At 48.0% G+C, this 140737-nt stretch overlaps 4 protein-coding genes, 2 long non-coding RNA genes and 1 pseudogene across 14 annotated transcripts; 4 read left to right on the forward strand and 3 right to left on the reverse strand.

Annotated features, from left to right (window-relative positions):
* Positions 1 to 2671: 2671 nt before the first annotated feature.
* LOC118998573 (uncharacterized) lies at positions 2672 to 12800 on the reverse strand. The gene is made up of 3 exons (XR_005068893.1): positions 12458 to 12800; positions 3026 to 3260; positions 2672 to 2805 (listed from the first exon to the last, which is right to left on the reverse strand). It is a non-coding gene; the product is annotated as an uncharacterized LOC118998573 (long non-coding RNA).
* Positions 12801 to 12814: 14 nt separating this feature from the next.
* On the forward strand, positions 12815 to 29903 carry DELE1 (DAP3 binding cell death enhancer 1). 2 transcript variants are annotated; one of them, XM_037062793.1, is made up of 13 exons: positions 12815 to 12953; positions 13629 to 13743; positions 13839 to 13962; positions 16217 to 16364; positions 17950 to 18108; positions 18346 to 18437; positions 18540 to 18636; positions 21394 to 21536; positions 23177 to 23335; positions 23436 to 23528; positions 26053 to 26215; positions 26733 to 26972; positions 27746 to 29903. In XM_037062793.1, exons 1-12 carry the CDS (start codon positions 12923 to 12925, stop codon positions 26969 to 26971), a joined length of 1563 nt encoding a protein of 520 aa, XP_036918688.1. In that variant the 5' UTR covers positions 12815 to 12922; the 3' UTR covers position 26972; positions 27746 to 29903. The 2 variants fall into 2 exon arrangements, with proteins under 2 accessions (XP_036918688.1, XP_036918694.1); XM_037062799.1 differs by having other exon boundaries at positions 18349 to 18437.
* A 2928-nt stretch (positions 29904 to 32831) lies between these two features.
* On the reverse strand, positions 32832 to 46537 carry PCDH12 (protocadherin 12). Its single transcript, XM_037062806.1, has 4 exons — positions 43275 to 46537; positions 39755 to 39852; positions 37678 to 37829; positions 32832 to 33675 (listed from the first exon to the last, which is right to left on the reverse strand). The coding sequence occupies exons 1-4, from the start codon at positions 46152 to 46154 to the stop codon at positions 33206 to 33208; spliced, it is 3600 nt and encodes a 1199-aa protein (XP_036918701.1). The 5' UTR covers positions 46155 to 46537; the 3' UTR covers positions 32832 to 33205.
* A 9085-nt stretch (positions 46538 to 55622) lies between these two features.
* RNF14 (ring finger protein 14) lies at positions 55623 to 78282 on the forward strand. 7 transcript variants are annotated; one of them, XM_037062827.1, is made up of 9 exons: positions 55623 to 55724; positions 59328 to 59503; positions 60911 to 61080; positions 62396 to 62547; positions 65418 to 65945; positions 66600 to 66828; positions 69568 to 69740; positions 71477 to 71607; positions 76878 to 78282. In XM_037062827.1, exons 3-9 carry the CDS (start codon positions 60927 to 60929, stop codon positions 76912 to 76914), a joined length of 1404 nt encoding a protein of 467 aa, XP_036918722.1. In that variant the 5' UTR covers positions 55623 to 55724; positions 59328 to 59503; positions 60911 to 60926; the 3' UTR covers positions 76915 to 78282. The 7 variants fall into 7 exon arrangements, with proteins under 7 accessions (XP_036918722.1, XP_036918731.1, XP_036918714.1 ...); XM_037062836.1 differs by having other exon boundaries at positions 55651 to 55739; XM_037062819.1 differs by lacking the exon at positions 55623 to 55724 and adding an exon at positions 55732 to 56060.
* On the forward strand, positions 57592 to 58537 carry LOC118997329 (40S ribosomal protein SA-like; annotated as a pseudogene).
* Positions 78283 to 85491: 7209 nt separating the features above from the next.
* GNPDA1 (glucosamine-6-phosphate deaminase 1) lies at positions 85492 to 95901 on the reverse strand. 2 transcript variants are annotated; one of them, XM_037062890.1, is made up of 7 exons: positions 95816 to 95901; positions 94859 to 94988; positions 91750 to 91851; positions 90160 to 90342; positions 88977 to 89161; positions 87227 to 87353; positions 85492 to 86633 (listed from the first exon to the last, which is right to left on the reverse strand). In XM_037062890.1, the coding sequence occupies exons 2-7, from the start codon at positions 94980 to 94982 to the stop codon at positions 86533 to 86535; spliced, it is 822 nt and encodes a 273-aa protein (XP_036918785.1). In that variant the 5' UTR covers positions 94983 to 94988; positions 95816 to 95901; the 3' UTR covers positions 85492 to 86532. The 2 variants fall into 2 exon arrangements, with proteins under 2 accessions (XP_036918785.1, XP_036918779.1); XM_037062884.1 differs by having other exon boundaries at positions 87227 to 87401.
* Positions 95902 to 95961: 60 nt separating this feature from the next.
* Positions 95962 to 114889, forward strand: LOC118998627 (uncharacterized). Its single transcript, XR_005068913.1, has 4 exons — positions 95962 to 97216; positions 107078 to 107085; positions 111033 to 111037; positions 114879 to 114889. It is a non-coding gene; the product is annotated as an uncharacterized LOC118998627 (long non-coding RNA).
* The last annotated feature ends 25848 nt before the right edge of the window (positions 114890 to 140737 follow it).

Raw genomic sequence — 140737 nt, forward strand, 5'->3', positions numbered from 1 at the left:
CTATTTTCTTTGCCAGCTTGGGGAAGTTCTCCTTTATTATTTGTTCAAATAACTTTTCCACTTGTTGCTCTTCCTTTTCTCCTTCTGGAACCTTTATAATTCGGATGCTGGAACATTTAAAGATGTCCTGGAGGTTCCTAAGCCTCTTCTCATATTTTGGAATTCTTGTTTCTTCATTCTTTTCCATCTGGTTGTTTCTTTCTTCCTTCTGGTCCACTCTGTTGATTTGAGTCCCAGTTTCCTTTCCATCATTATTGGTTCCCTGTACATTTTCATTTATTTCACTTAGTGTAGCCTTCATTTTTTCATCTAATTTGTGACCAAATTCAACTAATTCTGTGAGTATCCTGATCACCAGTGCTTTGAACTGTGCATCTGATAGGCTGGCTAACTATTGTTCACTTAGTTGTATGTTTTCTGGATCTTTGATCTGTTCTTTCTTTGGGCCATTTTTTTTTGTCTTGATACACTACCTCCACTCTGTTTTAATTTAAGTATACTCAACTGCTATAACTAGAAAGCCAGTCATAACTCAGTAGCTTAAAAAATGTGAATTTTTATTTCTCTGATAGAATGGTCTTAAGGGAGTGTTTCAGATCAGCATGCCATTCTGTTTCACAGAGTCATTAAGAAATCAAGGTTACTCTAGGGCCTTGTCATGGAGTGCATGGCTGAGGCCAGATTGCTGTCATGTTTGAGATCCAGCTGGTGAAAAAGGAGGAGCACGTGTGAGGGTTTACATCTGTGTAAGGATCTATGAATGTGGCCTCAATGTGGTCCACATTTTCTTTAGTCACCTGGCCATCCCAGCTCAATTCTGCTCCCATGAAAGAAGCTGCAGATGAATTTTGGTGGATAATTATCCATCTCACTACAGGGTATTGCCTCCTCCTTTCCATTATCTCAGGGTTTGTTTCTAATAATTTCCCCTTCTTTTCTATTGTCCAGCAATCTCAAGGGTGAATCATATGGCCGATGAACAGGCTGTAGTTCAAAAAGGCAGTATTTTCTTTCTAGGTGGTTGTCAGGCAAAGTGAAGAGAAATGCCCTCCCGTAACATCTGATTCTCTTCAATAAAAATTTTGAGGACTTACTTCCTATAAGGCACCGAGGACATTTGGAGCCACCATACTGCTTACCACACAGTAAGGGGGAGTTCCAGAACACAGTGCCCAAGGGTGGAGAGTTAAGGGTGTGTGCACCTACAGGGCAAGCTTAGAACCAAATCAGAGTCCTAGATATGCAGCCCTACCCTGCCCTGCAAGGAGAGGCCTAAGCAGCTCAGCTTGGCCTGGATGTGACGTAGCAGGGAAGGAATGTGCATTCCACACTTGCTTCACAAAGGAGGGTGTGATGGAATTAACTTGCCACTTTGAGGAATCCCTCCAGTTCTACTCAGGACTGGACATAGTGCCTGGGGCCTTAGCAATGGGTTAGGTCTTAAGGGGCTTTGTCTATGGAAATCATGGTTTCTCACATTCAAATGGTCCCATTCTATGGTCTTTGGGTCTGTTGATAGCTAGAAGGAGCCTCATATGGAAGGAGCTGCCTTGTAAAATGTTGCTTTCTCAGGCACCTGGCAGGGAAGCCTGTGAGGATAAGCTAGGAAACCAGCTAAGACAACCTTCAGGCCCCTTCCAAGCCTGGGTCCATGTTCCAAGGTCAAAGGGATACTGGTCACATTCTTAACCACTAATGTCTAATCCTTTCTTCTGCCTCGTGGAAAAGAAGGCATCTCCTTTCTGCTAGGCAGGTGGCAGATTCTGGGAAACCCGGACAAGCAGCTGGGCAAGGGGTGAGTGGTGAGATAGGATGAGGATCAGAAAGACCCAGGAGGGTGTCCTGGCACCATCTTAATTGAGCAGATCTCTTAACTACTCTCAGTCTCAGTTTCCTCATGTGTGAAATGTACCTGTATCTGGGAAAGAAATAGTAATTATCCCCGTTTTACAGATGAGGAATCTGAGGATCCTAGAGTTTAACTTGCTCAGGAATGCACTTTACAAAGCAGAGGCAGGATTTAAACAAAGGCTGTCTGACTCTGAAGTTGAAGCACTTAGGTACTAAGTAAAATTCACCAGCGGGTTGGGCACATGTGGGATGAGCTGGGGAAGAGGAGAGCCTCTAACACGTCTGATGCGGATGTCCACTGCTAGATGTTTCCTGGTTTCCAAATTGTTAAACCCAGAGTAAGTGTGTTTTAGCATCAAGGGAATGCATAGTGTGAGTGGGCAGGAAGAAAAAGGAACAGAGACTCAATGTGACTAGACTCACGCTGTTTCTTTCTCAGATTTACAGCCTCTGGCAGGCCGCAAGCAGGGGGTCCTAGGCGCCTGCCCCCCTTGATGGGGACATGGGCAGCCTTCTCTCTAGGATGCCAGATTCCCAGCAGCTGTGACCAGTATCCCTTTGGCCTTGGAACATGGACCCAGGCTTGGAAGGGGCCTGAAGGTTGTCTTAGCTGGTTTCCTAGCTTATCCTCACAGGCTTCCCTGCCAGGTGCCCAAGAAAGCAACATTTTACAAGGCAGCTCCTTCCAGCAGCCAGGGTTGGGAGCGGGTGGAGGGGGTGCAGCGGTTGCGGTTTATGCTCCTCCAGAGCTTCAGAGCAAGATTTCCCCAAAAAGCCATATTAAATAAGTAAAAGGAAATTCGGCAGATGGGAACATGAATCAATGAAAACTCCCATATGAGTGCAAAGATTTATGTCAAAAAACAAAACACCAACATCTGGGAGCTGCCATGTCTCCTCTTGGCTGCTCGCTTGGAATGGATTCTCAGTGTCGTTTTCTATCTCTTTCTGGCCCTGGGAGAGGACAGGAAGAAATAAAGAGTAAAGCCCATTTTTAAAAATAGTCATTTTTTAATCAGAAATGAACGCAGTTTTTCCCCTCAGGGCTGGAGGGAAGAGATCCAGGCGGCCGGGATGTGGAGCCCGGACCCGGGATAGCGGAGAGAGAGAGCCCCCTGCCGGACGCCGAGGGGTGCTTTTCCTCTCCGCCGGGAGGCTCTCGGGGGCCCTTTACCTCCGGATCCCACAGCTGTCGCGGCAGCGCCAGCGCGCACCCTCCTGCGCCCACCGCACTGCGGCCGCCGGGCGGCTCTGCAGCGCGGGCGCCCAGACTCGTCACGTGGGCGGAGGCCCGGCCAGGGGCGATTCCCTCCTTGCCCTCACCGCCTGCACTTCCACCCACCGCTCGCCGCTCTGGAGCTCATCTAGCCACGGCGAGCTTCTGCGTGGGTTCCCTCAGCTCCGGGGATCTGAGACAAGCTGTGAAAGAGGAACCTAGGCCTTGAGGAACTTGCAGCTCAGATCAAAGACAGCACTTAGCTCTTAGGCTGGGCCACACAAAGGTTAGGACCCAGGCTTTGGACGCTGACGTTTGGGTTCAAAACCAGCTCTGCCTCCGCCAACTGTTTGACCTTGAGCAAGTTCAGTCCCCTGAGCCAGGGTTTCATTATTTGTACTGTGGGAATAGCACCAACCTCCTGGGGAAGTTGTGAAAAGTAAATAATAAAACACATGTAAAGTGCTTAACACAGTGCACACATAAAGTTGAATAAATGTTAGCTATTGTCATTAGGATAAAGACTTAAATCCTCATCATGGCCTGCAAGCCTCTGCATAACCCATCCGCTCCAATGGGCTCCAGGGACATTAACCGTGTCTCCCACCCAGCAGCCTTTCCCCTTCTGCCTCAGGACTTTTGCATGTGCTGTTTTCTCTGCCTGGAAAGCTCTTTCCCACCCTCTGCTTCAACCCAGCCTGCTCTTTCTTTGGGCCTCAGTTTATTTGTCACATCATGCAGAAAACTCTCCAATTCTTCCCTTCCCCAAGTGTAGTTTCTGCTGTGTGTTCTCACAGCACAGAGTTTTTCACCCTTTTTCATTTCATGGTACGCATAAACTAATTACTAAAATTCGATGGCACACCAAAAAGTATGTTTTTTGCCGATCCGACTAAAAAACAAAATAGGTATAATGTTGATTCATGCATACCATTCATACCTGTTGTGTTGGCTGTTTTCACTTTTTTATTTTGACAATCTAAGGGAAAAGAGGTCAGTGTCCCTGACTAAGGGAGTTGCAGGTTTTAAAAATTCTTGTGGCATACCAGTGTGCCGCAGCACACCAGCTGAAAACCGTTGTCATAGTAGCCTGGGCTTCTCCTTGCTAGCAATGCTCCTCGTTGAAATGTATCACCAGTTTTGTTTTGTGTTCAATGTCCATCATCCCCTGGACAGTTTACTCCATGAGGCCAGGAGCCCATCTAATTGCATTCCCTGTGGTATCCCCAAGCCCCAGGACAGTGACTGGCCTGGACCCTCTATTTGTGGGGAATGACCCCGAGTGGATAGTGGTACCCTGAGACCAGAGGGAATCCTGAGTCTTTGCTATGGTTTCATGAGCTCCCTCCAACAGTAAACACATATTAATTAAGCTCATCTATGTGCCAGGCCCTGTGCTGGGCTCCAAGTACGCAGAGCCATATAATTCTATGTCTGACTTGATGGCACTTATAGTCCAAGGGCAGAGACAGACACAAGAACAGAGGACAACCCAGACGAGGTGTGGACAGCATGCTGTCAAGGCGTGTGGGGGAAATGGAGATGGTTGTTCCTGCAAGGACGGGGGCTCTCTTTCATGTTTTTACCTGAATTGTCGTACTAAAACTCACCGCAATTAGATAGACCTATTATCGTGTCTATCATACAGAGGAGGCATACAGAGGCTAAGCAACTTGCGAAGGGTCATAAAGACAGTAATGGCAGAAGTGGTATTCGAACAGGGGCATATTCTGCCTCAGAGCCAGAGGGGCTGGAAGCAGAATATGCCCCTACTAACTGCTTGGCCACGTAGCCTACTGTGAGGTTACCCCCCCCACCCCCCCACCCCCACAACCCCCATTCCGCTCGGGGTTAGTGGGGCACTGCCCCTCCCCACATTCCTGCCAGTAGGCACGCTGCCACCCAGAAGTGGAGGGGGAGGTGGCAGCCAGGGCTGCTGGGCAGGTGAAAGCTGCTCCCCACACTGGGCTTAATGAGGAATGTTCACAGGGCAGCACAGGGGACTGGCAACAGCTCAGCTAAAAACAGGAGCGCCTCTGGCTGCTGTGCTGCCGGATCCCCAGCGCTGGAGGGAGGCCCCAGCCTAAGTCGGCTCAGCGCCCTCAGGGTGCTGCTCGCACTTTTTACACCCACCTCAAAGCTCCACTGATCCTGCTACAGCTCCTCTCACCACCCCCGGGGCTTTTTTTAAAAGGTTGGATTCACATCCTTCATTTGTTCTCTAAATGGCAGCCCAACCTGCCCTCCCGGATTCCAGCGGAGGGTTTGGAGGCTTACAGAGAAACTGCTCTTGTGAGTCTTTGCTGAGGCCAGGCCGAAGTTGGGGAGGGGGTGGGGGTGGGGGTGGGGGTTCTTTTTCAGGTCATCCCACCCTCCAGCTCTCAGAAAGCTGCATCTACCAGCAGCACCTGGAGAATTCTGACAGGTGGGTCTCAGGTCAGAGCAGAACAACTAATAGAAAAGTATAACAGGTGATCTAAGACTGGAGGTCAGGAAAGAGAACAAGGGTAAGGCTAATAACTGTTGCCATTTATCGAGTCCTTTCTGTGTGCCAAGTACTGTGCTAACTCAACACTTTACATGTATTTGCTCAGGGAATCTTCACATTAACCCCGTCAGGAAGGAACCAGTATTATCCCCATTTCACAGATGAGGAACTGAGGCTCAAAACATTCCACTTTGCCGAGTTCACACAATTACAAATTGGTGGGAGAGTCAAACCCAGGTCATAAGGACTCCGAAGTCCAAGCTCTTAACCACTGTACTCTCATTTAGGGGCCAACAACACAGGCGGTAGTCTGAGAACAGAGCAATGCTCAGAAAACTGAAATGTGGGTAACACTCACACTCAGGGTCAGGAGGCGGAAGAAGCAGTTGTAACAGAACACAGAGTTCATCCGCCACTAGACAGAGCTGAACACCAATACTGGAATTGCAGTGCGGAAAGATTGCCTATTTTACTGATGAATGGCGCCATCCAGGAGAATGGGAAGCTAATGCTCAAAAGCCTGAACTCCCTGATGGCATGTACATTACAGGCCGTATAGGGCAAAATCACAAGATACTGTGGGTTAGGGATTTGGTGTCTTGCCGGGAGCTGATTGGTCAGAGGTGAGGTACCGGTAATGAGTCATTTCTTCAGGTTTTGAGGACAGGTTCTGGTCTGTCCTAGTTTCATGGGAAAGTAGCCATGGGTCACTCCACCCTAGGGCTGAGGAACTGAAGCGTAAATTAGATCATGATGTCATCTTTAGCCTGCCAGAGTTCCCACCCACCGGACATTATTTAGACTGCTGTCTTCTGCTGCCTTGGGGGTTGCTGACGATCCAGGGGAAGGTCTAGGTCTCTGAGGGCTAGAGATAGACACAGATATAGATTAGATATAGATTAGATATAGATATATGGAGAGAGAAAGAGAGGGAAGGAGATGATTTCTAGAGCTAGGATTTAAAACTAAATTTGATTAATGTCATAAGGACCCTTGGTTTCACAATGACAGAAACAGAATGGTCAGGGGATCAGCATGGGTGACGTCATACAAAGGAAGCTGAAGACGGGGACAGATTTAAGGGCCTGTTGAAAAGAAAAGATGGCAATTTTTATAGGACCTGGTGACTAACTGAGTGTGGGAGTGTCTGACACCTTTGGGGTGTCTGCACAGATGTCAGGAAAGCTAGAGAGAGGATTCACTTCACTCCTGAGTCTTCAGTCCTGGTCTTTCCTGGGTTCTAGCTGCATCCTGCATTTGGTGTCCATTAGATGTCCCCCCACTTCTCTGTATCCTGATAAAACTTTTCTAAAGAGCTAGCTTCAGTGAGTTGCTAATATTTGCAATGAGAGTCAAAACGAATGTGGGGGAAGGCAGAGAAGGGAGCTGAGCTAACCCTGAGTTCAAGGTTTCTCTCTTGAATAGCATGCGGGGACAGCACAATTGATGAAAATAGTGAAACACAATGGTGAGGCGGATTGTCTGTGAAATTTAAGGACTGAACGGTGAGCAGAGTCAAGTGCTCTGCAGACTGACTGTGCAAAGGCCCACTGGTGGTTAATGAGGTGGTTTGGATGACCCTAGTGACAGCTATGTCAGAAGAACAGCTATGGAAGCACAGAGACTAAGCTGAAAGTGACAAGAAATGAAAGGATAGGAGGCAGTATGTGTGTTACTTAAGAAAAGTGCAATAGAAAGAATGAAACAGGTTTGTAGCTGAAAAAGCAGGAGGTTCAAAGGAAGGCTGCCCCTCCCCACCCTGCCCAGGAAAGGAAAGGCCTGTGTATATTTCATAGATGGGAAGGGGGAAAAACAAGTACAGAGATGTATGCTTTGGCATGAAGGTCAGGTTAATTAGACAAGATAAATAGACAAGGTTCTAGAAGAGACAGGAAGAGAAAGGGACTAAGAGCAAAACAGAGTTTGGCCTTAGAACAAGGGGATAAGCGAGACCTCTGCGAATGAGTCTCTGTTCTTGTCATTTCCTCTACCTTATATTCATGCCTAGCATTTATTTACATAGCGTGCAACTCCGAGTCCACAGCTGTACTCACAGCTGCTCTCGAGTTAGCTCCCTCTTCATCATCACCACTTACTGACCACGTGCCAGGCAGTTTATGTTTTCTCATGAGAAGAGTACAATTCTCATTCCCATCTTCCAGATGAGGAAACTGAGGTGAAAGGTACAATTCACTTGACTAGGTTTACCCAGCTGCTAAGTGGAAGAAGTATGTTAGATGCCAGATAGTGCCATTGTAGAACCTGTGCTCCTCTGTGCTGCGCCTAAAATTTCAGAGTTGAAAATGGTTGCCTCCAGGGAGCAGGATTAGGGAGTAGGCAGCTGCGTGTGGCAGAGGTATGCTGCGTTTTGCTATAAGTCTCGTAGTACTGTTTGACTTTTCTCTAGAGTAGGTGCTCTCTTAACCAACCATTACTTAACCGAGGGGTAAAATCCACTGAGCCTGGCATGCCCCTCCTTTCCTTAACTTCCGTCTCACTTAGGTATAAATTGTGTGACCACCTGACCACCCATATGTCCAGATCCTACCGGGTAGCAGGCTTTCTATGATATGTTCATTTTGACATTAAAAAACAAAAAACTTGTATAAAGGGGCTTCCATTTTTACAATAAAAAGTCCCACTAATAAAAAGCAAAAAGAACTGATACCAGTGCTGAGCTGATGACTCAGCCTTCTCAGGGATGAAGGTGAGGTCACTGGCTAAAAGGGACAAGGTGAAAATAAGGGCTTGATTCCTTCAATCCATCACCCACTCAACAGCCAATAATCTTTTCAGGATCCCTGCAGCCTGATCACACCCCTGCTTCCTTTCTCGATGTCCCACACCCTTAGGACAGAATCCAGACATCTTAGGGGGCTTACGAGACATTATGACCTGGCCCCATTTACCTCTCTGGACTAAGGGGCTACCACTACCTCACACCATTCCCACCTCTTTGACAGCCACTCTGATCTTAAATTCGACTCTTTGCCTCCCTGGGAATTTGCACAGCCATTTCCCCTGCCTGAATTGTGTTTTCCCTTCCTGTGTTTTCCTCTTCTTCATCTGGCTGATTCCCAGTCCTCATCACTTAGGTTCATCAATTTAGATGTTGCTGCCTTCAGGAAGTCTTCCGAGGACTTCCACCTACCTCTAGGTTATGAGCCTCTCCTAGGTGTTTCCACAGCATCCTGTACTCTTCCCACTAAAGCATTTGCTAGTCTCCCAAGAGCTCTTAACCACTATTCAAGCCCTTGTGTCTCCCCCACCCACACTGACTGTGGGCTGATCCTGTGAATTGCTTTAACCCACAGACTGCAGGAGTGAAACTATGTGGGTTCCGAGCCGAAGCCTTAAGCAGCCTGCTACTTCCGCTTTTGTACTTTTAGAAGCTCTGAGCCACTATTTAGGAAGTTCAGCTACCCAGCTGGAGAGGCCACGTGGAGCACGGCGAAGAGGCTCAGTCTTCCCAGTGTCCCAGTTGAGCTTTCATGGGACTCTAGCCTCAGCTGCCATCTGACAGCAATCTCACGAGACACCCCAAGAGAGACCAGCAGAATTGCCCAGCTGAGTCCCGTCAATTCACAGAACTGTGAGAGATAATGATTGCATAAATCTACTAAATTTTGGAGAGTTTGCTGTGCCACAATAAGGAACAAAAACACCATTCCGTATTTTAATTGTCTACTGAGTTTGCCCTGCTAGACTATTTTCTCTGAGGGCAGGGACCACACTAATTTAAAAAAATTGTCATATACCTAGGCCTTGGCTGGTGTAGCTCAGTGGATTGAGCAACGGCCTGCGAACAGAAAGGTTGCAGGCTTGATCCCCAGTCAGGGCACACGCCTGGGTTGTGGGCCAGGTCCCCGGGTTGGGGGTGTGCGAGAGGCAACAGATCGATGTATCTCTCACACGATGATGTTTACATTTATCTCCCTCTTCCTTCATCCTAAAAAAGTAAATACATAAAATCGTTTTAAAAATTGTTACGTACTCAGCACATTCTCCAGCACAAGATAAGCTCTCAGATGTCAGATTAATGCAAAGTAAGAATGTTTACAAAAACAAAGGTAAAAGCCCCACTCAATAGGTGATCTGGATGTCATCCAGGACTCTAGCTGCCCTGGTGTCTACCCTGACACCTATAGTTTGTTAGTGTTCTCAGGCTTCTAGGGACAAGGATGTCATCAGGACATTTTACATATGGGAACAGACACCTTATCTTCAAAATTTTTCAGCTAGCTTCAGACCTGGGGGGCCCTCCATGGTTGTAGGTAGAATGAACATACTTCTGCACCAATAAATCCCATGACTGGGGTCTACGCCCATCATCACAGCAGTGCAGGGTGTCAAGTCAACGGGCGTTATCTGAACATCTTCTGTGGACAGACAGCTCACGTCAAGCCCAATGTGGGACTTGAAATGGGAAAATGCCATCCCTGCCCTGAGGGAGAGAACTGGAGAGACTAGACTTACACAAATGAGATAATTAAATAACAGGACAACATATAATTACTGCTAAATTGTGTGGTAAGAAATTAAGTGCTTACAGAAATTGGGAAAAGCGGATAGCAATGAGGGCTCCAACAGTTGGGGAGCTGTCACAGAAGCACTGGATGGTGGCTGAGCCGTGAGGGGTAAAATGAACTGCAGACAGGCTGGAACGAAGGAGAGCGCAGAAGTCCCAGGGGGACAGAGCTGAACCAGTATGCGTATTTTACTGTGAGGCAGCAACACAAGGTGTGTGAGAAGTGGATGCCCCAAGTCCCAAAGCAAGGATATTTCTGAAGAGTTCCCTAATAGCCACACTTCGGGGCCTGTATTTATTGTTTCTTCTGCTTGCAATGCCTGTCTCCGTCCTCCACCTAGAAAACTCTTTCTCGTATTTAAAGGTCCAGCTCAAGTGCAGCTACTTTTTTGAATCTGTCCATGGAATCCCACAACCCAGCGCTCATGCTTCTACTGGAACTTACCTACTTCTTTTGCCTACTCACCTCTTCTACTGCAATGAATAGCAACTTATACTTACTGGGTTCATACTGTGTGCCAGGAACAATGCTACATATTTTGAAGATTTTATTTATTTATTTTAGAGAGATGAGAAGGGAGGAAGACAGGGAGAGAAACCTTGATGTTTGTGAGAGATACATTGATCAGTTGCCTTTCACACACCCCCAACTGGGGACCTGGTCTGCAACCCAGGCATGTGCCCTGACCAGGAATCAAACCTGTCCTGTTTCAATTCGCAGGCCGGCACTCAATCCACTGAGCAACACCAGCAAGGGATAAACATTTTAAGTGCACTATTTTATTTAAGCATCACAACTATTTTATAGATGAAAAATGTGAGGCTTAAAGTGGTTGAATGCACTGCTCAAGAATACATAGCTAGAAGGTAAGAAAGCTGGGATTCAACATAATTCCAGAGGCCACTCTGAAGACACTGAGCCATGTGTTTCTGGAGGCCACAAATGCTCTCTACTCTGTCTGTTCAGATTCTAGGGTGGTGGCTGACATATGGCTCAAAAATGGAATAAATTAATACATCTGTCTGGTTGTATTAATTGTCTGTGTCTAAAAGGAGTACTCCCCAGAACTCTTTTACCCCGGTTGGAGAATTTCACCTACCCAGAAGTCAGTACCCGGAGGAAAGGAGGAAATCTAAGCAACTTATATTTGAACTTGAGCTCCTTTAGTTCAAGTGCAGTGAAAGAGGAATAGTTCTGTTCCCAGCAATGACATTAGCTGGGTCTGAAGATGAGGACTCTGATTAACAGGTACGTGTGTACAGGGGTAGGTGGGGGGAAAGGGGTTCTCCTCTTAGGTATTTTAAAAGCAGAAACTTAAGTTGTTCTTATCACACTGTTACCAAAAGAGGCTGAGCCCAGAACAAGTCTGCCTGGGGCCAGCAGGTAGTGTGTGGGTTCAAGTCCAGGTGATTCTGAGAGTACATTTATTATAAAGTTGGGGACAGAGAAAAGAGGGAAGGGCCTGGGATGGCAGAAGCAACAGGATAAAGCCTAGGTGGGGCTACTCATGGGAAAGAAGTGGGCCAAGGGGAGTCTGCTGTCAGCTCACTGGAGAGTCAGAGAAAAGGGGGCCTTGGAGACAGGTTCAGGGGGTTAGCCCTGGGCAAGCTGCCACCACCCACTGCTCCCCTGGTTGCAAGTTTTGTGGGTACCTTAGGGTTTAGGAGAAAGAAAATTCACATAGGGTTTAGGAGAGGAAATCCAAGTGGGTGTGCCCCAAGGAGAGTGTGCTCTGGCTTCTTTGACTTAAGCTGTTTTATCTGCTTTCTAAAGGCAGGGGTTTTAGGGGCAGTCTCAGGGGAGTATCTTAATACAATATTTATCAGCCTTTCCAGGTGTATCCTTTCAGGGTCATGGTCTGCACTGATTGGTCACCCAACTGCCTTTGCTGCTTTTCTGGGACTGGAGATGTTATCTCCAGGGAGGAAAGGTCAGAGCATCCCAAAGACCAGCGATTTGAAAGGTCAGGGCATCTAAACCGCATGACCAATGTTATGCCGGGGGAGGAAAGGCCACTCTGGGTCGGGTCCAGCGCCAGTTTCGCTTGTTGCTAGGCACCACAGCTCCCCCGGGTCTCGCCTGGTGACCTTCTGGAGTGGCTATAAATTGCTCTGCCAGTTTGTTCAGCTCTCTCAGTTTTCCCACCCAACCTGCCAAGGAATTTTCCTAGCGTCTTACTATCCTGCCTCCAAACCAGTTAGGACCAGTCAAGATCACTCTATCTGACCCTCTATTTACGCAGACTCAGGCCCTGACAGTGGAGGGGCCTGGCCCGCTTCGCGGCTAAGCAAAAGCTGAGCCAGAGCTGGAACCCCAGAGTCAGAACGCTGCCTGCACAGTCCTTCACTGTCTACCCAGGCAGCCCAGACACACCTCTCCAAGCAGAAGTCGGCCTATGGGATTCCTTCGCGGGACCCTAAGGCTCCTCTCCTCTGCCCAAAGGGTCTCGCCTCCCCCAGCATCGGGACCTGCGGAAGACTGGTCTCCCTCCCGTGTCTCCACTGTGTCTGCTAGGTCCTCTTGCGCCACAGAGGCCCCTCTAGCCCCGCCTCTCAGGCGGTTCCGCTTCGCCACCTACGATCATACCACCTCCATAAGGTGTCCCCACTACTTGCGTATGCCCTTGCCGCAGTTCACCTCCCACGAGCCCAAAACAAGCCTGCACCCCCACTTCCTTTTGCCGTGCCCGTCTTCCGGCCGAGCTCCTCTCTAATTGGCTGGCTGAGAGCTTTCCTGGGGTTCAGCCGGCTGAAGCGCGCCACAGCGGCGGCTGTAGCCACTGTCCCGTGGTTTGGCCTCGCTGTTTTGACTTCGAGCCTCTATGGTGTCGACGAAGACATGTGGCGCCTCACGGGACTCCTAAGCCGAAGTGAGGGGCGTTGGAGCCGCATGTCTTGAGGCAGCGGAGACTCAGAATTGGAGGAGGGGACGAGCGGAAGGACCGAGCCACAGCACTAGTGGGCGGGGTTAGAGCTGAGGAAAAGGAGGGTCCTAAGAGGGCGGGTATGCCTCAGAAGAAGGGCCATTGGAATTCGAGGTGTGGGGACGCTAATGGGAAGAAGGTAGCTTAGAGCCAAGGAGATAGGTGGGGCTAGTGCAAGGAGGGGCAAATAACAGGACCTGGTGGGTGGAGTCAGTGAAAGTGGAGTAAAGCCGATGGAGTAGGCAGTGACAATGGAAAGAGGCGGGACTTTGAGACGAACTGCTCCAAATATTGAACAAGAGTTTGTGTATAAACGCCTGGTCATTCATTTTAGAACAGTGATTGTTAGCCTTAGGAGGGATCAGAATCGCCTAGGGAGCTTTTTTCAAAATATAGATGCTCCACCCAGAACTATCCTAGTTTATTGGTTCCGGGTTGGCACCTAGAATCTGTACTAAGTGAAAGATTCCCACGTGTTAAGAACCTCTGCACAGTCAGATGCCAGAGATTCCGGGGTCCCTGGGGTGGGGCTCTGTCAAGTGTCAGAGTGAAGATTGATGGTACTGCCATTGCCTCAATCCTGTTTATGTTGAGGTGACTGATTTTTGTCGCTCTGCACAGCTCTTCCCCGTCTGCTAGGACCTGACCTCCGGGGGGTGACCCGCAAGTCCACCAGCCCAGATGGGTCTCAGGCCACTTCCTCAACCCTGCTGGTCTCTGTGCCAAGCTTTGACAGGTAAGATACTGCCATCTGTCATCTCTCTCCTCTCTGTACCCCCTCTACCCCCCCTACCTGGCACAGAACTTAATGGCCTGTATTATATCATCTAGGTCAGGCCCCCATGGTCCTGGTCCCAGCACAAGCAGGGGCCCAAGGTCTCATGGATGGAAGGATGGCTTCCAGTGGATATCTGGCCGAGTCTCCCCGAACACTGTGTGGGATGCCATATCGTGGGTAAGGCTCAGTCAGTCCTGTCCTTGATCCTCATTGTGGATGAGAACGATCCTGCATGGAAATAGAGCCCCAAAACATGGGCTAGGGCATTATTGTACCTACACTCAAATTTCCAGTAACCTGTCATTGGAGCATATTTAGGGAGAGAGGGCCACTCCTCGTCCCCTGCCTTCCATGTACTTCTGCTTTTATTCAGTAAGCATTCATTTAACACTCTCTGAACCAGGCATTTTCACTAGACACTAGGGAAATGGCAAAGAACAAGGTAGATAAGATTTTCGCCTTCATGGAGCTTACAGTAAATAATGCTAAATAGCTAATATTTTATTTATTAATTTGAAGTGTTATATGTACATTATCTTCTTTAATCCCTACCAAAATCGTTCAAAGGAAATATCTCCATTTTATAGGTGTGAAAACTTAGGCTCTGAAACTTTAGGTGACATGCTTAAGGTCACACAACTTTTTTAAAAAATACTTTTTTTTTAAGATTTTGTTTATTTATCTTTAGAGGGGAAGGAGAGAGGGAGAGAACCATCAGTGTATGATTGCATGTAGTGAGTGCATCCCCGGCTGGGAACTGGCCTGCAACCCAGGCATGTGCCCTGACTGGGAATTGAACCTCGATCCTCTGGTTCGCAGGCCTGCGCTCAATCCACTGAGCTACACTAGCAAGGGCTTAAGGTCAAACAACTTTTAAGTTGAAGAGCCAGATTTTACTGGGAAGCTCATACTCTTACCTACCACCCTTTATTGCTTGGTTGCTGGACCTAGTATGGCTTGTAAAAGCACCTGGTTTATATTCTGATCCCATGATAGTTGCTCAATAAGTATTTTCTGAATCAGATCTATATATAAGTCAGTTGCTCAGTCTAATAGAGCAGAATCTCTGCCTTTCAGGTTGTGCTTACAAGGCATTCTGAATGAAGTTGGCACACACATCACTGTCACATCTCATCCTATCACTTCTATGCTATGAACTTCTATGCATCTCATCTCATCTCATTATGTCTGTCACATCTCATCCCTATCACTCCTATGCTATGAACTTGGCACGTGACTTGACCTCTCTGAGCCTCAGTTGTCTCATCTGTAAAAGGGTGCCATCAGCATATCTGAGCCTGGGGTGTCTCCACGATAGGGGCACTTCTCTCTGGGGAGCTACGGACTAGAGGCATAATACACCTTGGAGAGGAGAGCATTGCCCCGTTTTGTCAAGATCCAGACCCTAGGGTGGTCCCACAGTGAGTCTTTTTGGAAACAGGACCTGGACCTCTGGGGCCCCGATGCCATCCCTTCCCTTTGTCACTACGGCCCATGTGAAAGAGCCTGAGCACAAGCTGTCCCCAGGGCCCTGGGTACATGTCCCTGTTATCAACAATGCCACAATGCCAGCACCTTCTCTTCCTTCTGGCCCCAGCTCACACTTCACCCCAGTAGACAGGGTTTCCCTGATTCCCTATCTTGCCAAGCCTTCCTCTCACAGTCTGTGTAACCCCTGATTTGTTTCCTTTTTGGCATTTAGCATGAGTTGTCATTATTGTATTTATTTCTCTGTGTACTTTGGCTTCTTGTTTTCCTCCCTCAGTGAAGATACAAAACTTCACGAGGCTAAAACTGTCCCTGTCTTGTCATTGTACCCAGTCCCTGTTGCAACAGGAAGAGACAGGGAAAACCAAGCAGTCACTGGGCTAGGAGCTAGCTTAGGTGTTCTGCAGGCCTGTTAAAGAAGAGACACTTTCAGTAAACCCGTACCTGTGAACGTGGGTGTGGTGGGGTGGTTTGGTCAGGGTGGGGGGAATGGAGGAGTTGTGCCAGATAAGAGAAGGAGAGAGAGCCTGGTGGGGAACTCTGATCTGAGGCTACTTTTTTGGCAGAGCCCCAGCTTACCACATTATCTCTTTGCCTGCTTAGATGTTGTTTATAGAGTAACTCCCTCATGCATTTATTTAGTGTACCTATCTTAGCACTCTGCTAGGTGCTGGGGATACATTGGTGTGGAGAAACAGACAGGGTTCCTGCCCTCGTTGTGCTTTAAGACTAACAGGAGAGTCAGACCTTAGTGGAATAATTGTAGAGGTGATTACTTAAATACCAGTATGATCAGGGTTCCAGAGTGTGAGGGCATGGAGTGCAGGAGCTAGCCCAACCAGGAGTCAGGAAAGGCTTCTCGAAGCGATGTTTGAGCTGAAGGCTGAGACTGTGTGAGCTGGCTAGCTGGAGAGCTGTGTCCCTAACATGCTGCCTTTCCCAGGGCACTCTGGCAGTGCTGGCCCTGCAGCTGGCGAGGCAGATCCACTTCCGGGCATCCCTGCCAACAGGACCTCGGCGAGCAGAGCGCAGCTCTTGGCGCCGTCCCCTGGACTGTTTCCTCTCATCTCCCTTCTGGCATCCGTGCTCCTGTGAGTTCTCAGTCTGGGGGACAGGAGGGCTGGGCTGGGCTGGGCTGGGCATTTCTCTGGGCCAGGAAGCATCTCTGGACACACCTCAGGAAAAGAACCATCAGCAGCAGCTCCTTGCCTTTCCTATCTGCAGCCAGAGGAAGGGGAATGTGAGGAAATGCCATCCACCCATCCACCCAGGGTGTGGGCCACACCTACCCTTCAGTGCTCCCCATGTCCTCCCATCACCTTGCATGGGGGAGTCCCACCAGGGTGCAGGATACTTTAGGTCCTGGGTGTGGCTTCCTGCCTACCCCTCAGCCAGTCAGGTCACTCTCTGTTTGGTCATCCATTAATAAATGAATCTTGAGGAGCTACTATGTGCCGTGGTACAGAGGCAGTGAGCCCATTGGTTAAGGCTGTGGAGTCAGACTACTGGAGTTCAAGTCCCAGAGCTGCTGTAGACCAGGACAAGTCACTTTAAACTTCCCTGTGCCTCAGTTTCTTGAACTGTAAAATGGGGTGATAACCCCACCCCATAGGTTTCTTGGGAGGACTAAATGAATTAATCCATGTCAAGGACTTACATGCCTGGCACGTAGAAAGTACTCTGTAGTAGGTAGTAGTTTAAGTTCTTGTCCTTGTTACAATCTAATCATTATCAATGTTACCGTCAAACATAGTGTTAGGTGCTGTGGCTACAGCATTGAGTGAATAAAGCAGATGCCTCCCTGCCGCTGGAAGATTCATGCAGCGGAGCGACTAATGCTCAGGGCGGGTGATCGGGGTGCACGTGGGCCCGTTCAACCCCCGTGGAGGGATGCTCGCCAAGGAAACAGGAGAGGAGGGCTGTGGAAGAGCTGTCACAGGAGTCTCCAAATTCTTCCTTCTGTCCCCCAAATGTCAGCAAGGACTCAGTCAAGCCTGAGCGGGCTGTACTGATCACCTCCTTTTTTTTTTTTTTTAAGATTTTGTTTAAAGTCCTGGCTGGTGTAGCTCAGTGGATTGAGCACAGGCTTGCGAACCAGAGGATCGTGGTTCAATTCCTAGTCAGGGCACATGCCTGGGTTGCAGGTTGGTTCCCTGCCAGGCCAACTCCCAGCAGGGGATGCACGAGAGGCAACCATACATTGATGTTTCTCTCCCTCTCTCCTTCCCCTCTAAAGATAAATAAATAAATAAAATCTTTAAAAAAAAAAGATTTTGTTTATTTATCTTTAGATAAATAAAGATTTAGGTGTCGGGCATGATGATGGAGGCAGAAAGGATGTCGCAGGCAAGAGAAACAGATCGGCGAAGGCTTCGAGTTGAGAGCCAGCTGCACCTAGCCCCTCTCTTATTTTCCTTTTTGTTTATTTATCTTTTTTTTTAAAGATTTTATTTATTTATTTATCTTTAGAGGGGAAGGAGAGAGGGAGAGAAACATCAATGTATGGCTGCCTCTCGTGAGTCCCCTGCTGGGAACTGGCCTGCAACCTAGGCCTGTGCCCTGACTGGGAATCGAACCGCGATCCTTTGGTTCGCAGGCCTGCACTCAATCCACTGAGCTACACCAGCCAGGGCCTGATCCCCTTCTGATCCGACTGTTGTCGTTGGCTCTTTCCAGCGCTGCGGAGGCACATTCTCCCCACTGACAGCCCAGTTCCCAGCCACCCTGGCCTCAGGGAACCCAGGCTGGTCCAGGAAGAATCCTCCACTCAGCCCGAGAGCCTCTCCTCACACAGCCCCTTGAGAGCAGCTGGTCTTCAGGATCCCTCTGAGGAAGGTATGTCCCCACCTCCTAGAATCAGCAGAAGGCAGGGGGAGCAAGCATTTCTTTCTGTACATGCCAGGTAAGGAGCTTATCATTCCGGAGAGGCCCCATGCTTCCTGGGGTAGTTCAGAATTATTGTGGTTGCTTGCCATGGTGCTGGATGGGGGAGCTGGGACATTGGAAAAGTGAGAGAGAATGAGAAGTAACACTTTCTCCTCTGCCCTGGCTGGGTGTTGGCCATCTCCCCAGCAGATCTCGGTGCTGTCGGCTTTCTGCGTGCCAGCAGTAACTTCAGCTCCAAGGCCAAACCAGCTCCGACTCAGCCCACTAGTGAGAAGCAGGTATCATCCAGATTCGGCCACCCAGATTTTTATAGCATTGTCCTGGGCAGGTAGCAATCCCAATGAACTGCCCCATGGTGAGTCTTTATATTTCTTCCCTAGGAACAAGATAAATCAAGAACGCTTTCCCTGGAGGAGGCTGTGACTTCTCTTCAGCAGCTCTTCCAGCTCAGCGTTTCCATTGCTTTCAACTTCCTGGGTAACTGGGTGGGCCCGGCCTCAAGGCAGGCAGATGGGCAGGCAGAAAGGGGATGGGGAAGGTCAAAGAGAGTCAGGTAGGGAGTAGTGCAAACCAGAGAGTGTTATTTTCTCCCAGGTATGTGGACAGATCTGGTGGCACAGTGGTATTGGGGACCCATTCTCACTCAAACCCTTCTGCCAGTCTTAAAGCTGGCTCCCATTTTGAGGTCTTCCTTGGCTATTTTAACTCCTGCCCTTATATCCATATTCTAGGCAGCTGAAAGGAGAAGGTGGGAAAGCTAAAGGGCCACTCCATCCCTTTAAGGACATGACCTAGAAATTGCACGAATCGTCATCTGGAATGTAGGCTTATGGCTGCCCCTAGTTGCAGAGGAGACTGGGGAATGTAGTCTTTAGCTGAATGACCATGTGCCTACGCGAAAATTCTGTGTAAGAGGGGAGAAAGTCTTGGAGACTACCTTGCATTCTCTGCTACACATAGGCAAGGACAGGCTCCTGAGGTTTGTGACAGGCCCTCAAGTGCATGAGCAGGAACTTCTCGCCCACTTCTGGAGACTCCAGATGCCCCTGCACTATTCGTCCCAGTTTAAGGCCTTCCAATGTGTAGTCCTAGCAGCACCTCCTGGAGTCTAGTGAGCATGTGGGTGAGAGGCTGGGATTCATTCAGAACAGATTTATTGAGCATTCGCCTCTTGCTCAGCCCTTTTTTAGGTGTCGGGGATATGGTGTTTCACAAGACAAAGTCTTTACCCGAGCAACTAACGTGTGAGTTGAGGGAGAGGAAAACAGTAAATTGCCAGACAAATAAAGAGAATTTCAGATGGTGATAAATGTTATGGAGAAAATTAAACAGAAACAACTTTGGATTTGGAAGTCCTCACTGGTGGGATGATCCTTGAGCTAAGACCTGTTTAACAACAACAAAAAAGCCTGTCTTATTTCCATCTGGAACTTAGAGGTCACTGGGCAAGTGGAATCAGAGAAGGAGCAGAGGCCAGATCAAGTGAGATTTTCAGAGCCATGGTACAGTGTGGATGTTCAAAGTGAGGCAGGAAGCCATTAGACGGTTTTATGCTGGAGCAGGAAGAAGGGCACTCACGTGGTCTGATTTGCTTTTTAAAGATCTCTCTGGCTGTTGTAAGGACAAATGTGGATTGTAGGGAAGCCCAAGGGGGAACAGGAGACTGGGTTGCGTTGTTACTGATGACTAAGCAAAATGTGGTGGTGGCTTGTCTAGGGTAGAGGCAGAGGAGAATGAGATGAGTAGATGGATCAGGGTGTGTTGATAGAGCCAGTGTGGGCAGTGGGGACAGGGCAGGATCTTTTGCCCTCTCGAGTCTTCTCCTCAAGGACAAGAGGGCTCTGTGAACTTGTCCAGAGAGTTTTCAGACAGCAGGGAGGTGACTTTAATTCAGTGCTGGCTGAATGCAACCTGGCTTCTACCTTATTAGCTTTTTGTGATTTAGATGGGCAGATAGTCTCTTCTGAGAATTTTCTTGCCCATTCCTTCACTCACATATTCATTTATTCAGCAAGTGCTAAGCACTGTGACAGAACACAAAAGGAGCATAAGCCTGTAATCATATTTTGCATTTGTATAGAGCTTTCACCCTATGTAAAGTCATTTCTACACTCTTTTTCTGCTTCTGCTTCCAAGATTTTAGAGTCTAATTGAGGAGACCGGGCTTGCACTCTTGAAACAGTTTAGGTTGTAGAAAAAGACTTGTATATTAAGTAAATGACCAAAAAAAAGTGTTTAAAGCCTGAGTGTGGTCTGCAGGTTCCAGGGCAGAGACAGGACACGAAGGCATGATGATGGAGGCAGAAAGGATGTCGCAGGCAAGAGAAACAGATCGGCGAAGGCTTCGAGTTGAGAGCCAGCTGCACCTAGCCCCTCTCTTATTTTCCTTTTTGTTTGGAAGGTCAAAGAACATGGGCTTTGGAGCTGGACACACCTGAATTCAGGTCTTTGCTCCCTTGTATTATCTCTCACAGTGTCCCCATAAAGCAACATTAACAGTTGTCAGCTGGGCGAGGTTATGTTGGTTAGAACAGCCTAAATCACAGGTGGCAAACACAAAGCCTGTGGGCCGAATCCGGCCCAACACCTTGTTTTATTCTGCGTGACACCTTGTTTCTACTGAGCTGCAGTGCCGAGCTCCTTGCCCCAGTTAAGGTGTAATTACATTTATACAGTCCTAAAATTACATTTAGCCCTTTGAAGGCAACCTCGAGGCTGATGTGGCCCCCACTGAAATTGAGTTTGACACCCTGGCCTAAATCCACTCTGGCTGTTAAATATGAAGGGAACCTATCAAGGTCTGTTGACCTGCCAAACCTCAGAAAGGACGGGAGTCAGGGAAGCCCCCGGGACCCAGGGTGCAGTAACTGATAGTGCTGTCCTCAGAATCAACCTGCAAAAGCTGAGTTTTCTCCTGTGGGAAGGAGATCAACAGTCAGATTTCGCAGGGGAGGGTCTCATTGGTTGGGAAGAGAGGAGACACGTTGATTGACAGCAGTGGGGAAAGGGCTGTTCTCAGAGGGAAATCAGGACATTACAACCCAGAGGAGGATGGTATAGATGAGGGCAGAACCCACTGATGTGTATGGCTAGCCAGTGAAATGTTAGGATGGAAACATATGCAAATTGTCCAGTACAAAAAAAGAAGGGAAGAAGCCTGTGGGCACCTGGCTGAGGATGTAGGGAGGTTTGAAGAGGAAGCCGTGAGTGTCTACACCCTGCGCTTTCCTACAGGGACAGAGAACATGAGGAACGGGGACTACACGGTGGCCTTTTCCTACTTCCAGAAAGCAGCAGCACGCGGCTACAGCAAAGCACAATACAACGAGGGCTTGTGTCACGAGTATGGCAGAGGCACCTCCAGGGACCTCGGCAAGGTACCGCACCCCCTTTCCTGCCCCAGACCCATCCCCTGTGCTGCAAGGCCGGCCCAGAGTGACCTCCAGAAAGAGCAATGGACGGGGCTTGGGGAAAGCCCCCATTTCTCTCCCAGCTGTGAGGGAAACATTTTTAAAAAGCTCTTAATGCCCTGCCTGATGTGGCTCAGTGGGTGGAGCACTGGCCTGTGAACCAAAAGGTCGCACGTTTGATTCCTGGTCAGGGCACATGCCTGGGTCACAAGCCAGTTCCCTAGTTGGGGGCATGTGAGAGGCAACCAATCTCAGTATTTCTCCCCCTTCCCTTCCTCTAAAAAATGAATAAATAAAATTTAAAAAATCCTCTTAATTTCTAGGAATTTCGACTTTAAGCCCAGTCAGACCAGTGCCCTTATCTTCTTTGCAGCTGCATCCTCAGGGCCTAGAACAGGGGTGTCAAACTCATTTTCACTGGGGACCACATGAGCCTCACAGTTGCCTTCAAAAGGGTAAATGTAGCCCTGGCTGGTGTAGCTCAGTGAATTGAGCGTGGGCCTGCGATCCACACGATCACGGTTCGATTCCCAGTCAGGGCACATGCCTGGGTTGCAGGCCAGTTCCCAGCAGGGGACTCACGAGAGGCAACCGTACGTACATTGATATTTCTCTCCTTCTCTCCTTCCCTTCCCCTTTAAAGATAAATAAATAAAAATTTTAAAAAAGGTCTTATATTTTTTAAAAAAAGGTTTACATGTAATTTTAGGATTGTATAAATGTAACTACTCCTTGACTGTTAAGGAGTTGAAATTATATTCAGCCCTTTGAAGACAACCACGAGGCTGATGATAAAACCCCAGTGAAAATAAGTTTGATACCCCTGGCCTAGAATGTCACTTTGGTGAGTGGGTTAATTGGTTCTAAAAAAAGGATAAGTGCAGCCCTGGCTGGTGTGGCTCAGTGGATTGAGCACCGGATTGCGAAGCAGAGGATCACTGGTTTGATTCCCAGTCAGGGCACATGCCTGGGTTGCAGGTCAGGTTCTCCAGTGTGGGGAGCGCAAGAGGACACCACACATTGATGTTTCTCCTTCTCCATTCCCCTCTGTCTAAAAATAAATAAATAAGTAAAAATCTTTTCTTAAAAAAGATAAGGCTGAAACAAACAATGTACAAAAAAAGAATAAGTGCAGATGTTATATACAAGAATGCGTTTCTTGAAATTTTATACGGTAGCAAAGGGAAGCAACCTGTTTCCTCAGTGGAGAATTGATTGATACCAGTTGACATTGAGCGCACACCCTGCGAGTGTAGGCACTCACAGCTTCCTCTAGGAACCTCTCTACCCCTATACACACATGCATGTTTATGTGTGTGTAAGTACATATAATGTGTAGTATACATATGTAAATACATATAGATGAAGAAATGTAAGGCTGTACACTAAAATGTTAACAGAATCATCTTTAGGAGGCAGGATTTCTTAGCATTGTATGTTTCTATTTCTCATTTTATCTGTATTTAAAATTTTTTGGCTTATCTGTACTTTCTGACTAGTCTATTATGATTATGTATTATTTAATTAAATAATGTTTTGAAATTTCACTCAGAGAAAAAGCTGGCTTCCAGAGTCACCAGTTGATGGCCTTTCTCCCTTTGCCCTAGGCTGTCCTTTGCTACCAGCTGGCTGCCAGCCAGGGCCACAGCCTGGCTCAGTACCGCTACGCCAAGTGCCTGCTACAAGGCCCAGCCTCTTCATGGGACCCTAAGCAGCGGAGGGCAGTGTCCATGTTGACGCAGGCTGCAGACTCAGGCTTGAGAGAGGTACATGTCATGGGCAGGGATGGGGCATCTCTCCTGGGCACCCAGGGCATGTGGGGCCTGGCAGTGACCAAAATATGTTTTTCCTTCCTCCTAACCACAGGCTCAGGCTTTCCTCGGGGTGCTTTTTACCAAGGAGCCATACCTGGATGAGCAGAGAGCTGTGAAGTATCTTTGGCTTGCAGCCAACAATGGGGTATGAGGTCTCCAGTATCCAGGCATATTGGGGATTAACTTTGATAAAGGAAGGAACTTTGGAACTGGCACCAAGTTTTTTGGATAGGAATATTGGGCCAGTGTTAAGCCTTAACTCTCGCCAACTTCCTGGGTGACCTTTTGCAGGTCCAGTCGTGTCCTGGAGCTGGCTCGAACCTGCCTGAGAGAGCTATGGGTGGTGTAAAACCAGCCATGGTAGGAATATTTGCACCATAGAAATTGCTAAATGCTGCAGAGCAGGGCTTTTCCCCCTGGAGAGTCAGGGTTAAACATTAACCAGCACACTGCTGGGCCTGCACTTATAGATCCAGACCTGTTCCCGTGTCCCTAAACCTGGGACGGATCATAATGCCTGCCTGTCTGCCACGTCACAGGGTTGTCGTGAAGATCAGAGTGTGGTTAAGATAACAGGTGTGAAAGTGCTTGGCCAGTTGTACACACAAAAAGTGCATAGTTACACATATTGTAGTGCAGGGGGTTCAGAAGACACATGAAGTGAATACCCCAGGCAGTTGCAGTGGCTGGTGGGGGCGGGGGAGTGGGTGGCTGGTTGTCTGTGAACTGGGGGCATTTTCGCTTAGGCAAAGTGCCCCAGAGTTGATNCTGCCACGTCACAGGGTTGTCGTGAAGATCAGAGTATGGTTAAGATAACAGGTGTGAAAGTGGTTGGCCAGTTGTACACACAAAAAGTGCATAGTTACACATATTGTAGTGCAGGGGGTTCAGAAGACACATGAAGTGAATACCCCAGGCAGTTGCAGTGGCTGGTGGGGGCGGGGGAGTGGGTGGCTGGTTGTCTGTGAACTGGGGGCATTTTCGCTTAGGCAAAGTGCCCCAGAGTTGATTCCACAGAGCGTTCGTTGTACGGGATATTTATAAGTAATTTGAGGTGGGGAAAGGGTCCGTTGGCTTGGGGAAATAATGAGTTAAACAGATATCTTTAATGCAAGAAATCTCAGAACTTTCAGTCATGGTGAATTACCGAGAAGGCATCTGTGGTTTGCTGTGTTTCTCAAGTGTATTTGAGCAGTGCATGTTTTTGAGTTGCGCCTTGAAGGCCCAGGAGTCCTGGATGAACACAAGCAGCATGCACAGACTGGGACTGCCCTGCATAGGGACTGTGGCTTCTCTGTTTCCTGGCCAAACACTCCAATAGCTTCAGTGATCTCTTGGGCATCAGAGCACTTGCCCCTTTTCACTCTGTGTTGCCCAGAGTACCTGTAGTAGCTGTCAAACGGGACTGGTGTCACCAACCAGTACTGTCCTCTGTGCCTGTCTTTCCTTAAAAGAGCTGCAGAGCACTCCTGGGACTGAGCAGGCTTGGATCCCTCTGCTGGACACGCGGGGCACCTGGCCTGCTTCGGTCCTCCAGTCCGCTAGGGGGCGAGACGCACAAAGGAGTGCCAGGTGACTGTGCTGGGGCACAGGCCTTACATGCATCCATCCCACCAGGGACTTTAGCTCCCCAGGTTTGTGCTGAGCAGCGGCAGGGTGGGTGTTTCGGCCTTACAAATACCGAGTGCTGTGTTCTCAGCCAGCCTGTAGCCTTGAGCCCACCATGTTCATTGCACAGACTTTGGTCTGCCTGCTACAGGAACTCCTTTCAGAAATTTAACTGTAGAAGGTAGAAGAGAAATTGGACCAGGGTTGGGAATCAACCAAGAGTTTTGTTTTTTTAAGTTGGAAGATTTAGTATAATGAAAACATTCCACTAGAGAGGGAGAGAGAAATGATGTAGGCAACTCAAGGTTTGAAAATAGTAACACTAATCTAAGTACTTTTTATATGTTAACACATTCAATCCTCACAACAGCATAATATGGCATGTGCCATTATTATGTGGACTTTACAGATGAGGAAACTGAGACAGAGATGTAGGCCAATGTGCCTGAGTTACACAGCTGGTACATGGGGGAACCCAGGCTGGAAGCCATGCAGTCTGGCTGTGCAGGCCTGGCTTCCAGCCCGAGCAGACACTGCCTCTCCAAGGAGGAGATAGTTCTCAGTGAGTAGAGAGGATTTTGAGCCTTGGGCAAAGGGGCCACCTTCTAACCTTTCAGATGAGGAGAAATACTTTCTCTGTAATGTATTCTGTGCAGCCCTATTTGCAGAAATTCAGGAAGACCTTTGGGAAGCCTAACCTCCACCCTTGCTCCTGACTCTTTCAGGATAACATAGGCCCCTGACTCTTGGGTTTCCCATAGCTGGGCTGAGTGCTGCCTGTAGCCTTCACTTCTGCATACTTTTAGCCTCACAGAGAGAAGCTCATACATTGCTCTGGCTAGACCCTCCCAGGGTGGAGGGGTCCATTGTGTTGGGTGGGCTTGGGGCCTCTGGCTTGTCATGGATGAGATCCAGGGTAGAGGGAGGGCCAGCGCTGGACCCTGCCCCTACCTGACAAAGCGCCAGCATGCCAGACTGCTCCACCTTTCTCCCACCTTGGCATTCAGTTCTTCAGTTCTGCATGTGTGCACATCTGTGTGTCTGTCTGTGTTCTCTTTTAGGACTCACAGAGCAGGTACCACTTGGGAATCTGCCATGAGAGGGGCCTTGGTGTGCAGAGGAATCTGGCAGAGGCTGTGAGATGTTACCAGCAGTCAGCAGCTCTGGGGAACGAGCCCGCCCAGGAGAGGCTTCAGACCCTTTTTTCTTCCATGGAGGCAGCAGGTACGGAAGCAAGTCAAAGCCAACAGGGTCCCTCCCCTGAGCTCCGTACCTGTGACAGAGAGGCGTGGCAGTAGCTCTTGGTGTCCTGTCATTTCCTGCCACAGTGATGGGTAATAGCACAGCTTTTCGAGTCAGACAAACCTGTTTTAACCGTGTGCTGTCACTGAACTTGGACTCCGTGTCTTTGAGCCTCAGTTTTTTCACCTTGGAATACATGGGTACTAGTAGTGCTTTACTCATTCAGTGGTTATAAGCATTAACTGTGGTGACTATAAAGGGCTTAACGCAGCCTGGCATACAGCAGGTATTAAATAAATGGCAGCTGCTCTGGTGATTTTCCAGGAGGGACAATGTCCCAAGGCTGCCTCAGCACCCTGAATTACCCTGCTTGCCGACAGGCCCTTTGGACAGGCGGGAGTTAATCGTGCCAGGGGAACCAGGTCCTTTAAGAAGTCCTTGCTGCAAACTGGGAACCCAAGAGTACAGCACTAGTAAGAGTTCTCACCTTTCCTTGCAGTCCCCGGACCCCGGGACCGGGCCGGCACAGGACTGAAGTCCTTCTCCAGCCCTTCCCTCTGCAGCCTGAACCCCCTGCTGGCAGGAGCCTCATGCCTCCCACATGCCTGGAGTACAGGGAACCTTGGCCTCCTCTGCAGAAGTGGCCATCTCGGAGCCAGCCCTGGAGCCCCCAGCAGGCCTGTGCCCACACATCCCTGGCCTTTGGAAAGGAGTGTTGTCAGGCTGGGTTTTGGCTAAGGTGAGACCAAGCACAGTCACTGGTAATACCTGTCACTGGTGCAGGGTGGGGAGGCTGGGGAGGAAGTGGATGGCAATAAGATGAGTGTCAGTTACCCTTTTCAGGGTAGAAATTCCAGTGGGAGCCAGGTTCTCAAGCAATTCCAAGTGCATGGCTAATAAATGACTTTGACCTTCCCCCCCAGTTGATAGCCTCACAGAGCAGCAGTGGATACAATTACAGGCATTTCTGGTTGGTGCACAAAAAGGATTCATTCAGTGACCTGTGAAAAACTGTACTGAAGGGTCCAGAGACCCTGGTCTTCACTTAGCCTTTGTCTTGGAAAAAATCAGTGACCTTCTCCTTCCCCATAGTTTCCTCAAGCTTAGACCACATTTTTTTTGCCAGCATCTGATCTGTGTGCTTCTGGTGGTTCACAAGAGGATTTTAGGTGGTATTCAAATTAATATTTTCATTTTTATAGTTGTGTATTTAATATTTAATGTACAAATATGACTAGTATGTTTCACAGATCCGAAGGGTTTCACAGATATGAAAAATAGTGCATTGACTTAAAGGAAAATGTCATGACGTTGCTCACAGGGAGCACAGATCCAGAGGTGGCGGAAGTCCTGAAGTGGCTCCGTGAACAGCTGGAACTGGGGAACACTGAGTCCGTTCACTTTTGATCATCTCCAGCGGATTCATGATTGTCCAATTTGGAACTATGGAGTTTCTTGCCTAAAATGCCTGATGCATCTGCTTGATTTTTTTTTCTCCTCAATTTTTTGCAGACCTTCAGCCTCTAAAGATGGAGCCTGTGGGTTCTCAGAGATACCAAACTTGAGTCCCCAGGAAGAGGCCAGTTACCCGCCACCCTTCCCAAAGAACCTTAAATACCCACCCCAGCGCAGCACTGAAGAGGAAAGTGTGTGAAGACCCAGGTTCTGGCCATGACCCTTTGCGTGGCCATGTCACCTTCAAGCAGTGAGTAGCCTGACTCACTGCAGTGTTCTCCACAGCTGCAGACTAAGGGCGGTGCTATCTACCCTCCTCCTCTGCAGGGCTGACTGGGGCCACTTCACCATGGAAAAGACCATGGTGCTCACACAGGCCTGAGGAGGCAGGGTGATGCTCATGTATACATGGCTTTGTGAGTCACCAGGCCAGGAGAGGACCCAGGTCTCCTGAGTCCTGGGCCAGGGCTCTTTTGCACCATTCACATGCAATGTTACACAAAAGCGTTTTCACCATCCTGCCAACATGAGGGAGCGAATGGAGATTCCTGGAGCAGGAGAGTGTGGATCGTAAGCCCTTCTGTTGAGAAGGGTGTGCCAGAAATGCATGGGAGTTTAATAAAACCGATAGGGGATTATCTCATCACTCTGCCCTTAAGGGTGTGGGGGAGAGCCAGGGAGACGGGCAGGGGGAGCTAAAAGCCGAGGCTCCATTCTCATCTCTAAACTTTCCATTAACCAATTTAAAGGGTCTTAAAAGCTTCTCCGAGAGAGACTCAGAAAAAATGATTTCTGAGTCAACGCTAATGACTCCAATTACTGAATTTGTGAATAGCTGTGCCCTGGCTTTTGGATGTTAGCCCAAGTTCAATAGCATAGATGTGGTTGAGAGTGAGGTGTGGGAGGGACTGAGGAGCAAAACTCTTAGTGATTGTTCAAATGGGAAAGACCCATTTCAAAGGTGGGAGGAGTTGGGGGAGACTGTGTTCACATTTCCCTCTCTGCTTCTCACCCCTTTCCCCAACCTCGGGTGACCCTGGCACACTTTCCTGCCACCACTGGAACCCTAAGCCCCCCTGCCCCCTGCTGCCTTTCCAGGGCTGCTCTGCACACTGGCCTCCCCCTCCCTGTCCCCTCAAGTTGGGGCAGGGACCTTGTCTTCATATTGCAGTGTCCTCAGCACTTAGCACACGGCCCCACTCAGGTGGGAGCTCAGTGTGCTCAGTTTTAAGCTATGCAGTGCACTAATCTCTCTGCAAAAAAAAAAAAGGTTTCTGTGGTCAAATAAGTTTGGGAAGCACTGCTGCACTAGACATCCCCTTTTTATAGATTCACAATGCACATCAGCATATTCCAGGTTCCAAGAAGTCCAGCAGAAAAGAACTTGGTTAACCCAGTGCTCCCCTTGTGGGGATGAGCACAGAGCCAGCTCCCTGCAGATTGCTGTGACCTTTGTGGGGCACCCTCTTGTGAAGCTGCACTTGCCAGCCTCTTCCCCTGTGATTGTCATTTTGGGCTCTCTGATTACTGCTTTCTCCAGACCATGCCTGGGGCAGTTCAGACTGTCCAGGGACACTGGGTGTCCTGCGGTGGTGGCCAGGTACAGCTCTCCCTCCCCCTCAATTGTTACAGATTAAGTACTGATTCAGTGGCAAACTTGGAAGTGGGATATTTTTAAGCTCTGCTCCTGGAGAGGGAGGGATGGGAGAGTCCTGAGAGAGACGCTGTCAAGGGGCCAGAAATCCTCAGCTGTTCCGTCACCACAGTCTCCACGCAGCCCCAGGGGATAGGCTACATCGGAAGACCCAGAACCGCTGTGCTTTTGCCATTAAAATTCCATTATGAATGACTCATTGTTAGAGCCCCAAAAGGAAATGTTGGGGGAGGGCCGGGAGATGGCCCCTGACAGCAGGGCCAGCCTGGGTCAGTATACTGGGTGACCTGAGGTTTGGGGCCTGGTGCCCTCAGCAGTGAGACCTTTGTGTGAAGCTCTGCTGCCTCAGTTTCCTCATCGGAGATGCTGTTTCCAGGGAGCCCTGATGCTACAGCGTGAGCAAGGCTGTTTGGTTCACTGTATCTTCAGTGCTAATACAATGTTCAGTATGCATTTATTCAATGAATGAGTGATTCTGTGCACTGCCCCTTCTTCATCCAACACCAAGCCTATCCTGCACCTAGTAGGTGCATTAAATATTCATTAAAGAACTGATGCTATGTACCCCCCCCACTGCTATTCCCAGTGCTACTTTTGCCACATAGTAATTGTTCAACAAATAGAAAATATCTGTTGAATGAGTGCTTCTGATCCTGCCTTCCTCTTCACCCCACCCATTCTATTGTACCCACCCAATATTTACTAGGGGCTGAAAAATGCTGTCCTGTTTTCTAGTTACACACTATGTGCCCAGCTGAGCCTCCCCCTCCTGTCACCTCCTTTTTGGTATTTGGTTCTTTCCAGAGTCCCAAGGGTAGTGGTTGCCATCTCACTCTTGTTTCAGCCAGAGGAGAGGTAGGATCGGTGAGTTGCCACGCTGAAGTTGGGGGACAGACATGGAGGCTGCCTGTCCATCTCTGAGCTGCCCCCAGGCTCCGAATGAGCACCAAGCACCGCATTGCACTCCCGGTGGTGGGGAATGGCTTGACTGTTGATTAAAAAAAAAATCCCTCTGCACTCTCCAAATTAAGACGACATTTAACTGAGCACTCACTGGTTCGCCTGCTCCTGCAGTCACTCCCAGGGGACAGAGCCCGTATTGGTGGAAACTGTTCTGAGCATGTCCAAAGTCTCAGCTCTGACATCTTTGGCTGATGTCAAGAAGTTTCTGTGACCTTGTTCAGCCCACTCAGTTCTGTCACCAGAGACACTGTCTTGCTCTCTGCCTGTTATTGGGAGAGGGCTGGTATTAGCGTGCTAGGAGAACGTTGCAGGGCGCGGGCCAGAGTATAAACGTCAGTACTTGCACCCCCACCCTGAGCAAAGGTCAGTTGCCTCAGGGTAGCTCTGCCCATGAGTTCTCCAGGTTTTGTGGTGAAGGCCAGACTGAGGACCAACCTAGAGGATTGCAGTGGTCCTTAGCCGTATCTAGGTCACAGACCCTCCGAGAATCTGACGAAAGCACTGACTCCTTCCCGTAGCAAAATATACCTCCTCCCAGTTTTACAAGCAGTTAAGTGGGGATCCGGAAGCCCAGCCAGAGGCTCCAGCTTAAGTTAAGGCCCCTGGATGTGTTAGAATGAACTACCCCCTAAATCCCAGACCCAGACCCTCACCCAGCCACAGACCCGCCAAGGGGCTCTGGGCCAGTCAGCCCTTTGTGTCCCGCCATTTCCTTGCTATAAAATGTTCAGACTCCTTATAACTAAAATTACCCATGTCTGTGGAGATTTAAAGTCGTGACAGAGCCGCACTGCACAACCTTTTGTAGGTCACGTGTTCCTTCAAGAATCTGATGAGAACTTCCTATCTTCTGCTGAGGAAAATGTGTGTGAAGTTTTGCCTAGTATTCAGGGAGGTCCAAGGACTACAGATTTAGGACTTTTAAGCTAGAAGGAGGCAATGGTGCCTTGTATCCGTCATCCAGCTGCCAGCTATGCTTCAAGGTTCTTCGGGTTACCTCCTCCCCACATCTCTCCGCCCCGCCACATCAGCTCTGCTCTGAAAACCCACCAGTAGGGGGAGGTCAGCACTGTCTAGGGCTATGGTTTTCAGGCCTGCTTTCACACACAGAACCATTTTCCCCATTAGAGTCTTACCTGGAGCTCCAATATAGATAAACAGGGGCTCTGACGCATTTCTTCATTCATTCATTCATTCAGTTAGTCATCGATTCATTCCGTGAGTATTCACCATATGTTGCTTTGTGGTGGGTCCTGGCTGGTCAGCCTGGAGACCCTGTCTACTTCGTCCCTCCAGCTTTGCGCATTGCTGGGAGCCCAACAGCTCGAGAATCACAGGTCTCGTGAGGAGATTGCTCTGGCCTTGGGGGAGGTGATCAGAGACCCAGACACCCTGCTCCTGAAACACTTAGCTTTGGGGGGTTTATTTCTCTCATGTGTAAAGTAGAATAATGGGATAATGATGCCACACTGTATGCTAAGTGTGTGCGGTTTTCATTAGCCCCAAGGAGTATGAGGGGCCCATTTATGTGGCCAGTGACCATGCGTGCTGAGCTCCAGAAGAGGACGAAAGGAGGAATTTCGCTTTCAATGTGCAGGAGAGCCCCGCGCTATTGAGAAGCCAGCTGAATGACAGCCTGCAAATTTCCAAGAAAATTGTAAGGTTGAGCCATGGGAAAATAGTTGCTGTTGCTTCACACCCCTGCTCCGGAAGGTTCGCTGCTGTCAGTGTCGATTTCACAGACCCGGTTCACACACTCTCCTCTCACACCTGAATTCACTGGTCCTAACCTGCCGTGACAGGAAGATTTACCTACGAATGGTGGTTTCTGGAAAGATGGCTTCTGTACCTGAAGGGCCACTTGCTGGGAAAGGGCAGGATTCTGCAGAGGCCCTGGCCTGCGTCGGGTCGGACCCAAGTCCCTCTCCTCCAGGGCTCAGAAGCAGAGAGACACACTGCCTGCGCACGCAGCTTCGGAAACACTTCCGCAGCGTCTGTGGAGGGGAGCTCAGGAAAGTCCGTGACTGCCAAAAGCTCACCTGTGGGGGCTTTTCTGTTCTTTTCCTTGGCTGTCGGTCTATTGTCAAGGTGAAGGGCGTGAGTTTTGGTGTTGGACAAACTTGGCTCCAAATCCTGACTCTGCATCTACTCTTCTGGATCTTGGGCAAGGCACTCATCCTCTCCAAAACTCATATCCTTGTCTGTGAAATGGGGATAATAGCACCTCCCACTCAGGGTTGCTGAGAAATTATTAATTAAGTCCTATTGTAAGCCTGGTATCTGGCTCACGTAAATGCTTTATAAATAGTCACACTTTTCTGAGCCCTAATTTTCCAGCTGAGAAGCGTATTATTTGATAATGTGACAACAGAGGAGTGGGGTCAATGGCATGCGTGTCCACTGTTGCACAGCTAACCCCATTGTGGCCCACTCCTGCCCAGGCCCAGCCTGATTCTCTTGCTGGGGAGCAGAGGACAAAGACCCATCTTTCTGTTACTCATCCCTCCCGAGAGGTGTAAACAGGAGAACAAGCCACTGCTTTGCCTTTATTAGTAGGTCACAGAGCTTTGCCTGGCATCCCAAGTCCAGCCTCCCACCTTCCAGTATGCAACAAGGCCATCCTTGTCCTGCTTGTGACCCTCCTCAGCATCTGTTCCACTGGAGGACTGGCCCTCTAGGCTCCACATGTGTTTTACCAGCAAACACGATCTCAGCCACAAACTACCTGCATCCTCCAAAAAATTCAGCAGCAGAGTTAGCTCCTCACAAGGGGCTGCTTTGGTGAGCCAGCTGTTAGTTCTGCCCACTCTGTGGGGCGGCATCAGTCAACCTGAAGTTCTCGAGCCTCCTCTGCTTAGTGAGCTCAACAGTTTTAGAAACCAGAACATGTCCAAGGATCCTCAGGGCCTGGACTCTCTAATATCTCCTGGGGCCCCTTGTCCCTGCATCCACAGGCCCCTGCTGCTGCTGCTGCTTCTGGTCCTGCCCTCGGCCCCTGTTTTTCCACCTGGGTTCCCCTGGACATCCATGCCTGAGGCCCCACTGGTGGCCAGGTCTAGACTGAGGGTCCTCCCGCAGACGGAGAGCCGCCGCAGCACCTCAGAGGCGGCCTCCACGGGCACACTGGCACGCTGCACCAGCAGCATATCCAACAGCGAGTTCATCTCAGAAAGAAAGGTGCTGGCCAGCCGCGTGCCAGTTGGGCTCAGCTCTGGCCCCAACCCCTTGCCGAAGGTCTGGAAGGTCTTCGGCTCCTCCAAGGCTGCAGTGTCTGGAGAGAACACGTTATCACGGTAGTTGGTGGCAAGGGGCAGAGAGAGCCTGGCCATCCAGGCAGGATCTGGGGCACTCAGCCGCTCCAGGGCCAGGCCTGTGGGGAGGACAGAGGGAATAGTGAGGGCGGGGCCATGGAAGGGCAGGGTGGACCACGGTGGGATGTGGGCAGGGCAAGGGTACTGAACAAAGGAGGGGAGGGAAATGGCAGGGGACGGACGGGGTAGCCGGAGGAGGACAGGAAGGAAGAGGCCCTGACAGGGAAGCTCACTGGGCAGGAAGGCAGCTGACTGAAGCTGCCCATGAGCCGAGGGAGGAGGAGGCAGAAGAAAGGCCTAGAGCTAGAAGCTGGCTTGTTTCTAAACAATGCTGTACATTCGCCCATCCCGTACAGCCAGGTGCACCACTAAATGGGGAAGGATCCCTTTCCTGGCTTGGTGCTGCCCTCTGTCTGTACGCACAACAGTGAGCTCTTGCTAAGTACACCTGTGCCAAGCAATTACATAATTGTCTCCTTTAACTTCCACACAGCATTTGGAGTCAAGAATGCTATCCCATTTTATGGATAGGAAACTATGAAGTTCTAAGAAGTTAAGTCACATGTGTACTAGGCAACCAAATCCAGACTGGACTCCAGTTCTGAGGGCTTTGAAGCCCCCTGCGACTGCACCACCCTCTCCACTCGGAAGAGCTGGCCCTTCCTCCCACTGGATGCTCCAGGCGCCTGCCCACCCATGGCCTCTGGACTTCCCAGGCCTGCTAAGGTCTGCACTGTCACCACTGGGCCCCACGCTCTGAAGCTACCAGAAACCCTGTCCTAGAGGCAGGCTGGGAAGGGACTCGCCCTCCGCAGGCTGTCCCGGGAAAGGGGCAGTGGAAAACTTTCCTAGCTCTCCAGTGCCACCATTACACTTTTTTCCCTACACGAAAATTAGTCCCAGGCCCGATGGTAGAGACCCAAGAAGAAGAAAGAATGTCTTGTGGTTAAGAAACTGTGTCTTAAAAAAAAAGCACAAGATCTACTTGGACTTGTATTTAACGTTTGTTTAAGGTGAATGGCTTTGAAGTCTGTGCACTGTGGTGGGAGTGCAGGCTGGTGCAGCCACTATGGAAAACAGTATGGAGTTTCCTCAAAAAATTAAAATGGAACTGTCTTGTGACCCAGCGATTCCACCTCTGGGAATATATCCAAAGAAGCCTGAAACACTAATTCATAAGAACATAAGCACCCCTACATTCATTGCAGTGTTATTTATAATAGCCAAGATCTAGAAGCAGCCCAAGTGTCTTTCAGTAGATGATAGATTAAAAAATTGTGCTACATTTACACCACGGAATACTACTTGCCCCCCCCCCCAAAAAAAAAAGAAAGAAAGAAAGAAAGAAGGCATCCTCCGTTGCAACAGCCTGGACGGCCATAGAGAGCACTAGGCTAAATGAAGTAAGCCAGTCAGAGAAAGAGACGTACCATCTGATTTCACTCATGTGTGGAATCTAATGAGCAAAATGACTGACAAACAAAATAGAAACAGACTCCTAGAGAAGACTGACAGCTGTCACGATCAAGGGGGGTGTGGGCTGGGTGGAAAAGGTGAAGGGATTAAGAAAACAAAACGTGGACACAGACAACAGTATGGTCCTTACCAGAGGGAAAGGGGGTGGGGGGAGGAAGAAGAGGGTAAAAGGGGATAAATGGTGATGGAAGGAGACTTGACTTGGGGTGGTGAACACACAGTGCAATATAGAGATGATGTGTTATAGAATTGTACACCTGAAACCTGTACAATTTTATTAAGCAATGTCACCCCAATAAATTCAATACAAGGGAAAAAAATTAAAAATAAGATAAAGGAAACATTAAATCTGTGCATAGAATAAAACTCTAGGAGACACGTCAAAGTGTTAACTGAAATTATCCAGAGCAGAAGTAATTAATTTTCTTTTTATCTATATTTTTCTACATTAACTAAATATTGCTGATGTAATTTGGAAAAGTTATTTCAAAATATAGGTAATTGTTGTTTATATTGATATAAACCAGTCTCGATCTTGCCTCGTGAGCATGGAACCGTGCAGCCTGTGAGGCAGGGTCAGGCCCCTTCCCAGTGGGCCTAGCCCATGCCTGGGGCTTGGTGAACATTTACTGAGTGATTGAATGAACATAAATATTAACCCTGGACATTTGGGAAATGTAAACCTTAGTTCCCTGAGGCTCTGGGGTAATAGGGTTGGAACTCTTTTGCTGTTACAGAATTAGGCCTCTCCTGGTACAAGGGTCAGAAGGAATGAAGCTTGGAATGAGAAAACCACTGGGGCGCATGGGAACGGCCGAAAGGTGACGGCAAATTCCCTCTGTGGCAGGTGGAGTCTGGGCCGACCTGGGACGTACTCATCTCAGGTTGCCGTAAGCACTCACCGAACTCACGCAACACATCCTCAAGCGGTGGGGCTTTCATCTGATGCCGCCAAGAGCCCAGTGCACCGCACCCTCACCAGCAGCCTCGTCCAAGTCCAGGCCCATGAGCAGCTCAGGTGTCTGTGTTGCTGTTGCCCTCTTCACCCCACCCCCACCCCCTGTGCTTCTTGCCCTCTGTGCTGTGGGGACTGAACCCCAAGCTGAGCTGCCCAATAGAGACAGAATGTGAGCTACAGAGGTCATTTGAAATTTTCTGGTAGCCACATTTTAAAAAAGTACAAAGAAAACGTGAAATTAATTTATAAAACATTTTTATACTTAATGTCATTACTTTATCTCATAATCGATACAGTATTTTAAAATTATTGAGATAATATATATATTTATACTAAGTGTGTAAAATCTGGAGTGTATTTTATATTTACACCACATTTCAATTAAGACTAGCCGTGTTCACATGTGGCTAGTGACTGCTGTGGTAGACCTCACAGCTCTACATTCTAGATAATACGGTCCTGCCACACTTTCTATGTACGTGCTGTCCAAGGCTGTACCCACTAACCCACAGGGCTGTCAAGCACTTGAAATGTAGCTGGTATGACTGAGGAGCTGAACTTTCCATTTACACGCACTTAATGTTAATCAGATTTAATTTTACTTAATTTCAGTTTAGAGCCACACTGCCAATGTCAATAACCATTGGCTGCACAACCTCGGGAAGATTATTTAACACCTCTGCCCGTCAGATCTTTCCTTTATGAGATGGGCATAACAAATTGTCCCTGTCTCATAGGAGCTTCTTGCGAGGCCCTGAGAACAGGGACTAGTACGTTAAAAGCACTCGGGAAATGTTAGCCGTATATTTTTTTAACCAAGGAAAGGAGGTACCTGCTGTGCCCGAAGTGCATTTGCAGCCAGACAGAGCACTCCAGATATGTACGGATGAGAAACGGATTGCTCACTGCAGGAACGACACAGCCTGGGAAGGTTGGACCCGTGGGTGTACCCCCAAAGGGGGCTAACCGGTGTCCGCAGCAGCGGGGCCAGCTAGCAGGCTCTTGAATTAAAGTTCACATTTCATATCTATTTTCCAAACAAATTATTTCTCTATAAAAAAGTTTGTTTCCATTAGAGATGTTAGCACATTAAAGTGCTGACTCAGTTCTCAGGGTAAAAGGACGTTTGAACACCAAAGAAATTCAAAGGAGTGGTTCAGGAGGTGGGGGGTGGGGGGCAGGGTCTCCCAATACCAGGCAGGCCCAGGAGGTTGGCTCCCCTTAGTCAGTAATGAGCTAGGTGACTCTGGGCAGGCCAAGTTATCTGTCCGAGCCTCAGTTTGCTTATCTCTAAATTGGAGCGCCTAATATCTACCTCCAAGGACTGTTGGGAAGCTTAAATGAGATAATGTGGTTGAAGATGTTTCCTGTACCTGGCACATGCCAAGAGCTCAGCAATCGTTCGCTATTCTTATGATGATTTGTAAAATGAATAATCAAAGCAGAATCTGGTCTTTAAACCAACAGAGACCATTTGAAGCTCCAGGAGAAGTAAAATATTGCAGGTGTTGCTCCCCAGACACAGAAAGGCTGTTTCCCAGCGGCAGGTTGGAGCAGGACTCTGAAGCCTGGTCATGTGAGTGCGGGGGTCAGGAGGAGGGTTAGGGTGACCCTGGGGAGTCCTTACCTTTGTGGGGGTCCAGTAGATTGGACAGCTCTTCTTCTAGCAGCTGCTTCACAGACAGGTCCTCTTCAAGGTCCAAGGGTCCTTCTTCCTGGTCTGGTTCTGCCTGTCCCCCAGCCCTGGGCCCTGGGCCCTCTGTGTCTGGGATTGCACTCCTGCAAAGGAAACCCACTCAGCCCACAAGTGAGCCAGTTCACAGGCAGGTTCATTCATTCCAGCTCATGGACATTCTTCTGTTCATGCCAGCCTTCATCGGTCTGCACAGGCACCGGGATACCCACAGTTCAGCCTTCAGAGTCAGACCGGCCTGAGTGACTTGATTCCAGCCCTCCTGCCTACTCCGAGTTTATGCCACCCAACTCAAGGGGCGTGGTGAGGGTAAAATGAGACGTTGTATGTAAAGAGCTTAGCACAGCATCTGGCACATTGTGAGCACTTGGAAAAGAGGAGTGATTAGGAAAGCATTGTGCGATTACTCACTATTGTCCCTCCCATTGCCTGACACAGAGTAGGAGATGAGTAGCTTTGGTTGAGCCGGTGCAATCATCCACCATCTGTCTATCTTTCCATCTGTACGACCACCCACCCACCCATTCATCCCTCTGACAATTGTGTGCTCCAGCGACGGTAGCGGTTTTGTCTGTCTCATTCCCTGCCCTCTCACTAGGGCTCAGAACAGGAGCCTGCGCATAGTAGGTACTTCACTCTGTGGACTGGGTGACTGAATGTTCCCTGCTCCCTGTTTGAGGCCGAATCCCAGACCAGAAGAGCAGACCTATGGAGGATGCTGCTGAGGAGACATCCCAAAGCTATTCAGAATGGACTAACCCTCCGCCCCCTCCTGTTGTCTCAGGCTGGGCTCCTCTCCCCCAGGGACTCCTCTTATCCCCTGGGGGAGGCCAGTTCCTGAAACCTCCTGGCATGGGGTGGACAGGGCTGGCCCCTCATCATCCCAGCAGGAGGAATGGCTCCCTGAGGGATTTTAAGCCCTGGGGGTCTTTTCTGTTTTTTGGCTTTCCTGTGGTCAATTCTGCTTCTCTGCAGGGATCAGCAGGGAGGAGGCAGGTTTGCAAGTGAGGATGACAACAACTCATGTTACTGAGCAATTACTCTGAGTCAGGCCATATGCTTTGCAGGGTATATGCACCTTTTCATGAAACCTTTCACATCTGTAAGGAGTTCTCTTATTATCATTCTTATTTTACATAAGAGGAAACCGAGACTTGTGAGCATAATGCGGCTTGCCCAAGGTCCCCAGTGGGAATTCAAATTTAGGCTGCTATGACTCCAGAGTACTCAGCGCTGCTCTCTACTACCTCTCACTATCCTTGAAAAAACAAGGAAAAAAAAAAAAGAAGCAACAGGTTGTCAAGGCAACAGCACTGAGAGCTCTCTCCCAAGCTTTGCCACTCACTGGCTTTATGACCTTGGTCAAAGTCCCTTTAAGAGGAAAGGACTTCGCATTGGTGGTACACTTTCCGTGTGCGAGCCATGGGGCTATGGGCTTAGAATACATGGACCACTAAATCCTCACCCCATCACTATGAGGAAGTGTGGTGGCCTTCGTTTTAGAGATGAGAGACCAGGGATTGGGGATTTACCTGACTCGCTCAAGTTACATGGCTGGGTGCATCAAACTAGTTAGAGCCTCAGTTTCTCCTTCTGTAACAAGGAGTTGGATTAGATGTCCTCTTGAGGTCTCTCTAATTCTGGAACAGCCCAAAGGAACACACGCACGAACCCATTTCCTTAGCCATTTCAGATTATGTTTAAGGGTCAAGAGAAGAGAGCTGCAAGTTGCAGATCTGAAGTCCCTAGGCCTGCACCTCTGCAATCAGGGGACAGATAATCAGAGCCTTAGGTATGAAGTCATTTCCTTAGTGACGCTGTCCTGTAAATGCTATAAATACAGTTGCTCCAGGCCCCAGTGGCCTAGGCGGGGGGCAGGGATGCTGTCCACTGCACTGTCCCAGGGGAGCCTTGGCTGGGAGGTGCTCCCTTCCCTACCTCTCAGAGACTGCTGCAGAGGAGAGAAGAGGCCCGAGGGGAAGCTGGGGAAGCTGGGGCTACGTGCACTTACCTGCCGCCGCAGGGCCTGGCCAAGTACTTGTTTCCCCGGTGGTTTGGTTTGGGCTGGAACTGGCCCTGATGCAGCAAGGACAGCAGCTGGGAGATTTGCTACGAGACAGGAAAAATCTGTTGACTCCACACAATTCCGACCCAGCATACTTCCTCGCCGGATGTTTCCCTCAATGCTGGCGCTTTCTTTTTATAGTCTTTCCTCCAACTTCAGATGTTTGTGTGCTCAGACCGGGGTGGTGAGCAGGGAGCTGTGACAGAGGCTGGGACCTGCACAGGCAGGGTCCCTGCTTCGCCTCTGTCACCCTAGGCCCTGGGCATCTGGGGGGGAGAATGAGGACCCTCTGGGCTCATCCCCTACACGTGACCTGCCTCTGCTGGGATCTGTGGAAATGGGGGTGAAAAAGGCATTTCCTGACCGCAAATTAATTATTACTTTGATCAAAATTATGTTGAAGAGTTATTTCCCTCCCTTCAGCAGTATTCAAGCACTCAGCCAGCTTTTGTGGCCAGATGTAAGACTAGGCTGTAGAGAAGGCAAAAACGATGTCACTTAACCATTCATTGATTCATGCTTTCCTTCAGCCAGCTGGTATTTAGTAAGTGCTCATTTGTGCCAAGGCCCTGTGCTCACTATGGGAATAAGAATGAGAGCAAGGCCCAATGTCTGTCCTGAGGGCGCTTGCAGTCCGCCAGGGAGGACAGGGCACAGCGGCTACTATAGGGATTACATTGGGTGGGCAAATGTTGGGGGTCTGTGGGAGCAGAAGGGGGCTACTCACCCAACATGGAGCAAAGAGGAGTCTGTGGGGTGAAATGGGAGAAGTTTATGCACTTCTATAAGTGTTTATGGAGTTCACAGTGCATGCTGGGCACCTCTGCTGAGACCCCGACTCCAGTGGAGTGTGGCAAGTGGAGAGAGGGTGAGGGTCTGGCCTGGGGTGAAGGGTGCTCCACACGGAAGGCCCTGACACTGAAAGGCCAGAGGAGATGCCTGGAGAATGGGGCAGAAGTTGGGCAGGATGTCAGTGCCAGACCCTGCAGACCAAGTTTGGGGAGGCTGAGTTTTAGTTCAAGGTCATTTCTAGTTTGTGTAATGTCAAGCAGATTTTTAGACCTACTCAGACCTTTGAGGTGGAGCTAGAAATTAATTAGACTAATTAATCTAATTGTCAGTATTAAATAGCTTGAAAGTTAAAAATGCTCCACAGCCCTGACCAGTGTGGTTCAGTGGGTTGTGCTTCATCCTTCAAAGTAAAAGGTCACCGGTTGGATTCCCATTCAGAGCACAAGCCTGGGTTGTGAGTTCAGTCCCCGATCAGGGAGCATACAAGAGGCGACTGATCAATGTTTCTCTCACACATCCACGTTTTTCTCCTTCTCTTCCTCCCTTCCCTCTCTCTAAAAATAAATAAAATCTTTAAGAAAGGCTCCACAAATGCAAGAAGGTTGGGTTATTTCTCCCAGAAACACGGTGTCTGTCTCCCGAGCCCACTGCACTGCTCCCCGAGAAGGCCCTTCCTCCTCCCTTTTTCTCCCCCATTTCCGCAGATCCCAGCAGAGGCGAGACAGAAAGTGCGCATGTCAGGGGAGAGTTGGAGGGGAAGGTGTCCAGGACTGGGGCTTCAGTGTGACTCGGGAGACCAGGGCTCTTGTCTGCCTGAGGGAAGAGCCCACCTCCTGAGGCACCTGCTACCCTTTTCCCAAGTGACAGCCTATATCTCAGGGACACTTCCTGAGTGCCATTCCCTGAGCTGAGCACTGTCATTCAAGGTCACTTCACAGTTAGAGCCCAGACTCTGGAGTCAGTTGGACTCAGGTCCAAATCCTAAATCTGCCCCTGCCACAGTTCCCACCAATGAGGTCTTGAAGAATTGCTTAAGCATTCTGAGCCTCAGTTTCCTCAACAGTAAAAAGGGGATGATATAATAAGATCCTGATTGTATAGTGGCTGTAGTTATAAGATTAAATGAGTAAAAGTATATGTCATTTATTATTAATCTTATGATAAGCATTTAAAAACTCTCAAGTAGTATGTAATTCATTTCATTCTTACAGTAACTCAAGGGAAGAGATACCATCACACCCATTTTGCAGGTGTGAAACCTGAGGCCCACAGGGGCTACACAGCAGTGACTGGTAGCGCTGGAATTTGAACTTCAATCTGACTCCACGGTGGCACTGTGCTGCGAAAAAGATGTCAGGTGAACTTCCTTTTGCCTTCAAGTTGATCCCCAGTGGGCACCCTTCTTCCCATAACCCCCCTGGGGCCAACCACAGAGTCTGCTGCCTACTGTCTCTATTTACTAAAAACCATTTTTTGGCATAAAGAGGTCATTCAGTCAGCATTTGATGAATGAATGAATGAATGAATGACTCTGGGCAATCTCTGGGGCTGCATCGAGCTCAGGGCAAGACTCCTGAGAAAGCAGCTGGGCCCTCTCCAGGCCGCTTCCTGGGGCGGGGGTGGGGGAAGGAAGCTGTGTCCTTGCTCCCCAGGATGCCTTCGCTAATGCCCTGGCCAAACAGAAGTGCCGCTCGGACGGGCAGCCTGGCACAGGGAAAATTATCTGGGGTGCCGGGGAGCAGATATGAGCGCAGTATCAGGCATCATCTCTGCAAATGTTTCCCATTGTGTCTAATAAATCCTAGGTCTCTAGACACTTTGCCATTTAATTCTCAAACCCCTGGGAGGTAGTAGATACAGGGTAAGTTTGGCATCCTAACCCCCACTTTATAGATGAGGAAAATGAAGCTCAGGGTTACCCAGCTTCTGAGTAGCTATGCTAAATTTGAGCCCAGACCTGCCTAACTCCTGGATTTCACTGCCCCATCCTGCAGACCCAGGCAGCAAGCTCTGGGGTCTCAAGCAGGGGGTGTGTAGCCCCCGAGCCTGGGGGTGGTGATGCCCGTGCCAGCCTGCTTCACAGGGGCCTGACCCGGTGGAGATGGAAGGGGCTTTGCAGAAGTCATCATAATCATTTGCTGAGTGCTATCTATGGGTCAGACAGTCTTCTAGAGGATTTGTCCTCCAGCAACCTTAGGAGATGAGTACTATTAACATGGACATCTTCAAGAGAGAGGCTGAGTAACTTCCCTGTGGTGCACTGCTAGAAAGATGTGAAGCCAGAATTTGAACCCGGGCAACCTTGCTCCAAAGCTCTTATTCTTAGTCCCTACCTTTGCTGTGTGTCTACTTGCACCAGGCTCCCCGAGCAAGTGCTATCTAGGAATTAACTGATCCAATCCTCAGGACAACTCTTTGAGGCAGATGCTCTTACAGTCATTCCTGTTTTACAGATAGGAAAACTAAGGCTCAGAGACAGTAAGTAATTTATCCAGGATCACACAGATCATTCTGTTGACCTCAGAGCTATACCCTGAATGGCTGCACACAATGCACCATGAAGTGCCCGGTGAGCCTAAGGAATGAATATGAGGATTGTGAATAATGGTGTTGTCTAATGCTGTTGTTAGTGGTCCAGGGATGACCAGAGCAAGAGCTGCCCACGCCAAGGTACCTGAACAGGAGGAGAATCCACAGTGAGCTCCTCTACAGGGTTCCGCTCCGCAAAGGCAGCCACAGACAGTCGGACCAGGCTCCGCAGGATCTGATGGGGGCCTGACTCCTTTGTGGGGGCCCCTTTGCCGTGGAGATTTCGCTGCCGCCTCAGGGTTGCAGAGGAGGCTGGTGAGCTCAATGGGGCCTCCTCGCTGCCTTGGTCTCCAGGCAGCCTCCCTGTTGGGCTGCCTGCCGCCTTCAGGGGCCTTGTACAGGGCTGGCCCTGTGCAGGCTGGGACTCAGGAAGGTTCAGGTTCTCCCGGGAAGTGTTCCTCTGCCTGGAATGGTTGAAAAGGAGGTTGACTGTGTCTTGCAGCACTTCTCTGTTCTCAGCCAGTGTTCCCTGGTTGCCTTGGTTACGCAGGGTCCTGTAGAGGGTTGGCGTGAGATGAAAAGGGGCCTGCAGGCAGGGGTCCCAGCCTGCTTCCATCATTGCTTCTTTGCTAACATCCTTGGGGAGCTGCTCATCTTCACCAGGCTCATCTGCTGGGCTCCTGAGCATGGGAACGAGGTGGATATCCGCTTTCTGAATGTGTTTCTGGGGCCTCTTGGGCTGGTGGCGGTAGGTGGATTCAGCCTCCCGACAGTTATAGGCCCTGCTGTCCTTCTTCTCCGTCCGGCAAATGGACATGATCAAAGCCAAGATCAGCCCGAGGATGGCCAGCAGGACAACCAGGCAGATCACCGTCAGCACGGATGTGCTTAGGGCCCCAGGATCAGGGGCTGGGTCCCTCAAGTGGTCCATGCTGGTGACAAACGAGATTCTCAGCAGGGCTTGGGTCTGCAAGGAGGGGCTGCCACGGTCTTCCACCACTATCTCCAGCTCCCACTTACTCCTAATGAGACTGCTGGCATTGGTGACATTGATGAACAGCTGCCCCAGGTCGGGGCTGAGGACAAAGAGGCGGGCTTCATTCCCACTCTGAATCCTGTAGAAGACCTCTCCATTTTCCCCTGAGTCTGCGTCTCTTGCTACAATGGTCGTCAAAAGGAATGGCCGGGGGCCGTGTGTGGCCAGCAGTGCTTTGTCAGTATCCGCTGGACCCAAACCACTGGGAGTTTCAATGGGCACCAGAAGGTGGCCTGTGGAGACATTTACAAGTACTGAGAGGCTGGCTTTTCCATCACTGAGTAGGGGATGAATCACCTCTGGGGCATTATCGTTGGCATCCAGGAGGTTGACCCACACAGAGACGCCGGATGAGAGCCGGGGCTGTCCCCTGTCCTCTGCAATCACGTGGAACTCAAAGCTGGCCATCTGCTCATAGTCCAATGACCTCTGAGCAGTGACCTCCCCCGTGTTTGAATCAATGGCTACCAAGTGAGAAACTGGGGAGTGCTGGATGCTGTATGAGACTTGTCCGTTAATGCCCAAGTCTGCATCATGAGCCTTGATGGTAATGAGGTGAAGTGAGGGTAGGTTGTTCTCCCTAGTGGAGACTTCATACCTGCTCTTCTCGAACTCAGGTGCATTGTCGTTGACATCGCTGATCTGGATGCTGAGCTGTTTCTCTGCTGATAAGGGCTGGGTTCCTTGGTCCTGGGCCAACACAGTGAGGGTATATTGGGGCCACTGCTCTCTGTCCAGTGTGGCGTTGGTTAGCAGCATGTATGTGTTGCCAGTGGTCCTTTTCAGCCTGAAGTGGCCCTGTTCTTGACTCAGCCAACAGTGGACCAGACCATTGTTTCCTGAGTCTAAGTCCTTCGCTGTGACGAGAGCGATAAAACTGTCCTTAGGAAGAGCTTCTGACACCAGCGACGGCTGGGAGGCCCATGTGATGTGGATGCTTGGAGCGTTGTCATTGACATCCAGAACCTTGATGAGGACTTTGCAGTGGGCTGGGATGGGATTAGGACCCAGGTCCCTTGCCTGGACATCTACCTCATAGGCAGGATTCTTCTCGTAGTCTAGGGGTTGAAGCAGAATCACCTGGCCCGTTTTGGCATCAATACTGAAGGTGTCCAGCACCTCCGGAGGCACGTGCTTACTGAGAAAGAACTCCACCTCTCCGTTGGGGCCTTGGTCAGGGTCTGTGGCAGTCAAGTTTAGGAGGAGAGTACCAGGGACAGCATCTTCTTGGATTTCTAGTGCCAGTGAGCTCTCAGCAAACACGGGGCTGTTGTCATTGGAGTCCAGGACATTGACTTTGACCAAGCTGGTGCCTGACTTGCGGGGGTTCCCACTGTCATAGGCAGTTAACACCAGATCAAAAAACGAGTGGATTTCCCGGTCCAGCTCCTTCACCACCACGAGTTCTGCATGTTTGGTCTCATCGGGCCCCACGATGACATCCAGGGCAAAGTGCTCACTGGGAGACAGGGAGTAGGAGTGCAGGCTGTTGGGGCCAGTGTCCGGGTCCAGAGCTCTGTCCAGGGGGATCCGGGTGCGCAGAGAGGCACTCTCAGAGATTTCCAGCTCCTGCTCACCTTTGGGAAACTGTGGCTCGTGATCATTGATGTCCAGCACCTGAATCTCCACGTGGATCAGAGCCAAATCCCCTGTGGCAAGCACATCAAAGGAAAGCAGGCAGGGATCCTGCTGCTTGCAGAGCTGCTCCCGGTCCAGACGCCTCCCTGTGCTGAGCAAGCCTTCCTCAGAGTCCACATGGATGGGGAGCGCCTGAGACAGCTGCAAGACCTGGAAGGCAGCCCCCGCTTGCCCACGCCTCTCCTCCCAACCCAGAGCCTGGGACAGCTTCCCTATGACCGTGCCAGACGGCACTTCCTCGGATACTTGGTATTTCACAGTGAGAGTAGCCACTTCCTGACAACCCCCTGAAAGGAATAAGTACCCACCTGGCCCCAGGAGCCCCAACAAAAGTTGAAGAAGTGGCATCATGCTTACCGCCGGAATGGGTTAGATTCAGAAACTGCCAAAGTTCTTCAAAGGCTGGGAAGTCCTCCAGTGTTTTTGGAGGGGCTCGATTAGCCCCGTTCTCCTGCCCCCAGACCTGCAGGCACAGCCTTGACCCATAATTAAATGATGGTGAAACTAGCAGGATTCTCAGGCAAGGCCATCTTCATTCGAATAGATCCGAGAGGTCCCAGCACCGACGAAGTAAGATTGCCAGGGGAGACCCAGCACAGGGGCATCCGCTGCTCCACTCCAGCCAATGATGGGCAAGAAGCAGTCCAAGAGGGACTTGACCCAGTAAAGCAGGATGTGGGGATCTGACTTCCAAACAGTTGCTTGGCTGGGGAAACAGAGAAGCAGCTTTTTCCTATGGAAACCCCACCTACAGGAAAAGGGAGGGCTGTGAGTTTCAATGCCAATTAGAGAAAGAGAGCTCGCTTCCCGTGAAGCCCAGCAGCCTGCTGCTGAGGAGGATGCGGCAGGGGCTCTGGGGACCTGCCGGAGGGGAAGGTGCTGTTCACACAGCGAGGTGGCCGCTGAGGGAAGTGGTGCCCCTGTGTGGCCGAGCGAGCAGAGAGCCTGAGTCCCTGCCAGCTGCCCCGGGCCTGGGGCCCCCTGGGCAGCCATGCTCCCGTCTCTCTTCGTGCCTGGCATTATTCCTCTCCCGTTCTGATCTTTTTCCTACACTCATCTACCTTTAATCTTGACTCTGTCCTGATCACCCACTTTTGTTGCATGGGAAGCAGCTGTGATTAAGGGAGTGGCCATCACAGCCCAACTCCCTGGGTTCAAATCCCAACTCTGCAGCTTATCAGCTGAGACATGTGTGACAAGTCACCAAGCCTCTCTGGGTTTTTACCACCTCCTTTTCAGAGTGCAAATGAGAGTAAGAATGGTAGCTCTCCAGCAGGAAATTGTGAGGGAGAAATGAAATGATGTATGAAGGGCCCAGCCCAGCCTGAGTCACAGGCAGTGACGTATTGTCAGAGTGGCTGTTAGGGTCTGCACAGCTCCTCCCTACCATGGCTGGCTCTGGCTCTCACCTGGGCCCCAGGGTAGCCCCTACCCACAGGGACCCATGAGAGTGGTCATGGCCTTGGCCAGGACCTCCCTGGCCTGATCACCTGCTGCCCCCTTCCTTCCTGCTTCCCAGCCTTGAGGCCCATTGTTCTCAGCATCTGGTCCAGCCTGAGCTCCTGTCTGGGGATCCCCCAGCCTCCAGCTCCTGTGTCTCAGAGGTTTAGACTTTTCCCTGTCCCACACCTTCCCCTCCCCCCACCTCCTCCTCCAGTTTTTCTCTCCCCACTGCTGTTTATGGCAGAGCTCCCCAAATGATACTCCCTTGCTGCCCCCCAACTCTTTCAGGATATTTGAGGGTGTGCCTTCCTTGCACACTGCTCCTTGCAGAGGCGAGGCCCAGGAAGGAGGCGAGGGGGCAGTCTTGGGTGCCCTTGGAGGTGGCTCGCTGCCTCTCAGTCCCCTCCTCAGTCTGCTGTGCCCAGCCTTCTCCCAGACTTACACCCGACTTCAAGGTCAAGTCCAGAGGTTTACAGAGCATTTGAAGTGCTGGGAATTAAGGGCCAGCTTCCCCTAGATGGGTGTTTGCAGCTGAGTCCTTGAGACCAGAGGTACTCCGTTGGGACAAAAGTGACTCCAATCAGGAGGCCTGTTGGCCTGGAGGCCTGTGGCCATTAGAACAGGGGTAGCCAAGGGACAGGCTTAGGCTAAACCCCACCTCCACACCATCCTTTCTCCTGTGCCATTTCGTCCCCACACCCTCTCCTGTCACCCCACACTCCACTGCTGGAGGTGTCACACCATCTTCCCGAAGCCCATGGGCCCCAGGAGGGACCATTTCCTAGAGCAGGGCTCTGGAGACACACAGGACACTCACCTGCTTGGAGACAGCGCCTAAGTCGCTTACCCTCTCTGGGCCTTAGTTCCCTTCTCCACAGAGCACAGCTGTAACCCATCTCAGGAGTCCGTGGTAAGGACTCAGTGAGATGATACTCGTACATGGCACAGTGCCTGGAACAGAGAAAGCTCTCAGTGCAGGAGATGGTTTTTCACCTTGTATCGTTTTCCAGGTTTTATGCCTCATATGCAAATGGCAAAGGTGGTCTTGCTTTTGTCCCTTCAATTGGAAAGCTTGTTTTGCGGGACTCCCTGGGTTTCAACGTTCTACGTCGCCTTAGGCTGCGCGCACACCCATGCCATCAGGGCAAAGAACCTCAGCAGAGAGGATTAGATAAGTTTCCTGAGACCACACAGATTTGCACTCCAGGAAGCCGCTCGGGAGAATGGATTGGAGGAGAATAGAGAAGACTGAGGGAGGAAGGCCAGTTGGAAGTAAAGCAGAAAAGCCTTGGAGCAGAAACTCTGGTGCTGACAATGTTTCCAGAATGCCATCTGGTGGCCAAAGGTGAGAAGAGGCACAGAGGCAGAGAGGTGGGTGCCGGGAGTTCACAGACACCCACAACTCCAGACCCTCGCTGCATGGAACACACAAGCCAACCATTTATCTCAACGGGAGACCTACCATGACCCAGTGCCAACAGGAAAAATGATGGGATTCACGATTTTATAGGCAGTAACATTTATATTTTTGAAAAGACATTGGGGTGTGTGTGTGTGTGTGTGTGTGTGCGCGCGCGAGTGTGCATGCATGTGGTCTTGATTGACACCATGGAGGCAAAAAAATACTCAGGGATCATGAGAAAGTTTGAATTTGGATTTCACAGGTAGGTTCATTGTTTTTCTTTGTTTTATTAACATCGGGGGCATGAAGCTAAGACAACCCTTGAAGAATCCAAGGCCAGCACCCTGGTCAGGGGAGCATTTTCCCGTCCACCAAAAGCTTGTGGGTTTGATTCGTGGTTGATACCTAGGTTGGGGGTTCGATCCTTGGTGAGGGGGCATACAGGAGGCGGCTGATTGATGTTTCTCTTTCCGTCTTTCTCATCAATGATTTAAAAAAGAGAGAGAGAGAAAGAGAATCCAAAGCCAGCAAATGAGGTCCCAGACTTTTTAAAGGCAATTTCCTTTGGGAACGGGGTCTTCTTTAGTAATTTTCGCTCCTCCTCTCTGGCTACAGGGGTCAGTTGATCATCGGCAGCCTCATGTCAGGGGTGAACGGAGCTGTCGCTGGACTTTGCCTAAGAAACCTTCATCACCCTGAGTTTTGAGACATCTGAGCATAGCCTCCCTCAAGTCTGAAACTTCTTTCCTTAAAGGTAGATCAGGACTGGTGCTCGGAGGCCTCGTCACCACCGGACTTGGGGTTGTTCACACTTAAGTTCCCCCTTTAGGGTTCGGGAGAGGGCTTCGGGGGTGAAATGGCCGGGGCAGGAGTCCGGGGACCTTTTCAAAACCACTTGGAATCCAAAGGACCCTGAGGAGTCAGACCAGCAGAGTGGGACTCTGGCCCCTGGGGCATCACAGGCCAGCTGGAAGGCTCAGATCAGTCCCGCATTCCAGCGTCCTGCTGGGCGGGCTGCCCACCCCGGGGCTCCATGTGAACCCATCCCGCAGCTTGAGGACACTGGGGAGCTTCACCCGCAGGGTCATTCCAGTTGGGAAGGTGACTGGAATTCCTAAGGTCTGCCTTGTTTTTTTAAGATCTTGTTCCAGTGAGGGCAGTCTAGCCAGGAACCTTGACCGCGAGATGCAGGTAGATGCTCAGGCCACCCACTGGTGGCCCGGAACTTTGTGGTTTTCCCAGGGACAGATGACAGATATCCGCTCCCATGCAGTGGCGCCTCTCTCTGGATTCAGTGCAGAAAGAAGAAATCTGCAGGGAGAAATTTGCCAAAAAATAGTACTTTTCAAGAAGTGAAAAGGCTTTCTGTCTGAGTTAAGACACACGGGCAGCCAGATATCAGAATCATTTGGAGAGTTTTTCAAATTACCAGGGACAGGGCAAGAAAATGCGCACTGTTCTGTGTTCTAACAGTATGTTTTATAATAGTCAGCTCCATTTCCCCCTCTTTGAAATCATCTTTCAGATCGTTAGGGACAGGGTTGGGGATGTTGGGCCTTTTTGTTGGAAATAGAGGTCTGATTGATCTGTTTAACAGAAGGAAGCATCGGTTGCAGCAGGGAATGGCTGAGGGCTGAGGAAATCACGGAGGGGTCCACTGGAAAAGAGCGAGGAAGTAGGTTGAAGATAAGGACTTGTGGCTAAATTGTTGTAAACTAGGGATCTTCATGGTTTTCAAGAAAAAAGTGCAAGAAAATATTTATAATTTATTTTGTGTGTCACTAACCACAGTACAGCCCCCCAACCACACCACATAAATTCTGAGCTGATAAGGGTTGCACATATATTGTGTCTCTCCCCCCATCCTGCAGAGGGGAAGTGGGCTCTTTCCAACATAGATTTCAGTTCTGATATGCTATCGGTCACTCCAACCTGCACCCATTTCCACCCCAACCTCACTGACAACCACTGATTTAGAACTTCTTAGAAGCACCATCAACTTTGTAAGGGTCAAACTGCACAGCCCCCAGGCCCTTCTCACCGAGCATCTTCCTGGTCGCCCCCCTCCCCTGGGCCGGTGTCAGGGCTCAACAGAAGCTCTGTTCGTGCCCGATTCTCCCTCCAGATTTTCTCAGACTCTCTGTCTGCTTCTCTGATTCTTCCTCTGGTTTTCCTTGCTTCTGACTCCCCCAGATACTGCCCTCAGCTCTATTTCCTATACAGGGTTATTAGCCCAGAAATAGGTTAAATACAAAGCAGATAAACAATGAAGTTATTTTTATCTGGCAGTCCTATCTAGAAATAATGTAAGCTCTCGATGTGTTTCTTTTCTGTTTCTTAGCTGTGGGGTGTTATTTTTGTTGTTGTTTTTAGAATTTTGGTTTGCTCAGTGAATTTGAACATCTATCAATAAACACAAAAATCAAACATATTGGCTGGGAGCATCATCTGTGCATGAATATTCAGAAGCCGACTGTGTTGATTGGCCTTGTTATGTGCGCAGCATTTCTGGGCGATTCAGGATCAAACTGTTCTCACACTGTAAGAGCCACCCCGGAGGAGGCCTGGATCACACTCATTCATTAATTTATTCAGTTCTCCAGTCACTCATCTATTTGTGGAATTCAGAATGTTCTTTTCTGTTTATAAGGTCAGGTTTTTTTGGTGGGGGGAGTAAAGGAAGTAGCTGAAGCTGACCCACATTTTCCCGTCCTCTACACCATTGGCTTGGCTCTCTTTCTTCACACAGAATCTAGTCAGCTCAGTTCTCACCTTGCTTCAGAAAGGTTCTTGCAGGAAGGAAAAGGAGTCTTCCCCTCGTTACATGACTTCTCACGGGGCTTCCCTTTACACGTGTGTGAAGCCAGGAGTTGAGCCTGGAGCTCTGAGAGAAGCAACTGCACACTGATTTGTGACGGCAGCTGCTGCGAAATCTCACCCTCCTTTCCTTCTTCCGGAGCCACGTTACCTGGGGGTTACAAAACTCTTTTCACTGTTATTCAGGGGAATAACAATAAAATGCCAGGTTGTAAGTATAAACACGATCATTCTGTGTCTATTATGGTAAATCAAATTTTACTTGCTTCAGAAGCACAGAAAACATTTTGTACTGTCAGCCACCTCAAACCTTTTCAGGAGTCTGTTTTCCTATAACCCTGGAATGACCGGAGGTACTGTTGGAGCTGCACTGACCAGGGAAGCTGGTCACACAGGCGATCTGGCTATTTTTCTTTATAGACCCCCCTGGTCACTTTCCTTGAGCAAAGTGTTGATTTGATTTAAGCATGGGCTCGGGGTTAATGACATGGGGCTCAAGATTCCAATCGCCTGGATTCAAAGCTTGGCTCCATAATTTACCACCGGAGTGCCCGTAGCAAGTCACTTAATTTTTCTGTGATCAGTCTCCTTGGCTTTAAAATAGGGATGTTAACAATGGTAACTGATGTTCTATAGTTTCTATAAGGTTTAGCTTAGTCAATCCACAGCTTTAGAGCAGGGCCTGGGGTGTGAGTATCACTCTGATTGTTAGTCACGTATGATTGTGATTTGAGTGTAATAGCTCCATTTTTTTTCAAAGAATGAAACCCTTATTTTAAAGAGAAACCAATTTTTCAGATTCTCATGTGATAATAGTAAAACTTTTAAGATCCACGAGGGGAGCAACTACCCAATGACACGAGACCAGCAGGAAGTCAGTGACACCTCTGCAATGGGGCCAGGCTCACCACTGTCTGGTCCCTTCCCAGAGCCGGGGCAAGGCTGTCCCTTCCACACCGCTGCGCCTGTACCTGTCAGGGCTCGTTTCAGGGTGCTTGTGAGTGATCGCCATTGACAAGAAGGCTCTCTCCCCTGGCAGGAGGGGTGAGCTCTGCGAAGTGTCTGGACACCCGTTGGAAGCCAGCAATGGATGACAACACGCATGGCATTGATGGCCCCAGTAGTACTAGGCTTAGTCCGCGACCCAGTCTTGCTTCTCTACCCAATGCCTTGGGTCTTGCCTCTGGTCTAGGTCACACACCCCATCCTCTCCTAGTTCTCGACTTCATCATCTAGCATCTTTGAGGACAGAGCTTTAAACATTCATCCAAATTATTAACACAGCTTTAAAATTCTCTCTTCTATTCCCTCCATCCTGCCACCTCTGACTTGAGGTCACAGCATGATGTCACAATTCACCACCTGCTCTGACTTTGTGAGAATTTCCCGAGCTGGTTGGTAGGCTCCCTTGCTCTTTGCATCTGGGAGGCCTCCGCAGGATTTGTGGTCTCGCCTCGGAGCATTCTGAAGTAGGGTTGCATGTGATTTGCTCTTGATTTATTTCCTTTGGCTAAACATGGATAATGACATTAGTGAATGACTTCAGAGGTTCTCCTTCCCTCCTTTGCATTTTTAAATAGTGTGTTTCTGCTTTTGACATTTATTACAGATATAGTTAGCTCTCTGCTCCATGATAGTAAAACTTATAGGGCAGAAAATTAGGAGTGATTATTTGCATTTCAAAAGTTATCCCTTATTTACAGTCACCAAGATATGGAAGCAGCCCAAGTGTCCATCAGAAGATGAGTGGATGAAACAACTATGGGACATTTACACAATGGGATTCTCCTTGGCCAAACTTTACCCTTTGTGACAGTATGGACTGACCTGGAGAACATTACGCTAAGTAAAATAAGCCTGTCAGAGAAAGACAAATACCATACCACTTCACTCATATTTGGAATCAAATGAATGAACTGAACTAACAAGGAACATGGGACAGACTCATAGGTGGAGAGCAGGATGGTAGCTCTGGGGTTGGAGGGGAAGGTAGAGGGTGGAGGGACTGCACAAAGGGGAAGAAGGACTCTTAGACATGGACAACCCTGGCAATTACTAATCGACATTCCATCTGGAACTACTTGTCTGAAATTTTCATGTAAATGGAATCTTACCGTACATAATCTTTTGTGTCTGACTTCTTTCACTTAGCATAATGTTTTCAAGTTTCATCTAAGCTGTACTATGTATCAGTTCTTTCTTTTTTATATAGCTGAATAACATTCCATTGTACAGATATACCACGTTTTGTTTATCCACTTCTCTCCACTGATGAATATTTGAGTGTTTTTATCTTTTGGCTGTGTGAACAATGCTGCTTTGGTGTACATTTGTGTATACTATATACAAATAAATATATACAAGTGTAAATACATGCAAATGTAATTATGCATTTGTATACAGGTATCTGTGGGAACATGTGTTTTAAATTCTCTTGGGTACATACCTAAGAGTAGGTCTACATTTAGCTTTTTTTTAAGATTTTATTTATTTATCTTTAGATAGGAAAGGAAGGAGAGAAGGAGAGAAGGAGAGAAACATCAATGTATGGTTGCCTCTCGTGAGTCCCCTGCTGGGAACTGGCCTGCAACCCAGGCATGTGCCCTGACTGGGAATTGAACCACGATCGTGTGGTTCGCAGGTCCGCACTCAATCCATTGAGCTACACCAGCCAGGGCCACATTTAACTTTTAGAGGAACTCTTTTCCAAAGTAGCTATGCCATTTCTGCATTCCCACCAGCAGTGTATGAGTGTTCCAATTGCCCCACATACTCATCAGCACTTGTTATTACCTGTCTTTGTGTTATAACCATCCTAGTGAACATGAAGCAGTTTCTCATTGTGGTTTTGATTTGCATTTCCTAGTGACTAATGATGTTGAACATCTTTTCATGTGCTTATTGACCATTTGTATGTCTTCTTTGGAGAAGTTTCTGTTTAGATACTTTTGACAATTTTAAATTTGAGTTATTTGCTTTTTTATTCTTGAGTTGTAGTTCTTTATATATTCTGGATTTTGGACTTTTATCAGATACATAATTTACAAATGTTTTCTTCTACTTTGTGGATGGTCTTTTCACCTTGAGTGTGAGTGTATTTGTTTGTTTGTTTGTTTGTTTAGAGAAGAGGGAATGGGAGGGAGAAAGAGAGATAGAGAAACTTCAATGTGAGAAAGAAACTCCAATCCATTGCCTCTCCTACGCTTCTCAGCAGGGTACTGAACGCAGCCTAGGGGTGTGCCCTGAGAGGGAATCAAATGGATGACCTTTCACTTTGCAGGGATGACGCTCAACCAACTGAGCCACATTGGTCAGGGCAATAGTGTTTTTTAAAAGCATTTAAGTTTTAATTTTGATGGATCCAATTTACCTATTTTTTCTCTTGTTGCTTATGTTTTGGTGTCATAGCTAAGAAACTATTGCCTAATCCAAGTTCATGAAGATTTACTCCTACATTTTTTTCTAGGAGTTTTATAGTTAGTTTTAGCTATCCACATAGGTCTTTGATACATTTTGAGTTAATTTTTATATATGACATGAGGTAGGGGACATGTAATTTTAATTCCCATGCAGCCTCTTAATAATCATGTGCCCTTTGGTAAGTTTTTAAACCGCTCTAAGATTCAGTTTCCTCATTTATAAAGTGAGAATAACAAATAGTACCTAAATCAAAAGGTCATAGTGAAGATAAACAATGTATATAAAGCACTTGCACGGTGCTTGAAGCATCCTAATTGCTCAGTAAGTGCGGTAGTTATTATTGTTGTAAAATGAACAATGAGTGAACACTTTCACCGTGGAGGTGCCAGAAAGATGGATAGCATTTTTAAGGAGATAGTGGGGATGAGCGGAGGAAGAGGCGGCTTGTTTAAGTCTACGTAGAGGAGCAGGTCTGGGATTGTTAACGGGGTTATCTGCTGCTCCCTCGCGATCATCTCTGGGACTGATAAAAACTCTAATTCCTGAGCTCTATCCCAAAACTACTGAAAGGAGCCCGCTGGAGACAGGGCCCCAGATTTGCATTTGTACAGACTCCTTCACTTGCACAGTACTTTCTCAAGGGGTGTGGGAGTGACGCTAGCCCCGCTTGCAGCGCCGCCTTCGGCCTGCGGGGGGCGGCCGAGGAGCTGGGGCGGACACAGCGGCTGCGCAGAGCCGTACTCCCGCCCCGGCTGCAGGAGCCGGATCCATCTGGCTCAGCTGACAGCTCCTAAGACGGAAGAGGCGGAGCGCAGGTTGAGCTGGGCGTCTCCAGACTGGTCCGGCATTAGACGGTGAGGGGCCTCGAGGTTAGGGTGGAGGGTGGAACTTTCGGGCCGGGCTTGGTGTGGCGGCCGGGAAGGTACGGTGGGGACCGCGCTCCGTGCGTGCGAGACAGAGAAGGGCTGCCGGGCCGGACTACTTTGTGGGCTTCAGCGCCCCCCGACCACCGGACGGGGCGTCCCCTCAGCCCGGCCCGGCTAAGACCCTCCCGGGAGCTCAGAAAAGGAAGGGTCCACGTCCTGCTTCTTCGGGACCCCACACGGCCGCACAGCGCCCTCTGTGTCCAAGCGCTGGGGCAGGCAGCGGGGCTTGGGCCTGCTGCCCGGTTGTAGGTGAGTCTCGCTAACTAGGACTCTCCATGCTGGCTGGTGAGCGGTGGAGACTCTCCGGCAGCGGCGTGCTGATTCCGGAGCCAGAGCTGGCTCCGGATCTAGAGTTCCCACGGTTTGGTAGGGGAGAATGAGAAGGATTTTCCCAGGCCGCAGTGAAACCCGCAGAGAAGGGGCTCGCCTCAGCAGTGTAGCGGTTTCTGGTTTGCCAAAGTGGAACGATCTGTCAGGTGTCGCCGGGGTTTATTCTGGTTCCTGCTTACAGGTGAAAAAACAGGGCCGTCTGAATCCAGGTTGAGTTATATGTTAGCTGTGTGACCTTGGACAGAAAAGGACTTAAAATGTCAGTTTTCTCATCTGTGTAGTGGATATAGTGATTGGACTTGCTTCATGGGTCGTGGGAATCTAACAGTTAACGCGTTTAAAGGGCCTACACACGATAAGAGCTCACCAAGTGTTGCTGTTCTTGCTGTTACTGTGCCGACCAACTCGGCCTCCTGCTTCTAGTGGGATGTGGGAGAGCAGCTACTGCACCTTAGGGTTCTGCCCCCCATTTCAGCTCACTGCATCTCACGCCATTCACTACTGATTTTTGAATGTCTAATGCAACTCACTGCCAGATGCTGAGAGCAGTACACAGATGCAAAAGACTTGATTCTTGCCCTTAAGGAATTTATGCAGTCTGATTGGAGAGGAAGTAAGTACAAACTACTGCAATGCAAGGTGAGGTATGACCATTGCCACAGGGAAGTTACAGTAAAAAAACTTGCTGGATTTTTAAACACAGCCATGATATCTAATTAAAAATTTCTACATGTAATAGGGGTTTGAAGTTGGGTCTGGAAGGCTGAGTGGATAGACTCAGAGGGAAAGGTAGGTCAGCGACTTGAAATAAAGGACTGGGAATGCCCTTGGCAGCTTCAGAAGCTGGGGCCTGGTCGGGTAGGTCATGAGGATCTGTTGGTGGGAAACACTGCTTGGAGTAGATCTGCATCCTGGCTGCACATAGGAACTGCCTGGAGAGCTTGGAGAGCTACTGATACCTGATTTATTTGCTCGGGTGATTCTAATGAATGGAGAAAAGTAACCTCAAACCAGAAACTATAAATTCATCTCTCACCCCATTTATAAATGTTTAAACAGAAAGAAACAAAGCTTAATTTTTATTTGTTATTGAAGCTTAATATATTATCACAGGTACTACACATCCTGTAAAACTGTTTGAAATTAAGGTAATTTGAAAGGATCTAATATAGTACATGGTAGGTGTTCAGTAAGTGGAAGTTGATTTTGAATTTCATTTTTAACTTATCCGAAAGTCACATATCTGAGACTCTGGTTGTATATCATTTTTGCATATAATTTTGATGTGTTCATAGGATTCTCCATAACTCATGTATGGGCCACCCTTCCCCATCCCCCTCATCCCCCCTTCAGAAGCCTGGCTCTAAAGCATCTAGAACAGAACTTAGCCCCTCTCTGTTACCCTGTAAGGGACCCACATGGCATTGTTCTCAGTTCCCACATAACTTAAAGGGAAACTTTCACAAGGTCAGGAGCCCTTGATGTCCTGCAAATGAAGGAGGAGGGTGTCCTCAAATTCCTTGCAGCAGGAACCTGCTTCGGCAGCACTAGCCTTGACTTCCACATGGAGCAGGACAGCTATAAAAGGGAGTGTGATGGCGCACCTACATCATAAATCTGAAGAGAACCTGGGAGAAGCTTCTACAGGCAGCTTGTGTCATCACTGCCATTGAAAATCCGCTGATGTCAGTGTCATATCGTCCAGGAACACTGGCCAGTGAGCTGTGTGGAAGTTTGCTGCTGCCACTGGAGTCATTCCTGTTGCCAGCCGCTTCACTCCTGGAACCTTCGCTAGCCACATCCAGGCAGCCTTCTGTGTTTCGAGACTTCTGGTGGTTACTGATCCCAGGACTGACCACCAGCCTTTCACAGAGGTGTCTTGTGTTAACCTACCTATCATTGCTCGGTGTCAGACTCCTCTGGGCCTTTTGGACATTGCCATTTCTGGCAACAACAAGGGGGCTCACTCAGTGGGTCTGATGTGAATGCTGGCCCAGGAAGTTCTGTGCACGCACGGCACCATCCCATGAACACCCATGGGAAGTCATGCCAATCTCTACTTCTACAGAGATCTGAAGAGATTGAAAAGGAAGAGCAGGCCACTACTGAAAAGGCTGTGACCACAGGAATTTCAGGGTGAATGGACTGCCCAGCTCCCGAGTTCACTGCCCCTCAGCCTGAGGTTGCTGACTGGTCTGAAGGCTCAGGTGCCCTCTGTGTCTGTTCAGCAGTTTGCCACGGAAGACCGGAGCTCAGCCTGCCACTGAAGAGTGGTCTGTAGCCCTCACTGCGCAGGCCATGGAGTGGGTGGGAACAACTACTGACTGGTCTTAAGCTGATTTTCCACAAACTCTTAAACAGAATGGAAATAAGGTTGATGGAAAATAAAGATTCTTAAAACAAAAAGAAAAGTTTGCCTGTGTATACACGTGTGTAAGTGCTTTTTTTAAATCCTCGCCCAAGGACACTTTTCATTTGCTTTTTTAGAGAGAGGAAGGGAGAGAGAAACATCCATGCTCTCACATTGATTGGCTGCCTTCATAAGCATCCAGATTAGGAATCCGTATCAGGGATCATACCCATCCCAAGTCTGGGGGGTTACATGTGTCCATGCCCATGCCTGTACCAGGGATGAACCTGTAACCTAGGCATGTGCCCTGACTGGGAATCACACCTGCAACCTTGCGGTTACAGGACAGTGCTCCAACCACTAGGCTCCACTGGCCAGGGCATGTGAGTGCTTTTGTTTTTAAACACCCTGCTATCATGCTTAAATTAACCTAACATGGAGTGCCCCTGGCAGGATTAATTTCTAAATAGGTGAGAGGAAAAACTGGAGGGGGATAGGAAATGAAGAAATAGAAGCAGCAGAAGAGGAAAGGAGAAACAACCTAGAAGATGTTTGTCAAGGGGTGTGATATGCTGTCCTCTCATGACCTTGATGGTCCTGAGCTCCTCCCAGGGCTGAAAATGGCAGATAAGACTGCTGTCTTTGCTGGGTACATGAGCAAATACCCCTTCAGCCATGGCTTGGCTAGGCTGTTCTAGGAGAGTAATTATGCAGCTTCAGATTAGGGTCGATTGAATGTTAGGATGTTAAGTGGCAGTAATGGAAATTCAGAATTTAAATTTGGAGAGGGTCTTAACCATCTTTTGTGGGGTATTTTGTTTGTTTGTTTTTTTCAGATGGCAGGATTTCTGTAGTGTATCTAGTATGAGTTCCACATCTTGGCCTCTTCTCCAGCTTCAGCAGTCTCATCTCCACCATCTGGAGAACGAATGGGAAATTTGCGTGAATTCCAGGCTCTGAACTGAAATAGACTGCAGTGTCAATATTCTTTTCTTCTGGTTGTTGTCAACAGGTACTGATTGACTTCAGATGGAACGTGTTGCTCTGCCTGAGGGGTGCAGCTTGAGCAGAACCATTATCTGCTGGAACAAAATTACTTTTTGAAAGTGGAATTATTTTAAATGAATTTGTCTAAATTTTATAGTGTCACCTTTTGTCATGTGAAAAACCATGGTCTAACTTTAGTTTTGTGCATTCCAATTTTTTGGTTTTGGTCAAGAGGGAGCATATTTATAAATGTAGTTATAGTCCCAATATTTTAATTGACAGAATGTTATTTTTTGTTGTTTTATTAAATAATTTTCGTAGAGTCTCATTACATATTTTTTTCACATTTAAATTTTGTGAAATTATGGTGCACCTCTAAGTTGCTAATTGTAGCATATTTGTGTTACCTAAAATAATGGTAAGTATTAAAGCTGATTCGACAAAATCTGGTATTATTTCCAAAATTTAATGTTACTTTGCTGCTTCCTCAGTTATCTAACTCTCTTACATAGTGTCTGTGCCTGTAACGTTCTTTAGAACAAGGTGTTCTAAACTGGGAGTAATTTTTCCCCTTGGGGACATTAGGCTATGTTGAGGTATTTTTAATTGTCACAACTCTTAATGGAAAGATATGGAAAAGCATCTTAATGGAAAGCATCTTAATGGAGATGCTACTGGCCTCTAGTGGATCGGAGCCAGGAGTGCTGTTACACATCCTATAGTGCACAGCCCAGCTTCCCATGGCAAAGAATTGTTCCAAAATGTCAGTAGTGCTGAGGTTGAGAAAACCTGCGCTAGAGATTCCTGTGGATTTTAAACATTTACTTATTTTTTAAAAGTATGTGGAATATATTTGACTCCTTTTGTGGGCAAGACATGTNATGGAAAGAGATGCTACTGGCCTCTAGTGGATCGGAGCCAGGAGTGCTGTTACACATCCTATAGTGCACAGCCCAGCTTCCCATGGCAAAGAATTGTTCCAAAATGTCAGTAGTGCTGAGGTTGAGAAAACCTGCGCTAGAGATTCCTGTGGATTTTAAACATTTACTTATTTTTTAAAAGTATGTGGAATATATTTGACTCCTTTTGTGGGCAAGACATGTTGCTAGGTGTAGTGGACAAGTCAAAGTAATTTGTGATTTGTCCTTTCTAAAAATATTTTTTAAATTATGCTTTTCCCCCTAAATCGTGTATACCTAACTGATAAAGTCAGCAATTAAAAGCACTACATTCTTTGAAAAAAAGGCTGTTACTATTGCAAAGCTACTAGAATATTTGACATGCCTATTGTTTTTTAGTTCAGCAGAGAAGTGAGAATATTGATTAATCTTTGCAATTGTTGGTGAGGACCTTTTTTTTTTTTTGGTGCCACTAGACTTTTCCAAATCCTGAGTTTTTTCTATTCTTAACTGATTTGGATGATTGTCTTCAGCTCCTCAGAAAATTAAATGTCGTCAGAAGACCGAGAAGCTCAGGAGGATGAATTGCTGGCCCTGGCAAGTATTTATGATGGAGACGAATTTAGAAAAGCAGAGTCTGTTCAAGGTGGAGAAACAAGGATCTATTTGGACTTGCCACCAAATTTCAAGATATTCGTGAACGGTTAGTTAACGATCTTCTCTTAAACTGATTTTTCTAAATAAAGGTTATTCTCAATTTCTTAGTGAAACCTAAATTATTATTTTTTAATTTCTTAAATACAGTTTACATTCAGTATTATTCTGTGTTAGTTTCCGATGTGCAGCACAGTGGTCAGACAGTCATGTACTTTGCAGGGCGGTCCCCCTGATGCTCCACGTGCCCACGTGGCCCGGTACATAGTTATGTCGATGTTACGGACTCTGCTCCCTGTGCTGTGATCTCCGTCTCTGCGGCTGTTCCGTGACTGCTGCCAGTTTGTGCTGCTTAATCCCTATACCTTTTCACCCAGCTTCTCCCTCTCTCTGCTCTGACAGCTGTCAGTCTGTCCTCTGTTGTGTCTCAGTCTGAAACCTAAATTATTTATCACCTAATTTTCATAGGCATTTAATGCATGTTTCTGTTTTAAGTGAACATTAGACTGGGAAGTGAACAGTTTTCAGTTTGATTCCACCTTTTGACCATTGAATTGGAGTATAATCCTGCATATCCCATGCATCCTAATCTTCTAACTAGCAGTTTATCAGCCACGAGTCATTGGCTATTAAACAGGGGTAATGAAAAGGGAAATTAAACAATGTATGTGAAAACCTTTAAAGTACCATGGTGGCTATTAATACTATTTGGTTTCCAGAATCATTTAAACTATCATGAATGTGAGACATTTGCTGTTTTTCTGTGACCCTTTGCTTCAGAGGAAAAAAAAAACTGTATTGGATAAAAAACATTTACAGAAGACTTTGATGCACACTTTCCCAAATGTTTCTACTATAACGGCATTGAAAAGAATGTGTGGTGAACTTGAAACATTGAGTGTTGTGTCTGGTATCTTGCCCTCAAGCCGAGATCACTGTCTTGGCACAGAGTGTCCCAGCTGTGATTCCCGGGTAGTTGACACATGGTGGTCTAGGTAGGTCATAGCTCTTTGATAGAAATGAACATCCTTTACATCGTGTCTTTAATCATCTGCCGTAAAACAACAACAAAGGAAAACATTGTGTATGACTTGCTCACTAGTGTTAGGAATTGTACGCAAAAGTGTATACAAGAATGAGTTGTGTATCTCCATTGTAACTTTCATGGTGCATAATAGATTTTTTAAGGGCTTACAAGATTTTTTTAAAAGATGGTGGCTATGAAGTTAAAATTAGGAAATAGTGCTTTGGGGAGGGTTTTTACCCCCTCAGCAGAAGCATCTCGTCTTCTTGAGCACTGCTCGACAGTAATGGACACTCAATATCGACCAACTGATCCTTTCTAATCTTTGTTTTTGGTTCAGGCAATTCAAATGAGTGTCTCCAGAATGGTGGCTTTGAATACACCATTTGCTTTCTGCCTCCACTTGTGCTGAACTTTGAACTGCCACCAGATTATCCATCCTCCTCCCCACCTTCATTCACACTTAGTGGCAAATGGCTGTCACCAACTCAGGTTAGACCCAAAACTTAATTTCTCCTCTCCATTTTTAGAAACTTAAAAATCATCTCTAACTGAAGACTACCTTGATCTTGACTTCAGTGCATGAAGAACAAATGGCTTTGATTTATGATTTTTGATTTTGTAATTTTTTCCCCTTGGCTTCATGAATCCTAATGTTAATGAACTGAAAACGTTTGGTATTTTAGAAAGGAATGGCAGTAATTCAAATGATTAATTATTATGAATTACATGAGTAATTTCTAATCAAATATATTGTTTCTTTTCTTGTTATTTTCCCATTTAATCTGTGTTGTGATGAAACTGTAAGGTCCTCCTTGTTTTCCTTAGATGTTGGAATTTTTCCTTTTTTTTCTTAGTTTCTTATCCATTCCTTAAGACAAAGATTTATTGTAATTAGGAGGACTAAAGTTGAGCCTATGTAGTTAAAATAGATAAATATCCTAAGTAAACATAATAAGTGCTTCTATTTTTAAAGGTCTTATAATAAGAACAAATAGTTGTTGACTGATCTCTCACATAGGTGTAATTACGCACGAATAGGAATGTATACAATTCCTGTAGCTATTTCATGAAGCCTATGAACCGCCTTGATGGAGACATACTGTGGCTGATATAAAGCGTTCTGGGGTAGGTAGCGGGCCAACAGCAGCTACTTCTCTAGGAGTCATGATGAAGGTTGCTGGGTTGCTGTGTATTAAGACAAAAGCTGTCAGAGTTACTGACCTTAAGGAACAGCTTTTCAGTTTTCCTTTGTGATCATGTTTTCAGTCCCGCTTCTCCCTGCCCCTACAGCCTAATCTTTTAGATGAGAGTGTTTTGATAAAATTAAGGTTCAAAGCCAAAACTAAACTGTAAAGATAGTACACATAGAATAAAAGGATTAGTACCTTACATTTTAATAGCTGTGCCAGAGACAGTGTACCCTAGGCAGTGGATTTATTGTCCCCTCTCCCAACATTAAGGCTATTTGACATTTCGATAGTTGGTAGTTGACTGAATTATTTAGATAGCTATAGTCTGATTTCTCAAGAGAGCTCTTGATACTTCACATCCCTGCATGTGTATGTAAATGCACACACAGGACAGATTTATGGGGGGCGTCGTAGTTTCAGATTCCAGCCAAACAGAATCTACTTAATGCTGGCTTTAGAGCAGGGGTGTCCAACCCACAGGCCACATGCAGCCCAGGATGGCTGTGAATGTGACCCAACACAAAATCATAAGTTTACTTTTAAAACCCTTTTTTTTTTGCTCATCAGTTTTCATTAGTTTTTGTGTATTTGATGTGTAGCCCAAGAAAACTCTTCTTCAGTGTGGTCTGGAGACACTAAAAAGTTGGACACCCTGCTTTAGAGGGTGTGGAGAGATGAGGGTTGTTTGTTATTTTATGTTACATGGCTAAAATTATAGTAGGATCTTCCATCAAGTAATTTTTTTATGCATGTTATGGACATTTAACTGGTCTCTTATGCTCCTCGGGGTTCGTTGCTGGGTGCTGACTCCTTGGCAGTGAGAATTTTACTTGCTGATAGTGAAGTTGGTATGTGGACCTGTCTTCGCTGAACTAGGGTTGGCATGTAGAAGGAAGCAGGCTTAGTTTCCTTGTATTTCCCATTATTCCTCCATATACAGTCTTTTTCTTGCCCTTTTCCTCCTTCTGTCTTCCGCTTTTTCACATGTATGTGCATCCCGGATGCCTCTTGAGAAGGGGCTGGAGAAGAGAAGAGGATGGAGAACGGCTTCTCCGTTGGACTTGGTAGCTCAAACAGAGCTCAGAGCTTCCCTTTTAGTGTTTATTCCATTTTACAGCTTCAGCCGGTTTCTAAAAAGTATATTCATATGAATGTGGAAAAGTGTTAGTTGTCCAATCTTGAGCTGGTTGATAAGTGTTTCAGTTCCTGCCTATGTAGGGCTGAGTGAGCAGCAAGGAATAGAAAATGTGGTCTTTGTTCATTTGCTATTTAAATTTACAAAATTGTTTTGCATCTAGAAGGCTTATTTTTGGCTGTTTACCTAGAAAGAAAAACTGCTTATAATTCCTGAGCTCTACTTACAAATATTCTGCATTGGTAATGGAAAGTTCTCTTATATTTGTCATTCAAATTGAGCAGACTACTTTTAAGGTGGAGTACTTGAAACAGTTTAAACTTTCATGGCTTAGCTTGGAAAATGTGAATTTTCCCTGTGTCAGCCAGTCCGTGTTGAGAGCTTATAATCATGTCCTGTTTCAATACTAGTCTGTCTGCTTCCATGAACCAGGATCTGGTATAAGCCCAGATTGCTCAGTTAAAACCAGTTTGTGAATCTGAATAATAAGGACTCTGAGATTGGATCCTGTTACTGATTCTTTCCACATGAGTTGGCTTTTAATAGGACTGAAAGTTAGTATTAATTTTTAAACCTTTAAACTATTTTCTTTCTAACCAGTATTGCCAGACACCTACAGGGCTAGGACTCCACAGGAGTAGAAATAGTTCATTTTAGAACTGGGTCTCTTTCTCCCGCATGAGGTGTGTAGCAGCACCAACACGAAGGACAAGCAGAGAACAGAGAAGCCCTCCATTTAGCGGCACATATGTGAACCAAGTTCTATATCTTGTGAAGTCATCCCATCTCTTTTGCTTTCGTGGTCCTTCCTTTAGCTTCTTCTAACTTTGTTTCTATGGCTCATGCTGCTGAATAGTGTAAGAAGGGCTCTAAGGAGAATATTTGTGCTGTTTTGCAGCACAGTTTATCACAGTTGGAAGAAAAATTACATTAGGAAGTGTGAGGGCCTAACTTCAGGATTGCAAGGGAAATCAGGAGTTGAAGGAATCGTGGTCTTTCCAAACTCACCAGCATCCTCATGTGTTTTCTCCTAGCTGTCTGCTCTCTGCAAGCACTTAGACAACCTGTGGGAAGAACATCGCGGCAGCGTGGTCCTGTTTGCCTGGATGCAGTTTCTTAAGGAAGAGACCCTAGGTTACCTGAATATTGTCTCTCCTTTTGAGCTGAAGATTGGTTCTCAGAAAAAAGTGCAGAGAAGGATGGCTCAAGCCTCTACCAGCACAGCACTAGATTTTGGAGGAGCTGCCAGCTGTGATGTAGACCAAGATGAAGCTGTGGATGAGAGAGCTGTGCAGGATGTGGAATCATTGTCAAGTCTGATCCAGGAAATCTTGGACTTTGATCAAGCTCAGCAGATAAAATGCTTTAATAGTAAATTGTTCCTGTGCAGTATCTGTTTCTGTGAGAAGCTGGGGAGTGAATGCATGTACTTTTTAGACTGCAGGCACGTGTATTGCAAAGCCTGTCTGAAGGACTACTTTGAGATTCAGATCAAAGATGGCCAAGTTCAGTGCCTCAACTGCCCCGAACCCAAGTGTACTTCGGTGGCCACTCCTGGTCAGGTAACTCTTTACTGACAGCTGCATCCTAATTTTCTTTCATGGAGGGAGACATCTTCTCAGAGGCTTCCTTGGTAGGGCCCAGGGCAGCCCAGGCCTTGGAGCCAGCCCACAAGTTGTTTCCTGTGCCCACCAGGAGTGCTGTGGTCTCACTTTACCATTTACGCACACGTAAATGCTCCTTTGCTGGCCTCAGAATGGGCAGTCCTCGGCAGGGATGAAGGCTGGAAAAGTATAAACTAATTCTGGCGACTGAGTGTGTGTGTTTACTAGGATGCCATCAACCTCGAGCAGTCACTCGCCTGTCTGTGAGGTTGGGATCCGAGGGGGCATCCCTGGGATCGGTTAACCAAGTCACTTGCAGATTTTAACACAGGAGAGCCTACTTGGTGTGATTTTTAAAAATTTAATAAGTCATCAGTGCACCTTTTGAATGTGTATAGTTTGCTTAGCTGTGACAAGTGCGTAGACCCATGTAACCACCGTCTTAGTGAAGGTCCAGACTTGCCACGCTTTGCTGGACCTGATGAGGTAGAGGGTGTAATTTAGGTGTGTCTGATTTGCACTGGCAGCCTAAGGATAGCCTCAGGATCAGAACTGGTTGGGTAATTGTCAAACCTATGTTTATATATCATGTTTTAAAATATCTTCCTCCAGGTCAAAGAGCTAGTGGCAGCAGAGCTATTTGCCCGTTATGACCGGCTGCTTCTCCAGTCCACCCTGGACCTGATGGCGGACGTGGTGTACTGCCCCCGCCCATGCTGCCAGTTGCCGGTGATGCAGGAGCCTGGCTGCACCATGGCCATCTGCTCCAGCTGCAATTTTGCCTTTTGTACTTTGTGCAGATTGACCTACCATGGCGTCTCTCCGTGTAAGCTCACCGCAGGTAAGTTGTGGCCGCGTGAACTCAGTTTCTCTACCCCTACCCCCCACCAGAACCCCCAGAACTTATCACTTCAATTTCCCATTTGGAAGTGTTCATTCAAAAGGTATTTTTGTGTTAGTTACTGTCCTAGCGTCTGTGGATATAGTAGTGACCAAATACCCTCATACAACTTACAGTTTAATGTAGGAGACAGGCAAGCAACATAGATAGTAATATCAGCTGGTAGTAAGTGCTGAGGAGGAGAGAAAACAAAGCAGAGACAGCATACGAAATGTGCTGAAGGGGAAGGGGCTTGGGATTTTTTACTTTGGGAGACCGGGCAGGCCTTGCTGGCAAAGTGGTTTTAGTAAAGGCTTAAAGAAAGTGAGGAAACAAACCATGCATAGATCAGGGGAGGACAGTCCAAGGAAGGAGTGGCAAGGTAATTTTTATCCATGAACATGAAATAATGTAAATCTAGTTGACAAATGCATAGCTTCCCCCCTTGTTTCTGTGGCACGTATGTCTGATCAGGCATCAGGTGCTTTCTCATCGAGCTCAGGGCGGCCTCAGAATCTTCCTCAACACAGCCCTCCAGAAAGCCACCCTCTGCTGGAGCAGGCACAGGAGGCGAAACCTGTCCGCCACTCCTGACCTTGATAAGGACTGGGGAACCAGGCCCTGGAGATGGATTTAACTGGACTTGGGTGACTTAGTCTTTCTCGGACTGACAGGCACGATGGTGGTAGCTGCTTCATAGGGCTGTTGTAAGGAAGACATGTTCTGTTGTAGTGCTTCTCAAAGTTGTTATAGTTGTTACACTGGTCTCGGAGAACATGCATGTGGAAATTGAGGGTCAGGATTTGAAACTGTTAGGGATGTCTCAGAGCAACTTTATGTCAGTCAGATCTTAAAATGAAATTTTTACTGTCATTTTTCTAATAATTCATTTGATTGTATTTTGCAAAATGTAATCAAAGTAGGGGAGAAAAACTAGTTTGTTACCATAAATAATTTCAGAACAATGGGCTTCATACATGTAAAATGCAAAATGGTAACTATTATTGCCATTATTATTATAGTTACTAATTAGCACTGTTAGGGTGTCATTATCTTTAAGGAAGTGCCCCAAGAGGAAAATGAGTTGATACTTTCAGTGCCTACAGTAGAATCTTGTAGTGGTTCTGGGCAGGTGGGACAGAGAACTCAGGACTACATAGGATAAGCCAATGCTTAGATATCTGTGACTTTAGCATTGAGAGGCTAAAGTACATTTCCCGTGTTTCATAGCATTTGAGGAGGAAATTGAAGATAGGCTTTGGGGCTTCAGCAAAATCTGGCATCTCATTCTCTCTCTTTTTGTTTTTAAGATTTTATTTATTCATTTTTAGAGAGAGGGGAAAGGAGGGAGAGAGAGAGGAAGAGAAACACCAGTGTTTGGTTGTCCCCCCTGTCCCCCCCACTGGGGACCTGGCCCACACCCCAGGCATGCGCCCTGACTGGGAATCGAACCTGAACCCGCAGTTCGTAGGCTGGAGGTCAATTCACTGAGCCGCACCAGCCAGGGTATTCTCTATCTCTTTTATATATGTGTTAGATGTTACTATATAAAATACATGAAATACCAGCAATTTTATTATGTTGAGAACATTGGCACAGTAAATATTTGTTCTTTAAGATGTCCAAGAACACAAAAAGTGTTTTGAATTATTCGAGGAATAAAAATGACAGAATAAAAGTTACACGTTTGCTACATGTAACTAAGCAGAGGTGGTGGAGCCATGGGAATGCTCACTGCAGAGAAAGCGTTCCCGGGTGGAGGCGGGGTGCAGATGGGACTCTGCACCAGAAGATGGCAAGTGCATTGAAAAGGGAGACTACGCTGTAAATATGAGGAAAGCAGTTTAATAAAGTAACTAGAACATTGCTGAGAGGGATCCTTGGTTGGTCGTGTTGAAAAATTAAGATAATAAGATTATGAACAAAAGCCTTTTGTCTGTAAGTAAAGCCTTTGGGAATGTCTGCCTATTTAAGTGGTGAAGCAGTAGAAACCGGATTGAAGAGTAAGTGTCAAGGGGAAAAGTTGGCAGGAGGAACTTTTCATTAGCTGTGGTGGTAAATCTTATTCACTGATTTTGAATACTGAGTTGAATACTGAGTTGAACATTTAGCCTTTGCCCTTAAGCCAAAGGTGCTTTTGTTTTTTGGGTATGCCTTGTTATGGTCAGGTGGTGAAGGATGCTGACTTAGTGGAACACGAGTGTCTGTTTCAACTTCTGAGTTTTTTTGTGTAGCCTGTATCTAACTGTGCTACTAAGCATGTCAATGTTAGTAAGTCAATATCAAAGGAAAAAGGTAACCTATTATTTTACCACCTTTAACAAGCCTAACTTTTCTAGTTGGAGGATTCCTTTTTGTTCTTGGTCACTTGTGCATGTCTGACTTTTACTTAGTTATAACCTAAATATGCTTTCTTTCTGGATTCTATAATAAGTATTTTAATTGAGCTATAGCTATCCTAACTATAAGCTTTTAATAACGGAATATTATGTCATTAAATGGTTCGTTCAGACATAATTATTTCCTTGGACATTTCATTTGTTCTCCATTGTTATATGCATTTCCACTGTGGATTATTTTCTTTTCCTTTTTTTTCAGACTTTATATATTTATTTTAGAGAGACAGGAAGGGAGGGAGGAAGAGAGGGTAATCACCAGTGCAAAGTGGTATAAACGTTAATTTTCCATTTCACTTCCTAGAGAAATTAGTAGACTTACAGAATGAGTACCTGCAAGCAGATGAGGCCACTAAGCGGTTCCTGGAGCAGAGGTATGGGAAGAGGGGGATTCAGAAGGCACTGGAGGAGATGGAGAGTAAGGAGTGGCTGGAAAAGAACGCGAAGAGCTGCCCGCGTTGTGGCACTCCCATAGAGGTACGCAGCCTTGTTGCAGTCGTCTCAAGAAGCCTGCAATTTTGTGACTATTAAGAAAATACATTTTGGTATTTATTAAACTTTTTTACTTGAAAGGTGCAAATTCACCACCTAATGTTATTGACCGCAAAAGTATGCAGACGTCCCTTTCAAAGTGCTTCCATGCTGTGATGGTTGTTCTCACATCATGTCCCCCTCGACACCGAATGGGTTATGAGGAGGCTGTCCTAGACCTATAGTCCGATAGTCAGTTCTTAGCTCATTTATGTGATTAAAAACCAGTCAAGGCAGACTCCCCTCAGAACTGTTTATCGTGGAATTTAAAATACCTGTTTAATAAGTGTATGCTTAGGAAATGGAGAGATTTTCACTTTAATCTGATTTAAAATACACGAGTCTATTGCTTCTTCACAAAATTTTAATAAAAGTATATCTTTGTAATTTATCGTTCTGTTCTAATCCATTACAGTAGTCCTCCCCTATCTGTGGGAGACGCCCAGTAGGCGCCTGCGGATAGCGCTGAACTCTGTATATACTGTGTTTTTTCCAGTACACGCACACCCATGTTGAAGTTCAGTTTATAGATTAGGCACAGTAAGAGGTTAACGACAAGTAATAAAATAGAATAATTATAATGATACACGGTAATACAAGTTATGAGAATGTGGTCTCTTTCAATTAAAATATATTATTATACCATACTCGTGCTTCTTGAGATGATGAAAGATGATATGAAATGAGGTGAATAATATGGGCACTGTGACGTAGCATCAGGCTGTTACAAGGGCTCCTTGGACACACGTGCTGCCATATGGAGACAGGTAATCTGATAACCCAGGGGGGCTGAAGGGAAGATTCACATCCTGGTTGGGATGGCACAACATTTCATCTCGCTGCTCAGAATGGTGCACAATTCAAAGCTTATGAATTGTTTATTTCTGGAATTTTCCATGTACTACAGAGTGGGGCAAAAGTAGGTTTACAGTTGTAAGTGAAACAGTTTACTCTTGTATTATTAGGTATCAATTAGTGTATTATTTTTCATAGGAGCAACTGTAAACCTGCTTTTGCCCCGCCCTGTGTCTTTAGGCCGCAGTTGTCCGTGCGCAGCAAAACTGCAGAACTACTTACTGTGTGTCTGAACTGAACCTGGGGGTCGTTCCCCAGTCGCTCCCGTAAGGACGCTGGCCTCCCGTGGACCGCTCCTGACTGCCTCAGCCCTGTGGTAGAGCGGGAGCTGGGTGACAAATGTCTTAGATTTATGTGACATGTTCAACACCACACACATTAAATCCAAGCATTTTAAGTGCTAATCTAACTACACGTTCTGCTTATAAAATACAGGCTGGGGCAAAAGTAGGTTTATAGCTGTTTGTTTAGAAAATGATATAATAATAAAAAGTAACACAAGAATACGCTGTTTTCCGTACCTGTAACTATAGACCTACTTTTGTCCCACGCTGTACATGTTTGGTTTGTATCTATAGTTTATCAGAAGAGAACTTACTAAGTATCTGGTGGTAGGAACACCTGCAAAATACTTTGTTTTACTTATAATGCAAAAGACTAAGCATTAAATAGTTATCAGTGTGTTACCGTATCTTTCATACTGTATCTTATATGAGAAAAGAGACTAGGAAAATGTTGTATGGAATCTTTTGGAATCTTTTTGGCATGTGCATTTTTCTTTTGCTTTTACAGCCTTGATATTTTTCTCTTTCTGTCTTTGCCACCAGAAATTAGATGGATGTAACAAGATGACATGTACTGGCTGTATGCAGTATTTCTGCTGGATTTGCATGGGCTCTCTCTCTAGAGCAAACCCTTATAAACATTTCACGGATCCTGCTTCCCCATGTTTTAACCGGTATGTGCACATACATGTACACACAGAATTCTCTAGGCTCAGCAGCAGTTTTTGGCGCTTGATTTACAGACCACAGAACCAGTGTCTGACTTAGTGCTTTGCTTATTAGAGAATTCTCTTACACATTTTCCAGCATATGTGAATTTTTATATTATTTTCTAGAAATGAGTTTTATGATGAAAATACACTATCTGCAAATTTTCCTTTTTTTATCCTCCTCAACTTTAAAAAAATATGTATTTTGTTGATTATGCTATTACAGTTGTCCCAGTTTTTCCCCTTTGCCCCCTCCACCTGGTACCCCCATTCCTTCCGGCAGTCCTCCCCTTAGTTTATGTCTGTGGGTCATGCATGTGCATTCTTTGGCTTCTCCATTTACTATACTGTTCTTAACACCCCCATGCCTACTCTGTGCCTACCAATTTGTACTTGTTATTCCCTACACCTTTTCCCTTATTCTCCCTTCCCCCTCCCATCTTGTAACCCTCCTAATGATCTCCATGTCTGTGATTCTGTTTCTCTTCTACTTGTTTGCTAAGTTTGTTTTTCAGATTCAGTTGTTGATAGTTATGAATTTATTGCCATTTTAATGTTTATAGTTCTGATCTTCTTTTTCCTAAATAAGTCCCTTTAACATTTCATGTAATGCTGGCTTGGTGTGATGAGTTCATTTAGCTTTACCTTGTCTGGAAAGCACTTTACCTGCCCTTCCATTCTAAATGATACCTTTGCTGGGTAGAGTAATTTAGGTTGTAGGTACTTGACTCTCATCACTTTGAATACTTCTTGCCACTCTCTTCTAGCTTGCAAGGTTTCTTTTGAGAAATCAGCCGACAGTCTTATGGGAACTCCTTTGTAGATGACTCTCTGCTTTTCTCTTGCTGCTTTTAAGATTCTCTCTTTATCTTTAACCTTTGGCATTAAAAAATGATTTTATTTATTTTTTTTTAGAGGAGGACAGGAAGGGAGAAAGAGAGGGAGAGAAACATTGATGTGCTAGAGAAACATCTATTGGTTGCCCCCTTGCACACCCCCAACTGGGGACCCAGCCTGCAACTCAGGCATTCACCCTGACCAGGGATTGAACACATACCCCTTTGGTTCATAGGCCAGCGCTCAACCCACTAAGCCGTACCACCAACCAGGGCAACCTTTGGCATTTAATTATGATGTGTCTTGGTGCGGTCCTCTTTGTGTCTATTTTGTTTGGGACTCTCTGTGCTTCCTGGACTTTTATGTCTATTTCCTTCACCAAATTATGAAAGTTTTCTCTCATTATTTTTCCAAATAGATTTCCAATTTCTTGTTCTTTCTCTTCTCCTTCCAGCGCCCTTATGATTAAAATGTTGGTACATTTGAAGTTGTCCCAGAGGTTCCTTGGCCGATCTTTCTTTTTGTTTGTATTCGTTTTTTTTCTATTCTGATCAAATGTTTTTTTTTTCTTCCTTATGTTCCAAATCATTGATTTGATTCTTGGCTTCATCCACTCCAGTGTTCGTTCTCTGTAAATTTTTCTTTATTTCACTTAGTGTAACTTTCATTTCTGTCTGGGTCTTTTTATGCCATTGAAGTACCCAGTGAGTTCCCTGAGCATTCTAATAACCAGCGGTCTGAAGTCTGTGTCTAATAAATTGCTTATCTCCATTTTGTTTAGTTCTTTTTCTGGAGTTCTGTTCTTTCATTTGGGTCATATTTTTTGTCTCCTTATTTTGGCAGCCTCCCTGTGTTTGTTTCTCCGTATTAGTTAGAGCTGCTATGACTCTCTGTCTTAGTACCATAGCCCATTGTAGACAAGCACATCGGAAAGCTGGATGGGGCAATCTGAGCAAACCAGCTTGATGGAGTCTCAGATACGGTGTCATGGCTCTGTGGCTCTGTGTTGGGGAGGGCTCAGAAAGGAGACATTGGCTGCTGCCTGGCCTCTGGAGTTTTGTCTGGGAGGAAGCTGTCCCCCAGCCCTTGCCCTGATGCCAGACCCTTCTGTCCCACCCTTCCAGCTACTGCCCTTGTGCTGAAGCTCAGAGGGAGTGAGTCTGCGTAAGTCCTAAGTCTGTTGTGGGCCTCTTAAGAGGAGATACCTAAAACTCCTGCAGTTTCTTCCGCCTCCCCACCCCCTAGTGGTTTTTACAGTCAGAAGTTATAGGGACTTATCTTCTTGGCACTGGAACTCTGGGCTGGGTGTTCTGGTGTGGATCTGGGATCACTTCTTCCCAAGGTATTTCTCTCACTTTATCTACCACATGTGGGTGTGGGACCAGCTGTACCACGGCTCTGCATCTCCACCTCTCCTACCTGTCTGGATGAACGTGACTTCTTTAATGCCTCGGTTGTTGGACTTCCATACGGCTCACTTTTTATGATGATTTCAGGTGATTAGTTGTTTTGTTGTTGTAATTTTTGCTTATGTAATTTTCCCTCGTGAACGGGAATCAGACAACTCTTTTTGGCTTACAGGACGATGTTCCAACCAACTGAGCCACCTGGCCAGGACAGAAAACATTGACTTTTTGAAGAGTCCAGACCAGCTGTCCTATATAACATCTTGCCTTCTGGATTTTTGTTTCCCCATGGCGTCTCCATCCTTGCCATGTTCTATAAACCAGCGTGAAGGTGGACTAGCTTTAGAGTAACATTTTGACAAGAATACTTCACGAGGAGTGATGGGTTCTTGATACTGTGTCACATCAGGTCCACGGTACCAGGCTGTTACACTGTTAGTATGATGCTTAGTTTTATCATGTGCTTTATTGTAAAGGTGACTTTTACATTATTATTACTAAGTGCTCTGTGGGGATTCCTTAGCACAGTGTGAATATCCTGTTCTCCACAAGCTGCAAATTCAGTGTCAGTTGATCAGATGACCTTTGTTAATAGGTATCATAGTACCTGTTGTCATCGGTGGTATCAAACTATAAGGCAAATTAAAGAAACAAGCTCTGCCCATGAACCACTGGAAATCTAGTGTTGAAAGTTGCATAAATTTTGGGTAACATAAGGGAAAGAAGACAATTTGGCAACTTAAACATTCTACAAATGGAGAGTGCGATGGCCATGGAGATAGAACAGAGTGATTAGCATGTAATAGAGTTACAGTATTTTGAAATAGTTTAGCTTGTTCTGGATTGGCCGACTTCCTCAATCTTGGCTCATTTTATGTATTATATACATTGTGTATCAGTTTCGTGATGCCCATCTTCCATTACTGTTTATCCTTGGTCCTAGAGAGTTTGTCTGGAGCCGAAAAGGGCTGTTCTTACAAACTGGAAGGCAGCTTATTCAAATGAACCTATATTTTAGTCGTCCTCAGTAGAAAATTAAAGGAGAAGAAAAGATAAAAGATGTTATCGGATCAATATAGAAAGTATTTTGGGGAGAAGGAAAGAAATTATTTATTTATTTATTTATTTATTTATTAATATATGTTTTATTGATTATACCATTACAGTTGTTCTGTTCCCCCCATTCATTCCCCTCTACCCTGCACACCCCCTCTCCCACCATTCTCCCCCTTTAGTTTATAACCACGTGTCTCAAGTTCTTTAGATTCTATATTTCCCCTACTATTCTTGCCCTCCCCCCTATCTATTTTCTACCTACTGTCTATGCTATTTTCTGTACCTTCTCCCCCCTTCTCCTCCTCCCATTCCCCTGTTGCTAACCCTCCATGTGTTCTTCATTTCTATGGTTCCGCTCCTGATCTAGCTGTCCTCTTGGTTTGCTTTTGTTTTAGGTGTGGTTGTTAATAACTGTGAGTTTGCTGTCCTTTCACTGTTCATATTTTTCATCTTCTTTTTCTTAGATAAGTCCCTTTAACATTTCATATAACAAGGGCTTGGTGATGATAAACTCCTTGAATTTGATCTTATCTGAGAAACACTTTATCTGTCCTTCCATTCTAAATTAAAGCTTTGCTGGATAAAGCAATCTTGGCTGTAGGTCTTTGGATTTCATGACTTGGAACATTTCTTTCCAGCCCCTTCTTGCCTGTAAGGTCTCTTTTGAGAAATCCACTGACAGTCTGATGGACACTCCTTTGTAGGTGACTGTCCCTTTATCTCTTGCTGCTTCTAGGATTCTCTTCTTCATTTTCATCTTGGCTAATGTAATGATGATGTGCCTTGGTGTGTTCCTTCTTGGGTCCAACTTCTTTGGGACTCTCTGAGCTTCCTGGATTTCCTGGAAGTCTATTTCCTTTGCCAGACTGGGGAAGTTCTCCTTTATTATTTGTTCAAATAAGTTTTCCACTCGTGGCTGTTTCTTTTCCCCTTCTGGAACCTTTATAATTCGGATGCTGGAACGTTTAAAGATGTCCTGGAGGTTCCTAAGCCTCTCCTCATTGTTTTGAATTCTTGTTTCTTCATTCTTTTTTGGTTGGATGTTTCTTTCTTCCTTCTGGTCCACTCCCTTGATTTGAGTCCCAGTTTCCTTTCCATCACTATTGGTTTCCTGTGCATTTCCCTTCATTTCAATTATTTTAACCTTCATATGTTCCTCTAATTTGTGACTATAATCAGCCAGTTCTGTGAGCATCCTGGTCACCAGTGTTTTGAACTGTGCATCTGGTAGGCTGGCTATTTCTTGGTCGCTTAGAGTTATTGGCTCTGGGGCTTTGAGTTCTTCTTGAGCCATATTTTGGACTGTTTGTGTCTGTTACGTATGAGGAGTGGAGCCCTAGGTATTCACCAGGGCCGGGCAACTCAGTCGCTGGTTTGTGACGCTGTATGTGGGGGTGGGGTCAAAGGAAAGCAATGGTGGTTGCCTCTGCCATCTCCTGCCCCCGGGCCGCGTGGTCCGTCCCACTGCGTGTGAATGTGCGACCGTGGTCAGCCCGCTGTCTTGCGCACTCACTGGGGTCGCCCCCTGGGGCCTGCGAGGTCCATCTCACTGCTCACTGCTCTGCTGGTTTATCTGCGTGTGAATGTGTGACTGCGGTCAGTCTGTCCCTCACCCTCACTGGGTCCGCGCTGCTACCCCGGTTGCCTGCCCGCCTGGGGTCGGGGGATCTTTCCTGCCCGACCCTGCTCCGCTGCTGGCTCTGCCCCTCCTACCGGTTCGTTTGAATGGTTCGTTGTTGTCAGACTTCCATATAGTTCAATTTTCTGTTCTTTGGCTGCGTCTTTGTTTACCAAACCTTTGTTGTATTCAGACTTGGTTGTGGGAGAAGGCACAGTGTTTCCACCTACGCCTCCATCTTGGCAGAAGTCCTCGGAAAGAAATTATTTATACTTTCTTCCAAGTTTATAACATTGTACCTTATGATGTACTTCCAGGTTGTTCCATGCCGTGGATGTCAATTTTGGGAGATGAGATTGAAGACTAGTTAGCTCCTGCTGCTCAAGATGTGGAAGTGAAATGGTTTGCCCTGATCTTTTGTTTAGCATACAAAGCACCCTTGCAGGATATTTAGGGTTACTGTGCATTTACTCTTGCAATGTAGAAGATAAGAACGAAGTTTATATTTTCATGTGGTACTACTGACTAAGGCATGTTCATACATTGAAAAATGTAACATAATTGAGAGGAGTATAAGCCAAAGGTTCAGAAAATGAAAACTAGAGAATATTAAATATTATTATGTTCCCAAAGCTCTGAATAGTTAAAATTTTTAATATTTATTCTCCCCCCCCAAGCTTTAGGTAAGGAGAATGGTCCAGAGTTTAACTTACATACCTTTTTATCTCTCTGAGAAGCATCCCTCTAAGCTGTTGTGTGAGAGTCCCCTCAGTACCACCCCTTACAGTTGGGGTGTGAGGAAGCCTTATTAAATTGCACCAAGAGCCTGATCTCACTCACTCCACGTTGCATTGCTCCCAGCCCCTATTTCTGCTAACTTCCCTTTGGAGGGAGCCCTTTTACTCCGTAACTGACTGGATGGCCTAGTGTCAATTTGGCCTACTGCTTTTCAGAATAGACATTCATAATTTAAAAGACATTTGTAATACCACAAACACTGTGGGTCACCTGATACTTGTTACCAATATATAGTCCACTGGTTTTGAGCAGAGTCTGTTACTGAATGACGCTGGCTCGGAAGAATTTGAGCCCTGTTCGGCCTTTCCAGCAGTAGAGCCTAGATCCAAAATGACTTGTCTTTGCTACCTTTCTTTCTACCTTCCCTCCCTTTCCCCTCACCCAGCCTTCTGTTGGTAAGGACAATTTCACCATTGACCCCAGCAGCTCCTATTTTTATTTCCTCTTCTGCAGTAGGAGAAAGCCTAATATATTCCCAAGCTGAGCAAGCTGAGCTTTCTTGAATTATCAGCTTTGTGAACTCCACACCACTGTAGTTCAGCCCTAACTTTTAAAATTATTTTTAAAAGTTTCCTTTAATGAGCTTCGGGAATTTGGTTTCCCACCCTTTTTGCAACAGCACTGTTGGGGTAACTTTGGCTGGCCCAGACCCCTACTTCTGGGTTTTGTTGGCTTTTTGAAAAATTGTCTTTCCTTTTGGTTTGGTGAATGGTTTGGTAGCAAAATCAGATTTTTTGAAAAAGGACAGAATTCAGCTGTAGCTGTAAAAAGGTTCTTTTTTCCTACTTTGTCATTGAAAATTGAGGTATCACTTTAACCATTTTATGTGTGTGGATCCAAAGAGTCACAATGACTGTTTCTGATTGTCAATGAGGATGTTTAATCTTAAAAATAAAAATAATTTAAAATTGTCTTATAATCAGAGCAAAGTTGCTGGTACGTGTTCTGTCACCAAGGGCTTGTAAAATCTTATTTTTGAAGCATGAGTTATGAGCTGATTTTAAGATGGTGAAATATTCGATGGAGTACTTTTGTCTCTAAGTAAAATGAAAGATTGGGGTAACCCCCTGAATGCTCTAGAAATACATGAGCTTGTTGAGGGTTGTTGGTACCTCAAGAAAGTAAATGAACCAAGAGTTTTGTACGTAGCTTAATTTCATGAAGGCCATTTTTACAGGTGGGCTGAGCTTTGCCATCAATTGACATGAACCTCGGTGGGTCCTTTCGCAGAGAGTGGGAGAGCAGGGGGTCCGTTCACAGGCCGCCGGTTCATCTCTCCAGCACTGATCTGAAGAGGCCAGGTCTTGTGGGTTTTGTGGACTAGGTTTGGATCTAGAACCGATACATGAAAATAAGATGCTAAATAACTTTTTACGTCAGAGCAGGGTTTTGTGACTTTTTAAACTTGTGATTGAACTAACTTAATGGCCTGATTTTGTAAATTGAAATGGATCTTTTCTCATTTATTTTGAAGTAATGTTTTTTACTTAAAATATACATCTCTTCCTGTTGAGAAGAGTAATGGAGAAGACATGTGGCAGCCCTGTTAAACCTGTGGTACTAACAGCAGGGCCTTTTGTTGGTTGTAGAGGATTCTAGTTAACATTAGATAGTAATATACTTACCCTGTTTTGTTAAGAGAATTAGAGTTAATCAGATATTATCATCATAAAGCTATTCACGTGGCTGCCTGTTTGGGAAGTGAACTTTAAAATTTTGGCAGGGATTTTGGAGAGCAAACCAAGTGGTAACTTTGTCATAAGCGTCACCAGCAGGTGGCAGCAGTTCCCATGTTGTAGAAATGCAGTAAGTGGTTAAGATTTTGTTACAGAGCAGCTTAATTCCTGGGATTTTAATTTTCCTCGTTGTGTTTCATTATAGACTGTTATACACATTGGTAGGTAGAATGGCATCTAATGAGACCAACAAGGCAGGAAGAAGAGTATTACCAAAAACTCTAAGGCCACTTAAAACTGTACTTGAACCGTAGCTGACATCTAATTGCTATGTAGAGAGGTGTCACTCCTGAGAGTAGCTTATCCGCAGCTACTGAAGTAAAGAAAATAAGTCGTAGCAGTAAATTAGAGCTGAAGCCCCTGAGTAGGGTGGAGAAATTATGACATGGTGGTGCCCTCTGGTAACAGTAGCCCCATAATCTGCACCCCAAACTTTGGCCCAATAAAAAAGTCGGCTGGCAAAGCAGGCTGAGGGTTTGGGGTCAGAAAGCCGGCTTTGAGGATGTCTTTAGCAAATGTTTATGGTGACTGTCAACTTCAGCACCCACAGTCCAGTCTTTGCACAGTTACTCGGGCTGCTTGAGATGTCCCACCCCAGGGAGTCCCATATTTCTCTAAATTGGAAGGTGCTTTGGAGAAGATTGTGCACAATGAAAACTCAGTGAGACTCTGATGCCGAAGTTGCTAAGTACGGAGTCAGCCCATTGACTTCTTTTCCTTGCTTGGTGCTCTCTTTCCCCCTTCATTGGATTGACAAACAAACAAAACTAACATTAATACAACATAAATACGTATAAATTTAAAAGGTGATGGTGTCTTACTTTTAATTCCACATCTTGCAACCCGTTGTGTTTCCTACGATTTATTCCTTAATTTAACAGATATTTACTGAGTACCTCACAATGGGCCTTACTATTTATCTAGGTTCTGAAAATGTAGCAGTGAAGAAAACAGACATCTCCCTGCCCTTGTGGAAGTTGAACTCTGGTGGACAGAGACGATCATGAAGCAAGTCACATGGCTCATCAGAAGACAAGCACTGTCGGGAGAAGCTGGGAGAGAGTGTAGGGGGTTAGGAGGCAGAGTGATGCTGGGATTTTAAAGAGTGGAGAGGGTTTCATCAGATAGCACTTAAACAAATGCTTGGCAGTAGGGGACTGAACCCCGTGAGAAGAGAGTCCAGGCAGGGCTTCAAGCCAAAGCCCTTGGGATAGGAGCACGTTAGGGGCTCCAGGAAGAGTATGACGGTCAGTGAGGGCTGGAACAGACCAAGGAAGGGACAACAGTAAGAGGTAGGATGGGAGGAAGAGGTGCAGACTGCCTAGGGCCTTGTGGGAAATTTGGCTTCTACTTGGAGACAGGAGCCTTGGAGGGCTTTAGCAGCAGTGTGAGAGGGTCCAACTTATATTTTAGGGGAGTGGGGTGAGCAGGGGTTGAAACAGACCAATTAGGAGACCACTGTAGTAACTCAAGTGAGAGGTTCCAGCACTTGGAATCTTGAGAAGTGGTCAGATTTTGTACTTACCTTGAGGGTAAAATAAGGCTGTGCTGGTAGATTGTATAATGTGAGAAGCGAGGCATCAGAGTTGAGTTCTCGGTCTTTGTCTGAGTAGTTGAGACGGAGAAACCGGTAGGTAGTATAGGTTTGCAGATGAAGATCAGGAGTTTAGTTGTGGACAGGTGAGTTTGAGGGGCTTTGTAGTTATCTTAGCAGAGATGTCAGGGAGGCACTTGGATATTCTAGCCTGCAGTTCAAGAGAGAGAGAGATTCAGGATGGAGATGTAAGTGTGGGAATAAACATATAGGTGGTATTTAAAGCCAAGAGACTAGACGGAATTACCAAGGGAGTGAGCTGTATAGAGAAGGGGTCCAGAAACTGAGTTTTGGTTCACTCCACATGCTAAGAGGTCAGGATTATGAGAAAGAGCCGGCAGAGGAGATGGAGAGTGGACACCAAGGTAGGAAAATCAGTACAGTGTGTGATGTGCTGGCAGCCATGCCAGGTTTGAAGGAAGGAGTGGTCCACCATGTGAGTCACGGCAAATAGGTCAAGTAATAAGAACTCTAAGAATGGACTTGGGAACCAGTGCAGAGGTCATCGGTGGCTTTAGCAACTGCTCTTGCAGTGGCGGGGAGGTAAAAATCTGGAGTGTTGTTTTGAGGAACAGTGGGGCATCCTTACACCAAGAAAGAAGCTGAACACACTGAAAACCCACTTTCCATAGATCCGTCAGAGAACTGAAGTTGCAGACCACCCCAAAAACTAGAGATAGGGAATTGCAGAGAGTTACAGGTTAGGTGGTGTACAGCAGAGGCTGCTGGAGCCATTAGGATTTAAACGAATTGCTGGAGGCTGAGTATGGACTAGCCTGAGAGTTAAAACTCCTGGGAACTAGTTTTAGGGGCCCCCTACACCTTAGTGGGTTTTACCTCCAGAAGGTCCCCCAAGTTCTCACTGTAAAGATGCTGGAAATTCCCATGTAGCCATTTTGAAATACCCTCAAAGTCTGTTTCCCTGGCAGAAGGCTGCCCTCAGGGCTGGAGCCTCCTTTGACCAACTGGATGGGCAGTTGGGTGGCTTGAGCCCCCTCCAGCCTTCCTGTCTCACATAAGAGGGGGAAAAGGCCAAAAGGCTTTGAAGGTCTCATCCCAGGGACTTGAGCCCACTAAAAACAGTGACAAAACCCCCAGACAGATTTAACCATAAGATTATCGAATGCTGCTTCTGCCTCATACCATCAGTAAGGCTCCAGGATGATAACGGCGGGTCACAGCTCTTAAGAGAGCTGTCAAACAGAGTGTTGTAAGGAGTTTCTAGGGAAACCCAAAGACAACAGTAGAGACGAAAACAAGGCAACTGAAGCCTCTGACACCTACAGTAGACATTAAGCGCAGACTAGCTGCTAGCCAGATAAACGTAAACCCTCATTCTTGACAGACTCAGGCAGGCGGACCCCACGCAGGACAGACACATACCTGGATAAGATTGTGGTCAGCTTATCTGGCACAAAAGGATGCAGCAGTACCCAGAGGCTGACACAGGGTACAAAGCCCAATGGTCAGCAAAATCGGTGCACAGTGACTAGCCCCAGCCAATGACATCCCAACACCTCGACCCAGCAGCCCAGAATGACCAATCAGACACTAACACCCCAGTCACCCCACCTGTGGCTTTTGAGCTTGAAAACCCCACCCCAAAGGCAATGGAGCTCCCTCCCTTGGTTGGCTTTCCCAACCTCCCTTGGTTAGCTCCTGTCACCCCCCCACCCCCCAAAGTAAACCCTGTTCCTTAGCTCGCTGCATCCGACTGGCTCCTTGAACAACTCCAACCTAACCACACTAAAGGCCTGTTTACTTCAGTTCCTGTTACCCAATACATCAGGTCCACCTTTCAATACAAATTACAAGGATGCTAAGAGGCAGGAAAGAAGTCTGAAGAAACAAAGCAAGCGTCAGAACCAGACTCAGATATGGCAGAGATTTTGAGAGTTATCAGACAAGAAATTTAAAATAACTGATGAAAAAGGTCTCTGATGGAAGAAGGACAACATACAAAATCAGGTGACTAACGTAAGCGAAAGAAACTCCAAGAATCAAAAACAAATGCTAAAAGAAAGCATTAGGAAAAAAAGTTATAGGAAAAAATGAATGCCTTTGATGGGCTCATTAGTAGGCCGAATGCAACCAAGGGAAGAATCAAGAACTTTCCTTAGAAACACCCCAAACTGAAATTTAAAGAGAAAAAGGAACGGTGGGGCTGGGGGAAAGTACCAAATATCCGAGAACTGTGAGACAATTACAGAAGGTAGAGCTTATGCCTATTGGGAATCTTCCCGTATGTACGATGGGAAGATTAGAGCCAGAATATTGTAACTCCAGAAATTTTGCAATAAAGGGGGATCAGAAAATGAGGCTATTACAGTGGGGGGCAAACAGGGTAGAGTTTTGTTTTTAAAGCTTGTTTTGTACACTCATAGGAGTGATCCAGGAAAGAAGGACAATTTGGTGCTGCAGGTGAGAGTCTTGCTGGAGCTGGGCCTTCAAGGAGGCAAGAGAAGATGGCATCTAGAGCACAGGTGGGGGGCCTGGCCAAGGAGCGAGTATCAGGAAGAAGGCAGAGTATGAGGGCAGGGCTGGCAGGTGGCTGTGTGTGATGGCAGGAGCTTGTTCTTTCCCGACTGCTTCTACCTTCAAGGTCATCAGCTGTGAAGCAAGCTGGGGGAGGAGGGATTGGAGGCTGGAGACCACGTGCATTCGTCTTCTAGGAGACGGAGTGGACTAGGGCAATATGGTGTGCTCGCCCACTGGTTTTACGGGTACCCTGGAGGTCCAGATCACTGCGTTGTTTTACCTACCCATCGCTACATAACTTAGCATCACTCCTGTGATACTCTGTCACACCATATCCTATTGGCAACGTGCTTCACTAGCATCTCATCACAGTGAGGGTCTTGGTTCCCAGGAAAGAGGCATCAGATTTGCAGTTGGATCTCCGTAGGCCAATTGGCTAATCCATTGTTATATAATAGGTGGTTTCTCCCCTTGTTATTGTATATGATCTCTAGTGGTGGGTGCCTTCTAGAAATCAGAGCACTGATTTCCCTGATAGGGACAGGGTAGAGCAGTATTTAACGTCTGCTTTCATGAAGATTGCGTTTAGTGGGAAACACAATCATGCCCGTGGAAAGGTTCTGAGTAGGCAGAGCAGGGAGGGGCAAGGGAATTGGGATCGCTGCTCGATGTTGGAGGGCCAGGGATGGTCTGATGCATGGCGTTCGAGCAGAGGTCTGAGGAAGGTAGGGACTAAGCCCTAGAGACAGCTGGGGGGCAGGGGGCAGGCTCTTGTATCCACCTCTGCTTTATCAGTAGCCAGCTTTAATAGAAGAGGTGACACAGTGATGTCAGTATGCTGCCACTCACTGGAACTTGAAACACATTCTATCTACTCTTCCTGAAATACAACTCCATTATCTTTTTCCTTTTTGGGTATCAGACTTGAGGTTTCAAACTAAACTTTTTCTACTTAGCTCTATTTAATATTTCTTTTTTTAAAAGATTTTATTTATTTATCTTTAGAGAGGAAGGGAAGGAGAGAAGGAGAGAAACATCAATGTATGGTTGCCTCTCATGAGTTCCCTGCCAGGAACTGGCCTGCAACCTAGGCATGTGCCCTGACTGGGAATCGAAATGCGATCCTCTGGTTCGCAGGCCTGCGCTCAATCCACTGAGATATACCAGCCAGGGCGTTAATATTTCTTTATTGATCAGTTTGTCACAACCTGTCCAGTGGGGGCTGCAGTAAACAGGCTGCTTTGTCCTCTCAATACTGCCTCATTTTTTAAAGCACCTTTATCTTCTGGCAAGAAGACATTCCAGGCCCACTGTGATCCCTGCCCAAGATACGAGGTGAGCCCCCGTCTCAGGAGCTCTGCGCGGTGTCAGAGGCCCAGGCTAGCCTGGGATCCACAGGGGGCTGGTTGTAGCAGGAAGACATGGCTGTTGAGCCACCAGGGTGACACAGGCCTGGGAGAAACCGACCTTTCTAAGGTCCTGAGTGCATGCAGACATGTCCAGTTTGGCTGTTGTCACTAAATTCTTTCTCATTTCATTCTAATACAACTTTTCCTGTAACATACCTACTTAAAAATGAATCCCTTTTTTACTGGATAGACAACATGCATATTCACATAATGGAATACTCTTCAGCAATAAAAAGGAACGGACTACTGGTTCGTGTTACAGAAACCTCAAGCACACATTGAGTGGAAGCCAGCCCCCCGGCGCCTCATGCCGTGGGACTCCATTTACGTGAGAGGGAAGAGGGAAACCTGTAGACAAAGCGCACGGGGGTCACCGGGGCTGGGACAGTGGTAGAGGCTCTGCGGGGGGAGAACGGGTTGTGGTAAGGACTCGCACGACCCCTACATAGACCTAATACAAACCATGGAATTTGTATTAGAAGGGGTGAATTTATGGGCATGTGTAAATGTCAGCATAACTGGTAAAAAAAAAACCTTCTCCCAACTTCAACTGGTTATACTTGACCCAAGATGTTCCATTATATTGATTAAAAAAAAAAAACCCAAAATCCAAACCTCCTTTCCATACCATGCAGTTTTTATATCCCTCCTGGTCACAGATCTGCCGCATTTCTAACAGCCGTATCCTCGTCTGGCTCCCAAGTACAACTAGAACATGACAATTTACTGCTGTTCATTCTTGTCATTTTTCACACAGGAGCTTCCTTGTTAGGGAATATTTTGTTTTCCCCCAGTAAATGAAAAAGACCAACAGCCGCTAGGACCGCAGCATCCTGCAGCGCTGTGGGGGTGGGGGGTGGCTGTGTCCACCAGCTGTTCCCCAAATACCTATGAACCCAGGCTGCCTTCTGATTGTATTGGAAAATACTAGATTTAATAGAAAATGTCACATTGTAAACATTGATCTATTAGCTTCGAATACGACAGCACAATAACAGATGAAGGGGGCCAGCAGGGCAGGGTGTTTGAGGCGGGAAAGGCAACTTCAGGAGCACATGTGTGGTCTTGGCACTCGGCCCCTAAGGAGGCAGGAGAACATGGCACTCGCGTTGGGACTAAAACTCCTAACTGTGCTACTTGCCCCAGGCCCCGTCCCCCTGGCTGAGCACCATACTAAAAGTGTGCCAGTGTCCACGGCCCCAGTGTCCTTCTCACTGATCAGTCTGAGTTGGGGAGCCACTATGAGACCTGGGGACGGGAACACAGGGCTCCAGTGGGAAAAGGGCTTCGCCTTCCTCTCGGCGCCGGAGGGTCCCTGAGGGAGAGCGTTTGACGTCTCTGGGCCCCTGAGGCCCTGAGTTTATCATCAAAGCCTTCTCCTTAGCCCCATCCTCCCAAATCCTCCCCCCAAGGAGTCCTCCGAGTTCATGGAAAGGCCAATTGAGAGAGAGAGAGAGAGAGAAAACTGAGGAAAGAAAGTAAGTGGCCGTGTTCCTTTCCCAGTCCTTGTTGCTGACTGAGGGAAGGGATGCTGATTGTAGACACTGAGGATCTGTTCACTCACCTGGAACAGTGACTCTCAAGTGGGGGGCACTGCTCAAGAGGGGCTCTCCAGCCCCCCAAAGAGGCTTTGTCCAGTACAACATGTCCCTGTTCCCCCGAAATGAGAATCTGTGCGTGATGGTAGGAACTCCTGACAGGAGTGTGTGGTACGTGTGAAGTGTCAGGCACCATCAAAAACTAAAACCCCCTAATTTCTGTGGAGCAGGTATCAAAATTATGGAGTGATCTTTTTCCTGATTGTTACAAACAAGTCATTTTTCCCTAAACTCCACAACCAGACCTCACGCCGCACCACCGGGAACAGTAAGTTCAGTCATTTATCCGGAGTAACCACACTGGATTGAAGAAACCCAGGTCTGTCCTCGGGAGTCCCTGGCCGCAGAATTAGCGCAGGCTAATCGCTGTACGGTTTCTTAGAAGACTGGCCTTTCTCTGTTTCCTTCTCCTTGATGCTGTACAAGGGGTCCACCAACTTGTTATGAACAAGCATTAAACCTACAAAAAAATCGGAAGCAACAAGTAGTCAGTGCAGGTCAAGGCAGAGTTCCACGACCGCCAACGGTCATGTCCAGGAGCTCTTGGACTTGGTCCTAGAACCGACACGCATCATTTTCCCTCCATGCATCATGTTCCCTCCACGCTCCAAGCGATGCAATGCCCCCGGCCTAGGGGGAGGGGCCCCAGGACTCGGTAAATGCCACCTCCAGGATGATCAGGAAAAGGTTCATCTTTCCAGCAAAAAACAAAATTCCTAATTTTTCTGCTCAGGAAATGAGGGTTCTCGCACATGTTTGCTTAAGGTTGCGTGTCCTTTTTAGGTGGAAGAACACAAGACCCATGGGAAAGGACTGTGTGAGCTGGCAGGCGCCCGGAGGCTCATGTTTTCTTTCCTTCTGAGCAAACAGCTCTCCAGAAATGGCCCGCACGGTTAGGGACGCCGGGACAGGACTGCACTCCAAGACAGGGTCCGCATTGTATTAGACCCAGAGTTGATGATGAAAATGCCCAGAGCACGAACACTAGCTCCACCCCTCACTGCCGGCACGTCTGAACCTGGCCACCTGCTCCCTGACCCTCCGTTCCCTCACCTCTGAAATACTTGACAGTCTTCACCTTCAGCTCCAGGGTGGCATCCTCGTCGCACACAAACACGGTGCGGGGGTGCTGCTGGAAGGCAGACACGGTCCACATGTGGTTCACACCCTCCTCAATGGCTTTGTACAGAGCGAACGCCTTGTGAGCGCCTGTGATGAGGATCATCACCTGGAGCCATAGAACAAGCCTGTGATGGAGGGGGGTGCGGCGAGGCGGGGGTCCAGGCGCCTGGACTCGTGTGTGGCCACCCCAAGTAGCTGTAAGGACTACACTGTTCTTTATACCATCGCAAGCCGTTCCTGTGCAACGCACACTGTGCTCTGGGCTCCCCTGCACTGTCACACAGGTGGTGGGGGGAGCATCGTTACCCCCTTGTTCTATGATAAGGAGAGGGGCTTAGGTTGGGGGGCAGGGGTAAGTAACTTGCCCCAGGTCACTTCAGACCCTAAGCACATGTTCCTGCCATGGAACCACCATGCCTCCTGGCCCCACTGGTGGTGTCTGCGAGTCCCTGTGCACAGGTGTGCCGCACAAAGGCCCATCTCTCACCCCAACAGTCCTGACACTGGGTTCTTGGGGGGCCTAGGCTGGGTGAGTGTTCACAATCACAAACAAAGGATGGGTCCCACCTGATACTGCTGACAGTCACCTGAGTGGTACGGTGCAGTCCCAACAAGGCCGCGCCTGAACCCGGCCACTCTCAGTTCTGAGGATTAGACCCGCCAGTGTGACTTGGGGGGGTGCTTCTTGTTTAACTGAGACAAGGGCACCAGCTCTCTGCAGCAGTTAAAGTACCAAGGGAGCTAGTGCCAGCCGGCGACTGCAGCGCTCCCGGCTCTGTGGATTTCCTTTCATTGTAATTCACTTGTACCATGGAGCTGCAAACAGGACTTACTATTCCTCTCTCAAAAGGCGAGGAACGGAGGCATAGAGAGACCATGACTCTGTTCAGGACCCCAGATCTAATCTGGAGGAGAGAATTTCCTGATTTCCAGCCCCGGCTCCCTTGGGTTCGGGCACACTAACACCACAGGGAGGGCTCACAAGCCGCAAGGCCAGCGGTGCCCGCCCCAGGCTCTGGTTTAGGCGACCCAAGAGACCTGGCGCCGCCGCACATTTCACTTGAGACGGAACATTTTTCACTGGCTTAGATGTTTATTTACAGACTTGGGCAAAGCAGCTTAAAGCTAAAACATCTGTAGCTGCTTCTCACTAAGTATACCCCAGGAAGAAAAAACAGAACCACAAAAATTCAAATGTTACCCAACTTTCTAGGGAAAATCTTGCTAAGTTCAGTTTAGGACACTTAGATTTCAGTCCCACTTTCCCACATTTATGAATCCCTGAATGCAGCACTATAACCACAAACATCCTGGGGCCACAGGAGGGGCTTCCTTCAAACACCCTCTGCCAACTGCAGGGAACCGGAGGGCCCCTCACGTCCAGCCATCAGTGGCGCTGGGCCCCTCTGCCTGCAAGAAGCCCCTTCTGGGTGCGCGGGCAGAGGCCAGGGCATGTGCGGTCTCCCAGGCGGCCGGTGCTCAGAGGAGCCACCTTCCACTGGGAACAGTGGTTCTCGCCAAAGAGGAAGGAGAAACCGTGTAGGGTCAATCATGACTTTATCCTAGTTATATCTGGACTTTGATTACAAGTATGTTCGGGGGTACCTGCGCAGTTAAAAGTTTTGAACAAAAAGACCAGTCAATCCCCTAGGAAAGGCCTGTGGACCCCTCGTGCCCTTACCTCTCTGGCATCCATGACAGTGCCCACGCCCACCGTCAGGGCCATGGTGGGCACCTTGGCGAGATCTCCGTCGAAGAACCGAGCGTTGGCCAGGATGGTGTCCATGGCCAGCGTTTTCACACGGGTCCTGGACACCAGACTGGAACCCGGCTCATTGAAGGCAATGTGTCCATCAGGGCCGATGCCTGCCCAGAAGAGATGGTCAGGGCAGCCCTGCCAGTGTCAGAGACCCATGGCTGCCAGGGCAGACACTGCACCTGCCCACCCTGGGGTCTGCAGAACCCCTTGAAAACCCTGTCTCTCCTCTCCTTCACCCCTGGGCAGGTGCATAAAGCACATGATCTTCCCCTCCACCCCCTCCTGCGCATGGGGAACTTGCTACCATCCTCAAAAAGCTAAGCAAGGGGCACTCCAAATAGCTTCTGCCTCCCCCGATCATTGAGCTACACTCTCCCTGTCTTTCCTGCCAATAGTTGGGTCCTGCTACCCGGACAGAGTCATAGCGAGTAACACACACACACACTCACACACACGGCCTGGACAGGGGCTGCCAGGTCTACACAGTCTCAGAACGTGAGCATCCCTGGCCTCTCCCCATCCTGAAGTAAAGGTAAACCTAGAGCAGTAAAAAGGAGTCCAGCTTCATACCCCTGTGAGTGACCCCAGAGCTAGCAACAGACGGCAATTTGAGAGGGCAGCCCAGGGTAGGAGCAAGGGCACAAATCCAAGATGGGGACCCCTAGGTTCCTGCCTTGTCTCCACTACTCTGGCCAGCTAACCGTGCAAATCACAAACACTCCCTGGAGTCTACTTGGCTATCTATGTCATGCATGGGCTGAGTATGGAATCTTCTGGAACTACATGAGCCTGTGCTTTTAATTGTTTAGATAACTGCCATGACTGAGCTATAAAATTTTATGATTGGGAGATAGAACCTCAGAACCCAAAGTCAATGCTCTCTATTTACACACATGGCACTGAAGTGCAGGAGAGGAGGTACCGAGGTTGCACAGCTGCCGAGCAGAACCAGGGCAGGAGGCTGGGGGGCCCCTCCGCCTTCCCTGCCTCCCCAGGGTAACAAGGACCAGGTGCTGGCACAGGCACGGAGAGAAGCAGCCGCCTGAGACAGGCACGCATGCCGACTGGGCCGGGTCTGGCCATGACGTCGCAGTGTCCAGCTCACCTCCCACAAACAGCTCAATCCCGCCTGCAGCCTTGATCTTCTCTTCGAAGGCATCGCACTCAGCCTGCAGGTCGGCCGCATTCCCATCCAGAATGTGGGTGTTTTCTGGGTGGATGTCCGTGTGCTTGAAGAAGTTGTTCCACATAAAGGAGTGGTAACTCTCTGGGTGGTCCCGAGGAAGACCTGTGGGGCCATGGCCACGCTCAGTCCTGCCAGGCTGAACCACGGCCTTCCTCCCCAGGGGGCTGCCAGGATGACCCTGGGCCCCCAGAGATGCTCTCAGGGGAATGCCAGGCAGGGAGCCTTGGGCACCAGCCCTCCGACCCTCACCCCTGGGGACAGGCTGGGCTGATGCCCGTAAGTGTCTAGCCACCGCCACCACCCATGACTGCAGGACTAGGCCTGAGCAGCTGCACACCAGGGGCCTGAGGAGTCGCCAAGCTCTGACCTCTTCACAAGGGAACGACCACAGGCTGGGGGCCAGGGATACTCTGGGCTGCTGCAGGCAGCCTGGGCACCCGTGGGTGAGGGGAGGCCGATCCGGAAAGTAAGCAGGCACAGCCCTCGCCCTGTGCCTCCAAATCCCAAACGCACCCCCAGGGGGACCTGCTCGCCCTGGACCCTGGCCCGAACACTGGGTGTCAGCATTATCTCAGGGCTTCTCAAAAGAGATTTCTTTTTGTCCAAGAAGAAAAAGAATGTTTAAAGCAAGTATTTAATGTTTAATAACATTAAGAATGTTCAGTCAGCCTTAGAAAGGAAGGAAATTCTGACACCTGCTACACCATGGATGCACCTCAAGGACAATATGTTAAATGACCTAAGCCAGGCACAAAAGGACGAGACGCTGGACGACCCCGGTGCAGTGGGGCAGCAAGAGCGTCAGACGCAGACAGGGAGACGGCGGGGGCGGGGCGGGAGGTGGGGAGCCGGTGTTCCGCGTGCGCGAGGTTCCGTTTCACAAAATGATCACGGTTGTGGACGGTGGTTCAACAATTGCACATGCTGAACACTACGGACCGTACAAAAATGGTTAAGGGGGTGCACTTCACGTTATGTGTATTTTGCTACAAATTAAAAAAATATTTCCAGTGAAGCCATTAAAGATTACGGGGTGGGGGTCAGGGAAGGAGGCGACAGAAGACCACGCGGACTTTCCAGCAGCGGGAAGGATGTGGGTCTCACTCCCCTCCCAACGTCCCTGACAGGAGGGGGCGCTAGAGGGTGGACACTGGAGAGGGTCTAGACACAGACGTGGGGGGACACACCCCAACCACCATCCTGCTTCCCATCATCTGTTCTATAAAGAAAGGCCGTGGAACTGGGAGGAGGCAGAGGAGAAAATGCCCGAGTATTTATTAAGTGCTTGCTTTAAACGTGAGGCTTCCACATCTGTTCTATCATTTAATGCTTATGGCCTATGAGGTCAGTTCATTTACAGCTGAGTCAACCAAGGACTGGAAGAGATCAGTATCGCCAAATGTCACAGGTTTCCTGAGACATCTGGGCTCTTCTCCAGGGCTCAGCCCGCGAGGGGCAGGAGGACGAACTCTCCTGGAATCAGGTCAGGATGGAAAGGGAAAGACTCACCCACATACTCGTCCATGTTGAAGGTCTTCACATATTTGAAGGACAGGTCTCCATTCTTGTAATACTCAATCAGCTTCTTGTAGCAGCCAAGTGGGGTGCTCCCTACAGGAGAGGCCACGGCCATGAACCCTCCAGCCCCAGCTCCCGGGAGCCCGGAGGGCACCTGGGCATGAGTCCTATCTGAGGTCCCCCCGGATGCTCCAGTCCTGTTGTGCATCGATTGCTTGTTTACTGCCTGCGTCCCCGGCAGACCATGAGCTCCAGGGGGGCAGAGCTGTGTCTGTTTCGTTCACGGCTAGACCCCCAGCGCACGGCACACGGGTGACCGAAATGACTGTAATTAGTACTCGAGTGGACGTCAGACTCAATTACTGACACGACACTCCCTGAGCAACTACTATAGGCGTGACAGGGCCGCAGAGGAGCAGGACACAGCAGCCACCCTGGAAGGGCTGGGAGTGGGGAGAGAAGCCGCAACGTCAGCCGTGCCACCTGAGGGTTCAGGGAGAACGTCCCCGGGGAGCAGCAGACTTCCAGGCTGAGTCGTATTAAAGTCAGTCATTATAAAACACATGCGTGCACACACATACACACACAAAGACAGAGGGACCCTGCACACTACAGCACTAAAGATCAGCAGGTGGCCAGATAGGACACTGGATTTTTTGTTATAAAAGATGAATGAGGACAATTACAAAAAAATGTTTAATATAGTCTGTATATTAGATTGTATTGTGGAACGATTTTTAATTTTCTCAGGTGTGATAATGGCATTGTGGCTCTATATGAGAATATCCTTAACTGAGGAGATAGATGCTGAAGGATTTAGCAGTAAAGTGTCAAGATGTCTAGAACTTACTTTCAATTGATTCAGCAAAAAAATCGTGTGTATGTGTAGCTAGAACATAAGCCAGATAAAATGAATACAAATGTGACAAAAATGTTAATAATTGGTGAATCTAGGTCAACAGTACAATACTAACTATCCCTTCAATTTTCCTGAATATTTGAAATTTTTAAGAGAAAAAAGTTAAAAGACCCCCACCCAAACCAGACGACTCTTTCTGTAACCTACCAATGACTTCTCATTTCACTTGGAGTAATAACCAATCCTAACAAAGGCTCTGCATAACCCAGATCCTGGCTACCTCTCCCTGCCTTACTCATCCTACTCCAAGCAATTCTACCCCAGGGCCTTTGCACACTCCTTTTGCCAGCAGTGCTCTTCCTTCAGGCATCTGCATGGCTACATCTCACCTCTTTGGGCCTTCATTCAAAGTTTTCTCAGATCTTCCGGGCCAGCACATCCACACTGCAACCCCCATCCCTGGCGGGGCACCTCCCCGACCTTCCTCGTCCACTGGCCTTTTCCCTTCATATCACCATTTACTATACTCTGTACTTCGCTCATTAACTTGTTTATCGCTCTCCTCCACCACAATTTAAGCTTCAGGAAAGCAGAAATTTGTCTTTTTTGTTCATTGCTATATCACCAGCATCTACAACAGCCTTCACCACACAGCTTCCCTGTCCTTCCCCTGGGCTCCTCATTTACTGTCTCGTCCCTTTTCCAAACCTCTAGCCTCCCCATCAGTTCTCTGAGCTCCCCAATAGATATTTGAACTCCTTTTCTGTTTAAGTTAGCCAGAGTTGGTTTCCGTGGTTTCCACCCAGAACACTGTCCAGAGCTTCACTGAACAGAAGGAAGGTTCCAAAGAACCTGTGTGGAAATGGCGTGCTGGTTTGTGTGTGAGTCAGAAAGGGGCCGGGCTGTGGAAGGCACTGAATGCCACTCTGAGGAGCTGGGATCTGATCCTGCAGTTCATGGGAAACTAGGGAGAGCTTCAGCAGGAGCCCTGACTCGGACCCAGACTCTGACCCAGCGAGAAAACAGGATGCTCCGGGATGCTCATGCAGCCTGTGCGTGGCCTGGGGCACTGGTGGTCTCACAGTGCTGGCAGACACTGCTCCCACAAACCTCCAGGGCTGAGGTTGGCAAACTCAGGCCCCAGGACAGATCCAGCCTGCAGCTGTCTTTGTACAGCTCTCATGAGCTAAGAATGTTTTTTTACATTTTTTAAAGGTTTTTAAAAATCAGAAGAATATTGCCCTGGCTGGTGTGGTTCAGTGGACTGAGTGCCCACAGGTGAACCAGGGTTACCGGTTTGATCCCCACTGAGGGCACAGGCTTGGGTTGCAGGGCGGTTCCCAGTAGGGGGTGCATAAGAAAGAAATTGATGTTTCTCTCCTTGTATCCCTCCCTTCACCTCTCTAAAATAAATCAACAAAACCTTTTTTAAAAGATTATTTTGTGGCACGAAAATTATACAGACTAAAACTTCCGTGTCCATAAGATTTTGATCAATGCTCATTCATGTATGACTGCCTATGGCTGCTTGTGAGCTATAAGGGCACAGTTAAGTAGCTGCTGCACAGGCTGTGTGGCCAGTGGAGTGTGATTTATTTACTATTTGGCCACCTACAGAAAAGACTTGAAGACCCCTGCTCTAGCGGCTGGGCCTTTGGGACAAACCCACCCCACTCCTGAAAGAAAGAGCTGGGACATTTGCTTTGAGGAGCTGGAGTCAAAATATCTTCCTATAAAGACATCATTCTGATTTTTCCTGAAGAAACTGAGACGGTTTTCACATAGGTCCTGTGTTTAATCAAGCCCCACAGAAAATGCTTTGCGTGACTATCTCCTCAACTCCCCCAAGGAGAGTGGGACTTGCTGGCTGCACTCCGGGCGGGTGCAGAGAGAAATTTGTCACTACACTAAATGATGCCTTAAAGCACTGGGACTTAATCCTGCTAAGGAGCCCACGCCTAACAGGGCTACTTAGGAAGTAGCCAACAATCAAGTCCTTCCTGCCCAGGCAGTCTGCAGGAGCAGGCAGCACCCAAGCCAACTCAGAAGGGAAGCTGGGCCCTCCTTTTTACACGTCCAGGAGGCTGGGGGGCTTGTCCACTCACAGCACCAGTAACTCAGAGCCCTCCTCGTTCCAGTCCCGCAGCTGAGTGAGCCCACGTACTGGCCCCCTGAAATCCCCTAATACCCACTCTCTCCCCCTACCCCTAAACCATGGCACCCTCTCCATCCCAAACGCACCAGTGGGGAGCCCCAGGGTGAAGTACTTGTCTGGTCCTGGGTTAAACTGGATAATGCGGTTCCTGATGTATTTGGCGGCCCACTCGCTGGCCTGAGAATAGTGGTCCAGGATGATAAGCTTCATCTCGTCCTGCAGGCGGCAGGTGACAAAAGGTCTCAGCGGTAACGGTCGGGTCCGTCGGGAGAAAGGGATGCAGGGGAGGACGGTACTAACTCCCAGTTCACAGCTGTGCCTAGTGTCTCCACCCCACCAGGAGGCGCCGCTGCGGCACAGACGCGGGTTCTAATTTCGATTCCTTCATTTACCTACTGCGGGATCTTGGTCTGAGGACCCGAGTTCTCTGAGGCTGAGTTCTCTTATGGGGAAAAGGGGACAAAGTACCTACCTAACAAATTTCAGGACGGTGAGCATTAAATGACAGAATGCATGTAACCACAGTATTCAGTGCTTTGGCTACTTGTAGCCGATCTTGTAGCTCGGCCCATCCCCCTCTTCCCCATCTTCTAGCCCCACCCGCTGGATACTGTCCACGCAGGAGCACAAGATACAGAGGGGCCAAGGGTTTATTTTGGGCCACTAGGGCCGGTGGGTGGCCATGTGCTTTGCTGGAGAGATGTGGTCTCTCAATACGGGAGAGATGTGCTCCCGCCGGCCTGCCTTGTTTGTGGGTCTTCAGTTTCCCCCAAACTACAGAAGATAAAGGTAATCGCTCCTGAAGGGAGGGCATTTGCTCCCCCGATCTGCGCTCAGAGTGGGAAGGCCCGGGCGGAAGTGACCGAATTGGCCGTCGGTGGGGTGCAGGAGTGATTGCATCGCCCCTCCGGCCCTGTCTGGGGATGGGGTCCCAGCGGATCACTGGGGTACCAGTCCTGGGGTGTCGGAGGCTAGGGCAGCACCCGGACCCCGCCCGCGCCGGCCCGCGAAGAGGGTCTTCCGTAGCCCTGCTCCCCACTTACGCAGACACCTCCCGCTGCGGCAGCAACAGCGCAAACCCGCCCGGCCCGCCCCGCGCGGGTCACGCGGCCGCGGGTCACGCGGTGCCAGGCACCGCCTACGGGACAGACTCCGCCGCTTGGACTCGGGTCAGGCCCCATCTAGCCGGCTGCCTTTGACCCCCTGGGCACCTCTCCCCCTCCTGTAGTGCAGGCCTGGGGTGCGCAGCCCCAGGGCCATGGAGATGTTATTTTGCTCAGGAGGGTGGGGACTTGGAGGCCTGGGTCACTCCCAGGAACGCGGAACCCCGGCCGCGCCCGGCCCGGCGGCTAGAGCTGGGTTTTCGTGCTGGGGGGCGGGGGTGGGAAGGAGGAGCAGAATCCCTGCCCTAGAGGCTCCCGGGGTTGGGCCTGGCTTTGCCTTCTGTTTCTTTGGGGTTTTTTTTAGATGCGCTTATTTACCTAGATATTACAACTATTGTATTGTTTTAAATATACTTCGTTCTTTTCTGCCTTTTTTTAAAAGCTCATACTAGATAAAAAAAATAGGTCCCTGGTCTCTCCACCTCAAGGTAAACAGTTTAGATTACATTCTAAATGTTTTTCCTTGAACATACTTACATATTGCAGCAACGGGGACGCACCACCCACTCCGCCCACCACCAGCTAGGCAGCCTTGCTCTCCCGTTCCCGGGACTCCCCTGTGCACACAGCCCCTGGGGTCACCCCACCCCCCCCTCCCCGGCCCAGCTGCAGCTCCAGACCAGCTTCGGGAAGGTTGGTTTAGTCTGGTGAGACTCGGATGAGACAGGCGGCGGAGCTAATCCCTCTCCGGTCGGAGGGCATATCCTTTGGCCTCAGTATTGGTACAGTGTGTTTTGAATTCGGTCAGAAATCTCAGCTCAGCAGGAGGATTGCAGATGTTTCACAGTGAGATTCCAACTCCAATCTTCAAACGCATCGGATAACATGGGCCTGATGTGCAGCAGCTGCCTTCAGATCTTTGCAGAAGAGTGACTTCATGGGACTTAATGAGGGCCTGTTTCTTCTCCGTAGGGAATCAGGACAGTGTCCCTGTTAAGCCTGGAAGCTCTGGAATCAGCCTGAGGACCAAACAGAAAGACCTGGGTCTGACTACAGCCCTCGCCAGTCTCCACTGCTTGAGTGAGTGATTCAAGCAAAGTGACTCAACTTCTCTAGCTCTCCATTTTCTTATCTGGAACACAGGAATTTAGTGGAAGTTAAGTAAAACTAACCTCATGTGTCTGTTGTGAGTATTAAATGAAAGATTAGCATAGTTTGGCATTCCTGGCTAGCTGTGATTACCCCCTACTTCCTCCCGCTGTCCTTCCAGCCCATTCTGTAACCCTGGAATGCTCTCTCCCTGACCTGCTCCCCTTCACACCCCTCCCACTTGGTGCCTGGGTTTCAGCCATCACCTGTGCTCACCTTCGTGTCCTCTGGTTTTAGAGCTAAAGTTGACTTCCCAGTTCAAAGAATTATGAGTTCATCCATACAGTGGGACATTCTGCACCTCTTGTGTGGATGGATGTTTTCGTATTTTCTGTTACGCCCTTGCTTTGAGGAAACTCCCTGCTCCTTTGCCCCCCACATCCTGCTTGGTTCATGGGTTCAAGTGGGTAATCATACCGTGGCCCTACCTGGCCCTACCAATTAGAGCCCTCCCTGCCCCTGGCCAGGATCAGTAGTCCCTGAAGACACCCACCCAGCAGCCAGTCCCAGCCTCCCTTCTCCCTTGCTTCTGGTGCGGGAGCTGGAAAGTCAAACTCTCCCAGCTTCTCACCTAGGGGTGGCCAGGTAACCTCATTCTGGCCACTGAAGTCAAAGGGTGGCTTCTAAGAAGATATTTTATTTCCTGAGAAACTGGAAAAGCCCAGGTGGCAAGAAAATGAAACCTTCCAACAGCCGTGTGAGTCAGCCAGTGTGGAAGTGGGTCCTCCAGCCCCAGGCAAAGCCTTCCAGGGCCTGCAGCCCCGGCCAGCATCTGGTGTGAAATCTCGTGAGACACCCTGAACCAGAATCGCCCAGATTCGTTGCTCCTGAATTCCTGACTCACAGAAGCTGTGAGATAAAAAAAAACAAAACAAAAAACTTTCTTTTTAAGCTTCCAACTTATACAGTATTTGCTATTAGCTGTCAACAGACAGCTAATACCAAAAAATCCCGCAAGTGGAGTGGATAGTGGGCAGGGGATTCAACTCCTCTCTCTCCCTTGTGCCTGCCAGTGCATCCTGTGACCGCCCGAGACACCCCACTCCTCCCCCCCACCCCCACCCCGTGCTGCCCTCCCCGTGTATGTGGAATGCCCTGCCAAGGCCTTCCCTGCGCCTTTCTTTTTGTTACTTTACTTGCTATCTTCTACTTTCTAATAACCTGAGGCCATGTCTTATGAACGGGAGCTGCATCTCACTGACCTTTGCACTTTTCCCGTAGCTCAGTGCCTTGTAAGTAAAGCCGAAGTCCCACGTGTTTCAGAGTGTTGGGTCTGGAGCCCAGTGGGTTCAGATTCTGTACTGATCGCTTATTGGCCAGGGCACTTTTTAAATCTCTGCCTCAGTTTCCTCAACTGTAGAATGGGGATAATAGTAGCAACTGCATGAGGTCGTTACGAGGATTAAATGAGCGGACACTGGTAAAGCATTCGGAACCGTGTGTGATACATGGTAATTGCTCAATAAATATCAGTTACTAGGTTGAACCATGGGACAGTGCCATTTTTCTGCGTCAAAACTTAAATATTGGCAATTTTACATAGTTTAACCTGATCTTACTTTTTCACCACAGTTATGTTCAAAGAAACAGTCTAGCCAACAAGAACAATTAAAATTGACCCTGGTTGGTATGGCTCAGTGGATTGAGTGCCGGCCTGCGTGCCAACCAGAGAGTCATCCTTAGTCAGGGCACATGGCTGGGTTGCAGTCCAGGTCCCCAGTAGGGGGCGCATGGGAGGCAACCACACATTGATGTTTCTTTCCTTCTCTTCCTCCCTCCCTTTTTCTAGAAATAAATAAAATCTTTAAAAAAGCAGTTAAAATTATTAATGTCCCTAGGATAATATCAAAGTAGATCCAAGTCAGAGTAACTTAAAACCCTCCTTGCCTCATCTGTCTTAACTGCTACCAGGAAAACATTCTCCACGTTCATTCTAAACTCCTCCTAAGTAAACCATCTCCCCCCCACACTCTGCCCCACAGAACCAGCCCAAGGGGGTTCCCGCCCTGCCCTTCCTTCAGTTTACCTCTGTTCTCTTTCTTAGAGTTTATTTCTCTCAGTCCGTCGCAAGGCAAGTGCCTTGGCTTGGCTTCTCAGTAGTCTCATCCTCTCCTCAGCTCAAAAACTCAGACACGAAACTGCCAAACACAGTCTTCTTAGAGAGCAGAAGGCAAGCAGAAGCCGAGAAGGCATCATTCCTTTGTTCTTTTTCAAAATTTTTAATTGTGGTACAAACTACAACATAAAGCTTACCATCCTAACCATTTGTAAATGTACAGCTCAGTGGAGCTAAGTACAGGCACGGGGTTGTGCAGCCGATCTCCAGAATACTTTCGCTGAAACTCTGTGCCCGTTAAACAGCAACTCCTCCATTTCCCCCTCCCCCTGCCCTGGCACCCCCACTCTACTTCGTTTCCTGTGGGCTTGCTTACCCTAGGTACCTGACATACGTGGTACCTTCGAATTGTATAGTGGTTGTCCTTTTGAGACAGGCTTATTTCATTTAGCATAACATCCTCAGGGTGTCCCCATGTTGCCACAGATGTCAGAATTTCCTTTTCAAGGCTGGAAGTCATCCGTTATGTATATGCACCACATTTTGTTTATCCATTCATCTGTCCTTGGACACTTGGGTTGCTTCCATCTCTTGACTGTTGCAGAATTCCTTTTAAAGGGCTAGGGTGAACACAAAATCAGTAATTTTAGATTCCATCACAAGGGAAAAATAATATCATGAGCTGCACAATTGTATGGTTCGAACATTCCATGGGAAAGCAGGTCAGAGCCTTGAGAGGGCCGTGCGGAGCAGAAGGGCGCGGGGACGGGCGGGCTGCGGAGCCGCAGGGCCCAACTTTGACTCCCAGCTCTACCACTTACTGGGTAACTTCTGGTAAGTCACTTCACTCCTCTGTGCCCAGTTGCTTCATCCGTATGAAAGGAAAAATAGTATTTTCCTTAAACTACGTACTTTTATCACCAAGAGTAATTACCTTAGGAAGGAGTAACTGATTTAATACATGTGAGACAGTAGGTCCTTGCGTGGCACAGTCAACCATTACTGAGAGTCATTGTCATTAGTAGGGTTTTGAGACGGACCTTAGTGGTAATCAGGATTTGGTCATTGAAGAGAAGGATGGAGGCATCGCAGACAAAGATGATCAGAGGTAGGAAGGCGCAGAACACCCAGTTAAATTAGAAGATTTTCTAATTGCCTATGCATACACACTTTGAGATAAAAGAAAAATATTGCATGAAACGTACTTACTCTAAAAACATTTGCTATTTATCTGAAATAAATTATAAGCATCTAAATTACAGACCTCTTTCATTAACTTTCCCTGGTGATTTGGCTCTTCTTAATAGTTCCTTGTTTTGCAGAACATTTGCTTTTGAAGTACCTCTGAGTTACAGTTTGTGTTCATTTGCATCTTTACGTGGTTTCTGCAGTGGTCTTGTCCAACTTCTTGGGTCCTTGGTCATTGAACGTTCATTAGAGAGCAACTGTGGCCAGTGTTAGCCTGGTGAGCTGGTATGTGGAGCGTGTGCTGGTGTGAAGTAAAGGCCTCTGAGACTTGCTCTTCACGTGGGGTGGCTGGAGCGTATGCTCCCATCTTCCGTAGCATGGCTGCTTTTCTACTCTTCAGAATGACACTGCATTTCCTGATCAACAACTTTTTTAAATGTCCACCACAAAAAAGGAACACTGTCATCAATTTTTGTTCCTTTTTTCTTCAGGGCTGTACATAATGATTCCCCCTGTCCCCGTGCTGAGAGAGGACTCAATAACATCCATGTAAAAATAATAGAATTTTCTTTTGCTCTGTCTGGTGTGGCTCAGTGGTTCAGTGCTGGCCTGTGAATCGATTCCCAGTGTAGGGCACATGCCTGCGTTGCGGGCTGGGTCCCCAGTGAGGGGCCTGTCAGAGGCAGCCACACACTGTTTCTCTCCCTCTCTTTCTCCTTTCCCCTCTCTAAAAAATAAATAAATAAAACATTTAAAAAATTTATTTATTTATTTACTTTCAGAGAGAGGGGAAAGGAAGGAGAAAGAGAGTTAGAGAAACATCAATGTGTGGTTGCCTCTCACATGGCCCCCACCGGGGACCTGGCCTGCAACCCAGGCATGTGCCCTGACTGGGAATCGAACCAGCAACCCTTTGGTTCACTGCACAAGCTCAATTTACTGAGCTATACCAGCCAGGGAAAATAAATAAAATCTTTTTAAAAAATCAAATTTTTCAATGGATGAAATCCATTTCAAAAGGATCATAGCAAGTTATGCAATGATTACCCACTTTGGCCTGTCATTTGTTTTTCTGTTTATATATAATGTCCCTTTTAAAAACAGCTTTGCTAATAAAAGAGATAAACTTTTTATTAATTCTTTAGCATAGTCAATGAGTTCCTGTAAGCAATGGAGACCTTCATTTATCACTGTTTACTTTTCTTTCCCTTGCGTGAGCCTGTCACTAGATATTGAAAACTGAGAAGGAAATACGTAGACTTCAACCACTGCATTATTTCAAAAGTCAACCAGAATTTTGGGGTCTTTTTCTTCCGAACTGAAGTATAATGTCAGTACTTCATGTAAAGGGAGGGTTCGCTCGACGGCATTTGTTAAAGAAAGTCAGTGGTCTTTGAATGTGAGAGAAATGAGGAATACTGAATGCCAGCAAAATGGCCAGAATCCTTAAATGGCTCAGTTGGAGCAGTGTAAGTGCTGGAGCAGGGAGCAGTTTCACGGCGGTTCCTTCAGTCCCAGTAGTAAAGACATCGATGCTCCCGAAGAACACAGGCGGGACAAGCAGCACCTTCCACAGTCACCGACGCTGCCGCTTCGCTTCAGCTAGGAGTCAGCGCGGTCTGCACCCTCATGCAGACACCCTTCGAAAGCCGTGTTATCCCCGACCAAGAGGTAAAAGATCTCTTGCTAACTTTTTTATATGTACAAAAACCTGCATATATTTAATATGTGTAGTTTTTTTCAACCATCATTCTTTCATTAATAATTAGGATCACTTAGACCTTTTTTTTTAACGCACAATTCCTGCCCATTCACTAGAAGGCACGATGGAAAAGACCAGGTATTTAAATCAACAGTCTGTCTTGATGAGAGGTAAACACTAAGGGCTGTACCTATACTTTATATGATTACAAACTATATTTTCATGCCCTATCACAGTAAATCCAAAAATAAATATTATATTTAATTGCCCCATTCCACATTTTTAAGTTTCTTTTTAAAATTCATTTTATTGGGGTGACACTGGTTAGTAAGATCGTATAGGTTGCACGAGTGCATTTCCATGATACACGATGTATAACGCACTGTGTGCCCACCACCCAAAATCAAGTCATCTTCCCCCAACAGATGCAGACAACACCTGGCCCCCTTTGCCCTTTACTTGCCGCTGCAGGGTCCAGGGCTTCCTGAAAGGTGGGGAAGGCGTCGGCGATGGGTAACAGACGGCCACACGCCTCAAAGGACAGTGAAGCTCTATTCCGTTTATTGCAAGTACAAGCAGGTTTTTGTATTTTCATTTCTGGTAGTGATTAACATTTACAGGTGCATAGCATGATCAGTTAAGCAGAAAAAATCAGTACAAAGTTAACCAAGAAAAGTACAAGAATTTCCATAGTTTCAGTTATGTTAAACAAAAGTTGTTTTGACCAGGAGAACCATTCCTCAGACAATTTGAAATAGCTCTATGTACAGAGTTTGAATGTCTTATTGTTTATTAAAGTTCTCAGAATTTGTCATGGGGCAAAAGGTACACTAAACCGAGCAGAGGTTAGGAAATTCATTATAGGCCTTTGTGATGTCTGATTTAGCTATCTATCTTTCTGTCTAAAATGTTTTTTTATGTACTATGGACTCTAACTCCTTGGTAATCGTTTCTACGTGCTTAGTTTGTAGTAGCTAACCAGCTTCTCCTGTTTTTCTGCCTGTCTAATTCTAGTTGATATATATTCCTATTCAAGGTAGAGGAGGGGCTATTATTCCAACAACTTTAGACATTCAGGGGCTGTTTCATTAGAGGGGATTTTTCCATCCCTTCAGGCAGTTCCGTGGGGAATACTAATGTTTTCCTCTGAACTGTCCCTTTCTCTTGGGCGATTTTCACAGGAATAAGTAAGTACAGTACAATGCCTATATTCAATAGCAAGAGTAAAATAATTAAAATAAAACAGCCAATTGTTAACCCATTTTGGATGCCACGTTCTCTTCCGTGGAGACGAATTCCTTGAACTCGAATCCTCCATGCCCGGACTGTGTCAGACAACATGGTTGGAAGAGGACGTGGCATTTGCTACCCGCCAACCCTGTTCCTTCTGGTGACCACCATACTGTTTTCTGCATCTGTGGGTTTCACTTTTATATCCCACATATGAGCAAAGTCATATGGCTCTTCACTTTTTGTGACTGACTGATTTCGCTTAGCATAATATCGTCAAGGTCCATCCATGCCGTCGCAAATGGCAGTGTTTCAGGCTTTCTTATGGCTGAGTTCCATTCCCTAGTGTGTATGCACCACATCTTCTTTATCCAGTCCTCTGTCAAAGGTCACTTTGGTCATCTGCATGGCCTGGCCACCATGAATAATGCTGCAGTGAACACAGGGTGCATATATCTTTCTGAATAAATGTTTTTAAAAAGACTTTATTAACCTTTAGAGAGAAGGGAAGGGTGTGAGAAAGAGAAGGAGAGAAGCATGTGAGAGGTGCATTGATCGGTTGCCTCTCACACGCCCCCAGCGGACCTGGCCCACAACCCAGGCCTGTGATCTGAATGGGAATTGGACCAGCAACCTTTTGACTTTCAGGCTGGTGCTCAATCCACTGAGCCACACCAGTAATATATGTGAATACATGTTTTTGAGTTTTTCAGGTAGATACCCAGAAGAAGGATTCATGGGTCATATGTGAACTCTATTCTTAATTTTTTGAGGAATTGCTATCCTGTTTTCCATAGTGGCCGCACCAGTTTACATTCCCACCAGCAGTGAAGAAGGGTTCCTTTTTCTTCGCAACCCCTTCAACCCTCGTTATTACCTGATTTGTTAATAAAAGCCATTTTACTGATTCCCAGTCAGGGCACATGCCTGGGTTGCAGGCCATATTCCCAGTATGGGGTGTGCTAGAGGCAACCACACGTTGATGTTTCACTCCCTCTCTTTCTCCCTCCCTTCCCCATCTCTTTAAAAATAAAATAAAATAAAAGCCATTCTAATAGATGTTGTATCTCATTGGTAGTTTGTTGTTTCAGATCCTATATTTAGGTCTTTGAACGACTCTGAGTTAATTTTTGTACATGGGGACACAACTGGAATCTAGTTTTGTTCTTTTGCATGAGGCTTTTCAATTTTCCAAGCAGCATTTATTGAAGAGGCTTTATTTTCTCCATTGTGTGTTTTTTGGCTCCTCTGTCAAAATCACGTGGTTTTTATTTCTGGGCTCTCAATTCTGTTCCATTGGTCTGTGTCTGTTTTACTGTCAGTACCATGCTGTTTCAATTATTGTAGCTCTGTAGTACAATTTGAAGTCAGGTAGTGTGGTACTTCCAACTTCATTCTATTTTTTTCAGAATTGCTTTAGCTACTCAGGGTCTTTTGTGGTTTTATACAAATCTGATAATTTTTTGTTCTAGTTCTTTAAAAATGGCATTGTTATTTTGGTGGGGATTGCTTTAAATTGTATGTTGATTTGGGTAATATGTGTAATTTGATGAGTTTGGACATATGCATACATCTGTGAACCATCACCATAACCAAGGTAGACATATCCATCACCTCCAAAACCTTCCTGTGTCCCTTTGTTTTTGGTATGCATGTGCTTATCATTAACAATTAATAACAGAGTTTCTGCAGAAATTTGCTATTGTATCTGAAGTTTCGGCTGGAAAGAATTCTACTTGCAGTAATCTCATAAGCAAGCCTTTTTCACAAGAAAAATATTGTACAAAGGGAAAGTTTTTCTGTATAAAAAGGTGATACATGCCTTGGCTGGTGTAGCTCAGTGGACTGAGTGCAAGCCTGTGAACCAGAGGATCACGGTTCAATTTCCAGTCAGGGCACATGCCTGGGTTGCAGGCCAGTTCCCAGTGGGGGACACAGGAGAAGCAACTATACATTGATACTTCTCTCCCTCTCTCCTTCTCTTCCCCTCTAAAGATAACAGAGTAAAATCTTTTAAAAAAAGGTGATACATTTAGATATTTGATAGCCTCTGTAATAATAAATGGAACTGTTACATTTTTTATTATGGAAGTAGATTTCATCCTAGCATTTGAAAATTTGCTTGCAATTTTGGAGCCGGAAAACACTCTGGTAGCAGTACATTCAAATGGCTATTCGAGCTGAAAGACCGGGGATGGTGTACGGTGTGGGGGTCCATGTGTACGGTGTGGGGGTCCATGTGGATGGTATGGGGGTCCGTGTGTACAGTGTGGGGTCCATGTGGATGGTGTGGGGGTCCGTGTGTATGGTGTGGGGTCCGTGTGTACAGTGTGGGGGGCCATGCGTAGGGTGTGGGGGTCCGTGTGTAAGGTGTGGGGTCCATGTGGATGGTGTGGGGGTCCGTGTGTATGGTGTGGGGTCCGTGTGTACAGTGTGGGGGGCCATGCGTAGGGTGTGGGGGTCCATGTGTAAGGTGTGGGGTCCATGTGGATGGTGTGGGGGTCCGTGTGTACGGTGTGGGAGTCCGTGACCTTTCTGCTGCAGTTATTTTACCTTAATTTGAATTTCTCTTAATCAAAAAATGTTATCAGTTTTCTTAGTACAAATTGAAGAACTCATATATCTCTTATGTTTAACTGTTAACATATGCTGGTTTATATCTGACTTTCTACCTTTTTATGTTGATTGAACAATTGCATGCTACAGAAAGCTTCAAATGGAATTTTTCCTCATTGAATAAATGTCCACTGCTCACAAAGTTCAGCACAAAATTTATGCCTGCTTTTTAGTATTTGGGATTCAAATATTCACCAAAAATAGATAATAGAAACCACTGTAAGAATCAAAGAGATTGAATTTAATAATCTCACAGCTGCAACAGTGCACCTGCCAGTCTGAACTGGTAATTGTTCAAAGGGCTCCAAATTCATGAAATTGAACTTGACATCTGATGCAAAGAAGGTGAACTTCCTGTTTGTTTGAAAGTGAGAACTATACATTTGGGGCAAAGTCTCCCCCACAAAACTAGAACTGATTTAAGGGAAGGTTTCAGGAAGCCCTGCACAGCTGCTTGGTGATGTAAGGTCTTTCAGCTGCGTTAGTGTATCTGGAGCAAGGCTGCCTTTGACTCGCTGTCTTCGAGCACTGCCCTGGAGTGAGGTGCTTGCTGATTGGCTTTCATCTAGCGTGGGGACTGTCACTGATTGGCTGACTGTCAGAAACTAGGGTCTGCCAGGGGTTTGCTCACTTTCAGATGCACAGTTACTGAGGTGAGAGTATTGCTGATTGGCTAGCTTTCAGAACAAAAATTGTAAGTTATTTCTTATTAACTAAGGGTAGTTACTATTCACGACTCGGCCAAAAAGCAGCGTTTTCCTTCCTTGAGTATGAAAAGAAGTACCTTTAATTGCCAGTCTCCCCTTCTGTACTTTCCTTAGCCAGACCTTCAGGAAACCATAAGACATTGCCCAGGTCTTTATTTGTGGCCATTCACTTTTCAGCTAGTGGCGTCATTTAAGGGATTTAAGTACCAATTACTGTAGCAGTGGTGTTCAAGTCATTTTCACCAGGGGTCACATCAGCCTCTCAGTTGCCTTCAAAGGGCTGGATGTCATTTTAGGACTGTGTAAATGTAACTACTCCTTAACTAGGGGCAAGGAGCTTGGCGCTACTGCCAGGCAGAAACAAAGTACCAGGCTGGATAAAACAAGGTGGAGGGCCTTGTGTTTGCCACCTGTGCTGTACAGGAAATTGCTCTGATACATTTTTGTAATTTCTTGGAAAAAGCTGAGTACAAGCTCTGCAGGGTGTCCTGATGGTCGCCCTGATGGTCAATACAGAATGCAGGACAAACTACAGGACATGGCCTGTGTGATAGGTGCCTCTGTGGGGAAAGTGCAGGGGAAAACAGAGCAAGCTCCACCTGTGACGGAAGAAAGTCAGATTCTCAGTTGCTTGTAGAAGGGCACTCTCTGTAGCCCTGCTTGTTAAAGGACGATGTTGGAAACAGCCTACATGTCCAGCAATTGTGAACTGGTTTGATAAAGTTTTGTATGCCTATAAAATGGAATATAATGCACCCATTAACAAGGAGTTGGCTGGCATTCTGTGAACTAATATAATAACTACCACAATAGATAGTTAGGTGTTAAAACAAAACAAGATGTAGAACTCCATGTATAGCATCATTTGTGCTAAAGTATGTGTGGGGTTGTGGAAGTAGGAATAAATGTATGTTCCTATATGATAGACCATCTCTGGAAGGATATACGAGAAGCAGTTGTGGTGATTTCTTCAGAGAAGGGAACTGAGAGGCTGAGGGCCGGGGCAGAAGTCCTCCTCTTGGCGGCGTGAGTAAGCGCACTGAGCCTTGCAGAGGCTTGGCACCAGCCTGTGCCTGTGCTGTCCACGAAGATTCAAAACCAGGTCAGCGTGTCTTCTCTCCGCTGCATGCTTCGATGTGTTTGTCCTTTGTGAATGGACAAACAAGTCCATTGGACAAACCCACCCTAAACAAGTTTGATTATTTTAAAACATGATTTTTTAAAAATCAAATGTGTGACCTGGGCCAGGGACAGAAGGCAAAGGTTTGATATGTTTGGGGGAGGCAGGGTTTCTGCACAGATGTTTTCTGAGCCTGGTGACCCTTCCGCACCCGGGTGGACCTCGGAGGCCGGCTGACCAGCTGTGTGGAATGTTTCCCACACCTCAAGTCTCCTCCACATCACAGAGCACAGGAAATAGCCTGGGCCTGGGGGAGCAATGCCGTCCACACAGCAGGTGAGCGGGGAACAGCCCCCAGATGCACTTAACTGCACAAGCAGCCAAGGGAACAGGGACCACTCTAAATTGTCCTGCACTGAGCTCACTTCCTGGGAGCTCTCTGCTGCTGAGGGAAATAAAATCCAGGCGGGGTCCTCCGTCATGTCCTTGGAATTTCACTGCCCGAGGTCTCCTCATCTGGGAGTCAGCCCACTTTGAGTATGAGAGCTTCTTTCCTGGCAAAAACAGATCTCTGCAGCACAAAGTGTGTCACAGAGAGAGGGTGTGACAAAAACCCTTGAAAGTAGAGGGCTGAGAGCAGTGGAACCCACTGTATCAGATAATCACCATGATCACAGCGGCGAATACTTAACTGCACATTTATCGTGTCCTAGGGACTGTTGAAGTGCTTTGCGTGCATTACAGTCTCGTCCTTAGAACAACCTTATGAGACAGGCACAGTGATTCCAGTTTTACTGATGAGAAAATTGGCATGTAGGGGTTTAGAAATTCACCCAAGGTCGTGGCACTGGGTGATCTGGGGTTTGAACAGAGGCTTTCTGTACTCCTAGCCATGTGATCATATTCCTTCCAAAGAGCTTCTCCAGCACAGCCTAAAACCCAATTAAAGGCATCAGGCATTCACTACAGACCTACTGTGTGCCTGGGGCTGGGAGACGTGCCATGGGAAACATTTGGTGTTTCTGAGTGCCCGCACAGCTTCTGGAGTGTGCTTTTAAAAATGGAGGTAAAATTTACATGATGAAATGAACCATCTTAAAGTGAAAAATTCCATGGCGTTTCGTACACTCACAATGTATAACACCGCCCTTATTTCATTCCAAAGCCTTGGTCTCTCCATAAGGAAGCCCCTGCCCATGAAGCAGATCCTCCGCTTCCCCTTCTGTCCGGCCCCCAGTACTCACAGATCTGTGTTCTGCATCTGGACTCACCTACTCTGGATATTTTATTTAATGGGATCGACAATGTATGATTCCTTTGGGTCTGGCTTCTTTCACTTAGCATATTGTTTTTGATGTATATTCACATTATAATATGTATCAGTACTTTTTTCTTTTTTATGGATGAATAACATTCCACGGCATGCATATACCACAGTTTGATTCCCCATTCATTCAGTGGTGGACATTTGGGCAGTGGCCACCTTTGGCCATTGCACATAGTGACTATGCATGTGCATGGGCATGTTCAAGTGCCCGTGTCCAGTTCCTTGAGGTACATACATACCTAGGAGTGGAGTTGCTGGGTCATATGATAATTCTTTGTTTAATTTTGAGGACCCGTCAAATTGGAATGGGATATTTTGACGTGAGAATTTTTCCTGGTGCCTTGGCTTTCTCCTATTCAAGAAAAGGAGGGCTCCTTTCTGAGGTGCATAAAGGAACCTGGGGGGGTACAGCGGAAAGCAGATACAGACCGGCCTGGTTTTGAGTCTCTGTTGAAAGCATGTGTGAGGCTGGCCATAAGGCTTGTTAAGGCTCAGTTTTCCTGTCTGTAGAAATGGAGATGACCATTTTCTTTCTTTCTCTCTCTCTCCCCCATCCCTTCCTTTTCTTTTCTCTCTCTTTTTTAAGATTTTATTTATTTATTTTTAGAGAGAGGGGAAGGGAAGGAGAAAGAGAGGGAGTGAAACATCAATGTGTGGTTGCCTCTCAACGTGGCCTCCACTGGGGACCTGGCCTGCAACCCAGGCATGTACCCTGACTGGGAATCGAACTGGCAACCCTTTGGTTCACAGCACAAGCTCAATCCACTGAGCTACACCAGCAGGCTTTCCTTCTTTCTTTCTTTCTTTCCTTCTTTCCTTCTTTCTTTCCTCCTTTCCTCCTTTCCTCCCTTCCTCCCTTTCCTCCCTTTCCTCCCTCCCTCCCTTCCTTCTCTCTCTCACTTTCCTTTCCATTTGCTGAGGGCTTACTGTGGCCCGGCACTGGGGATGTGGTTAGCCATCCCGGAGTTTACAGAATGAGGGATTGGGGGAGGAAGGGAGGACCAAGGAGCACACTATTTTGCAAAGGGAAGATTCTTTTTTGTCATGAGAATAACACTGTCATCACAAGTAGTTAGTGAGTGCATTTAGCTGGACCTGCATCTCGTTCCTCTCTGTCCCTGAGGCCGATACAGGCCTACAGAAAGAGGCATGTCATTTAGAGTCCTGGAGTGGTAAGCAGCAGAAATAGAATGGCTTGATTTAGCAAGAATTCCTGGGGAAAGATTGGGAAAGCCTCCAGAATTGAAAGAATAGCTAACCAACCAGCCCTCTGGGAGTCGGGGAAGAGGCCAGGGGGTGACAGGCACCTCAGCACCAGCGGCTTTTTGTTCGGCCTCCCCTGGGGCTGTGCCTTTAATGACCCTGCTCTGACCTTTGTCTCTCACCTGAGAGTGCCCTAGTTGCCCCAGCTCAGGGGGTGTGTGGCAGGGTACTGCCCATAACTACAGGCTAGGCTTTATGTCACAGTCATCAGAGGTTGGAATTCCCATTATGACAATTCTCTGGCAAATTATAGTGAAGTGTGTTTTGGAAGGGTGTCTTTGTACAAAGTCACATTTGGGGCTGAAAGAGCCAAACCCCGTCTGGGACTGAAAGTGAAAGTCAGCTGGGATGCAGAAGAAAAAGGTCTCTCGGAGGCGAGAGAAGAGACCAGCAGGAAAGGCCAGCAGGAAACACAAGAAAGAGTCCCGAGTGTTTCTCCCCAAGGAGGCAGCAGCTGTGAAACGTCATGAGGACCCCTCGTTGGGTGACCACCGCTTTCTGACCTATGACGAAAGCAAAGGCTCACTGTGCTGTTCTCATCTGTCACTGGGCTAACCAACCGCTCAGTGTCCTCACATCCCACAGCACTCTGTCCCTAGATCAGCCCTGCTTTTCTCCAACCTGAGTCCAAAAGAGCAGCCAGACCAGAGGCGATTCCTGCTTCACTTTGACCCCACTCAGAATCCTTGACCTGGAACCCAAAATTTACAAAAGAGTGGTCCTCCATCCTCAGGTGCTCTGGGGTGCCTCGCCTCATCGCATCAAGTAACGAAATCAGGTTCCACCAGGCAGCAGGCAGGCTCGGTCCTGGCGGCCTCCAGCTGGTTAGGCTTTACCCGGACTGTCAGGGGCTGGAGCAGAGCCTGCGACTGGCAGCCCTGCCAGGGGGGTGGGACGGAGGCTGGAGTTCCCCACGGGAAAGCAGACTGCCGCCATCAGGAACAGGTGAGAGTAGGATGCGCCCAGACCCAGGAGATGGAGCTCTTGGGGTGGTGCTCAGTTCATGCCAGGTTTTAGAGACACTACAGTAAATATCTTATAGATCGTAATAATAATTATAATAATAATTATAGATCGTAATAATGATTAAATACTGGCTTTTAGCTAGGCACTCTGTTTACGACCTCATTTAATTCTTAAAGCTACCTTATACCTGTTTTTTTGATCTTTGCAGTTTCTAGGACAGACTCTCCGTGCAGGGAGAGCCCTCCAGCACTGTGAATGCTGGAGGCAGGCGGCTCGAGCTCTGGGCACTGCCTCAGCGACCACACGGGCCTGGCAGCCGCCTGCCCCCATCCCCCATTCCTCTGGCTCTTTGTGGGGACGTGTAAAGTCAAAAGTGGCTGTAGGTCCAAGTCGCCCTGCCTCAGCTCAGGGCACTCACTCCCTACTCTGGCAGTAATAAGGACAACCCATAAAAAACATTGTTAGCTCTTTTACTACATGCAGGACGGCGCTGAGAGCTTTGCATGTATCAGTTAATCTACAGAGCAGCCCTGCGAAGAACGTGCTTCCTTATTTGACAAAGGAGGACACTGAGGCCCAGGGATGTTTCTTGCTACGGTCACACAGTGGATGAACGACAGAGCCAGAGCTCGGGGCTCTCTAGAGCTGCCGTGCTAAACCGGAAGGCTGTGCTGCCTGCCTGACCGGCCACCGTCTGTAAATGTGGCCTCTGGTTATAATTTTGTGCTTGTTTGTCTATGGACTTGTTTATAAGTAAATATATTTTTAACCAATTAAGGGAGAAAGCACTCTGCTCAGGGCCTGAGTCTCATGAGTCATTATTATTACAGTTATAAATGGGAGTGTTCCTGAACAGAATGCAAAGCAAATCCTATTCTTCCTGTAACTTTAGCTTCCAATTCTCATTTTATCTTTATTGCTCAGTGATGTTCAGTTTGCCAGTGGCTCTCCAATGCTCTCCATCGCTCCTCTGAATGCCAGCTGCCAGACTTCTCCCACATGCTCCTAATGAGACAAACGAACCCGTGAAGGCAAGCACCTAAAAAAATAAAGGCATCTCTTAGCAAATTTGGGAAGGGGAGAATCCTGTTATCATTGGGTAAATAAGCCCCTCCCCCAACTTTTCTGTTCCTAAACTCAGGAATCTGGGGAGGGTCTTGGGGAAGGGAAGGGGACCTGAGAAATCCCAGGGGAGTGTCTGCCGCTGAGAGTAGCCAGCCAGAGGGGCTCCAGAGTGTGGTCTCCAGCCATTGGCATCACTGGCATTGTGGGCACCAGGGTCAAAATGCCCACACCCCACTGAAGCCATCTCTCCGGAGATGGGGCCCATGAATCTGCATTTAGCATGTTTCTTGGTGAAGAGCTAGAGTCTTATTCTAATACGGGAAGGAGCCTTGGGCAGGGCTGGAGTTGCTGTCAGGGGAGGAAGTCTGTTTAAAAGGGCCTCGTGGATGGCGGCCTATTGAGGGAGGGGGGCTTCCTGAGTGTGTTCTCACATGTGTTCCTGCACCACTTTCATCCTGGCTGCACTTGACTTATGAACACCGTCTTACTTATTACACCGCTGTGCTGAGACTCCACCCCCGGGGAATGTGACGGGAAGCAATCCCTCCTCCTGCTTCTCCCCATCCCCAGGCACGGCCCTGCTCCCAGCAGGCTGCTTGCACAGGACCCAACATCTTTCCAGGCCCCTCACGCTTCTTCCTTCTGATCTTGGCTGCTGCTCTTTCATTGTAGGGGAGGCAGGGAGGCCTCTCCGAGAGTGTGAGAGACCCACTCCCCTTGGGAATTCAGGGATGAAATTTGTGTGAATCACTTCACATTTGGATTTGAGGCAGAGACCGATGGAGAGAAATACTGCCTGTTTGTTTGTCGTTTTGGCTGACCTTTCCCTCCCTCCTTTCTGCGTTTGTTTATTTCTTGTCTCTAGCTACTGTCCCAGGTTTCATTTATCAGTCTGGGTGGCCTCTGCGATGCCTGAGTCAGCACCCTGCTGGGAATTAAGGGGAGGTTCCAGGGGCATTGTGGGAAGAAAGGAATCGATGCATGTAAAACACCTTGCTACAACTCAACAACAAAAACCATGCAAACTCAAAAACTAGCCAAGGACTTAATACACGTTTCTCCGAGGAAGGCATACTGACATACTACTGAAATCATCAGGCCTCTGTGCCCGGCCCCACCCCGGAACACTACTTAATTATAGGGCTCAGAGAACATTTACAGAGGTGGATTCTCAGGCTTGCGTGGAACAAGGCTCAGCTGTGGCCGCGAGCGCCTCCTTGGCCGTGGGTGGGGATCCCGCCTGCCTCTGAGTCCCAGAGCATTCTCTTCACTGGGGGCAAACACAGTGGGAGGGGCTGGGTTCAAACATTTGAAAGCACGACACACTCTACTCACCCCAAGTTTCTGTTCTTCCTTCTCTTCCTGGAGCTGGCTGCGTCCTGCTCCGCCACACCCAGGGAAAGACTGCCGTGCTGGCCAATCAGCTGACTTGACTTGTGACCCTGGGACTCTGAGCAGTGTCCTCTGCTCCAGAGGGCTGGTCCGCTGAGCTGAAAAGCCACAGGCTGCTTTTCTTCACTGGATATGTCTCCTAACCCTCTTCTTTAAAAGGTCTGCTTAGCCCCGGCTGGTGTGGCTCCATGGATTGAGTGCCGGCCTGTGATTTGCTGAGGGTGTGTGAGGCAACCTCTCTATGTTTCTCTCCCTCTACTTCTCCCTTCCTTCCCTTCTCTCTAAACAAATAATTTTTTTAAGTTTATTTAAAAACTTTTATGTCTTTTATTGTGGTATAACTTTTATATCTTAAGTGTGTAGCTTGATGACTTTTTACATGAATATACACCCTCTCAGGTCAAAACACAGTCCGGTGCTGCTGAGCAGAGCAGCTTCTGCGGCTGCTGAGCCATTGAGGAGTGGCCAGCTCGGACATAAAGCACAGTTTTGACAACTGAAGTGCAAAAAATGGAAGGAAGCATCACTGATAATTTAAAAATGGTGATTGAATAGCCACATAGTTTGGGTATATTGCTGTTTCCTTGCAGCTTTTTAAATGGCTAGTAGGAAGTTTTGAATTATGCAGGCAGCTTGCACTACATTTGTTTTGGACAACGCAAGTGCGGAACCCTTGCAGCACCCAGAAGGCTCCCTCACGGTCCTTTCCGATCTCTGAATCACAGGTGCACTTGGCCTGTTCTTGACCTGCATGTACATGGAATGATGTGGTATGTGCTTTTCAGTACCAGATTTTTTTTCATTCAACATTAAATCTGTGAAATTCACTCACATTGTAGCATGCTGTAGTCATTTGTTCCTTTTCACTGTTTGTGGAATTCTGTGGTAACGAGTCATGTCACCCAGCCTGGTGCTGCTGAACACTGGTGTTTTTCCGGTGTTGGACTCTTGTTCATCAAGCTCTAATGAAAGCTTCCGTACATGTGTGATTTGGTGTATATAAACACTTGTTCCTGTGGTGTATACCCAGGAAAGGAACAGGGAATATACCATGCCCCTGGGTTGTGGGGCAGAGTACGTTCTTTGTCAATACTCCCCAACCAGGTTTCCAAAGTGGTTATAACAACTCACGCTCCCATCTGCTGTGGCTGAGGGTCCCAGTTGTTACATATTCTCACCAACGCTTGGCATTGTAGTGCTTTTGATGCCAGCCATCTAGAAGAGAGGCAGTCAGGTTTTGGGTTGAAGATAATTCTTACCATTTTTTCCTCTTTACAAGGTAACATATACCCACCTAGCTGATGTGTAGAACATACACAGAGACAAAATGAAGGCAGGAAAAATACCCAACATCTCAACTACTGTTGACATTTGAGATGTATATATATCTAAATCAATCTATCTATCATTCACGTTTATCAGTGCATACATTAATGGTATTGTTACAGAACAGCGGTCCAGGGGGGCAATATTTGGCCCACCCAGGGATGCCAAAAATTGTTACAGAACAGATACACTGGGGCCTGGATTCCAGAGGATGGTATACTAATACCATCTGGACCCCATACTGGGCCCAATTGTCCGTCGCCAATTGGAAAGACTTCTCTCAATGCCAGAGATTTGTGAAAAGGAAAGGAAATGTTTATTTAATGCTATACAGACCTAACATCTTCATTAAAATATCAAAGTCCTTTAGGATATCCACCTGCACACACACACAGTGCTCCCTTCTCCCCCTGTCCTAACTCCGGGTACCATAAATCAGGAAAAGGGCACACGTCCATTTTTTCCCGGATGCTGACACCTTTTGTCAGCTGTGTCGCCATCCAGGCAGGATCTCCAACTACTCCAAAGTCATGCAGCACTTTCTCATGGTCCACTGGCAAGAGTTCTTTGTACCCATTTTTTCAGGCAAAGTCTCTCCTGCTTCCCAGGCCACACAGCCAAATGGAGCACCCCAAAGCTGTGTGGGCCTCTTCTACCAAAGCTGCAGGGGTCTGCACTCCACCAAAAGCGTGTGGCTTTCTTCTTCACCTGGCTGCAGGGATCCCCACTCTGGCAAAGCCGTGTGGTTCTCTTTCACCTGGGCAAGAGGGGGCCCTCACTTTGCCCAAAACAGCATGGCTCTCCTTCCAACGGCTGCCAAGTCTGCATTTTAAATCCCCAAGCCAGTCCTCCTTTGCAGCCCCATTTCCGACTCCTCCTACAATCGGTTACACCTGCCAGGACTCCCATATCCTCCCAGTTTTACTGGGCTGCCATAGTGAGTCTGGGCAGGTGTAGCCCCATGGCGTGGAGCCAATCAACTCCAAGCTCTCACGCAGGTGCTGTGACTCGGGGGACCTGCACCACAGTTACATCTTGGGTGGAAGTCACTTCCATCCCCCTGGCTCAGAGCATGGCCATAGCTATTTAACATATCTAAGAAACCAGTTCAAGGTTATAGCTATGTTACATGATCATTCCAGAAACTGTTGCTATGCAAAACATCTCTCAATGGCCCTGCTCCATTTGTCCCTTCCCCCAACTGACACCTGTTTGGGGGGGGGTAAGAGGTGAGGACATCTTATATGTCTCTCTAATATTTCCTGGACCCCTTGAGTTCTGGACCTCATTCCAAATCCCTTTTTGCCCCTTCCCCCCTTGGCTGTGCTCTGTTACAGTATCATACTACAATAAATTGACCATGACCATTTTTCCATACCTACGAGTCTCCACCCACAGCGCAGTTTTTCACAGCTATGTAATACTACCTTTTATGGATGTGCCATCATTTAATAAGTGCCCTTACTCTTGGGCATTCACTAAAAGGGACAAAGTCCAGTTGACTCTCAAGGGGATGGAATTACATTTCAACTGGTAAAGGGAAGTGCCATGGATTCCATGTTGTTCTAAAGTATGTGCACTTTAGACCAACCACCACCCAGTATACAGCTTCCCAGTCTGCACCTCTGTAAACCATTACTGGTAGTGAAGAGAATTTTTAGTCAATAAGTCATCATGATAACTGATTAACCACCTGGAAAAATTTCTGTAACAAAACAGATCCCTAACTCAAATTGTACACTGACATGAATTCCAGATAGTTTAATATTTAATGTACAAAAGTGTTAGAAGAAATTCAGATGAAAATTGAAGTAGGATGCATATGGGAGCAATGGTTCTTTTTTTTTCTTTCAGTTTCTAAGTAATTTTACTCAGAATTCTGAGTTTGTTTCCTGAATCAGTAAATACTGTACAGAACAATGTAAAAATGGCTATGATTTTTTCTTCCCTACCCTCCCCACTTGGGGAGAAGCCCCTGGGCCACCTAACTCAGGGGTTATCTCTCAAGACTTGGTCCAATAAATGAGATTGAGTGATATTGTAGTCCCCTCGGGTCCTTTTCAGAGGAATTTGGCTGGAGTGGGCAGAGCCTCCAGGGCTTGGAGGTTGACTAGGTTAGGAAGTTGATTGGTGTTTCTGGGAGAAGTGTCGGTGCCTGGGGCAAGAGCCTACCCCGAAGAAAGAGTATCTAAAATGTTCACGGTTCCTTCTTTGCCTCAAAAAGTAACATTAATGCAAAGGAAAAATAAAAATAAAAAAATAAGATGAAGTGATGAATGTCTATCCTCTGGCCCCCTTCCCCCCACCCCCAGCCCCCAAGGACAGAACCCTGGCTGGGGTGAGGTAGCAGGCCAACCTCTCTCAGATGAGATCAGCAACACTGAGGGGCCTCTCCTCAGGGGAGGTGGTGTAGAAGGTCTTGGTGTCTGGAAGACTGTTGTCTTTGTCACCATGTTAATAGCCACACCCTCATAGCCAAAACATCCATCCTGAACAAATCTGTGGATGGAGTGTTCCCTGGTGGTGGGAAGGTCATAGTTGACAACTAAAGAACCCTGCTGTGCCTGACCAGTGTAGCTTAGTTGGTGGGGCATCATTCTTCAAGGAGAAAGGCCACTGGTTCAATTCCTGATCAGGGCATCTGCCTGGGTTGCGGGTTTGGTCCCTGGTCAGGGCACGTGCAGGGAGGTGACCAATGGATGCTTCTCTCTCACACTGATGTTTCTCTCCCTCTCTTTCTCTTATCCCCTCTCTCTAAAAATAAACAAAGTCAAAAGAAAAAGAGAGAGTGTGAGAAAAAGAAAGAAAGGAAGGAAGAAAGGGAGGAGGCAGGAAGGAAGGAAGGAAGGAGAAAGAAAGGAAGAAAGAAAGGAAGACCCATGCACATCTACTAGAGCCAGAGCAGAGCCCGCTCAGGTTTACGCCCTGGTCCACAGCTCCGTGCACCGCAGAGATGGTGAAGTCTCACACAAGTCTCACAGAGCATCCAGCTTCCCCTCCTCTCATTCCATGTTGATGTATAATTGGCAGATACCCTACAGAGTCAACTCCTCCTTCTTGACAAGAATCCAAATGGGGTCCCTCGGGAACTTCCCGGTCACCTCATGCACATCGGGAGGCATTGTAGCTGAGAGCGGAACCACCTGGGTGTTGCTGCTGAGCTTTTGGAACATGCCCTAGATCTGGTCCTTGAATCCACAGCTTAACATCTCATCAGCTCCACCAAGTACAAACATCTTGAGGTATTTGGAAGACGGGTATCTGTGGTGAAGCATATCAAACACACGGCCTGGGGACATGCTAATGGGGAGCTTCTGTTTGCAGCTTCTGCACCTCAGTTCATGCGTTGGTGCCTCCAATGCAGGCGTGGCAGGAGGCACCCACATAATCTCCTAAAGCCATGACTGTCTCTGTGTCGTTTTTTTTTTAATTTAATTATTGTTCAAGAACAGTTTTCTGTCTTTTACTCCACCCCAGCCCACCTCCCCAGCGCTCCCCACCTCCCTCCCATTTCCACCCCTGTTAGTTTTTGTCCATGTGTCCTTTATACTTGTTTCTGTGAATCCTTCCCCTGCCTGTGTCCTTGACACAGGAAGAATGGTTCGCTGCTGGGTGGCAGAAGGCTTCTCAAAACCACAGGCTAGATGCCGTGGGGGAGGGACTCCCAGCGGAATCTCACTCGGATTAGTCTTGATGATGCCTGCAGCCTCCATTCCCTTCGGGCCATCGTCTCTGGGTCTGTTGGTTTAAAGTATGAGTGTGCTGAGTAAGCCCTGTTGGAAATCCCAACAGCTGGCTCCTCCTACCGGCAGCCGTCCTTGCATGATGCCATNTCCCCTCCTCTCATTCCATGTTGATGTATAATTGGCAGATACCCTACAGAGTCAACTCCTCTTTCTTGACAAGAATCCAAATGGGGTCCCCCGGGAACTTCCCGGTCACCTCATGCACATCGGGAGGCATTGTAGCTGAGAGCGGAACCACGTGGGTGTTGCTGCTGAGCTTTTGGAACATGCCCTAGATCTGGTCCTTGAATCCACAGCTTAACATCTCATCAGCTCCACCAAGTACAAACATCTTGATGTATTTGGAAGACGGGTATCTGTGGTGAAGCATATCAAACTCACGGCCTGGGGACATGCTAATGGGGAGCTTCTGTTTGCAGCTTCTGCACCTCAGTTCATGCGTTGGTGCCTCCAATGCAGGCGTGGCAGGAGGCACCCACGTAATCTCCTAAAGCCGTGACTGTCTCTGTGTCATTTTTTTTAATTTAATTATTGTTCAAGTACAATTTTCTGTCTTTTACTCCACCCCAGCCCACCTCCCCAGCGCTCCCCACCTCCCTCCCATTTCCACCCCTGTTAGTTTTTGTCCATGTGTCCTTTATACTTGTTCCTGTGAATCCTTCCCCTGCCTGTGTCCTTGACATAGGAAGAATGGTTCACTGCTGGGTGGCAGAAGGCTTCTCAAAACCACAGGCTAGATGCCGTGGGGGAGGGACTCCCAGCGGAATCTCACTCGGATTAGTCTTGATGATGCCTGCAGCCTCCATTCCCTTCGGGCCATCGTCTCTGGGTCTGTTGGTTTAAAGTCTGAGTGTGCTGAGTAAGCCCTGTTGGAAATCCCAACAGCTGGCTCCTCCTACCAGCAGCCGTCCTTGCAAGATGCCACCTTCGTTCCCTGACCCGGCGCCCAGCAGTTCCAAAAATCCGGACTCACAGATATGGCCCTTAGGAACTCTGGGGGCCACACCATTCTGGTGTGTTCAAGTTACTGCACACTTGAGCTTTTAAGGGATAGGTCATGGCTTTATAATAAATTATTTTCTCTGGTTAAAAAATCGTAGAGAAGAATATTGAATCGTGAAAGCTTAGGCAACACAAAAGAAATGATGGATAGCCCTGGCCGGCATAGCTCAGTGAATTGAGCGCGGGCCTGCGAACCAGACGATCGCGGTTCGATTCCCAGTCAGGGCACATGCCTGGGTTGCAAACCGGTTCCTTGCAGGCTGACTACCAGCAGGGGATGCACAAAAGGCAACCATACATTGATGTTTCTCTCCCTCTCTCCTAGGAGTATGTCTCCTCTCATGGGTAACTGGACTGGGCCAGGGGAGGCTTGCGCCTGACCTGCCTTCATGCCGCCCACAGAACCTCACACGTACAGTACCAAATCGAATCTGTTGGCTTCAGCTCTTTCTGTTGCAAAAGTGTCTGCACCTCCTTCTGTTCCTCACCCTTCAGAGCTCTCCTCTCTCACTCAGAATTTCATGAAAATGCTTCCTGTGCAGTGTGTGACTCGCAGCTAGAGTGTGGCACAAACGATGCTGATTCCAGCAGGAATCCCCCGCAAAGCGTAGATGGGGTTCCTGCAGTGCCCCAGGAGGGAATCAAACCTAGGGAATGTTTGCATCTGTGCGGCACCTCGTCTTGCGCCTTTAGTATGTATCTGGACCCGTATTTTTTTTAATCCTCTCCTGCGGACATGTTTCCACTGATCTTTAGAGAGAGAGGAAGGGGAGGCAGGGAGAGGGAGAGACATCGATGGGAGAGAGAAACACCAGTTGGTTGCCTCCTGCATGCAGCCTGACCAGGAATCAACCTGCAACCTCTTTTGGTGTACGGATGGTGCTCCGACCCATTGGAGCCACCCGGTCAGTCTCTGGAGCCGTATTTTACTTAATCAAAGTTTGTGCTCACAAGGGAGAGTGTGACAAGTGTCCTGGTCAAGAAGAAGGGCACGGGCTGGGAGATGTGGATTTAGTGCCAGGCCTACCTGCCGCTTCTTATCTGCATGACCAGACAGCCCCTTCCAGCTCCAGGCCTCAACTGCTCCCTCTGTGAAGTGAGTGGGGGTGGGGGGAACCAGGTGGTCCCACAGGCTCCTCCAGCTCTACCATCTGAGGATTCAGCTCATTTTCTTTTTTTTTTATTGTGTGGGCCCAAATAGCAGTTCATTTAACTTTATTTGAGAAGTTTGGAGTCCCTTGAGCACCTTTCTCAGATGTTAGAAACCACTGGAAGTAAAATAAAAAAATGTTTTCAATGACTGAAGTTGCTTCTCCATTTCTGAAAAAGACTCAGTTCCACCCATTTGGAAGAAGCGAAATCGCCCAGAGTGAAATGACTAAGGAAGCAGTCATCAGCAGGGCAGGCTGTGGGTCTGCCCCGGGTCCCTGTGTGCCAGGGCTGTGCGTGTCACCCTGTCACCTGGAAGGTGCCCGTTGGCTTTCTGGGGAGTCCACATCTTCTGCTGCCCCAAAGCACTGGCTCCTGACTCAGACGGAGTACGCTGCGGGGTCACCCCAGGTCCTCCGGCCCTGCAGTATCCTTCTGTGTGTCCGCCGTGATGTCGAAAAGCTCTAATGCTAGAACTTTCCCTTTGAGTTAAGGTCTCTGGCCGGGATTATTTTTGGTCGCCCAGCATGTCTGTCCCACCCCCTTGCCTTGTACATACATTCCCTTCTTCTGAGCTGGGCCACAGGTGTGGGTGTGGGAGGCAGTGTGGGCCAAACACTGGATTTCACTTCCCCAGACACGTGACTGATTCAGGGATGGGCGTGATGTACTTGATGCTGAGACAGAGAGGGCTCCTGTGCCTAGATCGAAGCTACTAAGCTGCAAGGGTGTCAGTCTGAACGGCTGGCAGCCACTTTCTTGTACTTGGAAAGAACCTGGCATTGGACAAGGCCAAGGAGAGGCTACAGGTATGAGAAATGGAGAGAGTAAAGGGCACCGAAGAAGCAAGAGGGAGATTCACAAAGATGGGGGGGGGTCAGAATGAGAGGGCGAGAGATTCACCTTGCAGCTTTCATTCCCATAACCCCTCCTTAGATCTGGAAATTAGCTCACAATCTTCCCAGCTACTTAAGTAAATAAGTCTTGTTTTTGCTCCAGACAATTTGAATTGGAAAGTGTCCTGAATAATGTATTAGTATATCTCCAGAAAGCTCTCCTTAAATTGTGAATGCCTTATCCAGAAGGATGACACATGAAACCAGTAATGCTGATTAGCTGTGAATAATGCATAGAACATGGAAATTTTGACAAGGTCAAGCAAGGGCATTGCTAGAAAAGGAGACATGCCTAGAAAAGGGCAAACCCTGGTATGTTGCTGGTGGGAATGTAAGATGGAACAGCCCCGGGGAAACCAGTTTGACACTCCCTTAAAAAATCGAACAGAGTGACCTTATAACCCAGCAATTCCACTCCCAGGCACATGCATATATACCTTAGAGAACCGAAAACATATGTTCACATAAAATCTGCACACGAATGTTCATGGCAGTGTACTATTCATAATAGCCAGAACAGGGAAACCACCCAATTTTCATCAACTGATGGATGAATCAGCAAAATGCAGTGTATCCACACAGTGGAATAGCATTCAACAATAGAAAGGAATGCAGTTCTCAGTCACGCAACAGCGTGGACGAACTTTGGAAATGTGACGCTAAGTGAGAGGAGGCAGTCACAAAGGGCAACGTATTGCCCAAGTCTGTTTGTGTGAAGTGTGAGTAAAGGGCAGACAGAAGTAGGTGGATGGTTGCCAGGGCCTGGGGTAAAGTGACTGTATACATTAAAAGGGATGAATTCTTGGTATGTGGATTACATCTCACTTTTTTTTAAAAAAGGCTTCCCTTATTATCCTGGTTGTTCTCATCGTTCTCTTGTACCTTGCAGAGTACATTTTGTGATTTGACTCTGATTCATCCCCCTGTAGCTCGGGAGCCTCCACAGTTTAGAACATCGACGCTGCCCGGTATGGCTAGGAACTGTGGCTGACCTGCCTTTCCAAGGAGCCAGACCCTTTTTTGCTTGCTCCGTTATTTCTCTGGAGTAAAGGACCAGTCCTATCAACTCAAAGGGGATAGGTAGCAGTGGACTGAAACTAATTCACAATTTTGTTTAAATTTGCTTGTCAAGGACAGGAATATTCAGTTTCACGCATGCTCCCAACTCTCTGCACTGGGAGCGGATTTCCAGGAAGCAATTATGTAGAACAAAATGTAATGGGTAACAGGGGGTGCCTTGTGCATTATTCATAATCCGATAATGATTTTAACCCATTTTTAACATGACTTGCTGTTGGTGTTAGCTTTTGGCAAGTTCCCAAAGTAAGCAACAGAGGCTGCCTTTAGTTATTCTTATATAACCATAAACCTCCTGCCTTTCCCCAAACCACCTGAATAATTAAAATCTAAAGAGGTCTGGGATCCCATTTCCTCCCCAAGTCTACACGGCACAGGTAAATGCTGCCTCACAGACGTCACCTCCCTCCCCCATCACTTCTCTGGCAGGTGGTGAGGCTTAACACCCCTCAGGGCCTGGCTCCCTGGGCCGGCTCGAGAAGACACAATTCGTATTTGTGTTTGGTTGTTGGAATGAATGAGTGAATGAATGAACAACCTAATAAATGAACAAATGAATGAATGAATGAACGAAAGAAATGAACGATGGCCCTGGCCAGGTATCTCAGTGGGTTGGAGCATTGACCCGATATGCCAAGGTCGGGGATGGTGGGTTTGATCCTCATCCGGGGCACATATAAGAATCAACCAAGGAAGGCGTAAATAAGTGGAGCAACAAATTGACGTTTCTTTCTCTCCCTTCCTCTTTCTCTCTGAAAAAATCAATCAATCAAACAAACAAACAAAACCCCCAAATGAACAAATGACGGTGGAAAGAGGGAGGTATTTGCAGTAACGAAGACTTGGGTAAGGACTTTTGCTACTCCCCAGCTGTCTGATTTGGCCAAGTGTCCTGCTCTCAGTTTTTTGTTTTTGTTTTTTAATCTGTAAAGTAGAGAAAATAATACCTGCCTTGCTGTGTTATTGGGAGAATTTGAGAGCAGAGTAAGTGTTAAATAAGCAAGAGCTGTTTTCTTTCTAGCAGCAGCCCTGTGATTTTCTCAGCTCTGGCAAACGCCGACAGAGTTAGCTGAAGCTTCCTGAGGGGCGAAGGTTCCCCGACCCAGCGAGACCTGTGCTCTGGCTGTGCGCCGCGAGACCTGGGGAGTTTTTAAAATACAAGTTCTCAGATTCTCCTGCTGGAGATTCGGACTCAGTGGGAATGGCACGGGACCAGAGGGTACATATTTTTTTAGTTTTTTTTTAATGTAGGTAAAACTTATGTACAGTGCAATGCACAGATTTTCACAGCATAACTGGGTGAATTTTGACCATTGTACATGTAGAAAATATATCCATGGCCACAGAAAGTTACATCCATGTCCGTCCTGTGCAAACAACCACTGTTGTGATTTCCATCCCCATAGATGAGTTTTGCCTGTTCTTGAATGTTGTATCGGTGCAATTACAAAGTATGTCCTTTTTTGTGTCCAGTTTCTTTTGCTTCTTATACTGTTTTTTATTCATCCATGTTGTCGCATGTATCATACAACAGCTCACTCCTTTTTTATTCCTGAGTAGCATTTCACCCCATGGCTGCCTCTCAGTTTGCTCCCTGGTTGTCCAAAGGCCTATCAGCGTTGTTTTGGCTCTTTGAATACAGTTGATGGAGATGTGTTTTCCTCTATCACAGGAAAATACCAGGGAGTGGAATTGTTGCGCAGTAGCATAGGGATAAATTTATTTTTTATTATTTATTTATTTCTAAAGTTTTTGTTTAAATTTCTCACTATTTATTGATTTGAGAGAGAGAGGGGAAGGGGAGAGAGAGAGGGACATGAGAGGAACATCCATCAGCTGCCTCCTGTGCACGCCCCGACGGGGGCCACGCTGGCAACGCACGCCCTGACTTGGAGTCCAGCCCACGGCCTCTCAGCGCAGGGAGATGCTCCAGCCCACTGAGCGGTTCCACCCAGACCCTGGGGATGTTTTTAAGTTTATTTATTTGCTTACTTAGTGTATTAGGTTGACATTGGCTAGTAACATAATACAGGCTTTAAGTGCACAATTCCAGAACACACCTCTGCACATCGCATTTTGTGCTCGCCCCTCAGAGTCTGGTTCCCTTCCGTCACCACACACGTATCTGACCCCCTTTAACCCCTTCATTTTTCCCACCTCCAGTTTCTGTGTCTATGACTTTGCTTGTTTTGTTTATTGGTTGCTTTGTGTTTCATATCCCACATATGAGCAAAATCGTATGGTTCTTGTCCTTTTCCATCTGACTTATTTTGCCTACCGTGATGCTCTCAGGATCCATCCACGCTGTCGCAAACAGCGGTGTTTCATCCGTTCTTATGGCTGAGTAGAACTTTATTGTATGTGTGGGCCACATGTCTACATTCATTTTTAAAACCCTTCAAATGATTCTGATGGTCAGCCAGATGGGAGAATCTCTGAAGTAGCAAAGAACAGCCCTGACCACCAACTGGTGGTTTGTTTAGTTTGTGTTTCGTTGTGCAGGGGCTCCTCTTCCACCCAGGACACTCCTTGTGTTTCCCCTCCCCAGCAGAGGCGCCTGCCAGTTTCTTACCAGAGAAGGGCGTTCCCAGCCATGGATCCCCACGAGTCTCTTGGACTGCGTCATCACAATAGTCCCAGGAAGCAGTGAGGGATGGAGGGAGCCCGCGCTGCCAACCCACAAAGACTTGTTTGGACCTTGGGATCACTTGCTTAGGATCAAAGGCCAACCCTCCAGTCCCTGGGGGGTGGAAGGGGCCAGCCCTTTCCTGCTGGGACAAGGCAGGCCCCCACCTGGTACAGGTGCAGGCCTGGGGCAATTTGGGGCTGAGGCTTCGTCAGCTCTGAGGTGCCTCTGAAGGAAGAGCAGTAGGCAGGGCCTCTGCCCTCCTCAGGCTCAGATTGGGGTCTGGAAACTGGCCAGAGAGAAGAGTCCAAGCACCATAATTTTGTTTCAAGGGTCATGCTGGCCATTGGCTGAGGAGATATATATATATATAATTGCCTTTCCTTTTTGGGAATATTAGAATTCCGCAGAAGAGGTGAAGACATGTGAGAGCTGAAGAGATGCTCCAATCCAGTGTTTCCCAGAGGGTGGCACATATGGGTGGTACCCAGCATGGCTTCAGGAGTCACACAGATAAGCATGATTAAAAATAAGTATTTGTTTTAGTGAATAGTAGAAAAAATAAAACTAGCACTTTAAACATGTGATTTTGTGCATATATTGCTAAGCACGAAGCCAAGTTAAAAAGGCAGTTCAATAAAAAAAACACACATCACGCAACAGTGCAGGTGGCACACAGGTATGGCAAAACATACGGCAGAGACGAACGGTGGGTTAGGAGGCTCCCCTGTCAAATAAGGCATCTAACCGACAAGAGAAGCGAGGCCCTGAGGCGTGACTGATTTGCTCAGAGTCACACTTCATCAGAACTGGGACTAGATCCCCAAAGCTACCTGGTTTCTACAGCTGTTCTCCTGCCACCGCATGGGTTACTTCCCTCCAGGAAGGAGGGGAAGAGATCTCAGTGACCATGTAGCCAGGCCCCATAATTCAAAGTCAAGTGCATTTGCAGAAACAGCCTGCAGTTCGCTCACATCACAAACTCTGGAGTCCATTAATAAGTCCAGACTGCAGGAATCCTTAGTTAATGAGAAGGAACTGGACTTCTAAGGAATGAACACAAAGATTTTGATAATTCTCCTCCTATGAAGTCTTTGGGGGAAAGAGAACAGAAGCAGAATGGGCAGCTGGTCTCTCCCACCCTCGCCTCCCAGCCCTCCAGAAAATTAAAAATGGCCTTTGTGACAAGATGCCGGAACGCGCATGAGTGCCCTGTGTGGGCAGGCCACCTCTGCACAGGCTTTTCAAGGCCACAGAGAGGGCTCTGGTTGTACACGGAAATCACTTCAGGCGGCTGGAAACGGGTAAGGGCACAGCCTCCCAGACAACCGTCGTCCTTGACTCTTCACACATCCAGGAGTGGGATTTAGAGGAGACAGCTCGGTGAGAAGTCCAGGATTTGCTGATTCCCACAGCGCCGGGAGTGAAAAGGGCAGGCACGGGGAATGCAAGCTCGGACTTGAACTTCTTCAGCTAGAATATATAACTGACTGTGGGAGAGGGGGTTCCTGTACTCTTTCTCATCTCTGAGGTAGATTTTGTACCCTTTACTGAGGCTTTCCTGACCTCTGCTGTCTGGTGGCTGTTCATTTTCCCTCTGGGTCACCCTCGAAGTGCCTGGCTAGTGTGTGACCTGCTGAGCCCATCCTTCAGGGGAGGCCTAAGGGATCAGAGGATGCAGCCCCATCCAAGCAAAGGCGCTGCAGTGGGATTTACCTTGCATAGGTCCTCCCGGTCGCCCTTGCCTGAGCTCAGCACTGAGGCGGACGGCACTTTATCTGGGGCCCAGCCAGAGTCTGCGCATGAACCCTCCACCCCCACCCACCTCCTGCCCTGGCTCTGGTCACTGTGCAGTGGAGCCCTAAGAATTGAGTGGATAAGTTAAACCACTGACTTTCATTTCGAAGCTTTTCCTGACCTTTGTAGGCTCAGACTAAAGGGTCTTTGGTTTAGCAAAGCACCTTCGTGTGGTTTTAGGATACACCAGGGTAGGCTCAGGAACCTGATTTGAGTGAAGACAGAAAGGTGACTCCCTCTTCAATGAAAAGAAACAGGAATTTCAGGATGCTTGCTACTAAGTTCTGGGGGAGAGGTCAAGGAGGGTAGGAAACAAAGTGATAACCTCAGTATGAACACCAAAGATAGAAACAGTGAGAATCGATTCTATTCTATGGGTGGAGTTCACATTAGTTCTGAGCTACATGGTGTTCCCAAAACTTCAGAAAAACCCACTGTACACAAGAGCCAGTGCTGGTGGTGACTTGGGGTCATGCATGGAGCGGGTGGGACATCATATGAAGGTGACACAGGTGAGGCAAAAAGAGAAGACCTCTGAGCAGAAGGTGGCCTTAAATCTGGAGACTGCACTGGGGCACTGGCCGCAAAGCTGCCTCTCAGGAACAGAACGGAGACCATGAAAATGCGAAGCTGTAGGGTGGAGTGAGGGTGAGGAAGTTGAGGGCCACACGCCTGGGTTGGCCTTACTTCCTAGGGGCAGTTTGGGCCCCGAGACACCTGCCTCCCCAGCCACAGGGAGCTGGGGAGCTTCGGAACTGGGGAGCTTCCTCGTCAGTGCTCCGATCCACCACCCTCGGCCTGCACCCCTCAGTCCTGGCCTGGGAGCCTCTGATTTGGCCAACACCTCTTCTCCCTTGGAGTTTTGGTCTTGGAATGGAGGAGTGCTTGAGGTCAGGCTCTCTTCCGTGGCCCAGGCTGTAGAAAGTAAACTCGTAGAATCTGTCAGCAGCCACCCTTCCCATGTTGTGGGAAGAAGCACGACAAGGAGAAGCAAGGAAGCTGCAGCCTGAGAGAGGGAGGAGATGGTGATGAAGTCCTGATGACTTCCAGGCCTCCGGCCCTCAGCGGCATCCCTGCCTAAAGAGTCTTCTCCCTAAGCTTGGTCTCTGCCATTTGCTCCCAAGAGTGTCCCTTGGGCACTGTGCTCCCTGTCCTCATCCCTGGCATCCGTGCCCCTCTCCCTCTGGAGGTGGGGAGCTTGGCTGAGGACAGAGGAAAAGTCTGCCTAGAGGGCTGCAGCTTCTCAGATCTTTTATCTCCACACTTACCCCCATCCAGCATTGTATGTATTTGTCTATTGACCTGTTTGCTTTTATCACCCCTCTTCCCTGGGAAAATGCACGTTCCACTCTCTTGTTTACTCTGGTATCCCTAGAGCCTGGAACATAGCAGGTGCTCATGAGTCAGTGAATGATAAATGAATGAGTGAAGAAATCAGGCTTCAAATTTGGGCACTGTAGACCCCCGACGAGGTCACAATTGCAGCAGAAAGATCATGGTGCCAGATACTAAGTCCAGGATGTTCGAAACTTGTGTGTCCAAGCTATCTGCCAGTTTGGGATGCACAGTATACTGGGGGCAAGCCTGGGCACACAATCAGTGCTTCAGAAACCACAGATAAAGAGCAGGGAGCCCTGGTGTGACAAATGGGCTATTGGGAGGAGAAGTTCAATGCAGAGTACAAAGGTTTCAGGCAGGACCAGGGAATTGAAAAGCAGCTATAATGAGAAAGCACAGGCATTCAAAGCTGCCCGGAGGTCAGAGGGGCTGGGCTCACAGGCTGGGGCACTTGGGCAGGAAATGGACACAGTGGCACCGTGGTTTGGGCTGACATAATTGGACAGAGATCGCAGGCCAGTTGCCATGGTAGCAGCCAATCCGAGGGCCTGCTGTGCAGCAAGGAGTCAAGGTTTCTGAAGAAGGGGCTAAAAGAGGTGCCTTTGTTCCCTCTCTGAGCGGGCTGCTGTCAGATCCCTGTGGGGGTGATGCGGCATAGGGCCAGAGCCAACTGCTGGCCACCGTGGCCTGGAGGGACCACGTGAGGACCCAGGGGACTGGCTGGGGCTGAGGAAGCTAGCTGTGTCATTCCCTGTAGCTGTTTGTGCCTTGCCGTGGCCAGCAGTGGCCACGGCTGGGGTTTCCAAGTCTGAGAGTGCAGTGTTCAGAGGTCGGCGTGGCCTTCTGGCCGCTCAGTGACCCCAGGGACGATGAAGCCTCTATCCTCGCAGATAAAGAGGGACTACAAATACGGTCTTTCCAGGCAGTTGTAGGCATTGTGAGAAGTGACGCACGCCACATCTCCGCTTAGTGAGTACTAGATTCTATTGTTATTGTTTTGACAAATAGCACAAACTGTTCTTAGCAGCCTCCTCAAAGGGCTTTTAGATTCTGAGGAGTAAAAGCCACGTTTCACCCAATTTAGGGAGACCAAAAAGGCAGCCAACAGAGACCCAAATACTCCAGGGGGTGACCAGTTAGACTAACCAAGTGGTATTTGGGAAGAAAACATTTGAAAGCTGTGTCATCAGAGAATCTTTCCCCTTTGTTCCTCTGGCCAATCTGTGGGCCTGGGCAGGATACAAAGATGAGGCCATCCATCCCCTCTCCTCCCACACTGGGAGAGGGGGTGGGAGGGCTCTGGGGGCAGCACTTCCTGCTCACAGGCTCAGCGAGTGGGTGGAGGGGCGGAGGAGGGTGCTGTGAGTGGGCAGAGGGATGGCCAAGAGAGCAGGGCAGGCCAGGGACAGGCAGAGAATGAATACAACTCTGCACCCTCCCCTCCTACCCTTTGCCCTCTCCAGAAGTGCTGGGAGATACAGACATCCCTATTTGGACTCTGGCACAGTCCTCTGTTGCTATGGCAACTCGGTGGGCTCTCTGGTGGGAGGAAGAAGGCAGCGGCTGCATGGAAATCAGTATTGGGGGCAGCAGCTCTGCCCTTTTGCTGTGGTGGTATAGGCATTTCTGGGCAATGGGAAGACATTCTCTCTGCCATCTCAGGGGACCACGGGGAAGGGGGCTTCAGGGCTGCTACTCCCGTCTCATCGTGAGGAACTGGGCTCCTTTATGGTGAGGTAGCTGCCTGGGGAACCCTCCCATGGAGTGTCTCCTTCAATCACAAGTTCCCCTGGTAGTTTCCTCTCCATTTTCTTCGTTGCTGTATTCATTTGTTTGTTTGTTCATCCATTCATTCAACAAGTATGTACTGCGTACCTATTGTGCAAGGTGCTAGGGCAGCGCAGGGAATGAGACAAAGCACCTGCCCCCATGAAGCTCACTGCTCTGCGAGGAGCAGACAGTAGCATGTGAATAGAGAGTTTGGGAAGGTAATAAGCAGGGTGGTATGAGCTAGAGAAATTGGAGGGGTGGGCTGGTAAGAGCACATGGTGGGGAAGGTCTTTCTGTGCTGAAATCGGCAAGCTGAGAGGAGCCACTGGAGCTGCCTCAGAGGAGGCCCGACCGGGGCAGAGCTGGTGCAAAGGTTCAGGCGGGTGGGGCCCAGCGCCCAGAGGAGGAGAAAGGAGGGGAGCTGTGAGGGTAGCAGAGGGCCGCCGGGAGATGCAGCTGGGGGTCACAGAGGGCCCTTTTGGCCTTGCCCTGGAGCCTGGATGCTCCTCTGAAGGCAACGGGAAACACTGACAGGGGTCAAACGGGAGAGGGGAGTGATCTGACTGAGGCCGTCACCCGACTCTGCTAGCCTGGAAGATGATGGACCGTAGCAAGGCCAGAGTGGCAGCGGGGGGACCCGTGAGGACACTGGCAGTGGCCCGCGTGGGAGCTGATGGTGGTGGTGCTGGAAATAGAGCACCTGCAAGTCAACCCAAAAGGGCCTGCTGGGGGCTGAGGGTGAGGGATAAGGGAAAGGATGGCCCTCAAGTATCCAATTTGAACCCCTGAGTGGGCGGAGGTGCCACGGGTGAAGGGCACAAAGGGGAGCGACTCTCAGCTCTGTGGCCTGGGCGGGGCTCGGCCCCGCTTTCCCAGAGCTTCGGTCGCGTTCACCGGGAGCCCTGAGGACTGCAGCATTTTGTAAGCAGCACTCCTGAGGAGTTAAACTGAAGGGAAGCTTTCTTTTAAAAAAAATTATTATTATTTCTTTAATCCTCGCTTGAGGACATGATTATTGATTTTAGAGAGAGGGGAGAGAGAGGAGAAAGGAAGGGAGACAAACATCAATGTGAGAGAGAAACAGTGATTGGTTGCCCCCTGCCTGCAGTCTGGCCAGGGATTGAACCTACAACCTAGGTATGTACCCTGGCTGGGAATCGAAACTGCAACCTTTCGGTTTACAGGACAACGCTCCCACCAGCTACGCCACCCGGCCAGGGCAGAAGCTCTCCTACAACACACTCATGGGGAGGAAAATAATTACCTTAGAAGTCAGCTGCTGGGTGTCCTAGGGCAGTGGCAGAACTCACACAGGACAGCACCTGCTCTTTGGGACATAATCACCTTGAGGGGTCATTTTCCAGCACAAGAGATGATATCCTCCTGGACATGATAGGAACTCACGTACAAGGGATGGAGCTAAATGCTTTAAACACATTCTGAAGTAGCCCCTCCTGCATATTGTATTAAGAAGCTGCAGCTTGGCGAGGCTAAGTAATTTGCCAAAGATCACGCAGGAAGCACGTAACAGAGCCCAGATCTGAGCAAGCGGAGCCTGTCAACCACTGTGCGAGACCAAGAGAGTTCACTTGCTGGCCCAAATACGAATAAAGCAGTAGGAACCAAGGAACTGTTCCCTGGTCAGTGGAATTGGAAGGGTTTTGGGGAGATGGCAGAGGACCCTTGGGAAAGGGGAGGTGACCTGGCCAGTTGCCGTGAGACGTTCAGCCAGCGACCCCTGCCAGGATACGATGGTTGAGGGGTTTGTCCAAACAGTGTTGCCCATGGTTTATTGCAACGTGTTTCCTGCTCCGCACTGTGCGGTGACCCTTCTTCATTCACAGTTCTCAGTAAAGTTGTTGGTGTTTGGGATCATACAGAAGGAATGGTGGCAGAAAATTGTACTTGAACCACAAGGAAGGAAGGAAGGAAGGAAGGAAGGAAGGAAGGAAGGAAGGAAGGAAGAAAGAGAGAGAGAGAAAGAGAGAGAGAGAGGGAGGGAGGGAGGAAGAAAAAAGAAAAGGAAGGAAGGAAGGAGGGAGGGAAGGAAGGAAGGAAGGAAGGAAGGAAGGAAGGAAGGGCAGCAATGGTGAGCGTGAGCAGAGAGGTGAGAATGGAGAGGCAGACAGAGAGCATATTCAAGAGCAGGACAGGGACAGGAAGTGATCGGGAGAAGGTAAGTGACCCTGGAACCTGCAGAAGTCCTAGGGAGGGAGCTGGCGTGGCCTTAGGCTGTGCAATGGGGAAAGAAACCACTTTATTTGGACGTTGGGAGAAAGGGTAATATGTGAAGGCTGAAGAACTTGAGGGAACCTGGCCGCTCATGATTTCATTACATCACAATCCGAGGAGCAGAGCACCTTCAAACAGAGGCCCAGGGGGAAAAGTCCATCTGGGTCAGTACAATTAGCCACCAGCAGTTTGCTCTAAGCATCTGCTGGTGACAGCGCCCTGAAGTCTGTGTTAGAGCAGATGCCGGCTGTGCCGCATCACTCCCACTGAAGCCCGGCCTCTCTCCCTCCCGCACTTCCACGTTGCTTTTTAAACCAGAGCGGGGGAGGGAAGAGGAGCAGGGCCGGGAGGAGGGGACCGTGAAGAGGGGCCTGCTCGCCACTCTCTGCCCCTAACCCTTGATGCCAGTGCAAGTGGTGCTTTGTTTATTTTTTAGAGTCTGTGTTACCCTGTGGATTTGCATGCTGCTTTTTGCTGGTGAACCGTGAGTTTCAGATGACAGTCTCTCGGCTTAAAAGCGGTCTTGTACAACTTACTGTGCCACTGCCTTGTAGAGACCTGAACTTCCTTTTTGAAGGGTACTTTGGGAGTGTCTTAAAGTCTTATGTGTGCATACCTTTACCTCCAAATTTTCTCTTCTGTATTTTAGAGAAATGACTTTACCTAGTGCATAGTTCTCCCCTACAGCACTGGGTGTCACCACAAAAAATTAAGAACACCCTGAATCAAGAGGAAATCCTTACGGAAACTGTGTCACAGCCCTACAATGGAATGGTGATGCGGTGGTTACAAAGAGCAGGTAGGTCTGCACACTCTGCGGTGAAAGTAAGGCCGAGGCAAAATGTTAAGTGAGGAAAGCAAGTTGTAGCTGCATTGAGCATGACCCTGTGCAGGAAAACAGAACAGATACAACCTTCCCCATGCAGCACAGGCTCAAAGACAAAATACCAAATTGGCTACATTGGATACTTCTGGGTAAAGTGGATGAGGGTTTGGGGAGTTGAATGGGCTTTTACTTCAACTGTACTCTTTGACCCCTTTCCCCCTCCCCAGAGGGAATATATTCTTGTATTTCCTTGTCAATAAAAATGATTTGAAAGCTATAAAGATAAGTGTGTCCCTGAGTGGTGTGCAGAGGGAGGCTCGGGCTGATTGTCTGACCCCGGGCCAGCCCACCCTGCCCTGCTGGCCCCAGAGCCACCCTTTTCCAGGCGATGAGCCCCAAGGGCAGCCCGAGGAAATGCGCACCCAAGTCCCCAGCCCCAAGTTGCAGTTTAGCCTCAACCAAGTCCCTCGGACCCACAAATAACCATGAGCACTCAGCCCTGCCCCCGTTCCCACAGTCACGGGTAATGAAACTGGGTCTCACAACAAACCACTGACGGAAGAGCAGGGTGGGAAAAACAAGCCAGACGCGGGACATTGGGAATAGAATTTCACTATTTGAATGAAAATAGACTGTGAACATGTGTACATACACTATTTCTAGACACTAGTGACGGTGCCTGCTTCCGGAAGAGGCCACAGGGTGGCTGAAAGACAGGAATGAGGGAGCCCTTGTTAGGGGCACTCTGCCTTTAGAAGTTTGAAATTATCCGTGTTGCCTAATTTAAAATAAGTACTTTAAAAAAAACTAAAAATAAAATTGGACCACCAAGGAAAAACTATAAGAAAGGGCCCTTTTCTAAATTCTAACATGGTTGGGGGGTTTCCCTTGACTTCGGGACGGGGCACCACTGCTACCGGGATATCCACACAGAGGCTGCTGTCCCAGGTGGTGACTGGGTTTCTCCTAAGGCACCTGGGAATGCCCTTTCGGTGATCTAGAAATTATCCTGATGCTGAGCCAGGGCACCTCTGCAGGCATCTTGTCCCTTAGTTTTCTTTGAGGTTTGGGGTAATGAAACAGTCATTTATTGTTATATTATACTGTAGTTGGGTCATGCCACGGGATTGAGGCTTCCAGAATGCAGCTGAGAAAGCTCCCTGCGGTTGCCTTCCTAAGAAACATAGTATAGCCAGTCCAATTTCTTTATGAAGTGAGGCAGAATCTAAATAAATATAAAGGAATAGGCCTGACTGGTGTGGCTCGGTGGGTTTGGTGTCATCCCACAGACCAAAAGGTCATGGGTTCAATTCCTGGTCGGGGCACATGTGTGGGTTGCGGGCCAGGCCCCTGGTTGGGAGCATGCAAGAGGCAACCCATTAATGTTTGTCTTGCACATCAATGTTTCTCTCCTTCTCTTTCTCCCTCTGTAACAGGGTGCAGTCAGGAGGAGGGTCCTAGAAAAAGGATTTGGAATGGGGTCCAGAACTCAAGGTTTCCAGGAAATATTAAGATGTTCTCACCCCCCCTCCCAGGGGGAAGGAACAAATGGAGCAGAGCCATGGAGAGCTGTTTTGCATAGCAACAGTTTCGTGGCTAACCTCTGGAATGGTCATTTAACGTATCTATAACCTTCAGCTGGTTTCATAGATATGTGAAATAGCTATGGCCATGCTTTGAGCCAGGGAGAAGGGAGTGCCTTCTACCCAGGATGTAACTGGGGGCTGGTTCTCTGAGTTACAGCGCCTGCGTGAGAGCTTGGAGGTGATCGGCACCACACCATGGGGCCACACTTGCCCAGACTCACGATGGCAGCCCAGTAAAGCTGGCAGGATATGGGAGTCCTGGCAGGTGTAACTGATTGCAGGAGGAGTCGGGAATGGGGCTGCAAAGGAGGACTGGCGCGGGGATTTAAAATGCAGACTTGGCAGCCGTTGGAAGGAGAGCCATGCTGTTTTGGGCAAAGTGAGGACCCCCTCTTGCCCAGGTGGGAGAGAGAGCCACGCGGTTTTGCCAGAGTGGGGACCCCTGCAGCTCTGGTACAAGAGGCCCATGTGGCTTTGGGTGCTCCCTTTGGCTGAGTGGCCTGGGAAGCAGGAGAGACTTTGCCTGGAAGAAGGGTGAAGAACTCTTGCCAGTAGGCCATGAGAAGGTGCCGCACGACTTTGGATTAATTGGAGATCCTGCCTGGATGGCGACACAGCTGACGGTAACAGCGGCTTGAAACACAGACGTGTGCTCTTTTCCTGATTTAGGAAGTTACCTGGAGTTAGGACGGGGGGAGAAGGAAGCGCTGTGTGTGTGTGTGTGTGTGTGTGTGTGTAGGTGTATACCCTAAAGGACTTTGATATATTAATGGGGACATCGGGTCACTGCTTTAAGCCTGTATAGCTTTGAATAAACCCTTCCTTTCCCTTTCACAAATCTCTGGCATTGAGAATGTCTTTCCTTTGGTGGCGGACAGATGAGCCCAGTAGGTACTAGTATACCCTCCTTGGGAGGGGCCCCTGTTGTTCCGTAGCAGTTTTTGGTATCCCGCAGGGAGCCAAATATTGCCCCCCCCAGACCTCTGTTCTGTAACGCCTCCTTTCCCCTCCTCTAAAAATAAATAAATAACACAGGCACACAAATAAATAAGTAAATATGCCCTTCTGCGTGTCCCATGGAGCCTGAGCTAATGTCATGTGCCAGTTCAGATAGTGTGAGCCCTCTTTTGTGAGAGTGTACATGCACACACACACATTTTCTCTCAAGTAAGTTCTCTCACATGGGTACTAAGGACAACAGGAAGCTGGTGAAGGTTTTAAGCAGAGGAGGGACCTGATTGGATTTGCATTATTAAAAGATCTACCCCTGCCCGATGGAAAACAGAAGGGACTCCGGTGAGGCCAGAGTGGACGAGGGGAGAAGAGGTGGGAGGGGAGGCTGCCGCTGTGGTTCAGGCTATCAGCAAAGGGTGGGCTTGGTGGGACAACAGACTTGCAATGGAATTGGTCAATTCCTTACGGGTGGGGGACTCTGACCACCCGGTGTCAGCCCTCTGCAGCTGCCCCCCACGTTCCAGTCCAGGCAGAGGCGACAGGCTCTCCTTAGATGCAGTTGAGGACGGAGGGCAGGGGCGTGCTCAGGCTGCCACAGCTCGTGGAATGAGAGGCGAGCCTGAGTCTGTGCGGAGCCCGGAGCCGTTCAGTGCGGCAGCCTCCGCCATGCCGCGGACGGAGCGGCTGGTGGGAACGGATGTGGGGGACGGCAGGCGCAGAGTTTCAGACGGAGAGGCAGCACCCTGCTCTTCTCCCCGAGTTTATTTCAGCACCCCTCAGCTGGCTTCTTTGGAAGTCCCAGGTGTTCAGTGTGTGACCAGCTCTGAGAGAGCCGTGGAGTGACACCCCAGTGTGTGACACCCCAGTAAGAGGGAAGGGGCCTGGCTCTGGGACTTGACTTCATCGCTCCCCACCTGTCGTGATCCTGGGGCTTAGCCCTTAACCTTTTTAAGGAGCTCAGTTCGGGCCTCTGTAACATGGCGCTTAGCAGCCCTCTGGCGGAATTTAACACGAACCAACTATTAAATGCTGTTCTTGTAACACAGAGAGCCCCAGGCTCAAAGAGCAGAGGTGTTTCCAATGTGCTCCAGGTGACAAGCGGGGAGGGGGGCCCATGGGTGGCACTCTAGGCCTCTCCCTCCCCTGTTTCAATAAGGACAGCTCCACTCTTCACGATTCCGGAACGTCGACCAAGATCTCACTGGCTCAAAGGGTTCTGTTGCTAAGAGTTTTGAAACTCTGTGTAGCATTCCTCACTCTAATTCAGAGGAGTCTGGCCTGAATGCAGGGATGGCAATGAAATCAACACCCCCCCCCCCCCCCCCCCCCCCCGCCCCGCCCCGGTGGTGTGGCGACCTCGTTGATGGTCCTGGGCTCTTTTCTGCTGAACCTTAATCTTAATACGGCCTCAGGTTTGTCCGCAGCACTTGTAGCAGCCAGTTCCGAGGTGGGCATGTGAGATGAAATGGATTTTCCTCTCTTTGATTCTTCACTGTAGGTCAGCCTTGAGCCCCTGGCTGCATTGAGGACAGTAGCTGCTTTAAAACTTCATTTAGATAAAGAAGTTTTAAAGCACGTCGAAGTTGTCGCTTTTGTCTTAGGCCATTTGTGCTGGATAACGAGATACCACACAGGCTGGGAGGCTTCAACACTGAGCATGTATTTCTCACAGTCTGAGAGCAGGGTTCTGGTGAAAGTCCTTTTCGAGGTTTACCGGTGGTGTTTTCTTGCTGTATCCCCGTGTGGTCCAGAGACAAGCCTCTCTCGTGACCCTGATAAGGACACCAATCCCAACAGGAGGGCCCCACCCTTAGCAACTATTACTTCCCACAGGCCCTGCCTCCAAATACCATCTCACTAGGGATTAGAGGGGCAATATATGAATTTGGGGGGGGACACAGTCCGCAGCAGCTTACCTAGCCTTGCTTAACCAATATGTATATTAGAAAGTAAGTCCAGTTACTTTTGATCAGTCACAGACTGTCCATCATCCCAGTATGCCCACCTTCCTCTCATTTTACACGTGCAAATAATACTCAATCCTTTAAATCCTTATTGAAATGCCACCTGCTTACCTCCTCCATGAGGATGAACTTGCACAGCATTCTATTTGCTTTGCTCTTGGTATTTAATGCCTTTGCAATGTTTTGTTGTTTTTTTCCCTGTAAATGTTTTGTTTCCATCTACCCAGTGAGCTCCATGAAACCCTGTCTTTGCACATGTTTGTATCCCTCCAGAGTGGCCCAGTAGTGACTCAGTAGATATTTACTGAGAGAATGAGTCAACAGAATGGGAAAAACTGAGTGCTAGTCCAAAAGGCTTTTTCATTTTGTTAAACTACAAACCAAAGTATACATGGGTTCTACTGGTGAGTTGAAAGTAGTTGCTGAAATGTAAATTCTAGGACAGCAGGTGGTCTTTGGTCCATGCTTCACTGATTCTAGGACAGTGCCTGGCATACGGCTGGCTCTGCGTTTATTTTAGTTGAATAAATAAAAGCATGAATGAGTCGGTATGGTTTGAGACACTACTGTAAGCTGGTAGTGACTTTTCTTGTGTTTACCTCGCAGGAGTTAAGCATTATTCATTGATCGACAGGGTCTGGTCACTTTTGAAACCAGCTGGCCAATCGCTTGGTTGTTTCTCTGGAAACGTGCATGTATCCGAACAGTAAAGAGTTTGTGGGGGTGTTATGTGACTGAGGGATGACTTTCCCCTCTAACCAGTAATTTACTCATTCTTGCCTTGTCTATATGTGGTCCTTTAAAGGATGCTAATTTTCTGCATATTTGGCATATTTTAAATTTTATGTTTGTTATCAGAACAGCTCCTGAAAGTTCTTTTATTGCTGTTGTGCTCTGCAAATGGAGACTTCGGTCTCCCAGGGCCACCCTGCTGGGAGGGCTACGGTCATATGTTCACCTTCCCCTGGCTGTGAGACATCGTTTGCTGGTTTGCTCTCAGACAGGATTGATCGGAAGATTGCTTTGCTGCTGGTTGTGCAGTCCTTGATGGAGAAATCCAGTGTTCGTCATCCACTGTTTGGCACATAGTAGGCACTTGAGTAAAGATGGAATCCTGGCATTTAGTCATTCAGCAAATGTTTATCCAATGCCTGCCCTCCACCTGAGGTTACCGACATTAAATTCAGGTTCTGAGAACATTATTGATGTTGTCTGGCAGCATCGAGTTGACTAATTAATGTGAGTATGTTATTGTTTTCTTGTCTGGCCTCGTGCTGCCAAATGGCTCAATTGAAGCAATAAAACTGAAGAGGGCTTGATCTTCCCTTAACATTTATCATTAACAGGGACTCGGTTCTGTGCTAAAAAGGCCCTGGTAGAGATTTTATTGGGCCCTTTGCCTACTCAAACTACTATTTAACCATTAACTAGTTAATCCAAATAGGTCCCCAGGGAGGCCTGGCAGAGCCATTAACTCACATCACTGAAAGCCAGGTGGCTTGTTCAAGACCGTTGGGTGGGTAAGGCCAGAGCTGGTTCACAATGGGGGCGGACTGGAGCTCAGGATTGGTCAACTGCCCCCTCCCCCAGCATCTGCATATCCGTCTTTATTTTCCCCACATTAGAGAAGCTCTGTTTTGCCACCTTTTAGATCTGTCCACTAATGACATGACCTTGGTGTGACCGTCTTCTAGGCACCTGCTCCAAGCCCTCTGGTTTCCGTGCCGGGTCCTGGAAGTAAGGCCAGACGGCCTCTACTGTAGAAATTACGCCCAAGTGCTGTGCAGACACCAACAACTAAAGCTTTGGAGTCAGGCAACTTGGGTTAGTGACAATATGACTATAGGCAAGTCATTTAACACTTCTCAAGCCTCAGTTTCCTCCTGTCTAAAACGGGAGTGTTAATAATAGTACTCCCCTATGGCATTGTGGCAAAAATTAAATGGTGTAATGTCTGTAAGCACTTAGCACATTGCCTGGCACATACGACGTGCTCGATGTATAGGAGCTTTTAAATTATTAGGCAATCATCACACATTGTCTCCAGTCAGAACAGTAAGAAACTTCTCATCCAGTCACATCTGATCTTTCCAACAAAACTCACCTGAAACCCTACAGACAGAATAGAAACCAGGCCCTCAAACTGAGATAGAGCAAATCTGACCCAACCCATCTGTGCTGGCTAAAACTTGGGGGCAAATATACATGTAATGAAAAAGGAGTATGCCTGGTAGAGCTTGTCTGTCTGGATGCGGCAAATTGAAGAGAAAGCAGACACACTTTGGAGACATACATTTATTACCTTTGAGAGGCTGAGCTGAAGTGCAGCTGAGCAACCAGGATTTTGACGTTTATCTGCTTTCCTGATGTTTTATGGGCTCCACATAAAACCCGTCTAATGACCTTCCTACCAAAGCTGAACGATTTGCTGATGGAGCTGCAGGTTTCAGTGGGCCTTTTGTGTGTATGACAGGGAGTGGCTTTAATTTCATTTCTGGAATAAAGGAAGTACAAAGACATTAACTCTGAATCCACCGCAGAAAGAGCTCTGTAATTGCAATTTGGCAGCAACTGTGCTTGGGCTGTGCGCACTCTGAAAGCCGGTGGTGATTAATCCCACACGTTTATCGGGGCCCAAGAGCGGACGTGCAACTGCATCAGGCAAGAGAGCATCTCATTCGATCGCCACAGACGTGGGCCTGCTGTGACACGTGTGAGCAGGATTCCTGGTCTCTGCCCAGGAATCTAGACCAGCACGCCCACTATTGTAGCCCTTAGCCCATGTGGCTACT

This window comes from Sturnira hondurensis, unplaced genomic scaffold, assembly GCF_014824575.4.
Source record: "Sturnira hondurensis isolate 20B ecotype Veracruz unplaced genomic scaffold, ASM1482457v3 Scaffold0001120, whole genome shotgun sequence".
Lineage (NCBI taxonomy): Eukaryota > Metazoa > Chordata > Mammalia > Chiroptera > Phyllostomidae > Sturnira > Sturnira hondurensis.

Bases quoted from the DNA above. Each gene is read 5' to 3' on its own strand.
- DELE1 (XM_037062793.1), top strand. From the start codon at position 12,923: ATGTGGCGCCTCACGGGACTCCTAAGCCGAA. The intron at 18,438-18,539 runs GTATCATCCAGA...TTTCTTCCCTAG, and splicing joins AGCCCACTAGTGAGAAGCAG to GAACAAGATAAATCAAGAAC. The intron at 26,216-26,732 runs GTACGGAAGCAA...CTTTCCTTGCAG, and splicing joins TTCTTCCATGGAGGCAGCAG to TCCCCGGACCCCGGGACCGG.
- PCDH12 (XM_037062806.1), bottom strand. From the start codon at position 46,154: ATGATGCCACTTCTTCAACTTTTGTTGGGGCTCCTGGGGCCAGGTGGG. The intron at 39,853-43,274 runs GTACCTTGGCGT...CCTGTCTCGTAG, and splicing joins TGGATTCTCCTCCTGTTCAG to CAAATCTCCCAGCTGCTGTC. The intron at 33,676-37,677 runs GTAAGGACTCCC...TCCTCCCCACAG, and splicing joins TCTACTGGACCCCCACAAAG to GCCTGGCCCTGGAGCGGCTG.
- RNF14 (XM_037062827.1), top strand. From the start codon at position 60,927: ATGTCGTCAGAAGACCGAGAAGCTCAGGAGGATGAATTGCTGGCCCTG. The intron at 65,946-66,599 runs GTAACTCTTTAC...ATCTTCCTCCAG, and splicing joins CGGTGGCCACTCCTGGTCAG to GTCAAAGAGCTAGTGGCAGC. The intron at 69,741-71,476 runs GTACGCAGCCTT...CTTTGCCACCAG, and splicing joins GTTGTGGCACTCCCATAGAG to AAATTAGATGGATGTAACAA.
- GNPDA1 (XM_037062884.1), bottom strand. From the start codon at position 94,982: ATGAAGCTTATCATCCTGGACCACTATTCTCAGGCCAGCGAGTGGGCC. The intron at 90,343-91,749 runs GTGAGTCTTTCC...ATGGCCCCACAG, and splicing joins CAACATGGACGAGTATGTGG to GTCTTCCTCGGGACCACCCA. The intron at 89,162-90,159 runs GTGAGCTGGACA...TCTTCTGGGCAG, and splicing joins GATTGAGCTGTTTGTGGGAG to GCATCGGCCCTGATGGACAC.